The sequence below is a fragment of the Hakea prostrata genome, chromosome 7 (assembly GCF_041222555.1).
Source record: "Hakea prostrata isolate BN-2017 chromosome 7, UWA_Hpros_2, whole genome shotgun sequence".
NCBI lineage: Eukaryota > Viridiplantae > Streptophyta > Magnoliopsida > Proteales > Proteaceae > Hakea > Hakea prostrata.
This window is the reverse complement of record NC_142606.1, coordinates 17,378,744-17,513,272: the sequence shown is the minus strand read 5'-3', so window position 1 is coordinate 17,513,272 and position 134,529 is coordinate 17,378,744. Positions and strand designations below refer to the sequence as shown.

General features: G+C 37.9%; 9 protein-coding genes across 12 annotated transcripts in view; 5 read left to right on the top strand and 4 right to left on the bottom strand.

Annotated features, from left to right (window-relative positions):
• The first annotated feature begins 17,195 nt into the window (after window positions 1-17,195).
• LOC149010191 (isopentenyl-diphosphate Delta-isomerase I) lies at window positions 17,196-29,062 on the top strand. Its single transcript, XM_089160990.1, has 6 exons — window positions 17,196-17,945; window positions 19,137-19,192; window positions 26,556-26,647; window positions 28,244-28,346; window positions 28,429-28,566; window positions 28,669-29,062. Exons 1-6 carry the CDS (start codon window positions 17,638-17,640, stop codon window positions 28,920-28,922), a joined length of 951 nt encoding a protein of 316 aa, XP_089017116.1. The 5' UTR covers window positions 17,196-17,637; the 3' UTR covers window positions 28,923-29,062.
• An 89-nt stretch (window positions 29,063-29,151) lies between these two features.
• On the bottom strand, window positions 29,152-30,792 carry LOC149010190 (Putative adipose-regulatory protein (Seipin)). The gene is made up of 2 exons (XM_089160989.1): window positions 30,076-30,792; window positions 29,152-29,998 (listed from the first exon to the last, which is right to left on the bottom strand). The coding sequence occupies exons 1-2, from the start codon at window positions 30,727-30,729 to the stop codon at window positions 29,279-29,281; spliced, it is 1,374 nt and encodes a 457-aa protein (XP_089017115.1). The 5' UTR covers window positions 30,730-30,792; the 3' UTR covers window positions 29,152-29,278.
• A 10,178-nt stretch (window positions 30,793-40,970) lies between these two features.
• Window positions 40,971-55,645, top strand: LOC149010189 (putative WRKY transcription factor 20). Its single transcript, XM_089162345.1, is given in 7 exon segments — window positions 40,971-41,121; window positions 41,238-41,526; window positions 41,528-41,875; window positions 52,672-52,851; window positions 53,016-53,920; window positions 54,054-54,212; window positions 54,880-55,645. Coding segments are annotated over 6 exon segments (2,376 nt in total). The 5' UTR covers window positions 40,971-41,121; window positions 41,238-41,466; the 3' UTR covers window positions 55,604-55,645.
• Window positions 55,646-55,921: 276 nt separating this feature from the next.
• On the bottom strand, window positions 55,922-58,315 carry EMB1692 (Ubiquitin carboxyl-terminal hydrolase family protein). The gene has a single exon (XM_089162873.1). It carries the CDS (start codon window positions 58,307-58,309, stop codon window positions 56,870-56,872), a length of 1,440 nt encoding a protein of 479 aa, XP_089018999.1. The 5' UTR covers window positions 58,310-58,315; the 3' UTR covers window positions 55,922-56,869.
• Window positions 58,316-63,397: 5,082 nt separating this feature from the next.
• On the top strand, window positions 63,398-70,052 carry LOC149010187 (uncharacterized). 2 transcript variants are annotated; one of them, XM_089163134.1, is made up of 4 exons: window positions 63,398-64,095; window positions 65,374-66,385; window positions 66,586-66,639; window positions 69,635-70,052. In XM_089163134.1, exons 1-4 carry the CDS (start codon window positions 63,989-63,991, stop codon window positions 69,668-69,670), a joined length of 1,209 nt encoding a protein of 402 aa, XP_089019260.1. In that variant the 5' UTR covers window positions 63,398-63,988; the 3' UTR covers window positions 69,671-70,052. The 2 variants fall into 2 exon arrangements, with proteins under 2 accessions (XP_089019260.1, XP_089019259.1); XM_089163133.1 differs by having other exon boundaries at window positions 65,374-66,475.
• Window positions 70,053-73,743: 3,691 nt separating this feature from the next.
• Window positions 73,744-88,571, bottom strand: LOC149010186 (zinc ion binding/nucleic acid binding/hydrolase). 2 transcript variants are annotated; one of them, XM_089163117.1, is made up of 15 exons: window positions 88,408-88,571; window positions 88,133-88,325; window positions 85,724-86,232; window positions 85,537-85,644; window positions 83,891-84,155; window positions 83,742-83,804; window positions 83,367-83,441; window positions 83,134-83,255; window positions 81,145-81,215; window positions 80,948-81,035; window positions 80,703-80,843; window positions 80,400-80,626; window positions 79,820-80,093; window positions 79,497-79,730; window positions 73,744-75,009 (listed from the first exon to the last, which is right to left on the bottom strand). In XM_089163117.1, the coding sequence occupies exons 1-15, from the start codon at window positions 88,498-88,500 to the stop codon at window positions 74,572-74,574; spliced, it is 2,901 nt and encodes a 966-aa protein (XP_089019243.1). In that variant the 5' UTR covers window positions 88,501-88,571; the 3' UTR covers window positions 73,744-74,571. The 2 variants fall into 2 exon arrangements, with proteins under 2 accessions (XP_089019243.1, XP_089019244.1); XM_089163118.1 differs by having other exon boundaries at window positions 85,537-85,641.
• Window positions 88,572-89,004: 433 nt separating this feature from the next.
• On the top strand, window positions 89,005-104,301 carry LOC149010185 (putative WD repeat-containing protein C2A9.03). The gene is made up of 10 exons (XM_089161732.1): window positions 89,005-89,173; window positions 90,074-90,210; window positions 90,377-90,544; window positions 90,745-90,831; window positions 97,014-97,148; window positions 97,269-97,379; window positions 102,900-102,991; window positions 103,080-103,185; window positions 103,304-103,390; window positions 103,514-104,301. Exons 2-10 carry the CDS (start codon window positions 90,079-90,081, stop codon window positions 103,925-103,927), a joined length of 1,332 nt encoding a protein of 443 aa, XP_089017858.1. The 5' UTR covers window positions 89,005-89,173; window positions 90,074-90,078; the 3' UTR covers window positions 103,928-104,301.
• An 89-nt stretch (window positions 104,302-104,390) lies between these two features.
• Window positions 104,391-118,215, bottom strand: LOC149010184 (PH, RCC1 and FYVE domains-containing protein 1-like). The gene is made up of 9 exons (XM_089161731.1): window positions 117,489-118,215; window positions 113,773-113,859; window positions 112,764-112,853; window positions 111,309-111,389; window positions 110,939-111,133; window positions 108,712-110,847; window positions 107,109-107,255; window positions 105,064-105,434; window positions 104,391-104,974 (listed from the first exon to the last, which is right to left on the bottom strand). Exons 1-9 carry the CDS (start codon window positions 117,555-117,557, stop codon window positions 104,848-104,850), a joined length of 3,303 nt encoding a protein of 1,100 aa, XP_089017857.1. The 5' UTR covers window positions 117,558-118,215; the 3' UTR covers window positions 104,391-104,847.
• A 6,763-nt stretch (window positions 118,216-124,978) lies between these two features.
• The window catches only part of LOC149010183 (syntaxin-43-like), an 11,567-nt gene continuing 2,016 nt past the window's right edge, over window positions 124,979-134,529 (top strand). For both annotated transcript variants that reach the window (XR_016174573.1, XM_089162920.1), the window contains exons 1-2: window positions 124,979-125,291; window positions 133,732-134,008. Coding sequence is in view for 1 of the 2 variants with exons in the window: in XM_089162920.1 (XP_089019046.1) it covers window positions 125,092-125,291; window positions 133,732-134,008 (477 nt within the window). In the remaining variant the exon portion in view is untranslated. The remainder of the gene's footprint in view (window positions 125,292-133,731; window positions 134,009-134,529) is intronic.

Genomic DNA, 134,529 nt, shown 5'->3' with positions numbered 1-134,529 from the left:
TCTCCATCAGGGAAGATGATCCGAACTATCAGCTTGGTCCCTCTCACCTTACTATTTACACTTTGCATGGAAATTACTGCTTTACCACTATTCGTTCTTAGATATGAGACTTACGGGTATGGAGAGATTTCACTCCTACTATAAAAACGCTAAACATTTGCACATTCACAAAAATCACATTGACCAAATAGTTTTTTTGGATAAATCCACATATTTCATTCCACGGCCAAATAAATAATTTTATGAATTATGACTCCATAGATTTGAAATCTCTAGACTCATGTAACCAAATAGCCCTTAAGAAATCTAGGCAATCCAAAACAGTGAAAATAGAAAAAATCGTTTTGGTAGAAGGTGTTGTTGATCGATTTGTCTTGAAATATTTTATCCAACTCTTGGAAAGTCATCTTCAAATTGCAGGAGTGGGTGATGCAGGGAAGGAAATCCCCTTGTATCGTAAGGAGCGGAAGAAACCAGACTTACGGTTATTTTCTGAGGTTTCGATGGCTAGCCATTCTTAGCCATCAGGTGCACCACGAAAACAATGTATTTCAATTGTCGTGGTATGGATCAACCACTGACAAGAAAATAAATTAATCTTAATGTGAAAAAGTTTAGACCCAATTTGTGGTACTTTTTGAAGTTGAAGTCTATTAATCTTTGTCTTAGTTCAATGTGTAAGATCAACACTTCTAGGCTGCGTTTGTTTGCTGGAATAAAGGTGGGTTGGGAAAATTCTTGAAAAAAGCGTACTTTTGTTACTTTTCCTTTAAATCATAAAAATGTGCATTGTTTGGTTGTTTGGGGTGAGAAAGTTAGAGACAAATTTCCTTAAATTAAATAAACTTGTCTAGTGATATGGCAACCCAATTTTCTCACCCCAAACCTTTTTAAAACCCCACAAATTATGTAAGATTTTGTGAAAAAGTGTGGAAAAGTAAAATGTAAGATCCACAATGAATACTTTTCCATACTTTCTTTTCCTTTTCCTTCATCCACTACACATGGGGCCCATATGTTTTTTTCCCACCCCACTTTTGCAAACAAAAGCAGCCCTAATAAATAGGTCAGGGTTCGATCATGCTTGAAAGTGAATTTTCATTTTTTTTTTAAGTACATTGGTCCATTAAATGGATCTGGAGGTCTATTGTTTTATTGGGGGATTCCAATATATATATATATATCAAAGCAATGCACTCACCTTTGTTTATTTTTATATGAATGCATATTCCCACATTAAAAAGTTACAGTGGCTTATGACTCTTTGTCAACTAGCCCAATTTGTGGACAATGTTTGGGTACTTGAAGGGAATTGAAAAGGACCGAAGGTAGATTAGATAGATTATTATCTAATACAAAAATCCAAAAATAACTACATTATTAAAGGGGATAGGAACATCCACTTTATTCATCTCTCTACATAATTAGAGATGATTTACTTTGATTTATTGTGGCTCTAGTTTGAATATTCATTTTGATCGGTTTTCTTTGATAGTGTACAGAGATGATGAGGTTGAAGAAATGGAAACTAGGTTTCCTATAGATGTGAAGCATGTGTAATCCGCATAGGATCAGGGGCGAAGCCAAGATTAAATATTAAGGGGGATGATAAGTCTGTATCACTTTCCCAATGGACGAGCATTAAGCCACCGGCGTGAGTTCATGTGGGATCCACTATTAGATTATTTTATCATTTTTTAGTTCAATTACTTCAATAATTCTTTTATTTTAAATAAAACAGTTATTTCAATAATTAGTTCAATACAACTATACAAATATACAATGTTAGAAAAAAATAATTAATTTAATTAGTTCAATAATTAAATTAAAAAAAGTTTCAATTTGGTCGTTGTTGTTAAAAAAATAGAGAGAGAGTATCTATTGCTTAAATGGCTGTTCCAATATAATGTTAGAAAAAATAATTAATTTAGTAATTAAATAGAAAAAGAAAAAATCAATTGGTTCATGCCTTCGTAGTTTTCTAAGCTTTCTAAAAAAAATATTAGAAAAATTGTGTGAGAGTAACTGATAATTGTAGAGATGATTTAGGAAAACTCCAACTTGTGCTAGTTTTTTTCGAATTCTTCCTAACTATCTAAATTAGTAGTACCTTATATGTCTTATGGTTTAGGAACCAAAGTGATCTTATGGTTTTCAAGTGCCCAATGATCATAACAAAAAACTGGTGTATCACATTTTTTTTTTCTCTCTCTTTTTTTGTTTTGGGGCGCGGGTGGTGGGGGCATGAGGGGTGATATTTCGGAGACCTCCGAAGATAATTGGGGAAAAGTATAGATATCCTGAAGCTATGTCAAATTGAAAAATCAATCATTTCTTGTTATAACATTTGGTTGGTTAAAGGAATGACGTATATACCTTTAATTGTAATTAATCTATATCTTATAATATAAAATGATGAAAAGAAGAAAAAAGATAAAATTAAAACTTCTATCTCATCTCCCCCACATCCCAAAACAGCTCTGGCATAAAAATCGATATAGATCACAGAATTGAAGAAATCAATACAGAACAAGCCACAAAGATCAACACTGTAGATATCACTAACACACACTGAAATGTTTTGGTTTCTTCAATTATTAGTACTGAAGAATGAGTGCAGTTAGGGTTTTTCTCTTTTGTTATATTCAAACTGAATATGTTATAGTTGAATGTTACCCTCAAATCCGACAGTTTTTTTGGGTACAAAGGCGCTTTTAATAACATAAGCCTAAGATTTTTATTATTATCATCAATTGGATAAGAACATGTTGACATTCATTTTCTTGCAAAGTTATATGGCTCAGTAATGAAACCATTGAAGCAGAAATCATTGTATTGACCTTTATGTCATGTTTGCTTCAACGACCCTGTACAGGTCTTAGGTCAGATTGTGGGAATGAATCTCTGAATTCTGAGCTTTCACTTGAAACTGTTTCTGTTGTTTTCTTGAGCATAAACATTTGATAAATTATCAAATGGATCCAACATCTGGAGATAGTTTACAATGTAGTACATCTATCTCTTTACACATGGTTAATAGAATCAAAGGAATCTTTTTCCCTCATCTCAAACAGAAATTTTCTCAATTAGAGTCACATCAGATCACAATTACAGATGAGGAGAAGCTCTTCATCAACTCTATGCTTATTATTGCTTGATGAAGTCATGGGATGATCAAAGTGACATCTCTAGGAAGTTGTATTTAGAAAAAAGGGGAAAATTCAAAACTTTCTTAACTGATTTACAACACAATGTTGCACTCTTCAAAACTGACATTGAAGTTTTAAGTTCCAATGCTAGAAACTACTGAGAAGTTAAACAAGGAGATGTCCGCAGTAAGACACCCAACTTGAAGAGCTTCTGAACTGAGCTTCACAGTCTCATATGTTGGCAAATGCAGATTTGATGAACAGAGTATGCTGCAAAAAAAAGAGAAAGCACTCTTCTTGTAAATGATTTTGCAATATTAGCTCAGTGACAGAACAGCATCAGATATGGAAAAATAGAGAGCATTTTAATTTGATTACAACACAAAAAATGTACAATAAAACAGTTAATTAGGACGAGGAGGCATAATGTGCAGGCTTAGACGCATGAAACGAAAAATTGCTCTTTATCTGGCTGTAATTGCAAACAGACATTGAAGGCAGCAAAAGCAAATGATAGAAGCTGATGCTTTCACATAAATATCTTCTTCTTTTTTGGTTTTTCTCTCCCAGTAAATGCTTTTACACAAATATCAGCAAAGGCAAGATTGAAGATTGATTCCAGGTCAAATTTAAAGGATATAATAAGCAAGGAAATATGGATGTGTTCCAGCCTATTTCATTAGCCTGAGTAATTGTATTCCCTCAATAAGGCTGAATCTGGAAGGGAAATACCATAGAAGAATACCAATTTCGTTAGGGATCCGGAAAAGAACGAAAAAGGACTGTGACAGTTCATTGAGTCCATGATATTAAGATACAACCTGCTCTAGAAAAGCAGCGACCCTGAAACCTGGCCTGCTACTTTGCCTGTTTTAATGGGCAGGTTGCATGTCAACCAGCACAACTGCCGGTCACACAGATAAGAACATTTGACTTTTAAAGCACTTAAGCAACATATTATGTGAATAATGACTAAAAAGTAAAAACAGTACATTTGAAATTGCTGTATCTTCATTAACCATGTCGATGGTTCAATCCTTTTTAGAAACAGTATCGGCATCTGATTTAGCATGCATTTATAGAACCAAATAACTGGGTGCAGACTGTTCAAACAACCGGGCACAGAGTCCAATTCTCCAGATTGCATAAACATTTTAAGGAAATGGGAGACAAGGTGTATAAGACTAAAAATAACAAGCCACATTGTTGTAAGAGTTGAAGAGTTCCAGGTTATCTACAATAAGAGCCACACTACCTTATGTAGAAAAGACACAGGTCTTATAGTCCTTAACCATTGGTTTATTAATCAACATCATAAGTTATAAATGATATCTGATGAATTATTATAGAATTGTGGATTCTCACTCAAAAACTGGCTTTTACTTTTCAACAGAAACCCATGCGTTGCATTTATCTGATTTGTTGAACACTTAAAACAGCATACAATAGGTGAACCCACCCAAAAAAAAACATCTAAGAAGTTGCTGCACACAAAATCTCATCAAGAAAATGGCCATATCATTAAAAGCAGCATTCATGCATTCCGGTTCTGCTACTAACCTCAGTTTGGGAAATTAAAGACATGAAGCTATCTTAGTGAAAGCTGTGACAAAACCTGATCTTAACAACCAATGACCAGGACGTGTGAAGAAGAGGAGAAGGGAACCAATGAAGAAGAATAGGAAAATCCTAGTACCATGATGGGATTCAGAATTACCTCTAGCATGACCTAGTTACATTACTTGTAATGTACTCAATGAGTCCTCCTAAAGTCAAATTACAATCACAGCCAAAGACTAGCTGAATAACAGTTAACAATGACTACTAACTGAAAACAACTTTTCATGGTAAAGGGATTCCCCTTAAAGGTAAACTTTAACAAAACCAATAATAAAAGATGACCCAAAACATTCACTAAAGGTAAACTTCAACAAAACCAATAACCAAAGATGAATCAAAACACTGAACTATGGAAAAAATTATAAATAAGTTATCTGCATGTTGAACATGAGCTTGGCTATTTGTATTAGATTTTGAGAGGCATAGTACTCATAAGGTTGGCAAATCCCATGCCAATTTACATCATTTATCATGGACTGACAGTAACCCTCATTTAAAAAATATTATAGAAGCATATACACAAGCACTTGTGCAATGGTCAAATTGCACTATTGCAACCCCCAGGTTGCAAGTGCAAACACGGGGAACCAACCTCACCTCAAAGCGGGGTGAGGCTGTGTACATTTGCCCCTCCCAGACCCTGCAGTAGGGATCCTCATGCACTGGACACCCCCCCCCCCCCAAAAAAAAAAACCTACATAAATTTTGATGTTACAAATTGCAGCCGGAGCTACATCTGAGTAGACTTGAGAATAGACCAACAGAGATAAGTAAATAACATAGCAAATTAAAGAACCTTCATTCAAAAAAAATGAAATTTGAAAAGAAGTGCAATGTTCTTAAATGAAAAATGCAAAAATTCTTTGGTTACTTCTCTAATGTAAAAATTGAAGAAAGAGCAATTTCTTTAGATGAAATCCCTTTGTTGGTCCATTCCTATTGATTCAAAACTTAAATAAAAAAATAAAGGTCAGAAATGCAAATGTTAATATTCTGAAAGTGTTAAAAATACTCAAAGAAAAAGATATACTTTCAAAATATAAAATAAGTAGAAGTGTTTTCCCAGTCAAACCATCAAAGGAAGCTTATTATGAAGACCCTAGCAAATCTGCAACTTGGCACATCAAATGGGGTCAAATTTTGTGGGAAGGCAGACCCTGAAAATCCTGCAATTTTTCAATTTTCTTCCTAATCCAAGTTGGCCAGGTGCCAAAACACGCACTGAAAAATCTGAGACTATCAAGAAGGTACATTGAACTATCAATGAGTATGGTACCAAGCACTGTACAAATTTGACCAAAACATGCAAAATTCCGATTGAAATTTCGCACTTTGGGAACCTCAAAACGAAACTTTGGGTGACCCAAAAACAATCCCAAGTTTCGATCGAAACCGTCGAAATTTCGTCAAAGACCTAGTTCAACCCAGCTGGACCTAGCATGAGAAAAAAAAATTCCCAAATTTCGTGGAAACCTAGAACTTTTTCCTGTAAGTTTCATTTTTTCCCAAATTTTCAATTTTTTTGTTTCTTTCATGTTTCCCCAATACCACTACAAATACCTTCTCCATCAGAACTTCCCTATCCAAATTGCATATTCCCTCAGACTGGTTATCTTAGGCATGTTGATGACCAGACTTAGCAAGCTACAATTGTCGATTACCTTGACAACTAGAGGCATAAAATGTCATGGAATGTCCATATTTGTTGGTTGGAGGAGAGGATGTTACAGGGTAAAGACTCCTCAGCTCACAGGATGGATCTACCGAGGAACTCCTCTTGGCACTGAATTATACTTTCCTTTTATTGCTAGTACTTTGTATTTGATGTTTTCGACTTAGAAGTTATATGTTGAATGTAATGTACTAAGTAATTAAGTTTATTGTACTTCTCGGATAACTCTACATTGATGTTATGTACATTGAATGACATATCTACATTCACTTTTTTCGCAAAATGCATGTGCCAATGTGTTCTTTGTACTCTAATTAGCTTAAATGCAAAGTCCCACCCTAAAATACTCTTTAAAACCTGTCAAAACTTGCACAAAAAAATCCTAAGTTTCCTTGAAATTTCCTAGTTTCCCACCTAGGTTTCCCATTTTCGCATGGTCGAAACTTAAGTTTCCCTCGAATTGTTTTCTATGGTACCAAGAGAAACAGAAAAATCCCAAAGAGATACAAAAAGAGACACATGCTAGTGAATACAAAATGGAACTCAAGTTTCTTCTGATATTAGCATTACTATAATTTTTGTAATGTTGCAGCATAAGGAAACCCATAAGAGGAAATTCTCTTCAGCCATCTGAGTGACCATAAAGCAGAGTCCAGTGGTAACAAACACAGTTCCACTTCATTCAGGCAAAAAAATATACGAATAGACTACAGTGAGACACAACCTCCATAACTTGTTACCTCTTTTATAAAACGTCGCATAGTTCCAGCTTCATGGGAAGTTCCATTGTTCGGCCAGATGAGGCTTATCAAATAAGAAGGCAACAATGTACATATATTTCCAGGACCAATTAAGAGAATTCCTTTCAGCTAAAAACACAGTTTGAAAGCAGGAAAAAAAAATCTGCAATACAGAAACCATAGCAATCAGTCGTTAACAATCAAGCGACCATGCAAACTATGCGAATAATTGGACTTAGGAGCCCTTCCTTTACCATATAATTCCACGAGAAAAGATTGGCACACCAGGTCAAAATGCTGATTTTGGGACCGGGGAAGAGTGTAGGAGAGTGAGTTTTGCCAAAAGGAAAATATTCATGGATTTATTGGAAACTATGCACAACCTTTAATGTGGAGAAAGAACCAAGTGTTTATCTTTTATGAGAGAGGGCATTTTGAAATGGATTACTGCCAACAAGAAAACCAGGGGCAACACCAAGTCTGCTAATCATGGTAGTATGATTCTTATCCAAAAGAGAGAAAATTTGCATTTCTTCATCCCAAAGTGTAGAGCCAACGATAAGGGTATAACTACTTTCAGAATTAACAGCAGAGCTAAACCATCAATTTTTAGTGCAACATAAATTTAATATGCAAAATCACAATTACAGTATGTAAGATGTGATGCAGTTCTAGATTGATAGGAGACCAGCTAGAAGAAAATAACCAGGATCTACTGTGAACAAGACAGTTCAGATAGAACACAATTAGGTACTTTAGTCAATTCAGGGTTAGGATTCAACAGTAGGGTTTGGTCTACTTGATACACTTGAGTCTTTCAGTGAAAGTACTGTTGGAGAGAAGCATGCTACAATTACTCAATAGCAAAAGGTTAGGGTTAGGTCTTTTTGAGAAGAGAAAGAAGAGGGAATTTGTGTCCAGACTGATCAATTCGGGGCAAGGTCTGGATTCACTGGGTGAGGGGAGAATCCATTCCAAATTTGGGAGGTTTTCTATGATGGTTTGGACCATGATTTGTACCAGGCTTCCTATTGAAAGATGTCCATCGGATGAACACTGAATGTGTCAAATGATGCAAGACTTTACATCGCAAAGTGTTGATGGGATCAAACATCAATCCCACCAGCCTCGGCTAACACAAGGCAAATCTTCAATGGAGCGCGCAGCAAAAGGACTTTTCATTGTCAAAATTTGTGTTCAATTGCTCCCCTTAAAACCACATGTAAAAGACTCAACTTGGACTCATACAATGCTTAACCTATTAGGTAATCTACATTGACTAGCAAAACTAAAACAGACTCAACAAGCAGCCTAATCCAACCAAATAAACACTTAAAAGAACTACTACTAAGATCACTTTGATTGAACCACAGGTTGACCTGGTTCATTTTAAGAACAAAAAAACACCAAAATATAATGATGCTTGTGTGTCATCATCCACCTAGTCTCCCTTCCTGTACTTAAACAAAATGTAAATTAAAGGACTCCAAATAAGCATTATATTGTCAAAATATTTTCCCAAGAAAGTATGTGGGAATACCAATATTTTTTATCTCTTCAACAAGTTTTAAATGTTCTAAAGAAACATTATAATTATCAAAATAATATATCAACTTCCAACATTGCTTTTTATTCTCCAAAAATGCATTCATAAACAATGTGAACATCTGTCATGATATTAATATACAACAAGAACTTCCATACATTCTTTAAGATTTATGTTGCGCATAAATTATGAAAATTATATTTTACTCAAGGAAAAAAAGTTAAATAAAACATGGTCAACACCCACTCTCAGTTTAATATCCAACAAGTTGGGAAAGGTAATCAATCATAGCAGAAAGAAGAGAGAGAGAGAGAGAGGGAAAAAAAAAACTAAGGCAGTGGACAATTTTGGGAAAATGGAATAAGCATATTGATTGCAGATGCGGCATTCCATCCGTCTAGTTCAGAATTCATGGAGATGGATATGAAATGATTCTGCATGGGTGGCAACTAGCTGTGGAATCATTGTCCAAGAGCCGGAGACAGAAGCAGATAGCATGAAAATAGTTGTGGCACCTCCAGAAAACAGGACTCACTCTTTCTCACAATTCCGTTCACCTTTTGAGCATAGTTTGGACTTGAAAAACTAATTGCTTATAGGTGCCATTCAGAAACATCAACACAGACTGATCATGCAGCCAATGGGATAGCATGTCGGACTTCTTTGTGCATCATAGTATAGTTTAGTCTACAACTACTTGTTACTGGGAAAGACCTAACTGCTTAGATGATCTCCTGTTGGGTTAAGTTTCTCTACTTGGATAATTTCACTCAATTTATTTTTCTGGGGGTTGGGTGGGTGTTGGTTAAGAAGATCAGAGAATAAAAACTTGAGACATTTGTACCAAATCTTCAACAATACAAGGGTTTAAAGTCCAATAATATGCAGTCCATTTCCCTAATAGCAAGGAAGAAAAAAGAGATAGCAGAAGGAAGTGGACGCAGAGAGGAGGACAGAAGACATATATTTAGTAGGGCCAGTTGCCATTACAATGGTCAGAAAGTGATCTTCAAAAATGTGTAAGCAAACTAACTTGAGAAACGCCTATGGATTTCCCCTGCTCTTTTTTCTTTTTCCACTAAAGAACAGCAAAAAGATATATTAAGATAAGCATATCAGGAATTAACGTATAGACATTTCCACATGAATAAAAAGATACAAAAATATCTTGAAACTCCACCTACAGCATTGCCACTAGCAGAAACCTCACAGCAAAAAACAAAACAAGAAATAGCGTGAACTATTTGCCAGCTACAAATCAGATCTGGATCTTTCTTGAGCATCCCAAAACAAATGTGTAGACAAAGAAAGAGACACCTGGTGATCTTGACTAGAAAATTAGCAACTAAATTGACCTCCATATGATTTATAAAATTGGATTGATGAAAGCAAACAAATGCACATAAGCCACTGCTGCTGAAAAATCTGAGGAATGTTCTGATTTTGAATGCATAAAACAACTATATAGAACTCACATTCAAACTGTGGATGATAATTCCTTTTTTCCCTTACCAACTGCAAACTGATCAAAAAGGCAGAAAATCCTGCATAGAAGTGTGAATGAACACCCCAAAATTTAGGGAAGCAGCCTATGGAGGAACCAACAAAATTTCTTATTATTCCCTCAGCACTTGCATCATCTGGATTACCCAAAGAGCATCCATCTATGTTTAATTGATACCAACCTAATTCTAAATCACACCACTTCACTTCTCAAGTTCTCTAAATAAGGAAGTAGGAAGAAGAGCAACAACCGTCTTGAAATAACAAGATTTTCCACTTGAGTTCACCTTGGATGGCATTAGAAGAGAAGCCTCCTAAATGTATGCTTTGACAAGTGCCATGATCGCACTAGTGTTCCACACTTAGCTTTGATCTTCTCAAGTTACGTTCATACCAAATGTGAATTGGAATAAGGATCAAGGATCAAACATGAAATCCAAATACATCTAAGAGGGACTACTATAGCTTTCCTTTTCCACCAGATCAGCATCTCACTAATAGAAGAGAGGTTTGGCAATGAGAGCTTGAACATGCTTAAAAATTACAGCTACAACTTTCTTGAAACAGTACATCCGAGAAGACATGATTGAAATTCCTAAAGGCACATAAGGACAAGGAGCACCTCAAATAAGGGGATGTCTCCATGGATTATCAAGTTGCCAGTGGGGAATCTTTGATGCATTAATCTCCACCTGCAGATAGACTGCTGACTGTCTCTGTTGAACATAATTTGCCCACCCAGTAGAATACAAAAGAGGCTTTAAGGAAAATTTAACTGAAAACCAGCCATCTTGGGAAAGAGCTTCAAAATTTGATCACCCTAATTACGCAAATGACAAAGAAGAATCTGAAAAAAGGTGGCAAAAAAATTCTACCACAGGTAGAAGAAAGTTGGGGGAAGTCCCATTTATCAATCAATAAATGAAAAGACTTCAGTGCAAAAACCCTTCCAGAAAGACAGATTCAAACTATAGAATTCAGTGATAGTAATCTCCCCTAACCACCTGTAACACCACAAACTAATTGAGGACCCATCCACCACAAGACACCTTTTGTAAGAAGCCAGTAACTCTCATACCTTCTTAATGCCAGACAAGCAGGGGAAGAAACGGAGGGTTTCTTCAAAGCAAATCATTGGACAAGCATTGAGACCCATAAATTTCCAGGAAAAATAAAAATATAAAGGGGAATCGGAAGTGATAGCCATATGAAGATATCACATCTCATCAATGCCTAATTCCAGGCCACCTTCTTATTTAGGTTTACATAATGTCTCATTTCAGTCCACTAGACAAGTGGATTTGGAGGGTTTCCTAGTTAGGTAAATTCTGTCAATCAGCCAAGAATTTATACTGCTCAAAGGCTGATTTGATCTTCTTTTATTTGAATTGCCTGCTTTCACCCTAGACAATTGATGTTTGGATAAAGCCTTCAATGCATCATAGCCTACTTAAAAAGGAGATGACTTCTTGAAAAGCAGTCCCAATGGCTTCCCCTTTCAAGCTTTGTCTTCAAGCTTGTCAAAGTGTATACCACAACTTGTTGGAGTGCACTCACTCTATTAAATTATGGCATCAATTACTGGATACTTTTAAGGCCCTATTGTCTCTCTATTGATTAGGATTTCTTATGATGTAAGCGAAAAGCCAACTATGTCCCCCTCAAGCATGTATTGATGGCAAGTTTCATTCAGCGCCTATTCACAGGAATGAAAGGAGTCTAAAAAGATGGGAAGCAAAACTAATGAATGATGCTAAATCTCTCATGATTCATCACTATGATTAAAGAAGCTCCGCTCTGGTGGACAGAAAAGATTAAATCATATGCGGATATGGTTATATCCAAGCATGTTTTATGATTGACTCCATCACCAACATCTCAAATAGTTTAGGCTTTATGATGTAAAACTAACTCAAGTTGGTTCAATTGAATACAGATGGTTGCTCTTTGGGCAATCCCAGTCATGTCTTTGCAGATGGTGTTATTAGAAATTCGCATGGAATTCCCAATGGGTGCTTCTCATAGTATTTGGGAATTCAGACAAACTTTACTGCTGAATTTTGTGCTTTTTCATTGCTTTAAACTTGGAGAAAGAAAATAATAACCTGAGCTATGGATTGAACATACTAATTAATTCAATTGCACAGTATGTCCTATACAATACAGTCCCTAGGATTTTTTTGCAAAAGTGGAACATTCATCCATTTCTTATCTTCCATCTTAAGGAAGATTTCTTATTGCTTCACAGAAGTAAGTGTAGCAGTGGACCAGTCGGCCAACCAAAAAAAAAAAAAAAAAGAAGAAGAAGCTGAATTGCAAGCATTGACCTTTTAAGCCTTTGTATCCAAGTTCAGATGCAAGGGACACAAACTGGATTGGACTAGACATGCCTAGAAACAAATTTATAGCGTGAATGGTTTCCCAATGTTTTCACCCTCGCGATTTTGCTAAGGTTTCTTCAGGTGGCCATGTGAAAGAGTTTTAGTTCAAAACTTTGGATCTTGAGCTCTGCTGATGGCAATGCCGAAGGTGGAGTATCAAGCCTTCTTTGCTTTTTTCTATCTGTTTAGGTATATGCCAAAGACGATAATTGTGCATATCTTTTTTCATCTTTTTGCTGGCCATTAGAAGAACAAAAAAAAGGGGGGGGGGGGGGGGGGGAACAAACGAACAAAAACAAAAACTGCCTATAAACTCAAAAACTACACTGAATTGATGGTCATCACGTAAAGAACACGTTTCCTTCTTCCTTCCCATTAATTCGACCAGTTCTTGACCCCCCAAAAAAAAAATTATTAATAATAATAATTCAACAAGTTCTGTTTAATTAATTCCAATCATTAAATGGTACAGAATAAAGCCAAAAAATGCACAACACGAACCAAAAACCAACAATAGGGGGGAAAATCCAAAACCCATTTCATTCGTAGTCTTACCAATTGGGTTATGAATCTTCTTCCTTAAAAACAGTAGCCAAGTCGGGCTTATCGCTGATCAGAGCAGACTCGGATTGAATGGCTTCTCCCTTTTCAGCATTCATAAGCTTTTCCATGTCTCTTATTCTTGTCCTCATAACACTGGTCACAAGAACTGGTACAAGATCGTTTGATTCAGTAACAATGACTGTTGGTGAACATGAACTAGGGCTTGAGGAATACATCAAGGAACAAGAAGGAAATGAACTTGGGCTTAAGAGAAATACAGTACCAGCAGCGGTTCCGAAGGTCCATAGCCAGAGAATTTTCACGCCTGGACTCTTCTCCTTCCACATGGTCAGCTCCTGGGGTACAGAAACACAGCAACTCTACTAAAATTAATCTTTAGCTCTTCAGGTCACTGGGCTAATACTGTGTTTTAGACTTTTAGTGAGGTGAAACAGGAATGCAGGTTGAACCGTTGAGGTTTCTTTTTGGTAAACCAAACCGTTGAGGTCTTGACCATATATCTCGGCCGGCCAGGCCAGGGTTGACCAACTCCCAAATTATTATTTTTTTTGGTTTAAATAAATGTTTTTAGGGAGCAGAGCTCAAAGAATAAAGAATACAAAGATCTTTCAACCACGGAATGGAAACAGACACCATAGTCGTGCTCCTGACTGTCATGACTTTCTTAGCTAGGTTATCAGCTATTGAGTTTGTCAACCTAGAAACATGCTCAAAAACACAAGACTTAAATCTAGTCTTAAGGTACAGGAAGTACAGGATATCATTTAAAATTGACCTAATTTTGATATGAGAGGATTAGACTAACTCCTAATTAGTTCTGGTTTCACCTGAATCCCACTAATTCCCACTCCAGTTCGAGGGGATTCAAGGAAATGAAAGATAAATTCTCATACTTTGAAATTATAAATTTTATAGTTATTTGTATTTATTAATTTATGTGATTACATGACTAACTCCAAAATATGGGATTTTAGAAAATGTATATATTTGTTTATGCTTTTCTTTTTGTCATCAAACCATTCGTAGTGACTAGGGGCCCACAAGCCCCAAGGAGAAAGGAAGGTGTGAAGGGAGTGAGGGATGCAGGCCTGAATATGTGACTTTCATGGACTCATAGCCTCAAAAAAGAAGGCTCAAGGCTGCCACCATTGTGCTATTCATTTATGCTTTATTGGACTCATAGCCTCAATAGGGCAAGTTTTGGAACAACATTTATTGGCGAGGCCTTGGCACTGAGAACATCTATGCTTGATGCAATTGGTGAGTGTTTTGATTGTGCATTAGTTCAATCTGATTGTGCACGGTTAATCAACATTCTTTAGCAACCATCGGTTAGAGTTCCCCTATATATTGATCCTATTGTTATGGATATTAGGAAGATCTAATCTGATTTTGTTGAATGTAGATTTGAAGTAATCTCTAGGTCTAGCAATGTCATTGCTCACACCCTAGCAAGGAAGGCCCTGTGGATTGCGGGCACGACAGAGTGGCTTATTTCCACTCCTTTTGGCTGAACTCATCAGTCTCGGCTTTTGCTCAGCATTAATGAAAGTTGGTTACCAAAAAAAAAAAAAAAAAAGTAATCAGATGATCATACATATTGCATTAAAAGGGAAAATTAGATTCTGTTTTTTTTTTCTTCTTTGGGTTGCTATCCTTCAATGCCTCCCCACCCTCGATAGGATTGGCCAATAGGGTGAGGTTCAGATGCTATTTCCTATCTTTGTGGTAGAGCGGATGAATCTCACAACCATGTCTTTTTCCTCGGCTCCTTAACGCAGGAAGTTTGGATGCAAATTTTTTGTCCATCAATGGCTATAGGCAGAGTGTAGAGAATTATTGGAAGTTGAACTTGGGTGGGTGCAGGTTCACTTCATTGGTGACTCAACCGAATCACAAGTTAAGAGGTTCAGTTTCTTTGCCATGGTGTGTCGTCTTTGGGGAGAGAGGTGTTGCAAATGAGCTGGTGAACTATCTTCTTCAGTTGAGGTGGTCATTCAGAGAGTGCTCAATGATGTTCGCTGGAGGTTTCTGCATTTTGAGAAACTTGTGATCCATAGTGATGCCTCAAGTGTGTTTTTCCATTGACAGCAAATAAAAGCATCATTCTCTCTACCTATGCCAAGACATCCTTGATGGCATAAATCTTCTCTGGGATGGCTGGCTATCAACTGTGATGGCTCGATCAAAGAGGGAGTTGTGGGTTCAGATGTTTGCTCTTATCGGCATAACTGAGGATGATAACATCATAAGGCTCGAGTTTCTCGCGATTAAGGAAGGTCTTGTGGCTGCTGCTGCTCAGTGAGGTTTCAATCAAGCAAATGGTTTCAAATTTATTGTCAGCTATTGAAGTGTTCATGGGATGATGGTAGGTTCCATCGCAAGTTGTGATATTCGTGATTCTTCGTTACTCTTTCCGCCACTCATTGAAAGAACTTAATTATTGTGCTGATTTTTTGGCAAGTTACCTTTGCAGAATGGGGGAAGTTGAGCTTGATTGTAATGGTCTTCTATGCGTCGTAAGAGATGACTTCAATGGCAAAACTTACTTTAGATTGTGATCCTCTTTATTTTCTAGGATTTTCTATTGATTAATACAAGTTCCTTTTACAAGGGAAAAAAAAATGATCTTTCTTTTTTGTTTAGGTGGTGAAAAAAACAGCAAAAACTTGATAAAATGGTATTTGATAGTGAATATCTATCAAGACCACCCCAGTGTTGCTCACAAACCCCCCAACCATTTTTTCTTACCTTGTGCCCTTGCCCAAAGGCTATAGTTTTCATGTTGTGGGCTCAACTAAAAAGTGTTTTTAGAATCAGATTATCATACAATAACAATCTCCAATAACGATAGTACTGGACAATAACTTGTCTAATGTAATAGAAATGTTACCAAACACATAATGTTTGTGAGAATGATCCTAAACATTGGTGCCCTAGCCAATGAGAGCCCATGAGCATCAACTAGTGGGATGCAATGGTCATTTTGCACTTCATATGTATAAGTATCAAGACACATAACATGTCTTTAGACAAAGAATGCATACCCATATCTTATCGAAAATAAAAAGAGGAATGCATATACAAACAAAAATAAAAAAGGATTATACTAGGAGTGCATGCACCACCCTACACCTGCAAACATATATACAAATTGATTAGCACAATTTAGAAATTTTTTGATGACTTAGGTGTTCTTGTATTTTTTTTTATGACTTAGGTATTCTTGTATCTTAGATGCAAAAAGTAATGCCTAAGGTGTGGAGCCTTTTGGCGTAGTAAGACATCCGATGTACACTAACACACAATTCTTAATACATGAAAGGGACATATTGGTTCCTTTGGGCTTTGGCAGAAGGGTTGAAAAATGTGACTTTTGAGAGCGATTCCTTGAATCTTATCCTGTTTTGAAGACCTTTTCCTTCCTATTGATTCGGGTGCTTTGCGTGTGGTAGAGGATATTCGGCGTTTGCTCATCCGTGAACCGTCGTGGTCGGTTCGTTATGTCTCTAGGTGGAAAAGTTGTGTAGCCGATACCCTAGCTAGGAAGGCCTAGTCCATGGCAAGTCGGACTGTATGGTCTAATTCCACTTCTTGGCTTCTTGAATTATGTAATCAGGATGTCTTAGGCTTTTCTTGCCTGTTTTCAAATTGAATATCTGTTTACCAACAAAAAAAGAAAAGAAAGGGGCATATTGTTGAATAGTAATCTCTTATATAAGTTGTTTACTCCCCCAAAATTTTTTTTCCCCTTAAAAATGCATCTGAACTTGTCAAAGGATTCGCTCGAAGAAAACGATTCCGGATCAGCAACCCCGAAGTGCTCCCCGACGCACTCCCGACCACAAACTTCAGTGAGGCCCACGGTGAAAAACACTTTTTGGAAAAAATTAAAATTTTTTTTTTCACTAGTAGAACCTACTGATTTTTGTGGTCAGAAAACCATGGGTGAGCACTCTCTGCTCTCCCCAGGGAGAAAAGATCCGGATTCCCACTGATTTTTGTGGTCAGAAAACCATGGGTGAGCACTCTCTGCTCTCCCCAGGGGGAGAAGATCCGGATTCGAAGAAAACATCCGAAGTTTTCTAGAATTGTCTTTGTGGAAGATCCACCCCTGGTTCACACAGCAATCACAGATAAGTTCCAATAAATTAGAAACACACACACAAATCAGCTCAATTTTGATAGATCAATCAAAGAAAAAAAAGGGAATTTTTTTTTGTGAAGGTGACGGATCCTACTAAATGGCATTCTCGCCGCTATTTGTATATATTCGAGACAGAGTGAAAGAGCCCAGACTGGAGAGAAAAGAGCAGGAATCCACCTTGGAGAGACGAGCATTAGCTGTGAAGACCACTAGGCACTAGAGTCACTTCAGATTGGAAAGGCAAAAAGAGGGAAACAGTGAGAGAGAGTTGCGGGCAGGGAAACATTTTTAAATTCACAGCAATCGAGCCCAATTATGTCGGGTTCTGTAACGTCTTCACTTTTAAGCCTGACAGGCTGGGCTGTAGGGTTTGTCTCAACTCCGAAGTTGTCAGTCCAAAATCTTCGTAATCTCAACCATTTATTAGTATTCTCGTCGTCTGCTCCTGCAAACCCATCTTTCAGAATTTGTTATTTGAGAAACCCTTCACCGCTCTGTCTCTGCTCTTCCTTTGCATATTCTTCCGTGGTCGCTAACGCCTCTGCAGCTTCTTCAACAACGATGGGTGATGTTACTGACGCTGCTATGGATGCCGTTCAGAGGCGTCTTATGTTTGAGGACGAGTGAGTTCTGTTAGACCCTCACATCCCTCTGAATACTCTTCTCTTATCAGATAGGTCTTTCGTGATGAGGATTTACAAGTTCAGATTTGGTTTGCCGAGTGACAATTGAATTACTTGATTTGGTTGGCGTGGTTTGAGATCCTGGGAAATGGGTTTCTGATCGTTAGTCCATGCATTGTTTTGACTTCTCTGGATTAGATTATGTAGTTTCTATTTATGTCTCTGGATTTCATTGTTTGATTGTTCGTCTGCTGGGTTTCTAAGTTTATGTATTTAGAAGAAATCACTGTTTGGGGATGCTTTCACTGATTTAAGGTGAGCTGGGTATGTTCGAGCGCTTCGAATCTATCTATGTCTTTGTGGTTTTTACTCCCCCCAATTTGTCTAGTTTACTGGAGTATATTGAGAATATTTAGTTATCTAGACTTTTGGAAAATGAAAGTTTGGGATTCTCCCCCCTCCTTTAATTCAGACAGAACTCTGCTTTTCACTTGAAAGCCAGCTATTTGAGAATGGAATTCCATTCCTACTTGGGAGATGAATGTTATCTTTTGTAGCATAGGTTTTTATGTTTATGAAAACAAGTTCTGTATGGTGATCTTAACTGGTCTTCACCTGAAAAATGCATGTCGTGAACGATTTCCTGCTACTAACACAGGATGAGCGAAATCAGTAAAAATTAATGAGAATTGGTATGGCCTTTTGATCATGGAGTAAAGGAATGATGTAAAATATTAGTTCTTTTATTTTTAATTGATTGATTGTAGTACTTTTTAATTGGTATAAACCAAAAAATAAAAACAAAAGAATCTTCTGCATTTCCTTGCTTGATTTGACTGTTCCTTCCATGGCCACAGCTTGAAATGCCAGACATGTAAAATATGTTGGTTGTACAATAATAACATTGCATTTTCTTTTGAGTGAAATCATGCAGCATGGCAAGGGAGTGATAATCATAGCAACCTTTCTATTCTATGTTAAGGATTTAATGGAAGTAGTTAAATTCAGGTCTTTAGTACCAGTTAATAGTGTTCAATTTGTGGAATCTTCTATATGTATTCAATTGAATCACCTTATATCATGGGCTTCTGATTATAACTTGGAATTGCACTTCCTTTATGTCTTCTGGAAGCTTGAAATAACAAGGCGTTATTGCAAGTGCTAATATTCATTGCTGTTTATTGTGTGTAGATGCATTTTAGTGGATGAGAATGATAAAGTTGTGGGACATGACTCGAAGTACAACTGTAAGTGCTGGCTAATCTTCTAGATGGTTATGCAGGGAAAAATCTGCCCGATCTTTTTTAGTGCGAGTTTTCACTCTCTCTCTCTTATTTTATGTGTTGTAAGAATGTATACTGTTGTGGTTCACCATTTGGATGCTAGGTAGTTTTCAAGACATGCTACCTGGTAATGTCGTTGTTTTTCTCCATATCTAATCATTGGTCCATTGTTTCCTAATTGACTGAACTGGTTTGGTGGGATGCACTTGTTTTGGTATACTGTAGGTACATTGTTAGCACATAATTTATGGTGGGTTTGTTGGTGTTTCTCCTGATAGTATATTTTGGATTGTGGAAAATGGTACATCCAAGGTTAACCAAAGAGAAAGATAGTAGGAAAACAAGATTAGGGAAAGGAAAAGATAAGATATGGATGGAGAAATAGGGATTTGCTTTTTCAACTAAGGGCATCTGGCTTATTAGGAAAAGCTGACGTCTTTACAGATGGGTCCAAGAGATAATTTGGGATTCAACATGACAGTCTCCCTATCATTCTTACCGACTCCAGTTAGAGTGGATGAGAATTAAAAGAAAGTTGCACCCTTCCTTCCACAACTTTATCACTCCACTAACTACAATCAACTGCTACCAATGCCACGTCAGCCTGACCATGCTAACTACTTACATTATTCAATTTATACTTGCATACATACATACATACCGGGAGATAACAAAAAGCAGTTCAGAAGTTCAATAAAATCCATAAGATGATTTTACTCTTCCAAGTCGATAGAACATGCTGATTTCTAAAGCAAAAAGATCACCCCAACTTAACAGAGATCTCAGATACTGGATAATATTTTGGTTACTTTGTTCATATACTGGTGAGATCTCAGTGATATCTTAGATATCTAAACTAGATCTTGGTATATCTTGGAATTTTATTGTAATTTTATGTTTTCCACTCGATCTCAGTAATATCTTAGATTATATCAACTAAATTAACGTAAACTCCAAATCTAGGGTTTATTAGTTGATGCAACCCCCAAATCTATGGTTCACCTTCTAGATCTTATTTAAGGCACCGTTTGTTTGTTGGAATAAAGGTGGGGTGGGAAAAAGCTTGAAAAAGCAAACTTTTCCATGAAATTTCGAAAGTGTGGCTTTTTTTATTCTTTGGGGTGGGAAAGTTGTCTGCTGAGGTGGTATACTAACTTTCCCACCCCATGCCTTTTCAAAACCCCACAAAATAGGTGGGATTTTGTGAAAAAGTGTGAAAAATAACAAAGTGGGACCCACATTTCCACAAGATCCTTTCCTTTCATTTCCTTCTTCCTCACCACATTACATATGGGGCCCACATATTTATTTTTCCCACCCTACCTTTGCAAACATACACAACCTAATTGAACCAACAGTAAAACTAAAGTATGAGTACCCGCAGTTGTAGGAATAGGGCTGAATAGGGTGGTTCTAGGGTTGGGAATGGAGAAGGGTAGGTTCGGTTATATTTAGAAATTAGGGTTGATTGAATTTGAATCCTGAATCTTGATGTAATTAAAAATTCAGAATTGAGTCTTCAAGTTTAGGGTTTTGAAATTTAGGGTTTGACAGGAATTAGGGTTTCTAAGAAGATGGCTAGGGCTTGGACTGGGGTTAGGGTCGATTGTCAATGAAGGGTTTAGGAGGGTGATCCTAAAAGAAATTGGGGTTTGGATGAAATTTGTGAAAGTTATGAATAAAAGCAGAGTTAGGGATTCTAGAGTTTGGGGGAGAAGATGAAGTACAGGTTTCACTAGGTTTTGAGTAAAGGGATGATGTAAACCAAATTCTAGGGTTTTGAGTTTTGAGATTAAACGCTAATTGGGTTCACTCCATGATCCTCTCTTTGAGAACCACAATCTTATGGAGATTCTTGGAGAAATGAGGGTTTTAAGTACCAAGCAGTACCCTAGATGGGATGGGCTAAGCTGAGAAACTAGTAATTTAGCTATAGAGTCAGATTCAAATCGGGGATTGGGGATAAGTAAAAAGGCATTTTAAAGTTTGCGGCTAAAGGAATTACAGTTTTTGAACTTGCAGCAAAGGGGAATAGGGGAATAGGGGTCTAGGGTCTTGTTGCATAGTGAATATGGGATCTTGGAGCTTGTGGCTAGGTTTAGGTGTGTCTAGGGATGGATGGGGGTGTGGGTAGGCTGCCATCGTAAGGTTTCTTGAATGAAATCTTGATCTTCTTTCTTTTCTCCTCGTGCCCACTTGTCCAGGCCACTTTGTCAACTCTCTACTTGTAAGAAGGATAGTGATCTTTATCAAATTAGTGGCCAGGTCAGGAGTACAATGAGTCAGGTGTTAATCTTTGTCCCAAGATCCTTAAAGAGTCGGTACAAACAATAAAGACATACAAGTAATATGATTCAAGATCAAGGAAGGAAGGAGGAGAGGGGCTGTATTTACTTGGATAATGGTAAAAGGCTGCTGTGAATACTGAATTGCTGCTGGAGATTGAAGATCTAAGCTGGAAATTGAGGAAGATATTCTTACACTCCCGATGTAGGCTTCCCAAGAAGCCACGGCTTGACTTGCCTTTAAACTCAGATTTTTCTTGGTTGAATTCAACTTAAAGAATACATGGTTTGAGGGCTTTATCCATAGCCTCAAAGTAAGAAATAAAAAATGACTCTAATTGGAAAACCAATTAAAACTCTAACTGGCTTATCCAAAACTAACTCAACTACTCTTGACTAAGATTCTGACCCAAAAAAAAAGCCTTAATAGCAAACTCTAGAGGACTCCATTCCAAATTCTAAGAGTAGATATGAAGTCCTAAAAATAAGGAGAATAAAATGGAGTCAAATTAGGGATCACAGCATAACTCGGAATCTCTCACCTTGACTAGTACTCTTAAGTCTTAAATAACTTGCAATATACTAATCAGAAAAATAAAATTAAAACATATCTAGCGTCCAGACAACACCTTCGACATGATGGGACCCAAACCTAATTGTCACAATTTTTGATCAAAATTACCAAAATACCCTGGGATCGACTTAGGAGTTAGGACCCCTAGGATTTGGAGAATCGACACCAGGCCCTGTGGAACCCTTGGAAATGGCTTACATCAAGGGGAAATGGGCATTGAAGTTAATAAGGGGAAGGGAGGGGTATTGGATCCTAGAGAGGGTGGGAAATAGATGATGGATTTGGGAGATCTAGGGATTAGGGTTTGAGAAAATTCACGTTTAGAAATCTGGAAATCCCAGTGCTGCTGCAAAAGAGGAGAGGAAAAGAAGGCGAACATAGAAAGGAAAAAAATGACTGGAAAATGGGAGGGGATTGAGGGAATAGGGTATAGGGGAGGTGTGGGGATGCTGCCGCAGGGATTGGGAAAGGTGTAGGGTGATTTGTGATAGGGAGTTGGCTGGGTTGAATGGATTTAGGGTTTCTTTTCCTTTTTTTTTCTTCCTTTTTGGGGGGGGGGGAGAGGTCTGCCGCAAGCAAAGGGGAAGGGAAAAGAAGAGAGGAGAAGGTAGGGGTTGGCGTGTATGAACTTACTTGAAGAAAGAATGGGGTTGAAGAACTTGAAATTTTCAGAAAATTCAAAACACCAGAGCACCCGCAAGTTTCCCCTCGTTAGGGAAACCCATGACTCTATCTTTGCACCTTCAAATCTTTGTCCCTCTTTACAAGCTAAAGGCCTTATTTATAGCTGTACATAAGTGAACTCACACTAGGACTCAACCTTAGAAGGTGATTCAATTTGGACTTTGATTAGACTATGGACTCTCATTCTAGCAAGGACTTTGTCATAACTCATCCTAGAATCTTCTAAAATTACAAAATTAGAGTAGATCTATACTCGAAGAATTTGGATTGCAACTAAGGGAATTGGAACTGCTAGCTTTACTAGGACTCTTAAAAATTTTATTCAAAACAAAACCAAATTAGAAAACAAAAATAGAGTTGGAATCCTACTAAAATGCTGAATCCAAGAAATCCCAAGTAGACTCAACTAGAACAATGCAAAAATACCAAAATACCCTGGTTTCCTATAGCACAGTAGGGTGTGGGCTATCACCGTCGGCCTTGTTTCGGCCCTTAATGTGGCCCCAATCTGGTTCACATCATAGATCTTAGTATATCTCAAAATTGTATTGTAATTTTATGTTTCTTGCTTGAACCTAGTTTTGATTTCATCAACAACAACAACATAAAGGAAGAAAACCTATGCCAAATCGCTTCTTTGAGGGAGCAAGTTGGCCGTCAAGTTAGAGTTCTTTATCCTAGACGGTAGTTGAGTAAAATAGAAACTAATTCAAGTATGAAATCTACCTTCTAGATAATAGGTACAACTCAAAACATAAAAATTACAAAAACATAGTGCCTACAACCAAGCATACTGGACACCAACTTAACATAGAAATTGCTATTTCATTGAAAATGTTAAGACAAACACCACGAAATAGCGAATCAAAATAGCAATAAAATGAAAACACAGAGATTTAACGTGGCTCACACACCAATGTAGTGTGTTACGTCCGTGGACGAAGAGAAAGAACCTTTTCATTATGTGGAAGAAGTATAGGAGGAGATTTCACAATCAATCGCCAATAACAGCGTTACAAGAACTCTCACCCAAAACCCTGACTGAAAATCCCAAATCTCTCAATAATGTGGTAGGCGCACATAATATAGATACATACATACATATATATATCAGGATACCAGGATAGAATATGATCTTTCGTGGTGAAAGACGTTGTTACAGGGTCCTTGGAGAAGAAGGACGTCCGTTGGATTCCCCGAAATCTTGATTGATGGCTATGATTATTTCTTTGGGATTTGCTAGCAATCTTCAAGGATAAGGATAAGATAAGGTTGGTTTCTTTGCAAGAATAGAGAGCTCAGAGGAGTGCTCCTCTAGGATTAGGTGATTTCATCCCTTCCCCTCTCTGTATCATCTTGTATTATGTTTGTAACAATGCTGTCTTGCATCTCCGATGCTTTGTAACAACGTCTTTCACCACGAAAGATCCTATTCTCTCTCTCTCTCTCTCTCTCTCTCTCTCTCTATATATATATATATATATATATATATATACACTCCAGTCGAGTAAACAGGTCAACCCATCGGGTCAGGTCGTATCGTGTTGCTGAGGCTACACCTTCACACCCCCTCCCCCTCTATAGACCGAGATCAGTGTAGCCTGAGGTAGGGGATTGTATGCCAGTATTGGACTAATGGGATGGAATGTGACAGTCATTCGCCTTGCTATTGGAACAACTTGACTATACTATAGTGGACAATAATGGAAAAAGTGACGGAAGCCATTGCTTCCGCCTATCTACGTGGGTGTCCTTATCTTGCATTTTTGTTTAGGGATTTCTCTTTTGGTTAAATTGGATATGCTATCCCCCACCCTCCGATGGCAGCCTTCCTCTATTCACTCTGAAATGGGCCAAAGGGGAATCTTAGGAAAAAGAGGCCAAAGCCTCTGCTTCCACCACAAATCTCCAAAAATGGGTCATTTGGGTTGGCCACCAAAATATGTCAATGCGGGTTCGTCTTCGCAATCGGGTACAAGGTTCGGGTCACAACATAACAGAAAAGAATCTAAATCAAAATATGAACTAAATAAAAACTACCAAAAGGTACCCCCGCACATGGACTAATTAAAACATAGGAATGGGCCTATATCTGGCGTACGATAGTGGACTAAGAGCTGGGCTCAACTGGTTGGCTTGGATGGGTTCAATAGGGGCTGGCTGGATATTCTTTTGAAGTTGAAATGTAATCTTCCTAATTTTGGTGCTATTTTAAGCAAATAGCCTCTTGGCAAAAATTGCTAGGGTAAGGCTACATAGGAAAATAGCCCCCCTTGACTGTGCTTGGGCGAAAGCCTTTGGCATTGGGGTTGTCCTTGAGTTTTGTGCTATTTTAATTAGTGGTCAAAGATTCTATTTTAGGATGGAATTCAATCTCTCTTTATTTATTTTAATTTTAGGAGTATATGAGATTAAAATTGTCATCAATTCAAACAGTGATTGGGAGCGATGGTAAGCATTTTGTTTAAGAACTTTTGAAGTTACGTTAGCATCCTGAATCTGATGCATTAAACTCTGACTGTAAGCAAATCAGGACCAGTGTATAGGTTTGGATTCATTCAAGTTAGTAAGCTACAGTTTTCAAATTTTCATAGGACTTCTTGTTGCCAATTATTCTCCTTGTACATTTTGGGGGCTTCAATAAAGAATGTGAACTGACTAAAATACCTTTGGAGTTCTGTTTATGCACCTACCATATGGAAGATTTGACTTTTCATAAATTATTAGCTATTGTTTAGAGACTGAATGTTTCAGTTAAGTGTCCAACTGTCTAGAAAATGGTAATGCGGATGTTGGATCTAGGACGGAAATGTTTTGATTTTAGTTTCTTTTATTTGATTGACATGTTTAGGAATTACGGGGATTGATCTGGACAGGAATTGGCTGGGACCAATAAAAATTGGATTGTTTTACACACTGGCAGTGTTAGATGGATCTGCAAAAGAATCACAGACAGTGTCAAAGGATCGGTTGATTCATTCTAGATCAAATTAGGATCAAGACTGTATGCGATATAAATACCATTCTGATCCCCTTTTCCCTGAGGAACCAGCTCTGTTTCTATTAATATTTTTCTACTTAAGACAACAACAAGAATCTTGGAGGTCAGAAAAAAGAAGCTGACCACCGAAAAAGGGAAGTAAAATTTGAACGTTAAAGTAAAGCACTAATTGAATGAAATCTTTTACTTATGAAGAAGAAATTGGACCTCCCACCTGTCAGCAGAAACATGGGAAGTATCAAACTTTTTTTGTTATGCTTTACCTGCTTGGCGATGATAATCTAGACTAGCTCATTTATTCTGTGGTAAAATCTGTTGACTGACACACTCAATACTGTTTTTTAGGAAATCTTTTAAGTTATTAATTTTTTTTTTGTTGGGGGGGGGGGGTTAAAATGATTGGTTTTTATGTGATAATAACATGAAATATATTTTCTAATAATTTGATATGGCAAGTGTCACCACTTATTTAATAGGTTGACGTCATGGGACTGGCTTTTTCAGCAATGATTTCTGTTAGATCTATTATGAACAATAATTTGGCAGTTGTTGCTTAATGATTGGTTGTGCGTACAATTTCTGCATCATATTTTCTTAGTTGCCAAGTTATTTGCTTGGTTTCCTACCCTATGCTTACTCTTGCCTGCTGTCATAATTTTGAAGATCCTTTCTACTATTTCCCCAGACTTCACTTCTCTGATATGTTTGTATGACATTGATTTATATTTCATTGATAGACTTGGCTTGGTATCTTCATTGTCCAGCTGCTCTGATATTTTACAGGTCATTTGATGGACAATATCGAGTCTAAGAATTTGCTCCACCGGGCTTTCAGTGTTTTTTTGTTCAACTCGAAGTACGAGTTGCTGCTTCAGGTATATCATTATTTTCTTGCTTGACGGATCATCTATATTTGGTAAAATTCTGTAGCAAATTTGAAGTCCTTATTTTCATCAACATTTTTTTGGGTGGTTTGATGATTTTACTGTCATCAAGTTAAGAAGCACCATATATATAAACTTGGTGTACCAGAAATGAGGATTCTAAGATGGATGAGTGGCAAAACTAGGTAGGATTAGATAAAGAGTGACCATATTAGAGTTTTTTGGAGTAACTCTGATATATGATAAGTTACGTGAAAGTCGATTAGTTTGTCCTACTTTCAAAGGAGGTCTTTAAATGCCCTTATATGGAGAAGTGATTTAATTCAGATTGAAGGAATTAGAAAAACCAGGGGTAAATTGAAGATAACTTTAAGCATTATTTGTTTGTTGAATTTGAAGTGGGGTGGGGAAAAAATGGTGGAAAAAAGAAAAATTTTCCTTGAAATTCCAAAATATGGTTTGTTTGGTCCAATGGGGTGGGAAAGTGGGTAGGCAAGTTTCCCAAAATTAGGAAGTTTGTTTGCTGACGTGACATGTCACTTTTTCCACTCCACCCCCTATATTAGTCCCACATATTTAATGAGACTTTGTGAGAAAGTGAGGGATATAATAAAAGTGGAATCTACATTTGCAACTTTCCACAAAATCCGTTAATTTCTTTTTTTATTCCCCCCACCCCGCTACATATGGTTTCACATATTTATTTTTTCCACCCATTTTTATCTAACAAACAAACAATGTCTCATGGTTCATTTATTTGTTAGATAAAAAGGGGTGGAAAAATAAACAAGTTGGATCCAAGGTAGGGGAACAGGAAAAAAAAAAAGGAAAGGGTTTTGTAAAGAAATTCAAAAAATAGGTCTCACTTTTATCATTTCTCCCCCTTTCCCACAAAGTTCCACTAAAAATGTAGCACTTCTAAAAGAGATGGAGTGGGAAAAGTGGGATGCCACGTTAGTAGACAAGCTTCCTTAATTCCTTGTCTTCTCATTTTCTCATATCCATTGAACCAAACAATCCAGATTTTGGAATTTTATGGAAAAGTTTAGTTTTTCCAACCCATTTCAAAATTTTCAATTAAACGATTGAATAAGTGAAAAAGGATATGCATAGTTTAGCCCTGTAGTATGACTTCAAATAGAATTGATTGAGAATTGATTGGAAGGCAAGAATCTATGTAGACAACCCCATTTAGTTGACACAAAGCTTGTAATTAATTCATTGTGTTTGCATTTTACTTTGGTCAAAGCTTATTAATCCTTTGTTTTTCGACTTATCACATGGTACTAAAATGTGCATACATTTTACGTAATACGCTTAAAATTGGAGACTTGGTGCCTTGTTATAATTTTGAACGTTGCTTGGAGACTTGGTGCATAGCTAGCGAACGGTTGAGATTTTGATCTTGACTTTTGAGAAACGGACTAAATCTTGACCGTTCACCGCACTGAAGTCAAGCCCTATAATTTTTCCTCAAATATATTGAGCGAATACCATAAAATCAAGTTGCTTGAGAATTTCTTAATACAAGCTAAGTTTATCATCTGTTGACGGCAATAACATGTCTGCTTGACAATTCCTTGACAGCAACGCTCTGCTACGAAGGTTACATTTCCCTCAGTTTGGACAAATACCTGTTGCAGTCACCCACTGTATCGCGAGTCTGAGTTGATCGAGGAAAATCATCTTGGTATTTTTATTTATCTTCCATAAAACGGTTTTTCTGTTCTCAGCCATTTTCTTAGTGGTTTTGGTGCTCGTTATCTGAGCAGGAGTACGCAATGCTGCTCAAAGAAAATTATTTGACGAACTGGGCATTGCTGCCTCAGAATTACCTGTGGATGAATTCATTCCCCTTGGCAGGATACTGTACAAAGCTCCATCAGATGGTAAATGGGGAGAACATGAACGTAATGACACTAACTTGATCCAATTCAAGTGCACTCTCTGTTAGCTTCAACTTGTTGCCGTTTTACTAATCAAAGTTCGTTGCTTCATGTTTTCATTTACAGTGGATTACCTCCTCTTCATTACAAGAGATGTTAATGTGAATCCCAACCCTGATGAAGTTTCTGCTGTTCGGTATGTTAATCGGGATCAGCTGCGAGAGCTATTGAGTAAAGCTGATTCAGGCGAGGATGGACTGAAGCTGTCACCCTGGTTCCGGCTGGTGGTGGACAACTTTTTGTTCAAATGGTGGGATCATGTCGAGAAAGGAACCTTACAGCAAGCAGCAGACATGAAGACGATACATAAACTCTCTTAGGGTTTAATTTTGTTGCAACAGTGTCTGTTCCTGCTCTACCAACCAGGTCTTGCAGTTTGGTAATGATTTTGGATTTGATTTAGTTTGTTCTAACAATATTTTGCTGATATATATTTATGAACTGTAAGGTAATTTCCTTGTACATTGCATTGCAACTTTGGTAGATTAAACAACTCCTTCGATTTTCCTTTCATTGGATACTGTTCACAGCGCGATTTTAGAGTTAAAATTTACAGATACGTGATAGACGTTCAGATCAAAATTGACTGATTATATTGTACTATCATTCGACAATAAGCAGTTCAAAAACAGAGTTCTTCCAGAATTCAGAAAGCTTATTCCACTGGGCAACCAAGTTAACCACCGAGGCACACAGATTCTGCATCAGTGAACCCACCAGAATCGTCAATAACTTCACTTGTATCTGCACTGATGACGGTAGCACCCAAAGCTGAAGATCCAGCAGGTTCTGGCAAGGCCACCCTTACTCTTTCTGGAAACAATTGCCGCCGCCTCCTGCTCCGCTGCCATGTCCTTGTCGTGTCCGAGGTCTCCCCATCTCCCTCACCTTGGGTTTGGGGTTGGGGTTGGGGTTGAGGTTGTGGAACGTAATAAACTTCTCCAGGGTATTCTCCTTGACTCTGCCTATTTACTCCTGTAGGCATCAACTTTGGAAAAGATGGTCTGAAGCAACAAACAAGAAGCATCATAAGCATTATGTACACAGACAAGGTAGCCCATACGTAGGACGTCAATTTCCAGTTGTAGATCAGCTCTTTTCTCCAAGGAAGACGAGAGTTCAGTATAATCTCAGCTGTGTAAAGTTCCGGAGGAGAAATTGTTCCAGCTCTAGGTATTATAGTTACTCTTATCGCTTCTGTCTGAGGTTTCCCTTCTCTGTGCTTCAATAATCCCACTTTGATCCTCTGAGTCTCTGTTAAATAGTCCAAAACTAAGGGTATTCCATAAACAAACGTACGCATCAATCTTACAGGTATGCTTCTGTAATGAAGCATGCATGGCTGGCTGGATTTTGCTTTTATCTCCCCAGTAGTTGATATGACCTCTGCGATTAACTGTAAAAGGTATGGATGGTTTACTAAATCAAGGACAAAACAAATGGAAATCTTAAGAACCCAGATTGATTCTTTACCTGGAAGACTCCAATTCTCTGGTTATAGTAGGATTCAGGCATTACGAGCACGACGGACACATGGAAGGTGTGACCTGATGGAATAGCCCTCTTCCTGTTCCCATGCATAGCATCACCCAAGGAAAACAGAGCATTTGGATGAGGATCTGTGTAATCAAAATGCAGAGGCTCTTTTACAACTACTGGCCCTTCAACCCACCACCGAACCAACCCAACACCCATAATAATGGCAAAAATCATGACAATTAGCAGTACAATACACACATAAGCAGCACCCAGAAGCCCTAATCCAAGTCTCTGCAATAGGCTTCGGCCACCACCGCCGGCAAAATGGGGATGGACATGGGTGGCTACAGAGGCGGCTTCCTCAGTTGTATCTCTGGTTCCGTCTGCTGCTCTGTGGAGTGAATTTTTTGAGTTCAGTGATAAGAAATTAAGGAAAGATGATGAGAGAAAGAGAAGACAGTTCGAGATGATATCTGCTTGGAAAGCTATGAATTTTATGAACAAAGAAGCTGGCTTGAGCATTAAACTGCCTTCTACTGGTGGTAGTGGTGGAGCCGGAGGCGGAGGTGACGGAGGAGGGATGGTGGTGGTGGTGGTGGTGGTGGCTGACGTGCGTTTGAAGGGTGACTTTCTCCGGTGGGTTTCCATGGTTTAAAGTTTTCTTGCTGTTTCTGTTGTGCCCTTGAAGGACCGAGGCTGTAACTGTAAATACTCGTCTCTTGTTTGAGGCCTCAAGGTCTTTGCATGGATGCAACTTGGCGGGAATAAATAAGAGATGATGCAAGTGGTTGTCAAACAAGTGACACGTGGTTTTTTATTTTTATATTATAATTTAAGATAAAACTCATCTTGAAAACCTGGATAACTTAAGTTCGAGGTTGTTCAGGCCCCACTTTATGTTTAAAAAGCATAGAATTCAAAATTGAATTTTTATTGGATATATTTGTATAATTTTTCAATGAAAATAATTAAATCACTGTTTATTTAAAAAAATATTTATATAATAAACAGTTTTTGAAAGGTTTTCAGTGATAAATTTGACAAATATATCCAATAAGAATCTAATTTTGGGGTTTTTTTTTACTTTTTAAACATAAAGAGGATTGACAGTGCTTTAAGGCCTCCATTTTGGGGTGTCAAACAATTAGCTCTTTTTTTTATGGAGATTCTGGTGCGCTGCGATCAACTGTTTGGAATAATGCTTAACGTATACATTTTTGAAAAATTTCAACGTGACTTTTAGATGTATGATTGACATTTCAGAACAATATCAAATTATTTTTTGAAAACACAGATATCTCAAAATTGTCATTTTGAAGCTTAATGTTGTAGATTTCTTTTTATTTTTATTTTTATATAGCGCAGAGATTGAGTCTATAACTTATATGTTTTCTCTTCTAAGATGAAAACGATGATCGACCTCTCTGGCTCATTTCGTAAATAATGGAGTTTGCATTGTTCCATCTTGTAATGTAAGTGCGCTGTGATTAAGTTATGTAATTATTGAATATAAAAGTCAAATAAATTATAAGATATTATGTTGATTAAACAATTGTGGTTTGTCATTAACCAATATGAACATAATGGTTTTATTTATTGTATATAGTTGTTGCAAGTTTGGCACAAAAAATATTATTGAATAGGTTTGAAGTTACAAGATTTGAAACTGTAAATTAATACAGTTGTGCATATGCAGCTTAAGTTACAAGATTTTAATTGTAAGTGAATATAGTTCTGTAGATGCACTTGAAGTTACAAGATTTGAAACTGTAAATGAATACAATTCTGCAGATACACATGAAGTTGCAAGATTTGAAACTGTAAATAAGTACAGTTCTACAGTTTTTAAAATTAGTTTGCAATTTGGTGTTTGCGACATTGTTTGCTCAAATAATTAGATTAAGAGCACAATTTTTATATTATAAGATGAATACAATTTATCTTAATAATGCTGGTGAATTTATATCTCAGGCTTTATGATTCCTGTATAACAACTGAGATTACAGTTGAATAGTCTATTACTTATTTTTGGATCCACATCCTCTGTAATTCCTTCCCCTACAATTCCCTGCAATTCCCTCATAGGATTGTGCCATGTGGCATTTAAGTAATCCAAGGGTTACCCAACAAACTAGAGTTTAAATAAAATTCAAATTTATGAGTGGGTTTAAATAAAATTCAAATTTAGTTTAAATCGGATAACCGTTGGATTATTTAAATACCACATGGCACAATCCTATGAGGGAATTACAGGGAATTGTAGGGGAAGGAATTACAGAGGATGTGAATCCCTTATTTTTATATCCAAAATGGTTTGGTAAAATCATTTACTAAATGTCTCTAATTAATAGCTAAACCATTATGATAATAAAATCCTGTGTCGGCATGAGGATATGCTATTTTATATGCAATATTACTTGTACGCGTCAAACCAATAAGTTGTCATAGATTCTCTCCAATATAATTGGCTTAAGGTCAGAAGTCAAATATTTATCATCTTAGAATTTTTGGATATGCGGTTTATATTCTAATTGCTCTACCACAATGCATAAAGATGAGTCATCAAACAAAGTTGGGAATATATGTTGGATACGAATCTCCTTAAATAATTTAATATATTGCCAATGATTGGAGATTTATTTAAAGCAATATTTGCTAATTATCATTTTGATGAATTAATTTTTCTAACATGAGGGGGAGAGAATATATAGTTGGAAAAAGAGATTGATTGAAATGCATTATTATTATTATCTCATTTAGATCATCACACTGAATAATGTATTTACAAAGTATTGTAAATCAACTGCTAGATTTGCTGATTTGCGAAGAGTTACTGAATTTCATATTCTAGCAGCAAATGCTCCAATTTGGGTTAATGTTCCGGTAGGACAATCTATTAATACAAATGAAATTAAATTACGTTTAAAACTGCCAATTGGTTCCAATGATAAAATCCTAGAAAAAAATGATATGAACAAATGATCAAGATGGTCATAATATGGAAACAAATAATTATTAAAATTTTGAAGACATAACTTTCTATAAAATCTCAGAATGGGTTTAAGTACTTGAAAATAATGAAGAGATCTCGATTAGTTATGTCATTGCAAAAAAAGATGGAATAAAAAAGATAAAGTTGTCGACAACATTTTTGCATATTATGTTATTGTTGAAATAATGCAACAAGACCGAGGATCTTGAATATAAATTTATTGATGAATGTAAATGAATAAATGATTGGCCAAAATGGAAAGACGCAATTCAAGCATAATTAAATTCGTTATAAAAAGTTGGATCTTTTTTTTTTTTTTTGGTTTGCCAACCCCGATTTATAAACCGGTGGTTCGACCAGCATCGCACACCTAGTTGTGGTGGGTGAGTCTCCCAGCGGGGATTTTTTGCATCCACAAGGATTCGATATCGGAACTTTGCTTAAGCGAACCAAGCTGTTTACCACTTGGACCAACCCCCGTTGGTAAGTTTTTGGATCTTTAATCCAAATATATAAAGGTATAAAATCAGTGGGGGTACAAATGAGTTTTCGTGCGAAAATAAAATGAGAAAAGAATGAAATCGTGATCTATAAAGCATGAATTATGGCACAATAATTCTCACAAAGGCCTGACTTGATTATATAGAAACATGTTCTCTTGTAGTGGATGCAAGTACTTTCAGATATATTATTAGTTTGACAGTATATAAAAATTTTGACATGCGTCTAATGGATATTATTACAACCTATTTATATGGCTCATTTGAGTGTGAAATTTATGAGAATCCTTGAATGATTCAAAACGCCTGAAGTATATAAAAATTAATGGGAAGTTTGTTCAATAAGGCTTCAAAGATGATCATGGTATACATGATATAATATTCTTAGTAGATATTTAATAAATGAAATATATAAAAATGATCCATTTTATTATCGTGCATTTATTAAAGGATGTAGATCTAATTTTGTGATAGTAAGTGTATATATTGATGACTTAAATGTCATTAGAACTTCTGAAGAATTTCTAAAAGCAGTAGACTGTTTGAAGAAAGAATTTCAAGTAAAAAGATCTTAGAGAGACAAAGTATTGTCTAGTCTTGCAAACTGATCATTTGACGAATAAAGTATTTGTTCATCAATTAATTTCTATAAAAAAGGTTTTGAAGGGACATTACATGAATAAAACACATCCATTGAGTATTCCAATGGTTGTGAAATCGTTTGACATAAAGAAAATATTCATTTCAATCCTATAAAAACAATGAAGAACTTATTGGTTCTGAAGTATCATATTTAGTGCAATTGAGATATCAATATATCTTGCTAATAATACACAGTCGAATATAATATTTTCTATAAATGTATTAATAAGATTTATCTTTTTTTCGATACAAAGACACTAGAATGTTATTAAACATATATTTCAGTATCTTCAAGGAATGATGTTCTTTTGTGAATGTGGACATCAACTTACTAGTATTGTAGATGCATGATATTTATCTTATCACACCCCACCCAGCCAGATTCGATAATACCCGAATATCCGTGATGGTGATACATCACACGATCTAGGTTTAGTGACAAATCCATACAATACATGATATATAATAACTAAGTGTATAAGAATAAATTCAGTTCAAATTAATAAAAGAATTACAATTGTCCAAAACCTCAAGTCAAAAGCTAAACATCAGAGTTTTAAGAAAGAAATAAAGAAAGTCTAAAGTTTACAGCAAAAAAATAGTCTAAGGAAAACTCTAAGGGAAGGTGATTCCATAAGAGCAATCCTGACACGAACACGAAGCATCATGTGCATACATATCCTCTTTAATCATGCCCTCCTGGTAACCAACTAACAAATGATTCTCAATGAAAGTAGGGTCCTCGTAATAGAGAAGTCTAAAGAACAAACAAAAATAAATGAATGAATTCATAGAACTTAGTGAAGGTAACTAACATCCAAGTCATCAGGGGTGAAGCCAATATTGAACATTGGGGGGCCAAATAATAAGTCAAGATCACCTCTTCGTTGGACGAACACAAATGTATTTTCACCATATATATTATGTGGGCCAATACGGAACCCACTGTGGTCCCACCTATGAATTATTTTATTATATTCGGATGTGGGATCCACATTAAAAATTTAGGTAAATTAACATGATGACTAAAATATAGATAACACAATTATAAGTAAATTATAAAAAATACATTGAAATAAAACATAGGGGCTAAAATTGTGGGAAAAATCCTTAAAAAATCTTGAAAGAAAAAATGTGGGAGAACTTGTGGGAAAAAAAATAGATGTGAAGTCTATTAACTAAATATGGGAAAAACAATCAATTTGTAAATTAAGTAAAAATAAAAAATAAAAAAAAATCAATGATTAGATCTAATCTAATAAGATTAATGGCTGATATTCTAAACATTCAACTAATAAAATTTAAAATTTAGATTGTTATTAATAGGAATCGAAAGTCTAGGAATTCAAAAATAAAATTAAATAATTACAATTATATTTCATAAAATTGATGGTTGAAATTTTAAACGAGATTTATTTTTCTATTTAATAGGAATGAAACTTTTAGCGATTAAAAAGAAATCAATGATTATGATTAGATCTGATAAAATCAATGGCTGAATTCTAACAACATTTAAATTGCTATTAGTAGAATTAAAATTCTAGGAGAAAGATGAACAACGAAATAAAAGAAAAAATAAATTATGCTTTCTGAAAAGAATACTAGAAAAATCCTGAGAGAGAGAGAGAGGAATAATTTGAGAAAAGTGCGGGAATACCTGATAATTTTGGAGAAGATTTAGGAAGACTCCAGTGTCTACTAATTATACTAAAGTTTTGTGAAATGTGTGAGATAAAAAGGAGAGAGAGAAAAAAAAAAAAAGGGAATAAAAGAGGAGATTAGGAGAGAATAAATATGAATGGAAATGCGAGAAAATATGGGAGGGGGTTTTCGCAGCTCAGAAGGGGTGTACTTGGGAGGTTTTGTGCACAGAATCCCCAAGACAAGTGTTCTTGAAAGTGAGCTCCATGCTATTTGTGTAGGCATAATGCTATGCAGTAAAAAGAAATATACTACATGTTTACGTGAAGTTTGACTCTTCACAAGCAATCGATTGTTTGAAACCGAGTGTTCAAAATCAAGGAAGGATGACAATGATTATTGTGGCGATTCGAGAGTTGGTAGATTTGCATGGAAATATCATCATTACTCATACTAATAGAGAGTCAAATATAGTTGCCTATTGGATGGCGAAGAGAACAACCACATTGGAGTCTCCTATGCATTTCTTTCGGGAACCCATTCAGGATATAGAGGAGTTCCTTCAGGTGGATCGTTTGACTAGCTCTCTTTAAATTGATTTGGGTTTTTTAACCCCGTTTATGTATCAAAAAAAAGAAAAAAAAAAAAGGGAGAAATTCATGGATTGTGAGTTAGTATTCATGGATTGTGAGTTAGTTTTTAATTATGATTTAACTTTTTATTCCTTAAAATGGGGGGGGGGGGTTAATAATAATAATCATCAGATAATGATTAAGAATGACATCTATGCCCATCATTTTTATTTTTAATTTAGGGGGGGGGGGAATAGTGGTATTTCACATTTGAAGTGAGAAAAACCATTTGAAGTGAGAAAAACAAGGAGAAAATATAGAATTAATCCAAATTTTAAAAAATCCGGGGGGGCCATGGACCCCGGCCTCAATGTGGCTTCACCACTGCATGTCATACATTCATCCAATTTTCACATCATAATTCATAAGATAACCATGTAATTTATAATATAAATAAACAGATGCATGATGATGATATGATGTTCCCAACTCTATCATGTAGTCTCTATAGTAGACACGGATTAAGTCATACACTAGTCTCCTTAGGGCGGGTTTCATTCACTCTCCCTCAACAAGAGACGTCTATTGGGTTCTCCGTGGTTGCTGGGGTATAAGTCACCACTCTTTCACATCATCATTTAGCATGAGATCTGACGTGTGTCAAGGATTACTCTAAGCCCAATGCAAGGTCCTACAGTCTCGTACTACATATGGTCTGAATACTTCCCCTATGGCACCAACAAACTCGGTTCAGTATCTTTTCTCACCTAGAGTCATCGTATCCTATGTCACCAACCAACTTGAGTTACGTTGACCCTTAACCCTTTGGTCATCCACATATAATGAACAGAATACTCTCCATTTCTTCTCACGAGTTGGTTACCGGTCTTGAGCTCCCATGAACCCTTATTTATTATATACGACCTTATCATCTCATGATGGCAGTGGGCTTACTTGATGCTTACAGGACCCAACTATTGGCATCACGAGTTAACCGATTTCAATACTCCTACCGGAAGGATAGTAGTACTCATAGCGATTCCTAGCCCAGCACTTCTAGACACTTACCAATCATGCATTTGAGTTTAATGCCACCATATAAGGTCACTAAGGTAATGGGCGAACCCACAACCGTAGTAGAAAATATAAGGTAAGGAGAATAATAACATTCATCATCTTTCATTCTTTCTTCTCATACATTGCCCTACCACTTTCATAACAATAATATAAGATTCAAAGGTAAAGTGTAATATCAAAACAAATAGCTTCATCTTCTTTTAGCGATGGTAGATAGAGATTTACAACAATTTATATTATCAATGAAAATTAAAAAAGCAACAATTAATTATGCACAGATGGTTAGTCATTCCTCACCTTTCACTTGGATTCTTTTCTCCAAAGTTCAAAACTCACTCCCACAAGATGGTGACTAAAAGATAACTGAACCTATTTATGCAAGAGGATTCATTAATATAAATTAGAAATTACATGGGTTCAAAAGGTTTCCCAAATCTTCCCACCAAAACACTATCTAAAAACTAGGTTTAAAAAGGTGGTTCTCTACCTCACTAGTAAATGGTTTTTATTTCACCACTAATTCGAAGTTGAATCAAAACAAAGCTTTGGAAAAATCTAATTAGCAGTAAAAGTATCCTAAGGGTACTTTCAATTTGATCAAATTCAATCTTAGATAAAAAAGGCCCAAATTGGCTCTCATAAATTGCCTCTGGACGTCTCAGAGAGTCAAAGTGTAAAATCTTTGCAAGGATTCACACCATCAACTTTCATTATAAAGAGCAACCTCAACAAGAGAATTCAAGAATGAACAATAAACCTAATATGCTTCCCTTCTAAGATCCATCAAAAGAAGAGAAGATAAATTCCTACAAACTATGTTTATAAATAAGGGTTTAAGAATTTTCATCTTTCTTATCATTCCCACAACGATTCGAGTCGCAGAGCATCTTTGATTGGGTGGGATCTATTCTTCTCCTTGGTTTCTCCTCTTCCTCGAGCCTTAGCCTCATTCTAGCATTAAAAAAATGTATTTTGCGGGTGAGTTAGAACCTAAAATAGGATTTTAAAACCTAAAATTCCGATTCTGTCCTGAAGCAGAAAAAGGGATGGGGGGTTGGGGCAGTCGGTCGGTCCCACCCAACTAGTCCATGTTGACCCCTCAAATGGACTTCAATTTCGGCAATTTTTGGTTTGATGGAAAGGTTTTTCGACAATCTTAACTTGGATACCTTAATCTTGTCAATCGGACTCTCCATCGCCGATCTACGGAAATGCCAAAATTGCCCATTTAACACCATTGTGATTAATCTTCTTTTTTCTCTTAAACTCTAGGAGAGTTGTCGAGTCATCACAAGGTCCATCCACAAACATTGGATCTACTTCCGAACTTTTGAGCTTGACTTGAATGGCTCACAGTTGTCGCCAACTCGAGGCCCAAGTTCGCGGTCTTGAAATCAGGGGTTAAAGGGGTGTAAATTTGAGGGATTTCACTTATCTGATCTATATAAAACTAGATCTCAAATAGGCTATTTATTCACAAGTAAATGTTAGCTATTTCATGACGTTCACCAAAACAAATTATGGCTGTCACTTATTCAAATCATGCAGAGATAATAACGATTCATGAAGCAAGCCGAGAATGTGTTTGGTTAAGATCAATGACTCAACACATTCAAGAAACTACAATCTTCCATTAGAAAAGAAAATGATTTCAATAATATTATATGAAGATAATGCTGCATGCATAGTTCAATTAAAGGGAAGATACATCAAAGGAGATAGAATGAAACATATTTCACAAAAAATTTTATTCACTTATAATCTTCAACAAAATGGTGAAATCGATGTCCATATAATTTGGTAGATTTATTTACTTAGACATTGCTTACTTCAAATTTTGAGAAGCTGGTATATGATATTGGAATGTGGGTATTCAAAGATGCTTTATGATGTTATCATTAGGGAGAGTAAAATATGTGCTGCTTTCTTTTTCCTTCACCAAGGTTTTATCCCACTAGGTTTTCCTAGTAAGGTTTTTAACGAGGCAACTACCAAAACGTATTACTTAGATATGTATATTCTTTTTCCTTCACTAAGATTCTTTCCCACAGGGTTTTTTTAGTAAGGTTTTAACGAGGTACATTATCTATTAATGGACATCCAAGGGGAGTGTTATAAATAATGATTGTAGATTTCCATCACCCCCAAATAGATATACTTCCAATTGAAGATCTCAACTACCTTAGCATGCAATCTTGGTGGTTCAGATTCCCATCTGAATAGAAGATCACAATGTTGACGGTCAATATTAGCCTCACAAATAAAATGGTAAAGTTAACAGGTAGTCGAAAAACTTGTATTCAATTTGTATTCATGTCCATTTAGAAGAATTTACTTAAGAAAATAATTATCAGATTATCATTCAAATTCGACTGAATCCGTCCCTAAACTGATATGATATTATCCGAAATCCATCTGAATATAATAAGATGCAGATATAGTATTATCACTATCCGATCCGTTTACACCCCTAAATTTATGGACGATTTTTTGAGTAATTTGATAAGAGGGGAAAAAAAAATCGAAGAAAACAATTCTTGGTCGTGTGTGGAGTTCGGACTTCCATTCTTAGTATGGGGCCACGTGAAACGTTTGTTACACAAATGTGGAAAGGTGAGAGTTCCAAAGAAGGAATATCATTTTCAACGGCGCTACAATTACGTAACAAATATCATTTTGTACGATCGTTACGGACGACAGAGCTCCCCCTGAGGATGTAATCGAGGAAGCGCTACAGTTACGCAACAAATATCATTTTGTACGATCCTTACGGATGATAAAGCTCTCCCTTGAGCATGTAATTCAGGTGCGTGCAAGCTAGCCCAAATGAATCTCGTATAAAAAAATATAAATTATATAAATAAATAAATAAATAAATAAATAAATAAATAAATAAATAAATAAATAAATAAATAAATAAATAAATAAATAAATAAATATATAAATCTTGTATTTAGGCATCAGAGTCGCATACGTGTGCAATTAAAGTAGTTAATTTTTCCGATTTTTACAGCCAAAAAAGAACGTTTTTCGTCGATATACTGTTCATATGCCAAATGCCATTAATAGCGTATGATGCGATCGATTCGATCCGAGTCATGCTGAACAGATAGATTGGATATAGTAAGGATGAGACAGCGAAATCTAATCTATCCGAAACGCCACCAACAAAAGTAGAAAAAACAAAATAACCGGATATGACAGCGAAATCTAATCTATCCGAAACGCCACCAACAAAAGTAGAAAAAACAAAATAACCGAATCTCCCTGTTCGAATTTCCGGTTTGGTGAAGGTGGGAAGTTAGGAGCAAACTTAACTGTAAGGTGGTTAGTGCTAACCTTGCTGACGTGGAAGTATTGCCAAATGGAAGTGTACAAGTGTACAACTTCCCTCAAGAATTCCCAGGCTTGAAAGCTGGGAGTTTTAAAGTTCACGGTTATAGTGACAAGGCAAAGAAGAGAAGAACTCAGGCGACGTTACTTTATAAATGCCTCTCTTTGAATCACATTTTCAACATTTCAAATCACTCGAAATCATCGAGAATCGAGGTAGAGAGCAAAAATGTTAAAAAATTAAAGGAAGAGTGATCATTAAGACGGTCAAAGGAGGAAATGAGTTCGTAATCTTTCTCTTTTTGTTCTCTTTTTCGTCTTCCGGTTTGGATTCTCGAACAACGTAAGACTGATTGTTCTCTTCTTTCTTCTCTCTCTATATCTTTTTTCTTTTTCAAGTTTATTATCTGTAGTGCTCACAGTCCGATTTACCGCCCAGAGAGAGCTGATTTTACCGTTGCAGTTATGGTCTCATCTGGGTTTTCTGCCATTTGTGATATGGGGGAGAAGGTGGCCGTTTCATTTCCAAACCCTAGGTTGCCCAGTTGGGTTACCTAACTTGGGTGAGAATTATGTTGAGTTACTTAAATGGCGGATTTTCAGGGTGTTATTCATGTAGTTGTCTGTAATGGAAAGTGGTGGTGTTGATTGGAGAACACTGTGTTCAAGCTCAGAAGGTATTTCCTCTGGCATTTCTGTCTGAAGGATTCCCTTCGACTTCCTTCTCTCAGATGCTTAGTGGGTCTGATACTATTGGTGCTTCTACAGCCCCCGTCGATTATGGAAAAGCTCAGGAAAGCAAAGCTAATATTGAGGTTTCTGGTGATGCGAAGTCTAAGCGGCTCAATAATGGGCCAAGTATTGCAGAGAGGAGGGCTGCGACTTGTGGTTTCAGTGCGCCAAGGATTTATACGGCTCGGTTTAGATGCATCAGCCCTTCGTCTTCTCCGAGGTCTCTTTCGCCTTATCTTACCATACCAGCTGGTCTTAGTCCGACGTCGTTGCTTGATTCTCCCGTAATGCTTCCAAATACTCAGGTACATGCTTTTGTCAAAGAACTTTTTTTTTTCTTTCTTCTTTTTAAATTCTGAAATTCTTTGATTTGGTAATATATTGATGGTTTTGGCGTTTTCTGTAGAAATCACATTATTTTGAAGATGGATTGTATCTGCTCTTTTTCCACATTGTTGTGAATCTTGCAGTATGTTGTAATAATCTACTGTCCCGGTCCATCCGTGAGAATGCAGTCAAGTCTTCTTTATGGTTTTGCCGTTCTCTGTAGAAATCACATTATTTTGAAGATGAATTGTACTGCTCTTTTTCCACATTTGTTTATGAATCTTAGAGTGTGTTGTAATGATGTATTGTCCCCGGTCCATCTGTGAGAAACGTAGTGAAGTCTCCTTTCTCCATTGTGAACTATTGATTGCATTTGAATATGAAGATTACAGATAAAATTTGGAACTGCTTTTCGGCTATGTGAATTATTTTTTTCTCTTATTGATGCGTCCTTTCATCCTTTCACTGGATAATTGTTGTCAACAAAAGAACAGCAGGCTAGAGCAATTAGATTTGCATACTAAAATGAGAAAGTTCTGTCCCTGATCTCATGCCTATGATGCATGTTTTCTTTTTTTTTCTTACTTTCTTTCCCCATAGTTCTCTATATAGTTGCATGCTATGAAAATTTACTCGTTCTTGCTCTATTGAGGAGCTGGAATATGTTATATAATTCTGTAAATGAATTTCATGTAAGCAATTAGCATTAAGGCCCCTTTGGTATAAGAAGAACAAAAAAGAAAAACCTCCTGTACAGTGGTAGCTACTAACTACCCATATAGAATAGCAATAAATATTGGTAAAAGGTGACAGCCTAAAATATCTCAAAAGTGTCAATGAACAAATGGTTGGAGTGAGCCAATGAAAGTTAGGTATAAACTCTAAATTCATGTGAAAAAACTATGGTGTCGAATAGGGGCACAGGGTATATGCATGTGGTTCTGTAACAGTAAGTTACTTCCTTGAAACTTGCATTACTGGGTGAAGCTAGGCATAAAAATAGCATGGGACAACGATAACAATGCCTGAAGCCAGAATAGGCTTCCCTAGAATAAGGCTTTTTTTGGTATCATCTTTTGAAAATTTTTGCGCTTACAACTGTAATGAGCATATGCTGGAGAGCTGAGGGTACTGAAGTAAGTTTATATTTTCTTACAAAATCTTCTGTCTCCACCCTCTACCATTCCTCTCTACTGTTTCTGCAATCCAAGAAGCTCCAGAGAATCAATCAAGTTGAGTTCTACTTTTTTGGTTTTGTCACCAAGGAACTTCCTCCAAAAATTAACAGTAATTGAATGAGTTCCGACTTTCTGTTGCACTCTGAGGGATCAGTGTGTTGGAACTCAGGTTGTTTTTTCCTCCTTAAGTGAGTGGATCTCCCCTTCTATGAGGAGTAAAAGTTTTTTAGCTTCTATATCTCTTCTGCTGATGGATTGTGACTTTGGGTTTTATAGTGATGGTCTCCTTTTTCTCGTAATAGCTTTAGATTTTCTTTTGTTTGATCAACGATTTTGTTTTTTTGTGGCTCCTCTACTTTGCTGTCTTGTCTTGTGTTTGTACATCCCACGCCTCAATTTTTCAGCCAATATGCTCTCTAACATCTATGTTATTTCTACATCTTATTAGGTTTCTATCAATAATCATGTGTAGTCACTGTACAGTTTATAACACTGCTTTTGGTTTTTAACTCTTCTTTTTTTATATATTTTTTTATTTATTAAAATTTTTTTATCGCATATAGTGAACCCCTAATGTTTTAAGAAAATTAATCATCCCTTGCAACCATATGGAGGGTTTCAACACACTTGCGAGTTGCGAGTGATTCATCCCATTAACCAACAAAAAGTCATTGGCCACGAATCTGGAATTATGAAGGGAAAGAGTTTCAGACTGGGGAGGAAGATGGATGAAGAGAAACCCTAAAACTGTAAATGGGCTTTGGGCCTTCTCTGTAAAAATTGTTATTCAGATCATTTGCATATGATTATACCAAACCATAAATTTTTATTCTATAATCAGTGAAGTTTTGGGGTTACCAATTTTTTTTCATTTTTGATCAGAATGTTTTTTTAATAATGACTTATCTTTAAAAAGGAAAAAATGAGAATGAAAAGTAATAGCAAAAAGATTAAGCTTGTAGCCAGATAGGGGTGAATATGGATAACCAAAATCCACTTCGAAATCCACATTCATATTAATTTAAGAGATTTTGGATCCTTTTGAAAACTAATGGGATGGGAATATGATATTACCCTTATTTGACCGAACGATTAGGTTATTTGGTTGAATTTATTTCTTCTTATTTTTATAGATTTTTAACTTAAGATAATGTGATTATTTTTCTAGATTTTCTGGTAACAAAAAAAATCAATAGTAAAAATGGTTAGAAAATCAATAAAAGGATGCAGAAAAATCTGGAGGCTAAAAAGAGTAGAAGAAAGGAAAGTTGCTAAGTTCTCAATTCTAAACCTAACCCTCATCAGTGAAATGGTAAAAATGTCAACAGGTAGTCAAAAATTCATATTTGAGTTGTGTTCATATCTATTGAGGGGAATCTATATTAATAAATAAATGAATAAAAAATTAATCCGAATCTGACTTAATCCATCGGAAACTAATAGGGTATTATCCGAATTCGTCTGAATACAATAGGTCTAGGATGTAATACCACTATCCAATTTGCATTCGATCAGTAAATCTCCCCATAATCAGCTGGACTTGCTAATAACTATTTCTGCATCAGCGTCAATGAAGAGTGTGCAGCCAACCGTGGTCAATAGCAATACCTAGACACCTTGAGCTTTGTTGTGGAGAGTCTTTCCTAATGGAGCCAGAGAAAACCAATGTGACAATTCATTTTCTGTAAATGCATGCCTAAACTCCTGGGTAGGTGTATCCCATCTACCATCTACATTCGACTTCAAACTTTTCCAGTGTTTGTTTAGTGGTTTATTGACAAGTCAATTAAAATCTTGGTTAAACAGAGACGAATGATGTCGATCTAAGCCATCGTAGAGTCTCACAGCTCACTTTTAGTTGAAAACACACTTTTGAACCGTCTGGTCTCTTTATGTTAATTCTTGTGATGCAAGTTTGCTTGGAAGGCATGGTGGATGCTAACCTTAATTACCTTGTCATTTGGGAGGTGGTGTTGCACCAATGTAAGTTGTTGTTTGGGCATTCACTTCTACGGACTATGAGCATCATTGGGAGATGATGTGGTACTCTAAAAGAAAGAAACAGCTTTTAAGGGACACTGTTGACTCATTGCAGAGTAATATGGGCATTAGCCTTTTCCAGACAGAATTGGGAATTCTTAGTAGGTCATGGTTTGATGGCTGATCCTGTAGAAGGATTTTTGGGGAGCAGCTGAAACTTCAATAACCTTCTGATTTGGAGAGTTGGAAAAGGGGTGATCTTATATTTTTCTAATATATTGGGAGGATAGTTGGGTACAATCATGTCTGGATTATGTTGGGCTTGTTTTAGAGGCTAGATGCTTGGGTTATGTTGAAAGTTGACTAATTGGCTCTTGGTAGATGGATTCCATAGCTATCTGGGCCAGAACAATGTCGTCTGATGGAAATGATCATAGATTCAGTTGGAGCTCTGAAAACCTTCTTGATCAGATAATTTAAGAAGGTGTTTTGTTTTGGATCAGGGGTTAATTTGAAGGGCCTTGTTTACCTGCAATGTTTCTTTTATCTCTGTGCTTATTTATGTAAAACACTCATCATTTTCCTACTCTCTATGAAGAATTCATAAAACGTGAATCATAAAAATTGAATGGGTAACTGCATCTTTCTTTCACCCCCACCATTTCCCCTTTTTAGTATCACCTACTGGTGTGCTCCCGGTTTTCGGTTTCTACTTCCCTTTTCCTATCTTGTTGACAGTTGGAGCTAGGTGTTTTTGGTCCAAGAGGTTGGCTTCTGCATTGATTCTTTGTTTACTTTCTGCTGGATAATTTGGAAAAGGATGCAATTTGCTTGTCTTTGATGACAACGGTTGTCATTCAGTAAGGTAGGTGATAAGGGTCTACTTTGATGCAAAAGCACTTCAATAGAATTTTCATGGAATTTTGGAACATATCGTGTCTGATTGTCTTTTGTTATCCTGTATCATCTTGTTTTCTCTTTTCACACTGATTATTCTTATTTCATTTAATGAAATGGGTGAGGGAAAGAAGCATTGGCCGAAGCTTTTATTGCCTGTTGATGTGGATGTTTGATGGTTGAAGAGCAAGACTCTGTTCTGTTTCATCCCCCTCTCTTGTTCTCTAACTGATCTTCTTTCTTTCTGTCTTTCTCCTTGGATTTGCTGTCTGCAAGATTGCAACTGCTGCATCTCTGTTGAGTTCTGACTTCTGAGATCCGTTGAAGAATTCAACAATCCTAACTCCTACTGGAGTTTTCTTGCTGCTTCTGACATTCTCTATTTTCTGGGCGGTAGCACTGTTCCTAGTTGTCTCAGCAATCTATGGCCTATTATGTCAGTACTTTGTGGCTCTATCAACCTCCCTAAGGCCTTCATAAAAGTAGGGCCTTGATTTGACTCAGTTTTGCAGCACAGTTAAGCCCCCTGTTCTTGCTCTTCTTTGCTATTGGCTGAGATTATTGGAATCCTATTGTTGCTAGCTGCAACTTGGGAAGTTCTTCTCTGTAATAACTAGTAAGAATTGGCTGAGTTCTGGAGGTTTTCTCAGTCTTTTCAGGGCCTCCTCCAATCCCAGTCTGACACTAATCTGCTGGTTGGTTTGTCTAGTACTCTTACCCTTAATATGGTACTTTCTAGTTTCAGTCCTTGCCTTCTATTTTATGGTACTCTGCCTAGACTAGACCTAGGTTTGGTAATTCTTTGGTGCTTGAATTTCTTTCTGTTGGGGTTAGTTAAGTTTACTTGTAAATTAGCCTTGCATCAACCGTCCCCTTTATTAAGGTGATTTCTGAAGTCATCTATTTGTGTATTGGTTCTGTGTCTCACTGTTGGAAAAGTGATTACATGAACAAGCTGCTATAGCATATACAAAAACGGTTAAGAGATTATTTTCAGAATATCTTGACAAAAGATGAGAAGGTGCCTCCTATCAACTCTCTGTGGAAGAACTGACGAATAAATGCTTTATTTTCGTGAGAAGTTCCATTTATCATGGGAGATTGAATGGTTATTATAACTTGGTTGCCTTAATTTTTCTTTCACATTTATCAGCAAAAAGAGAATAAAATAATATGACTATTTCTGCTTAGACATTTTCTGTGCAAATTTTATGTTGGGCCATTTGCTTTCTGTGACTTCATAAAAGAAAGGAGTGTGTGGTTCTTGTGTGACATTTATTTAAAGATCCAAATCATACTACCAAAAATGCTTTTTCCTGATGATGGTCTCATGGTCTTCTGTTGTGTTTGAATTTGACCATTCTTCTGCTTGTAGATTAAGATTTGATCACTTCTGAATTCCTGTGTCTTGTCTATTTTTGTTTTTTGTGCGATGGTTCATCTGAGACTTGTATTTGTTTATATTGTTGTTTGTGCACTAGGTTTTATCTTAGGCTTTGGTACTCTTGCCTTCCTTTTTAAAGAAAATATAAAATTTATTCTGACTTATGCAGTAAAATACCAAACTCCAAATAATTGTAGGAAATGTACAATGTAAAAAGAAACTTGTTTTATTGACTATTGAATAGATTCACAAGTCCATTACTGCATACAATTGTGAGAAATTGAGTAAAATCTTCTTCTTCGGAGTTTGGGTCAGCCTGTTTTGATTATTGTTGGTAAAATAGCACCAACATAGCAACTATGGGCTTCTAGAAAAAAAAAGTCGAAAATGTAATTTCTTTACTTTCCACATTTTATGATTTCTTTGTTTCACTGCATTATCTGCCAATTTTTTTAAAAGATGATGAGGATTAACTTCTATAGACAATAAGCCTCTTATAATATTCTTGGTAAAACATACATGCTATTGTTTTAACTGAGGATCATAGGGGAGGAACAGTTATGCTTGTTTTGTCATTTTGCATGGATTAAGCAGCACCTGGCTTTATTATAAATTCTTTCTGGAGGATCCCTGCAATAATTTGTGAAGAGAGACTAGTCTAACCAAAGGATTCTGTGAATCAATTGCTGTTTCTTAAATGAGTTATCCATATTGGGTAGGTGTTACAAAGTTCTATGTTGAAAGAAACGATTGTAGTAGAATGGCTTATTGATCCATGATCTCAAGCCCTTTATTTATAATAAAGTGGAAAGTAGACTATTACAAGGAATAGAAGTTTACATGAATGCAAACTCTAATTTAACTCCTATACAAACTCTTATTAGACTCCTAATAGAATCCAACACTCCCCCTCAAGTTGAGGCATGGATATCACACATGTCCAACTTGACCAAAAAAGTATAAAACATCTGTCCAGGTAAACATCTGCAATTTGATCTTCAAACTTATAGATTACGTCTGCCTTATAGACTTCCATTTGATTTGTCCTCATCTTTACTGCAACTTTATGTCTCCAGGAAGAACGCCCAAGTAAAAAAGCAGAATCTTCAAATGTTGAGAAGACTAAATTTCTGCACACATCTGAGGGAAAATATATTTTTGGGGTAACAATAGCTAGGGTAAAACAGCCAAAGTGAAAGTTTTGATTTGTAGCAATGTTAGATCTTTACAGGGAAAGTTTGCCAAGGGACAATCTCCAAAGGTAGGGGAAAATTTGTCAAGATAAGTGACAATCTCCAAAGGTAATAGAGATCAAGTTCTGCAAAGGTCAAACGACAAGTCTTTTGCAAGGTTAGATCTCCGAAGGGAAGATGTCAAGTTAAGGTGCAAATCTTCAAGGTTAACAGAGATTAAGTTCTGCACAGTCAAAAAGATAGCTCTATAGCAATGTTAGATCTCCAAAGTGGAAGATTGCGAAGGTAAGGGACAAACTTTCAAAGGTAACAAAGATCAAATTCTACATAAGGAAGTCTACATGAAAGGTTTTGAATTGTAGACATCTTCAATCTCCCCCTCACGTGTAGCGTTACACGTGGGAAGATAATAACAAAGGAAATTCCAATGGGGAAACTTGGAAAGGAAGAAATTGTAATGGTAAGATAAAAGTATCAGGAAACCAAATCTAAAGAAAATGACAAAATTTGAAAGGGGGTTGACCGAGCCTACGGTGCCACTAATGAAGGTCTGATATTAACGAATGGACCGGATTAGAAGATGTAGTTAAAGCAGAAGTAAATCCTCCAATCGGCTCGAGCAAATAAAGTCCATTTACCACGACCAATCTCCTTCCCCAAATCCTGAAGTAGCTAGGTAGGAGTTGGTAGGGGTAGTAGAGGAAGCAGTGGTCGAGGCTGTACCGGCAGTAGAAGATTGCAGAATACGTCGCAGAGTAGCGAACTCCTCCTGTGAAAAACCAACGTCTGCAGAGGGTATGGTGGAAACTGTCTCAGAAAGATTAGTCTTTGGTTTTCCCTGTCTTTGTGCTCGTTTTTGCTCAAAATCAGCAGGCTTTCCATGCAGTTTCCAACAATTTTCCTTGGTATGATATGGTTTGTGACAGTGCTCACACTTGACAATCTCCTTAGCCGGATCAGATTTAGTGCGAACAGACTGTAAAACTGATTTCTCCATAATAGGAGTATGAAGCATGACTAATTGACGACTTTCCTCACACTGAACAAGAGCATAAGACGAATCTAGTGTAGGAAAGGGAGAACGACTTAAGACTTGCACTCTGATCTGATCGTACTCCACGTTCAAACCTGCCAAGAAGTCATATACTCGAATCTTATCAATGTACTTCTTATATGTCGCCACATCATCCTGGATTAGTGGGGTGATAATCCCCATAATGATCCAACTCTTGCCAAAGAGATCGCAACTCAAAGCATAATAGTGGGCCACGCTAGTTCCTTTTGGGTAGTTTCATGAAGCTTCTTTCGTAGCTCATAAACCTGTGCATCATTCCCCAACTGTCCATATGTTGCAGTAGTAGCCTTCCAGATTTGGGCTGTAGTATCAAGTAATAGGTAACCCCGGGCAATATTTGGATGCATGGAATTCAAAAGGAATGACATAATAAGAGAGTCGTTTGATATCCATTTATCCTGTAAAACACCTGCGGTAGTGGGTTTGATAGTAGTGCCCGTAATGTATCCAACTAGTCCTCTTCCAGCAATAGTCGTAGTAAGCAGATCGAGACCAGATCAAGTAATTTGTGCCATCAAATCTTACCGAAAGAGAATGAAAAGTGGAAAAATATTCGGATCCAGTGGGAGCAGTAGTATCATCAATAGTTGTCATGTGTTGATAAAATTATCTGCAATTCTTCAGTCTTCACCCTTTCGAAGTAACAGAAACGTCGCAGAATGCAATAGCCAAACAACTTAGAGAATTTTTCTCCCTTTTTTTGTTTTTTTTTTTTTTTTTTTTTTTTTAGAACTAGAGAAAAAATCTGGTCTAGTCTACTGGTTTTTGGCTAATAGAACCAGAGACAAAAAGGAAAAATATGGTTTGTCTATTTTGGATAATGAGCCAAGAACTGAACCAAACCAAGCTAAAAAACCGAACCAGAGGTTGAACCCAAAAAACCAACCAAATAAAATAACCAACGATATCTTCTTCCTCACACGCTCACACCTGAAAAAATTGAAGACTTACCTGGTTTGATGGCAAAGGTGATGGTAGAGGAGCAGCGATCGATCGAAACTCAGAAGAAGAAGATAGAAGAAGATGGGTTTGCGGAGTTCTTCTGCTCTTCTTTCCTTTTTTTTTTTGTTCTTGGTCATTTCTAATCGAGCTCAGAGCAGCAGAACTTGAAGAACTGCCAGAAAAAAAGGCGATGGGTTTGAAAAAATTAGGAGCTTCAACAATGTGCGATGCGTTTTCTCTTCTAATCAAAAGAAGCAGCGAAACAGTAGGAAGCAGTCTGTGAATCGGTTCTTGTTCTTCTTCTTTCCCCTTTTTTTTTTCTTTTCTTGGCCTTCCCTAATCGAACCTATGTAGTGCAAGGGAACAAAGAACAAAGAGAGAAAAAAGGACGGAATTGCCAGAAAAGAAGAAAGAAAAGAAGGTCGATGGGTTAGAACCAGCAGTGATGGTTCTTCTCTTCTTCGATATTTTTTTTCTGTGGTCTTCTTGCAACAGAAAAGATAGTGCGTGAAGAACGAGAAGAAAAAAAACCCAATCGAATTTGCAGCAGTAACTGAAGAACGAAAAAAGATAGTGTAGAGAAAAAAAAGGAAAGAGAAGAAAAAGATCCTAATCGAATTTAGGCTCTGATGCCATGTTGAAAGAAACGATTGTAGTAGAATGGCTTATTGATCCATGATCTCAAGCCCTTTATTTATAATAAAGTGGAAAGTAGACTATTACAAGGAATAGAAGTTTACATGAATGCAAACTCTAATTTAACTCCTATACAAACTCTTATTAGACTCCTAATAGAATCCAACATTCTAAGAACCAGTTAAAGTGGTTCATATTCCATATTAGGTCTCATAGTAACTTATGCAGTATCTTTTTATACCTGTTGGAGTTATACCTATGCGCTTTACACTTAATTAATTCTGGTAATTATGTTTTTGTTTCACTGCTGCCTCTGATCCATGGAATGGTTTATTCTTTTCCCATATACTAAATAAGGTGGTTTAGTCTGCCCACTCTTTGTTGATGGTGGGAGTCAGGTTGAAGAGGTGGTATTTGGGAAATGTAGTCACATGGTAGTCTGTCATAACTCAAAAGTCAAGGTGCAAATGCTTTCTTCTGGTTTGTAAGGTGTTGGTTGAAATTCTTCAGATCTTCTGGTTTTGTTGTTTTATACAATGCATCTACCACTGTGATGTTTATCAATGTATTTGGTGAGCCAACTCTTGCCTTAATGCTTTTGAGCTTTCTTTTCTTGGCCTTCCATTCCTTCTCATACGACATTTTTTAGGGTGAACTTGTGTAACCATTACTTTGTCTGTTGGTACATTACAATACAGCCTGAAAAATGTAAAAGACCAGGTCTTAGTTACATACCTTACATTTTTATTGTTCTGAGGGTTTTATTATCAATGTTTTTGACTTTTGGGCTTTCTATTCTTGCTTTTCTGTCCTTCCAAGTTCAGTCTTCAGCATTTCTTTTTAGTGATCAAAAGGATAGATCTTCACTATCTTTAAATAGGGTCATAATGCATGATGAGCTCTGAGAAATTATCATGTTAGAGCTCGTTCTGAAGTAGCTCATATACATAATAAGCTACTGGAAACTTGTTTAAGGTGGCGGCCGTGTTCAATGGAGTCCTCTGGATGCTCTAGTATGGACGATGGATTTGATTTAGATTGAAGGAACTAAAAGAGCCAGGGGTGGTGGGCCAAAGATGACTGAGAAATGGTGAGGAAACACAAGCAAAGCTTGGGCCTCATATCAAGTATGATCTTGAATAGGACTGATTGGAGGGCAAGGATCCATATAGCTGATCCCTTCTCAGTGGGATAAGGCTGAGTTCTTTGTCACAATCTTCTACAGTTATATTAATTTATTGGAATTTGGAAATACAAGCTCCATAGTGTGATAAAAGTTTTCCTTGCCAGTGGTAATATACTTCTTGTGATCTTGTTGCTTCATTTTTATCTTAACAAGGTTAGGATCTTTTCTGCTCAGAAAATGCATTTTGAATCATCTTAGTAGTTTTATTCGTGAAATCTTGTTTTTGTAACTGGAACTGTAATATCCTTTTTTCTTTTCAAAGAAGAAAACCATTTAATGTATCTCTTATTTATTGGGCTATAGGCACTGCCATCTCCAACTACTGGAACTTTCTCATTACCTCTGACTGATGAAAATCCCATGTCTGTTCCGTTGGTTTCTGGTATAGATAAGGAAAAGTGTGATGAGGTTGATTCCTCATTCAAGTTCATGTCTGATCTAAATCCTGGTGGTTTGTCATATCTTCTTGGCTCTGGAAATCAGGTAACAATGATGTGCTTATGATTCCCTCAGAATTTAGATGAACCTCTTTTGTTGCTCAATCTTCGCTGTCAGAAGTCACTCATTTTAGTCACATAATATCAAGTATCTGCAAGAAATATATCAACTAATCAAGTTCATATGCTTTGTGTGTTTTATTTGATCAGGTGGCTCCTTCCTCCAATCAACCTCAGATTCTGGAAGTGACTGATGTAAACCACCAAACTCTTGCTCATATGCAACCAAACAGGGACTTAGAATGCCAAAATGATCTTTTGAAACCAACTGTAGCAAAGAGATCCAATACTGATTCTCTAGATATGGAAATTTCTAATAGCATGACTATGAATAGCAAGAGTGTTGCCATACAAAAAGGCATTTCCAATGTTTCTAGTGATCAAGTTCCTCTGAAGGAGGAACCTTTTGATGGAGATGATACTGGGTCACAGAAAATTCTTGAAGGGGAACAGAGAGGGTCATATCCTTCCATGGCAATGGGAAAGCCTTCAGAAGATGGATATAATTGGAGAAAGTATGGGCAGAAACAGGTGAAGGGGAGTGAGTACCCCCGGAGCTACTACAAATGTACACATCCAAATTGCCAGGTGAAGAAGAAGGTAGAGCGTTCTCTTGATGGTCAAATAACAGAAATTATTTATAAGGGTGCTCATAATCACCAAAAGCCACAGCCTAGTCGTCGATCAGCAGTTGGATCAATATGTTCAATGAATGATTTTTCAAAGGTAGCTGAGGGACCTGGGCCTTGTGTTAAAGTTGAAGGAGGTTCAAACTGGAAAATTACTGCTCAAGGATCAAAGGATAACAAATTTGGTTTAGAATGGAGGGCTGATGGTTTAGAGAGAACATCATCCACTTCTGTTTTAACTGAACTTTCTGATCAACTGTCAAATGTGCCACGGAAGCAGCTAACTGGGATGGAATCAGCAGATACTCCAGAGCTTTCATCCACACTTGCTGATGATGATGATGATGATGATGATGATGATGATGTAGCCACTCAAGGTAGTATGTCAGTTGGTGATGGCGCCGATGATGAAGAGTCAAAGAGAAGGTTTCCCCCCCCCCCCTTGGAGTTCCAGTTTGTGTTTTTAGTTGTGTCCTCAATTTATTTTTTAGTGCTTTCTCGTTGGCCATGATGTTCACACTGGGCTTAGGTCATCTCATTTGTTGACTCATCACTGCAGGAAGAAAGAGAGCTGTTTGATTGAAACAACGTTGGCTTCTCGAGCTATCCGGGAACCTAGGATTGTTGTTCAGACAAATAGTGAAATAGATATTCTTGACGATGGATACCGCTGGCGCAAGTATGGGCAAAAAGTAGTTAAGGGAAATCCGAACCCTAGGTATTTGCCTTCATGCAATTTAATCATTATTATTGTTATTGTTGTTGTTATTATTATTATTATTATTATTATTATTATTATTATTATTATTATTATTTTGGACTTCACATGATTTTAATTTCATTAATGTTTTCGAAACAAGTAATGTGCTATACTATGACATGGTTGTTGTGAAAAAGTGAGCAAGGCTTTGGTAGGGAGTCTCTCTCAGTGAATGCTGACAAGAGAGCAAGTGTTCTTGCACTGTGGACGAGAGAGTAAAAAAGCTAGTCCAAAACGAGAGTGTTAATTTACTATCTTGGAATAAGTGACATGCTATTCTATGAAAAAAATTGTGGTGATAGTTAGCAAGGTTTGGTTGGGGCACCCTCAAAACGACGTACTGCGTCACCCCTCAAAGTGACACATTGCAGCACCCCCTGGATGTGGTTCAAGTAAGCAAGTGTTCTTGCTCCATAAAAGATTGAGCAAAAAAGCTAGTCCAATAGTGAGAGAGCATCATTTAGTTGGTATAAATCTGAGTTGCATTATTATGATTATTATTTTAGTCCCAATTGGGCTCGCAACATACTCAGTTCCTCACATGCTTCGCAATCAAGCACCCTGTCTATTTTGTTAATTTTATTTTCTAGCAGTTCTTGTTTATTCAAATCTCTGCCTGTTTCAGGAGCTACTACAAATGCACTAGTGCAGGATGTCCTGTGAGGAAGCATGTTGAAAGAGCCTCACATGATCTCAAATCTGTGCTTACAACATACGAGGGGAAACACAACCATGAAGTACCTACTGCTAGAAACAGTAGTCATGCTAGCTCAAGTGGTGGAAACGTGTCGCATGCTGGTCCTATTGCTCAAACTACCCTTACATTACCAAGAAGCACCAGTTTTCCTAAGACTGAACCGCAACTTCAAGAGCTTGCACCCTGTTTTGAGAGGAAACCTGAATTTGCTAGTGAATTCATGAGACCTGGTTACCTAGGGAGCTTCCATGGTGATATGAAGCTGGAGCTACCTTATTTTGAAATGAAGCTACCTCCCTTGCCGGCTATTCCTTATGGATCCTTTGGAATGAATACCAAGCAGAATGAAGCAAATCCAGTGGCTTCTATTCCGCAGGTTGTCCCTGACTTCCCAATTCTAATGGCAATGAATATGCCTCCACCTGGAAACCTGCCATTTACCCGCTTCAATCTTAGTAATCATGGATGGCCGGTTGGTCCTGCTCAGTCTTACCTTGGGATGCAGCGGCATAAAGAGACTGACACCAGATTCCTCAGGCCTAAAGAGGAGCGAAAAGATGATGCTGTTCATGATACTCGTCTGCCCATGAGCCATCTTGCAAAAGCATCGTCTTCGGAGTATAACCAGATGATGGGAGGCTTTCCATTGTAAATATTTCTTGCGCCTCCTGCTGACTTGCCCCTTTATCTTCCCCCTCCCCTAACACCCCCCCCACACACACACACAAAAAAAAAAAAAAAAAAAAAAAAAAAAAAAAAAAAAAGGAGAGCGGGAGAGAGAGAGAGAGAAACCAACACAAAAGGTCAGTAGACTCAATAGGACTCCGAAAAATCTCAGTGAAGGTATAGTCACTTTTCTGTCTTACAGTTGTTACAGTAAGAGGTCTTAATGCATGTCTCTAATATTCCTTGTCTGGGTGGAATATAAAGCAGATAATTTTCAAAGTATAATTTAGGATCATATATTTCTTTTCGTTCAGTTAGTCTTGTCTATGTTCTTGTTCTCCTTTTTCCTCTTAAGCTATGAACAAATTTGTAATTTTTTATGCAGAAATGTGGTTCCTACTTTTTTTATGGTAGGAACTTTTCTTACTTGCCCAATTTAAACATTATCATGTTGATAGATGCCGTGCTTATTCTGATCATCAATGCGAAGGCCATGGATCTGGACAGCCCTCTGTAAAATTTGAGAGCAAAGAGCATTTTTTCTTGAATGGCTGGCTGGTGTCTACCACTTAGCAAATTCTGATCAGCCTGAAACTTGAAAATTGTGCAGAGACAAAGGAGTCTGTCTATCCAGTAATGTGTGCTTACCTTATCCGTAGCAATTTTCAAATCCCGAATTGAAGGATTTTTCCGGTCATGATCTTTGCATTCTTGGAACACACCAAGAATCAGATATTCAATCTTTTGACCAGAAAGGCAGAAGGGGCCTTCTTGGACAAAGAATAGTCCTAAAAATCTGTGACAGATTCCGGAGTCTGGTATGCTTTTTGAACTCTCCCAAAGCAATCTCATGATTTGATCTACCAGGTTAACCTTTTTTAAGGTAGCAAGGATGCCAAGATCCAATTTTTAAGTTTGATTTAACAGAAGTGGAAGAAAAGAACCTACAGAAGGATTCTCCTACCTTTCGTAAAGCCCATGTGAAGATCAACGGGTGTTTGTGCCAATATAGGTGCTCTCATGCCTATATTCCAGAAAAACCCCAACAATCTGTTTAACTCAAAGAGCATAATCAGACAATTCCATTTCGTTTGATTCTTAGATCAACTTCAAATGAGTAAAGGTAAAAGAAGTTGATGAAACAATCATGAAAAATGTGTTTGAATTAGTCAGAATTCGGCCAGTTATCAATAAGATGTTACACTACTATAGACATACACTCTCCTGTTCTTCTTTCTCAGCATTAATGCCTTCACCAATGCTCCAAAGGTTCTCCTCTATTAACAACAGCAGCTGAAACAGGCTCAGCACTCCAAAATTCTCCATCTGTCACAGCACGCCACAGTTCATCCCTCTCAGCATCAGCATCTTCTTCCACACCATAATCTTCCCATGCTTCCTCAAACAAGTCTTCAAAACCCTTTTCCTCTTCCTCTTCTTCTTCTTCTTCTTGCTCATCTTCAATACCACTAAGATCGGCCTTTTTTCTCTCCCTCCTCATCCTCTTTGCTTCCCTCACTAACTCCATCAACCTCTCCTTGGCAACCAAAAGCTCATCCTTTTCCACCAACCCACCCTTCTCATCAAACCCTTCCACCAAGAACACCGAATCCCTCTGCCCCTTCAAACTCACATAAAACAAATCAGTATGTCTCACCAACATCCCCCTGAGCTTATTAGGCAACCCAAAATCCTTCCTAAGATGTGTCAAATGATCAACCAAAGTCCTCTTCTCCACCATCATTCCCAACACTTCCCTTACAACAGCACAAGCCCTCTTCTCAGCCTCCATTGACTCTGGCGGAAACTCACTCGCCGGAGTACTGTAAGGCGAAATCGCCGGCAATTCCTGAAACTTGATTAGAAATTCCCGATGACGACGCTTCAAATTCAGCCCCTTTCGGAGTCTCAAATGCTTGAATTTCAATGGTCTGTCAACAATCAATCCAGCCGGCCGAGTTTCTCCGGATGGAATCGGGATGGCAAGTTCAGGATCCCAAGTGACGAGTTCCAGAGCTCGACCATAGGAGGTGTCTACGGTCTTAAACCGATCTGGGTAATCGTTGCAGAGGCGAGAACGAAAATTTGGAGGAAGACCCAAGTCAGGAGCGAGGTGAACGAGCTTAGACAATAGGAGGCGGTGATGGGTAGCGAGCATGAGCAGCTTCTGGAGCTTGGCGGCGAGTTTAATGGCGATTCTGGATTTGATAGCCGATTCTTCGGCGGCGATTGCAGCGGCAGCCGGTGTGAGGCGGACGCAAAGTTGGGTACAGTCGGAAGAAGGAGTGGAAGGTGGGGTGGGAATGGAGAAAAGTTCGAAGATGGAAGGATAACGATTGATCATGGAAAGGAGTGAGCGAGGCTTCGGGAGGGAAAGGTAAGTGCGGCATTTGGATAGGATTCGTAAACGCAAGTAGTGTTTGGGTTTGGAGAGCAGTAGGGTTTTGAGTCTCTGGACAAAACGGATCTTGTTCTGCTTCACAATATTTCTGTCCAGTGATGGGTTTCGTACTATTTTGATTTTGGGTTGTGAGCAGGAAATGGCGATGAAGAAGGTAGCGTTGGGGTTTGGGCTCTGATTTCTGTAGTTGTTGAGGGGTTTGAGAGAGGAAGGTGGAGGAGGAAGGAAGCTGGAGTGAAGAATTGTGGTGGGTTTGTGTTTTGGGAGCGAAATGGGTTGAGCCAATGCCATTTTGGAGCTTAGTTTGAGGATCGCAGCCTTGCAGGCTAGAGGAGGATAAAAAAGCTTACTTTGCTGCAACCCTTTTCTTTGTCGTAACGGATACCGATATGTGTTTTGCCGAGAAACGAAAACCCGATATTCACGTATGGATGTTCTTAATGATCTGAAAGTTTCATGTTACTGACATTAGGTCTTTCAACAACAACTCGTTGATCATTTTGTATGGAATAAGCTCTAATCTGTACAATTGGAAAGAATTCAAGAACTGCTCAAAACGATTGTTTCATGATCTTGAACAACTATCTATCCATGCATGAAGAACCAACTTTACATTTCCTATAGATTTTGAGGGACTAAATTATTCCAAACTACAATTTGGTGTTTGAGGACATCATTTTCATCACAAAAGCATGGACTTACTAAGTGGGTTTTGTCCTAATCATGATGGTTAGAACTTAGAAGTCAGATCGAATTAACAACACCTGAATTAACCTTCCAGCGACCAATCTTCCTAGAACTTGGACAAAAATCTTGTTTGAAAGAGTATAAAACCTAAATTGGAAGAAACTTCAACACAAACGAAAGAAGATTCATTACTATACTAGGTAAAGAAAACATTGAATTGCTATTTTTTACGTTAAAGATCCTTTGATTGGTGAAAGAGTCCCAACACTTGGGCGAGTGAGTGAGTCACCAAAAGACCATAGGAATTAGGTGATCATCTTTGTAGCCCTCAATTTTGTGCATCATTTTTCTCCTCACACAATTCATATAGCTATGTTCCTCCAAATTCAATTTTTTTAGTACACAGTGTGCAATCGAGGATAGAGGATTACACAATCCTGACTCCTCTCTACCATACATTCAAAGAAGATCTATCTTGTTAGTGTTCAAATGTGGGTTCTTTCCTAAAGGGATGTTAGGATAGTGTTGTTCCAAGATCTGACTTAGCTCCACCTGGTTCGTTCCTAGAATGAGCCTGGCTTTGGGTTCCTGAAAGAAATAAAGAAAGTGAGAGTGGGCCACTGCTAAGGACGGGAAGCCACCTCCAATGATTAAGTTAGATCTAAATGAATATAAATCCTCACAAGATGAAGAGAATGTCTTCTTGGGTTGTTCGTCTGAAAGTTATGAACCAGAATTAATGTTCTTGGAGGACTTACTTTTCGTATTGAGTGTGGGTGTGTTTATTCTCCTCATACCTCAGTGATAGTGAAGATGTTGTTCAACAGTCGGATCAGTGGATTCAGAAAGGAGGGTGGCGGGCATGGCTTGATCAGCAAGCTTTGCCTCAATCTTGCCCAAGAAGTTTTCACAGCTGTACATAATCTCTCCAAATAAGGAGGTCAGACCATCAATGAAGTTGAGCGACAACTAAAAACACCTTTTGACAAACAAAATGGTAAGATGTGGTACTCGAGTAAGTGGCAGACGAATTAGAGGCTTCTTAGCTGTCCGTGAGCATTTAATGAAATTCAAAGCATTCAATGCTAAAATTAATGCAAAGATTGACGTTTGAGAGATATGTGCAGAGTTAATATGGTAATGTTGCTTTTCCTAAGAAGTGGTGCGTCGAGTCTCTGTTGAGATTTATGTCGAGAAGCTTCTTGAGATAGCTAGCTGCAACTTAGAAGGTGCTCTTCTTAGCAACCTCCTGTTGTCGAGAAGTGCCTACTGACAAGTGCCTTACGAGGCCAATGAACCAGGGTTTTTAATGAACTAGAACCGAACTAAGGCATTGGTTGGGTTGGTTCTCCTGGACCTAGGGGTATGAACCAAATACCCATATAAGATAGTGATATCCTCTACCCTAAATCCCAATTCATAATACACCATATGCTAACTCCTATAGTTCTATGTCTATGTTTCTATTATCCTTTTGAAATGATCCTTTTGAAATGATTCTTGAAGAATAGAAGAAAGATAGACATATAAGGTCCTTGTGTATGTATCTCCAAAGAGACTAAGCTTTTTCTCTTATTTTCACTGATGTACTTAAACTCTTCCAAAAAAACAGCTCTTTCCTATCGCGTTTGTCCTTGAGTCTCTTCTGCTTCTCCTTCACAAAACGTTCTTCTTCCTCACAAAAACTCAATTTTCTAGTTAAGCTGGCATATGCGCTTCGATTTATGGCCTTGGCGCTATGCAATCCTGAAGCCAATCTCTCTCTCTCTCTCTCCGACTTACCTATGTAATCCATGTGTATCCATCTTTTATCCCTCACTCATTTCAGAGCTTTTAAATCAAAAGATTCAGCAGCTTCTTGCGTTTGAAGTCATTGCAACTTCTGGGGTTTTAATCTGTTCTCTGTTTCTATGAAGCTTAAGAGTATCCGTTCTCACATTCAGTGCGCAATTATATATTTTGTTGCGTTTAACATTTTGACCTGATTTGCCGCTCCTATGGATATGAGTTTTTGAGAAACAAAGTGGTTTTGTGTACGGTGATGCGTTCTAAATCCTTTTAGGACTGGGTTCCAATATGGCATTTCTGCAGCAAAATCTATCAGAACTCCAGCATTCTTCCCAGCAACAGAAGGATTCCAAAGACGACGCTAGCGTCAGCACTGCTGAGCCATTCTCCATAAGGTAACTTGTATTTATTCTCTTCTGGGTTTATTTCCATTATATTTTCTTTGTTCTTTTAGAGTTACTCTTTCTCCCTGGAATTAAGAGACTATTACTTTTGTATTGTATTCTGCTGATAGAGTTCCAAGATTTTACTGAATGCATAAATTGTCTGTTTCATCAGTTTTGGAGTTCTTAATGTATTAGTCAAATACGAAACATTTGGTATCTGAGCAGCTTATCACATCACATGTTTGAATGATCATAAACCCTTGATACATCAAAGGCTCAAAAGCTAATGGAAACCGTAAACCAAGCTCTTCTTGCCCATATACTAGATGAAGCCTGACTAGACACATAATGTGATTGCACGAGTCTTCCATTCTGCTCTATTTCTTGCCGCTTTTTTTTCCTGCACCTGTTTGTGGTTTTAGTACATACGATATGGAATTTGATTCGACAGGTGAAGGACAAGCACTCACTGCCACTTTGGTTTTCATTTCTAAAAAGATAGCTCAAGCAATGACATGAGATCAAAATAAGGATATGATTTTGAAAATTTTCTTTCTTATATGGGTTTGTTCCGACATCTGATTTGGATTTCAATTGCTAATCTCAATGGTTAAATGGACCTAGAAAGAGGTATTCTGGGGTTCTTTCAGCTGTCATCTTCAAGCTCTGTTTGTTTTTTTGTTTGTTTCATAACAGGAATGTCTTCGAACTAGAGATCACTCTGAATTCATTTTAACTAGTATCTTCCAGCTCTGTTTGTCTTCCCCCATTGTGCTTTCCATCTAAGCTGCTAGTTTGTTTGTGAAATGATGAATCTCTCATTCTGTCTACCATGGTATTATCCAAGTTTCAGTTTGGTTCCATTTTTATTTCTGTAAACAGTGGTACTATAATTTCATCTTGTTTACATCTGTGGGTATACCTTCCATTTGGCTTATTCACAGTGTAATGACATGATACAGATCAAGAATTATTAGTTTTTAATGTTTGCGTTATGACTAGGTTTAGCTGAGAATTTTTATTTGAGATGACTTGCCTTATTGATCGTTTTCTTTTTCATAGGCAGTTTGTTTTTCAAGCTTATTGAATTGGCCATTTCCAGAAAAGGATTTGGAAGTCTTATTGAAGCATGTTGGTAGGGAAGTCCTTCCTCCTGTTCCCTCTAATGAGTCATTTTGAAATTCATATGAAAAGTAAAATTCTGCAAGCAAAGCTTCATTGACAAGATTTGGATTGATGGAACAAATGACAATCTTGCTTGAAGTTGCTGGTGGTGTATGCATAGATGCAGCAATTTCTGAAGCTTCAAAGAAAATGCACCATATATTTTCTTCATTGCAATAAACCTGAGAATGGGTATATCAGAGATTTGAGCTCTACTGCTGGTAAACTTCATTTGATGACCAAAGATTCATTGCAATAAACCTGAGAATGGGTATATCAGAGATTTGAGCTCTACTGCTGGTAAACTTCATTTGATTACAAAAGATAGTAATTTAAACGACAAGCTGAGTCTGAATCACTACCAGCCCCATGTTTTTGAGGCATTGCCTGCCACCGAGGTATACAGAAATAAAGAAGAAAAATATGCAAAGAGAAACCTAAAAAAAGGTTGTTGGCTGATATTTGACTGAAACTAAGGCCTTGCACTTTGGGAGACATGGATAGGCTCAAAGGATCAGAATGGTTAATTGATCTAAACATGATAACACCACATGGTTTTGTTCAAATTCTGAGAATTTTTTTGCAGATGGTAGGAAAGAAAGAATGACTACTATTCAGCAGGATTGCAGATCCATACCCAAAAGGAGATCCAGAAGGCAAAACACCGACAGTGGAACACTTGAAAGGCTCAATCAGGATTGAAAATTGTGTTGATGGATGAAAGAGAAAGAACAAAGTCAAATGAGACCATCCATCACTTGACCTAATAAATTGTAAAAATCTTATTTCTATCCATGCTTTTGTACACATACATCTTCGTCAGTGTGGACCATCTCCCCTAACGGGGAACACTCTGTACTTTTCGGATGGCGTTATAATCACAAATTATGTGGAGCCCACAAGTAAAAAATAATAAAATATTAAAATAATAAAAAAAAACCCATCACCTTAACCTTGTGGGCTCATGTAATTTGTGGTCAATAACCGTCAGAGGAGACAATCCAGACTCTATCTTTGTTGATCCCCATTGTGGCACATAACTTTTTTTTTTGGTAAACATTGTGGCACATAACCAATGCTTCAAACATAAAAGCTCTTTATATTATAAAAAGTTTTATGCATCCCATTTTTGTTGAAGGGATAAACTTTTAATCAAAAAATTTTCGTGAAAATTAAAATTAATTTTGAGAATACTCAATATTTCTTGTGGTTAAAAGAAAAAGAAAAAGAAAAAAAATCAATATTCCAACACTAGACATAATAAGAGACCTGAAATGAAAATGAAGAATCTCACCTTTGTATACTTCAAAACACAATTCTATTGGACAAGCGTCACAATGCCTTTTCTTTTCTCGAAAACAAATAGAGAGAACAGGTCTGAGTTCCGACTACCTGTGCATTGTTCGCTCATACTACAAGAGGCGATCTTCGTCGGAATTGAATGCGAATTACTGTTATTTATTATTTCTTGTTATTGCAGCTCAACCCTCTTGAGTCGCTTCTCCTTCATTCAACTTTTCTTCTCATTCTCTCCCCAAAATAACCCGTTTTTTCCCACTAATGTTTATTTTCCAAGATGAGCTTGCCTGCGTGCTTTGATTTTGTCATTTGGCATAGTATGCTGTGCAATTCTGCGACAAATCACTCTCTCTTTTCTCCCTATCTCTTGACTTATTGTGAACTTTCGGTTTCATTCTGTTAATCCTCAGTCATTTTGGAGCCTCTAAAGCTCATCTATTTCTCTTGTTTTAGAACCTTTTTACTTCTGGGGTTTCTCCTCTACTCTCTGTTTCTGTTATTTACGTTGTGGAGCTTGTGAGTCTCTATTGTTTTATAGTGTCTCACACTTTGACCTGATTTGCAGTTCCTAGGCGTACGAGATTGATAAAAGAAATCGTTTTGTGTGTGGTGATGTTGTAAAATCTTCTCGGGTTGGTGTTTCAATATGGTATCTCAGCAGCAGAACCCATCAGAAATCCAACATTCTTCAGAACAACAGATGGGTTTCGAAGATGATGCAAGTGTCTACACTACTAAACCATTCTCCATAAGGTAGCATTTATTTTCTCTTCTGGGTTTATTTCTTTTTTCGTGTTATTCTTTTTTCCTCGAAAAAGACTACATCGTTGATCTTATTCTCACGGAGTTTCCATGATTCATTGCATGCATTACTATTGATGATAGCAACATGGTTATATCCTGTTCTATTGCTTGCAGCTTCTTTTATCGTCTGTTTCTTCCCTTTTCTGCAACCGATTGTGGTTTTAGTACATATGATATGGATCTTTTTACACAGCCGGTGAAGCTCAAGGACGTTCTGGTACTGGGATTTTGGTTTCAACAATATCAGCTCAAGCATTGACATTAGGTCTAAAAGTTATGATTTCGAAAATCGTCTTCTTCTTTGTTGTACTTTTTTTTTAAATAGTTTTCTTGGGTATCTTTTAGGGATATAACCGTTCATTTTCTAATTTCTCCGGTTTCTTGGTTTCAGCTGGGAAAAAAAAGTACAAATTTACCGATTCATAAGAGATGACGTCCTCAAATAAGATGGTGTTCTGGGTTACTTAGATCTGCCTCTGTTTGTCTTTCTTGTTTATCTTGTCATCCAATTGTTTGCAATTCCGTGTGTGTTTCAAATGATTGTTTATCTTCTAGCTTGTTCATCGTTGTTGTTTACTTCGTTTTGGTTTTAGTACATACGATATAGAATTTTGATGTGGCAGGTTTATTCAATTACATTCTGCCACGTTGGTTCCAGAAGATTAACTCCTCCCTTTTGTGCAGTGGATTGATCATATGATATCTAAAGTATATGACTCTTGAACCTCCTTTTGGGTGGATGTTTGGCATCCATGAGGGTGCCCAACCATGTTATATTCCTATTTCTATGGAAAATTGGAACTAACAAATAAAGGTAGATTCAAAAGAGGCTAGTTGCCAAATTAAACAGCACTCTGAATCGTTTTATCTAGTATCTTCGATCTCTGTTTCTGTTCACCATTTTTCTTTCCATCAAAATGTTAATAATTCTGTGTGTTTTCCTGATGATTGGTATCTCATCCTGTGTTTATCTGTCTGCAATAGTATTATCCAAGTTTTAGTTGGTTGTCACACTATTACTTGTTTTCTTAGCAATGGTAACATAATGCCATGTCTTTTGCATCTTAGGTACACCTTCAGTGTGGTCTTCACACTATCATTGCATGAAACAGATCTGGAACCATAAGTATTTAGTGTTTGCATTCTTGACTGGGTTTAGCTAAGAATCTCTTCTTTGTTTTTTTTTTTTATTTAAGATGTCTCATTCATCGTTTGTTTTTATCACAGGAAGTATGTTCTTGAGGCTCGTCAAAAGGATATCTACAATAATTGGCCATTTCCAGAAAAACATTTGAAAGTCTTGTTGAAGAATGGTGTTAGCAGTATGCTTCCACCTTTTGAGTCTAATGAGGCAATGAGCAATTCATCAGATAAAAATGATGTTGATCAGAATTGTGCAGATAAAGAAGATTCAGATTTTGGCTTCAATGATAAGCATGCCATTCAGATTGATGGAACAGAAGACCATATTGAAGTTGCAAGTGATGTATGCATGGATGCAGCAATTTCTGAAGTTTCAAAGAAAGCGACCCATTTGTCTCTCAATTACAGTAAGCACGAGCGTGGAGATTGCAAAGGTCTGAGGTCAAGTGTTGGTAAAACTCCTTCAGTTCCAAAAGATAGCACCTCAAAGGCTGAGCCAAGTCTGAACCACTCTCATGTCCAGATTGTTGTGGGACTGCCTTCCACCAAGGCCTTTAGAAAACAGAAACATAAAGGAAAACCTAAGAAACGTTTATTGGCTGATATCTTGGCTGAAGCAAGGCCTTGCACTTTGGAGGATATTGATAGGCGATCAAACCAGACTGGAGATCTAAATATCAGACCATGTGGTATTGTTCAAAATTCCACAAAAGCCACAAATTTTGGAGATGAAGGAAAAGAAAGCATGACTAGAATTCATCAGGCTTGCAGACATATACTTAAAGGGGGAGTTCAGAAGGCAAAGCACCTGAGAGATGGCAATATTGGCAGTGACAATTTGTTTATAAAAAGGAGACGTGTGGTGAAGTTCAACCTCAATGGGAATAAATCCAAATTATGTAACAGAGTAATTATTCCTCCAGGAACAGTTGAAAGGGAATGGGAGTCAATAAGGGGTGAAAATTTTGTGGATGAGGGGAAGAAAAATAATAGACTTGAGTATGATCCTGAAACAAAGTCAAATGCGGAGTTATCCCCAGGATATGATAGTGCAGGTGACAGAAACTTGTCAGCAAAGAAGACACCAAGAATGAAGGTTAGGGAATTTAAATCTAGCTTACAAGATACATGTATATCTAAATTGCCAAACGGAAAAATGTCAGCTGCTGGAACAGTCGAAAGAAGGGTACTCATTCTGCTCTAACCTTTGACTGGCATATTTGTCGAATTTCTTCTGGTTAGGATCACAAACAAACACAATATAAATATAATTATGACTTTTGTATGCAATGGCAGGATGCAGTTGAACGAAGGCAGATGCCCATACGCAGGACGACTAGATTTCAAGAGGTTAGATGGTGACAGTTTATAAATGTGGATTCATCTTAGTCACCTGTCTCCATGCGTCTTAGATTAGATGTGGCTGTATATGATTAGTTTTCAGCTTGTTCACTCGTAGTTTATAAGCGTGAGGTAAGAGAAGGATCTGAAGACATGTATCACATGTATATCATGCTTTTTGAAGATTTTATTCTTGTCCCAGCTTCTAAACACTACAACAATCGTACTGACAAGTGGTATTAGTAAGAATAAAACACAGACAGTGTTGAACAAATGCTATGTGGAAGAACAGAAAAGATTATCTTTATATGTTATAGACTTTATTTATATCTAAACTCATTAGCTTGACATATCAAAGTTCCATGGATATAATCTATTAAGTTCTCTATACAGTATGTGTATTCATCATAAAATATTTTACACTATCTCGATCCACTTCCTTATAATTTCCCCTTGGCTTCTTTGCTATAAAGCTGCAAGTAGTGCTACTTCAATGCTGTCATTCTTTGGTTGTGAATGATGACCATCTCTACAGTATTTCATTCTTCTCTTTCTTGAATTCCCTTTTCTATCCTCTTCTTTTCCATTTTCAGTGGATAATCAAACATAAATTACACAAATAACAATATTCCCCACATACTAGTAAATTCAGTAGTAATTCACCCCCAAAAAAAATGCAGCAGTATAGATTTTATGCATGTTGCATTTTTTTTTGTGCTCCTTTCTTCACCGATTCCTCATACTTGTTCCAAATTCAGAAGCAATATCATTATATGGGTTCTAGCTTGAATGAATTGCATCTTTTTATGAATAGGATTCATGACTTCATGAAGTGGTGAAAAGTCGAGATTTAATGGGCACTTAGATGCAATGGGAAAACTTGGTCAGTGGTATGTTATTTCAGGAGCCTATTGCTGGTTATTTACCAAGCCATTAAGGTCAAACCCAGTTGTGACACTCTGTGGAAGTTCAAGTCAAATCTTTGTCACTTGAGTTCATTGGACCTAAGCCGACTACTTTGTCCTAAACAAATGAGAAAAGGGGAATGAGGTAGGGGGTTTTGACAATATATTTGTTCAAGTATTGTATTACATTGTTCAGGTGATATAAGGAACTTCTAGCCAAGGGAATATTCCAAAAACTAATGGAAGTCATGGGAGGTGAAGCAGCTAATCAAGGAAAACTAAACAGATAGCTGGAAGTTAGTTTGTCAGAAATCAGAATATCATCAGATTAGTTGCTGGAGGTTAAATTCATGTAATTTGAGTTCCCTAAGCAGACTACTTTATCCTTTGGATAACGAAAAAAAGGGAAATGAGGTAGGGGGTTTTGATAGTTAATATTGTTCTTAAGTATTGTATTGTATTGTTCAGCTGATATGGAATTAAGATGGCCATTGGTGCATAATTCCACATAACTGTATATTGAGAACAGAAAGTGACCATGAAAAATAAGGTTGGAATCATCAAGGTAGAAGGTGAAGACTTCTAATATCCTATCTTTTCTTTCATCTCCTTTTCCCCTTCGATGTCTTGAATTTATGTTGGAATTTCAGAACAATTATTGCCGGGTTACTATCCCTATGATGATAATAGAAACTTGATTGATAACAATCATATGATAATGTTAAAAGGCTTATCTGGAGTCTTCCTGTGGGACTTAAACCCTTTCCCGGTGCTAGTGTAAAACTGTCCCTGATGAGAATGTATAAGTGATTTCCATAATACTAGCTGGCATTTTTTCATTGTCCTTTTTGGCTTATACAAATCTAGCTGATGAGGCTATTGATTTTGGTACTATTATGGTTGTTATCTTTCCCATGTCTTTGAATCATTACATGAGCTAAACTTGAGTGGTAGTTGTAGTTTTAAGTGCTTTCAACCATAAACAAAGCCTGGTCTTCCATATGATGTTTCAACTTCTTGAGCATTTCTCTCGCTAAACCCTAAAGATTAATAATATAAGAATAATAAAGCTTATTGCATCATAACCTTACTATTTTTCTAGCTTATTTTGGAGTTTAAATGACCCAAAGAAGTATTTTTTAAGAGTGTGAATGCTTCAGATTGTCTGAGGTGGCAAGACTATCAGTTGATTGGTTAGGTATCATCGATCAACTTCTAGAATTAGTTAGCTTTCTTCTACGGGCTGAAGTCCCAAACATGGGAATAGGAAGAGCAATCTTGTTCTGAATATTTTCAGTTACACTACCTCCAAAGCTTGTACAGGGATTCACTAAGACGAATCTAATACGCCTTCAAGTCATTCTCCTCTCTTCTTCTCTCATGCCAACCCTCTTTTCTTGGAAGTGTCCTCTGTTTACTGTTAGAAAAAGATCTGATAATGTCTGAAATCCTCCTTTCATCTTCTTCTCTTTCAGAACACTAATAAGTCTACTGGATTGATTTCTGTACTGATCCAATAGTCTGTAATATAGATATGAGTATTTCTGCTTCTGTTGTCTTGCCTGTGTGCTGGTGGCTCCCTCAGTGTTCATACAATCAAGGATAGGGGATTGACAATGGTGTTCTTTTGATTGTGCATCTCAGCTGAACTAGTGGTATCTTTTGCGACAGCAAGGCCTCTTTAAGTTTACATGACAGATGCATTGTAACAAAATGATTCGTAATAACTGATGATGTTGGAAAACATGAGTTACTTAAACTTGCTGGTTTATGACCTGGGGCTTCAAGTTGATTGAATCCGTCAGAGCGGATAATTTTCATTCTGCCAGGGGTTGTATGATCATGTTACAACTTCTTGACTAGGTGGTATAATAAAACATCAGCTTTTAGGGCTAATTCAACTTGTTTCACTGAAATTGTTTCCAGCCTAGGTGCAAAATCTACTAGTCATTGCTAACATCTTTCTTGAGAAAATATTAGTGGGAAACGAACAGTCGCTCACGTTCTTCTGATTTTATGTTATGTAATTCCATTGACATATGATATCACATGCATAATTCATTTAATCTTGGTCTGTTATTTTGGTTCTTCATCATCAGATCCCTTGGTGTATCAACAACAAAGCCACAGGCTGATGCAATTTCTGGATTGGATGCATCAATGTCAAAGAGAGAGCTTTGAAGGCTATATAGACTTAATCAACCAAAGCAACGGAGATTAATATTGTGATAGAGAGAAGCTTGACCAGCTCCAAGTAGAAAATGCTTGGAAGGTGAGAGCTGCAATTTTGTGCACATCTTCCAGTGATTTTCATCAGAGACAAGAATGAAGAGGCTAATGATATCAATGGTAAAAATGTAGAATTAACTAAAAATTTCACCGGCTGACCGGCCTATTGTTGATTATATTAGACATGAAACATAGTCAAGATTTATCTTCCTTTGATTTTGTTAAATCAGTATAGTCTATCTCGATGTCTATGCTCATGATAATATGAAGCTGGTAGCATACGATAAAGTTTGGTAAATTGCCGAGTCCCAAAATGAAATGAATCTGCACTTCCCAGACATGAACATTTACAACTTTCTTCAAACCCAAATCAGAACTATTAGAGAACAAGAAAAAGAAAAGGGATAATATGATAAGAATGATACTATCAAAGGATTGATTCAGTTAGCAATGATCAACACTTTGAGGAAGAGGTCAGGTTTAAATCTCTCTGGTGGTGTATATAATAGTCCCCCATCCCCGATTATATAAAATTGCCAGTTCTAAAAATATTTATAATATTTTTGAATATTGTACACCAAAGATAATAATGTGGATCAGGAAAACTATAAATTGATCGGAGATAGTACGGAAAGAACTTGAATCGATTTGACCTCACATCACATGAATGCTCTGAAAGGAAGTTCAAAACTTCAGTCCCCAATTAGAACATTCCATGGATGGAGGAACATTGTTAATTAAATCAGTTGGGTTTGTTGTAACATTTCAAAATGGTTGCACTTTTTCGTCAGCAAGACTACATTAATAACTTGTTTTCCAAGAGGATTCACCTCCATCTCTTAACTTTTTGGCCACCATAGTTGGTGGACAGTAGTTTGCTGTTGTCCTGCAAAATGCTTTTGGAACAAAGCTCCTGCGTTTAGCAGGGACTGGGGAGGGTCAATTCAACCCATCCATGCATGGCCATCACATCACAGGAGTTGCAGAGGCTCTGAATGTTATAACTCTGCATGCATTCAATCTGGAGTTGCTCCTAGTGTACTATATCCCAACTTGAATCTTTGGCAAGGTATCCTGTCTTGTCTTCCTTATTTCTGTTTTCCCTCTTTTGGGATGTGGAGCTTGAGGGGGTAGGTGTGACCTGATTATCAAAGTCGCCATTCATCACAACATGAGCTGCAGTCAAATGATCAGAGAGTTTCAGTTGGACTCAAAGGAAGGAAGGAAGGAAGATGACTTAGCACACAATCCTAAGAATGGCAGAAGACAGTACAAGGGCAACACATGTGCTGGTGGTCTCCATTCACACTGCACTGCACCAATTGGTTAAATGTAAGAACTGCATTATCCTGAACCACAGCCTTTAGTTGGGATGCTCATGGATCATGAATCATGATCCCCTAGCTACCAGGAGCCAAAGGCCTTCACGTTCACATAGAACATTGGACAACTTTTCTCTTTCACACGCAGAAGACTCTCCCTTCTTATTCTTAGCTGACTTTTCTTAATTATATTTTAACTGTGATGTTTTATGAATCAAGTGATCATAAAGATCAATCAGTCCTCGACAACTCCGTGAGTACTTAAGCATGCAATAAAGGTTCAACAGAAAGGGGACTGATTGCCAGGGGAAGGCGAGTTGTAGGGAGAACATGGCCTTCGATCTACACAAAGCAAAACCCAGAAGAGTGTTCCAACCAGCTGCATCGTTATGCGTTCATGCAGCTGTTCTCTCTCTCTCTAGTATAGAAATGAGAGTCCGGATCTGCGACCCCGTGGTTTGTGCTCTCGAACAGCTTTTCCACCCCAAAATACAGGGGGCCCACGTGTGGGCGACGGGAGTTTTTTTTTTTTTTTTTTTTAAATATTTTTCAGCTATGGGGCCCACCGATTTTGTGGTGGTAAAACTGTGCTACCCGACGGGGATGATGATCCGGATTCATAGAGGAGATTAAATTTCTCCATATATATGTTCAAACATCAAGGAACAGAAATGTAAACTGCCGAAGTACTTCATTGATCCTCTTGTTATGTTTTTGCAGTAATCATTTTTCTCTTTTTTTAGTAAAAAAAAAAAAAAAAGGGATTCAGTAGTGGTGACCTTGCGCCCCTCGTTACACAATGTATAGACTTTTTTCAATTCGACCCATGCAAGTATCCATCCTATCACCATCAACATAGCCTCAATGGAGGCCTAGTATAACCCATGATAGCTTTCCCATGCTCAAGTCAAAGAACACACAATTGCTCAATGCGAGAAACAGAGAAACGAAGGATTTAAACCTGAGACATGAAAACAACCAAATTGCATGAGAATGAACTTGAGACTACTAGATCAGCACCCCGGATGGTGCAGTAACCAATTCAATTGTGTTTTGATAAAAAGCAACTACAATTAGCATCTTCGGATGCATTATTTGGAGCTTCAGTTGTCTACCTCGGCCCAAAATCAGAGCCAGACTAGGCCTGACAAAATCAAGGTTTAGAAACTCAGAATTTGATTGGCTGGTTCTCCAGAAACCATTGGTCGGTCACTGATCCTGCAGCCGGTCTTCCTCCAACATCGGCAGATCGATCCAAGCTCGAGCATTGGTGTAGCCTGTCAAGACTTTCTTGTCTGTTTTTTTTGGGTGAAATCTAATCTCTATCAAGATCATGTGACTAATAATAACAGCAAGGAATCGTCGCATCCTTCCCTGTGTTTGTCCCTCCAATGGTGCACAACTCACTTCATGACAAGGTCAGGCGTTCAAAGAGGGTGAATCCATCAAATCGGCACCCCAACGACTGTTGACTACAAATTAGAGGGGCCCATAAGGTTAGGCGGATTGATTTTTTTAATATTTTATTATTTTTTACTTATATGCTCCACATAATTTGTGGTTGTAAGGCCGTCAGGAAAGCACACTTGTCAGGGAGACGATCCACACTCGAATCCATCCCCGTGCAATGATGAGAATGTTTCATTATGATCAACTGGTTGTTGCAGGAGTTGTGGAGGAAGGCGAAAGGAGTGTGGAGACTATGATTGGTGGACTTCAGCTAGGAATGACAAAAGCTTCACACAGTGGACTAAGGATTGAAGAGATATGGACAAACAACTCAAAGATAACTGATCTATTACCATGACCTTCAAAACTCACATGGCCTCTTGAAGAATTAACCATACTTTCGGAGTTGGCAAAAGCCACAAAAATGGTGAAATTTGATATATTCCCAAACACGACGCTTCAGATGCTTTTTGAAAAATATGCTAACTTAACAACTAATCAAGGAGATTACTGTAATAACACTATATGTAGTCCTTGTAAGTGTTTTCAGAACTAATTTTAATATGAATTTCTTTCTTTGACAAAAAAAAAAAAAAAAAAAAAAAAAAAACTGGTTGTTGCAGGTGATGAACTTCAGCATCACGTATTCTCTCAGCTTACTTCTACTCTCTTTTTGTCCCCCTCCCAGGCCAGCAGTTCCTCGTGAGTGTACAAGACCTCATTTTGGTTCCGCTCTTGCATGCATGCGTTCCAAGTTCCACGTTTGGCTTGAACTTGTCAAAATGATCATTTTAGTTTCACTTTTTTCCTTAAATAGCCGTTTGGTATTGATCATCGCAGGAATAAGTTCTATGTTATTGCTTGCTTGTCCAAGCCTTCAAATACTTCCATATAGATCTCCTCTTCTTTAAGAGGTAAGAGATCAGATCTTTTATCCAAAGTTTTTAAAATATATTTTTTGATACATAGAGAGAAATTATACAAAATATATCTATTTTCTTCTAAAATGTTGGCGGCAACAGGGCTCCACCCTGACCCCAAAAAAATTAAAATTTTTGACCTTATATTATAAGGCATTGGTCTTTGCCACCTAAGCCAACCCCTTAAGCTTCTTATTTTTGAATTTGTTTCCTCTCTTAAACTGCAAATTCCTGTTGAACTCTGAATTCTCTTCTTATTTTTGAATTTGTTTCCTCTCTAAACTATCTTAAACTTGATAGCTAGTCAATTTGAGTAGAGATAATACTAGTACACTAAATCAACTTCCAAAACAAAAGCTTAAAAATTTGTCACCAGATACTTGTCCCCAACTGCATCCTCCAAAGCACTTTCTTGCTAAAAATTCGAATTTGCTCAGGTTCAGGTTCAACAGTCCGAGATCCCAATCATAGTCTCCTTCAACAAACCTAAATTTGGGTCGTTCCATCCAAGCCATCAATGCAACTCAGTTTCGGTTGTCTCCTTCAGACTCTCAACTCACAAACATCTGTTCTTATTATAGTTCCTTCTGACCGGCATTCCCACCTCATCAATTAACCTCTACCTTTCAACTGCTGCTGCACTTCATCCTTGGTGTCAGGAAACCCCAAGAAGGCTCAATTCCAAATAGGAGCTGGGGAATCAAACACCTTTAGCTTGAAAAGTTGAAAGTGAATGCACTTCGCCACCACCAGTATCACATAAAAGGTTCAGAGTAGGTCTCTATTCCTTTATTGAAAAAAGATAGCAGAGTCTCATCAACAATTCAACTCAGAAAATTCAGTTACAATTACAAGGACACTCAAATTGTATTTTGTATTTAGTACAGAATTGATTCTGCCATCATCACTGCCTATGGCCACTTAATCATTCAATTTGAATCTAAAATTTTATGGGCGGGGGATCTCTGAACCAATAGCATACCCTTTTTGAGTTGCTTGTGTATGTCTCTGACCGTGAGGTATACTTGCTGCTGGATCAGAGATACTTGTCCCCTAACTGTATAATGAATGTTTAGAACAATCAAATGCAATGAATGGGAAACAAGTTACGTGGGACTATGGATCAGGGCTCACTTTGCATACTTCTGTATCAAAGCCACAATCCATTAGAAGTAGCAGCCAAGCTCTCTGCTGCTCTGAGAGTCTATCCCTGGGGCCCTTAACTTCTACAAGCTTGGCCTCGCCCCCATAGTCTCCAAAGAACCGCCAAAGCAGTAAATCTGGCATCCCACTTGACCAGCTCCTATAATCTTGGGCTAAGTGATGGCACAATGAGGCCAAACAATGTCCACCAATGCACGTAACAGCCGCCCTTAGTTCAGACAAAGAATGCCGGTCCCAATTAACCCCACGGCAAGATGTTCCAAAGTGTGAATCCCATGAAGTTAACAGGATCTCCTCAGCCATACCACTTTGAATTTTCTGTAGTTGAGATTCTATAAGGTTCTTTCTTGCTATATAGAAGTTATCAGTCTCAAAATCCAAAGGTGCTGTCTGCAATAAAAGAGAGATCAACCATGGAGAAATTATGAACTGAATCGTACTAACTTCATGAATTTAGAAATACAAAATTACTCCATTTCATGTTCAATAATAGAATGAACGAATGTGAAAGGTCAGGGGGACAATCGAAACAAGAAAATTGATTTGTTTTGCCAATCCATAGGACATATAGTGTGTCTAACTAATGAAGACAATAATAAATTCAGAAAAATTATGAAATCAATGTGGAAAAAAGTAACAACAAAGGGGCTGAAGCAGGAATGTTTATAGCAAAAAATGATCACAGAATACCATAAGAACCCAATAAGTGAGCCCTTTTTACAGAGAAGCCACCTACAGGAAACAGACTGCCTGATTGTGCCACATGGAGGGGCAAGTCTATAATCTTCAGAGAAATTAGAGTACCACAGACTAGCCAGACAGTTATCAATTTCAACCAAGTAGTAGAAAAAAAACAAAAAAGGGGCTGAAGCAGGAATGTTTATAGCAAAAAATGATCACAGAATACTATAAGAACCCAATAAGTGAGCCCTTTTTTCCAGAGAAACCACCTACAGGAAACAGACTGCCTGATTGTGCCACATGGAGGGGCAAGTCTATAACCTTCAGAGAAATTAGTGTACCACAGACTAGCCATGTCTGACTTGTCCAATCTCAGGGCAAAACTCAATTATTCCCCATCCCCTCAATCGCAGATCCGAGTACCCAAAGCTCTAGCCAGAAGAAGTTGTGGGCCATCCAGCTTGAAGCCCAATATTCGGCCCCAGAGCCCATGGATCTGGATATTGTTGGTAAAGAACCTGCCTTACTAGGAACTGAAAGAAGATCCAATCAGAACCCGGATGGAGTGGGTAGATGGACATCTAGTGCAAGAAATGTTGAGTTGGAAGATGTCCATGAACAAGGTAAAACTCCTTCACATGTTGTTTAAGGTTGTAGCGGTGCTAGGGATCAACCGGGAGTGCAAAACACCTAAGTACTGAAAAGTACCAGAGGTGGTTGCTTAAGGCGGTCAATTGGCCAAGCAACCGCCACCCCTGGTGGTTGATTGAAAAATTCCGCTGAAAAACCCTAATTTCCCACAGTACCCTATTTAGAGCCTTTTACAACCTCATTTTGTATTATTTTATTCCTGAAGGCTGCTGTGGACTAAGAAGAGACAGAGAACATGTGGTTGGTGGAGGAGAACCTCTTTCCGTAGAGAATCTTTCGAGTTTTCTTTGACTTTCAAATCCTAAGTAGAGGTAAGTTTAACCACTCTTAATCTACCGAATTTTACCTTATTGGAGAGTAGTTATCCTCCCTCTGATTCTGTTGTGATGGTTTGGAATAAATTATTTCTTTCCCATTGATGATCTCGATTAAATCATGCCAGAATAGTGGATTTCATATCCAACTTAATGGCAGATTTTATCGAAGAAGATGATGTAGTATAAATTATTCCCTTCTGATATCTATAGTCTGAGTGGCCTCTCTGGAGTTGTAAGAACGTAGTTTAGACTTAGATTAACCCAAAATTAGATCAAGGATGGGTGATCAAAAGTCTGAATTTCGGACTTGGAATTCTGTCCAAGAGTGGAGCAATCGCTTAGAGCGGTTGATCAACTTGACCAACCGCCTTAACCGACTGGTTGGTTTCCAAAGGCTGTGCTGAAGTTGTTTATACTCAGTTTGAGTTCCAGAATCTAATGTAACTTTACAATCTCAATCTGGGGGTTTTCTAGGATCTGCTAGGCTATTTACTTGAGGGATTTAGCGCATTATTCAATATTTTTTTCACTAAGTCAGGTAAGGACACAATTGCATAAATAACTGAATTGTTGATATGATGAATTGTTTACTTTTCTAAACATGTCAATGACCTTGTATCTTACTCTAATAATTATTATGCATGTTTACTTGTTAGTGATGTATTATAAAGGATGATTAATGCATTTTACTTCTTTGCTTATTGTGGAATGATGTGTTTGGTATGACTATGACTTGGGGAATCCCTAGCTTGGGATATCAGGGGTTGTGGTATGGGACACTGTTCTCCAATGCCCCCAACACTATCATAGCCGTTGTCCTTCATGACTAGGAGGTCTAGATTGAATGGTTAGGTACACATACATTCTACTACCCTTTCGACAAGGGTATTTAAGTCGAGTGACCCGTGATGACAGTGACATGACTCTATGTCATCCAATAGAGGTAACCAGTCCGTGAAGAGACTCAGTGGTCCACTATTTATTATACAATGGTAGGAATGCATATGTCAAGGTTGGGCACATAGGTGTCCAAAAGACGGTTTGGATGTTATGATGAGACATGAGAGTTTCTGCCCCGACAATATATAGATGGCCATAAGGTTAATGAATGTGGTCCAACAGAGGTAATTAGTCTGTGAGGATTTACATTCCTAGGTGGAGAAAGATATTGGACCAAAAAGGCATTAAGCATAAGGAAAGGTATTTTGACCACATATAGCATGTGACCTTATAACTTTGCATTGGGTTTAGAATCCCCGACATGTGTTAGTACTCAGACCAATGGTTGTGGTGAGACAATATGGACTTATACCCTAGCCATAGTTGATGATGAAGACCGTAACCCTTACCCGGGATCCTAACAAAGGTAACCAGTCTTGTGAGGGATCGAGTGACAAGACCTACCTAGAGGAGGGCTATTATTATATCTTAAAGCATCGTAGCCTAGATAGAGACTTGCATAGTTAGATTTACAGATGCATTCATGATTTAGCATTTCATATATTCATCTCTTGTTTGCTATGTGATCATGGTATATATATGGGATTGTTGCCTAACTGAGTTCTTTAGAACTCACCCTTGTGGATTTTCTGTATTTTTCTTTAGATGCCTTTGCAAAAATAAGAGAAGTTCCCTATGCATAGGAGAACACCTCTGAAAAGATATTGGAGGTGCCAATGGGACATAATTATGATGAACACAAAGCTTCCTACGGGTGCATGGAGTGCATTTACGGCACCTATTGATGGGAAAAGAGCTTTGGTCGTTCGCCACATGGATTAGGGAATGAAGAAGGGTCTTATGACTCCTTTCATTGAGAGATTTGAAACAAAATACACTAAATTGATGAAAGACTAATAAAACATGATGAAACATAATTTTTATAAATTCTGCTTCCACTAATACATTCTTATTTGATTCATTCAATATTCATTCTTGGATTTTAGAACTTTATTTCTTTAATTAAATATTGAATTTCTCTCTTTGCTCTTGATTATGGGGTTGTGTGTCTTATTTATCATTGATAATGTGACTGGGGATCTTATGTTTGTAGATCACACCCACGGGTTGTCGGGGCGGGTCTGATACCGTTAGGTGGAGTGACATATGCCAAGGAGGTCACTAAAGTGAAATGCCGACTACCTTTAAGAAGTTCGCAACATGCCCAAAGTCTCTAAATTTCAATTTATTAAAATTATTTCATCACTTTATTCCATCACTTTGGCTCATTCAGTTATTCTAAAGGATGTTCCTTCTTCTTGAAAACATTCTCAATTGTGGAAAACATGGCGATACACTACAGAGGTGCTAATATATACTAGCTTGTTTAGTTATCATAATATTATGTGTTTTTATGAGCCGCTTAAGTCAATACATACTGAAGATGAGTAATTGAAATATAGTGTAGCAATGTGATGTACTCATGTGCATTAGCATGTTATGCAACAAAAAATGCAAGAGGTATTCAAAGAGTTCCAACCCAAAAGATAGATAAGTACCGCTAATTTTTTCGTGCTCATTCCAAGTTCGAATTACCATTAGTACAAATAAGAATGCCCTTCCTTACATGATTCCTCTCCATATCCATAATAAGCATGACCCAGAAAGCGAGTGAAAAGTGAGCAATTCCTTTGCTATAGGTATAGGCACAACCGATCAATTCTCAGCATCAAAAAAATAGAAAAGAAAACTTTTGGTCAAATCGGATTCCAACATTGCCTATCAATTCAGAAACAAGGAAATGATTTAGTTCTAGAGCCAAAGATCATAGCTCTTGAACGAGCAATCAAAAAGATTCTCAAGCATCCTCAGTTCCTCCAGTGATTGTGGTCCCAAGTACTTCGTGATGGGCTCTAGTACCGTAGAACGATCAGATTTATAGTAAATATATTTCTCAACAGAACCATAAAACAGGATAGGGGAAAGTGAGATTTGTACACAATTTTCCAAGTAGCTATTTCTCTCTTAATATTGTTTAAAAGAAAAAGAACCTCATTTTCACAAAAAACAATTGAAGAAGGTCCAGCTAATATAAATAAACATGCATCCATACACACGAGCCTGAAATGATCAAGCTTGAGCACATAAGAAATATATATATATATATATATATATATATATATATATATATATATATATATATATATATATATATGGAAAGCAATACAAGTGTCATCAAAACAACTAAAAGAAAGCTGGAACCTGCAAAAGGCCACATGGTTTACCCACCTGAAATTTGGTACGAAAGACATCTGGTACATCGGCAAAGATGACATCCCACATAAGAAGCCCAAAGATCATCATCCAAATGCCACTTTCTGCATGGACACCCTGCCACCCACCCCCATCCCCTGCATAATACTGCAAGGCCAGCTGCTCCACGCCACATTGCTCACCATCTTCACCATAGTACCTATTTCTGGTTCCTATATCGCAGTTCAAGGGCCTCCCCTTGATATGTACCTATTGTAGTTGAAGTTTTCAGACCAACCAGCAGGCAGGTTCACCCCAGCATAACCTGTTTATCCAGAGAGACGCAATGAAAAACTGACCTCTTTGATCTTTCTCTTGACAGAGTCGGCAAAGCTAGGAATTTTCCAGCGCCTTGGTGGCTTTCCCAAACGTAGCACACGCCTTTGTAGGGCCATTTTTGAACCGGCACGAACCCATGGATCTAGTAACCCTTTTTCAGCAACCAAGAGGCTCTCACAAATACAACCTATATGCTCTAAATCCACTGATAACCTCAGGGTCCAATATCCTCTCCTACCACCATTAGTGACTGCACTTAATAACTTCCTGAGAAGCCTTATTGCATCTTGATACCTGAAAGATATAGTTCTTCAAAAAGATGTACCGAAATAGGAAAACCCTACAGATACGTTCCTCATAGGAAGAAAAGAAATGAAAGAAGATGTGAAATCTTCTGTTTGGAAACCAAAAGTTCGTAAACCAGAAAGCAATGGAAAGTGAAAGTAAGACAATGGCTAATTGGCTATCCCTGGGGAGTTCACAGAGAATAAACCCTGTCCACACTCAAGATGGGAAATTCTGAGACAGATTCCAACGCTCTTCATCAGTACAAATGAACAAATTACACTATAAATGACTAGCAACAAAATAAAGACATACTTGTTTTCACACTCAAGAAAGGAAATGCCCAAGGTAACCATTTTTGAATAGACCCAAAAAGCTGAGTAACATGAAAAAAATGTCCCTGCAAACTCATAAGCAGATGACTGAGCTACTTCATCTTTAGAACTGGATATGTGGGCTTCAGATATTTCTATGCATCTTATCACCACTTTGGTATTATTCTCATCAAGGGATTGATCCATTAATTGCGCCACTTCAACTGCCTGTACCAGGTAAGTATAAAAATTAGTAAAGCATCCAAATTTTTAGCTGATCTTCTGCAGAGAAACACATTAACACCTCTTCATATGCAAGCAGGTCACTTCGACCTGGAAAAATATGATTCACAGTAATACACTTGTAAGATGGGTACTTGACTAGCCCCAGATTAACCATCATAAAGGCTGACAGGTCTTGCTCTCCATTAAGGAAAAAAAGCCTCTGCATGTAGTAAACAAGAGTTAATGTTAACAGCCATAAGAAAATCTATAAACCGATTCCAACATAGAGTATACTATTCAAAGTATAAAACAACATAAAAGCACCTCAACCCGCCAAAGAAGGAGCTCAGCGGTTGAAGTAATCCGAACACAAGTCCCAGTTCGATCCAGAATCCAGCTTGGTAGCGAAGGGCTTCATATCCACATATGGTAACCGAAGCGGTCAGAATTTATTGTGAAATACCAAATACCTTCCATTAAATAAAGTATATAAAAACCCACGGGAAGGAAAAGCCTACTACCACATTCCATCTTTATATGAAGCTAGTATCCAGGCAATACAGTCCTGCTTTTTTATACTGCGAACACCCCTCTGAAGTTTTAGAAGACAATAAATATTTTAGAAAAACCATTAAAAGGAATAGCCAACCAGTATACAGAAAAGCAAATGTAGTAACAGCTCTTAGATAATTTCAGTAACAATATCCAGATAATATAATGCAAATTCAATAGCTCAACAGACAAAACCAACTTTGGCACCTATTCTATCATGAATGAATAACGTGACCATCTAATGTTTGTCCCAAATTTTAGATGACTATCTTCTCGAAAGATTAGCAAAAGTGGCCCAGTGGCAAGGTGATTAAGATTGCAGTTGTGTAATAGCTTGGGACACAAATAATGAGTGAAACTATGGTGTTTACTTCTCCCATTTTTGAGCAGGCTTTATGTGCAGACATCGAAACATTGTTGTTTACACAGTTAATATTTATATTTTTGGCCTAGGGATATATTTCTTTTACTCATTGGCTAACTGCAGTGTACACCTGATACTTTCTTTTATCAACCAGCATAGGTTAGACATGAGGGCATGAATTGGCGATGGATGCTCATGGTTCTTCTCTCCTTTCTCCTACTTTTGCCCCCATCTCTTTCCCCTTCTCATGTATCCTTAGTCTTCTTTCTTTTTCCCGCTTCTGTCTTTTTCTTTCTCTTCCTTCTTCCCTTCTTACTGTAATTCAATTACCCAGGCTATCCTCAGTGCCTAAATTTTTATTTTTTAGCATCACCAACAGCCTGTCTATATCAGATTCAATCTGCCTCACACCTGCTCTTTTATTCCTTAGGATTTTGGGTGGGAGTACCTTTGGCATAGGCATGCCAAACCTCCTAGCCTCAGTTCCAAGTCCTTCCTCCAAAGACATTCGATATGAACTTCAGATCCTGTTCACTGGTTTCAGCCAAATTCAGTTGCAGAAAAAAAGTTATTTATTTACCAGGACGTTATAACATTGATAGCTCCCTAATACTACAGCACTCTTCTTCTGAAATTTCCTATTGATTGAAGTTTGATCTATTGAGAAGCTGTAGCAGTTGCAAGAGTCCTATACGCTGCACTTTATCCCATGAAGAGGCCGTCTTCAACCTCTTTAAAGAGCTCTCTTACATTATCAACTATGCTGTCCCCTTCATACATTAGCCATCTTATTGCCATCTTCATCATTTACTCATTCATTTCCATTTAAGTACCAAGCTTGTTTCTTTTCTTTTCATTTCATTTGAGTTACTCCATCACTTCGGTGGGCCCATAGCGACACATACTCACAACTGCCTCAGTCAAACTTGGTTAATGGTGTGAAAGAGAATTAACAAAAAGAGAACATTAAATAATGTTTGACCCGTATCTGTCCACACAGGAATTCTGTTACTGTGCAGTCATCAGAAGCCAATGCTTGATATAGGAGCATAATCTATGGCAGATTCCAAATTTAGGAAGGGCCACCATGATGCTCCAAATTAAAAAAAAAGAGCACACATAGGAATAACCAAAATACATAAAAGTCAACACTTCATCTCTGGTCTTGCAACTGCAATGACCCAGCCTAAACATTTTCTTTCAACATTCCATGCTATAACTTTCTAGAGCTTGCTCTAAATTATGATTTTTCTCATCCCAAAGCTAATTACACCCCACACTCAGCCCCCTCAGCCAACTCCCCCCCCCCCCCCCCCCAACCCAAAAACAAAACAAACAACTAACACAGTATCAGAAACCGTGCCGACATCATTGGTTTTAATTATAACACAAACACAAATCAAATGAAAAGAGTACTGAGGAAGAGAATGTCTAGCAAAATCTTACACAGTATCAGCAAGATAAGAATGATAACTTAAAGTTCACATCATATTTTGTGCTTTTTCTGCTATATTTAAGGAGGCAAAGGAGTATATTTAATAAGATTACTAGAAAGATGACAGAAACAGGATGAAAAATTGGAAAGCATGAAAACCTTTAAGTGTATCAGACTTGAAATTTCTCGTAGCTCTGGAACAACGAGCACATCCAGAACATCCCTCACATCATTGAGATTAATTTCTTTTGTTGAATCTAAGGAATAAATATATCCTGCCGCTGTTGCAGTGAAGCTGACAAACTATCAGAGTTACAGAAAAGTATGGACATCTAAAGGTTCTAATTTATGATTGATGTGAACAATAATAAATGCAGTGAAGAGAAAATTACCACAAAGTCCCTTGATTGCTTCTTGATAATCCAATATTTCAGCATATGAAATATTAGATACCCGAAACCATGGCCCTGAAAGACAAAAAATAAAAAGAAAAAAAGGGAAAGTGAGGTAGGATTATGGACTAATGGACTAATGGACCAATACGAAACCCAAAAAAAAAAGTAACACAAGAGTAGTTTAGACAAAGATGTTCAGAAGGGTGAGAAAGAATAGAAGGGATAGAATAAGAAATTAACACACTTGCAGCAACATGCAACATGAGTTTCTATTATTTAATTGAAGATATGAACCTAGATACAAATATATCATCTCCAGGTGCCATCCCTACACAGCAAAGAAAATAGCATTATCTCTGAGAAAGAAGCAACCTTTCCGTGTATAAAGTCGAACAAGAAGCCTCTGACTATCATCTGAAAGCGAACTAAAAGATTCTGATAATAGAATAAAATCAGCACTTGTTAGAACTTTGGAGAATGTTATGTGACAACAAGGAAATTACGTCATGAACTTACAATACCTAGAAATTGTTTTTCTTCATCCAAGAAAAGGTGGGAATAACCGTTTAAAACCTCGTGCATTATAATACAGAAGTTCTGCTGATATCTTGTCATGCCACTGGGGAATTGTTTTGTGGACTCAACAACATGAACAACATTTTTCCACAATAACTCGAAATACTGACAATCATTAGATGCTTTTTCACGAAGATCAACCATCTCTTGGCAAACAAGCTGAATTGGAACAGCATCAAAAGAATGTTTTGGAAGAGATGTCACATTTCCCTGAAACGGATTCCCACATCTGATGTCACAAGAACTCCACAGAAAATATATTTCCTAGTTCATTTTCCCATAAGACCCGAATAAGAAACCACTCCAGATTGAGGAGTGTCAAAAAACTTTCTTTTTCTTTTTACAGCCCTTTAGGTGGAAATATGTCAAAAAAATTTAAAGAATTTTGATAGTAGGCCAACAACATACACACTCACAAATTTGCACATCCAATTCTAATCCAAATAACATTATAAATTAAAGGTACCATTTTTATGCCAAAATAAAGAATAAATACGGTAAATAGAGCTTCAAAAACTAAGGTAGGAACCCCGAAGAGTTCTTCCCACTTCAATCTGTTCCACATTAAAGATATAATAGTATCATGTGCGGACCCAGTCTATAATACCAGGTGTTCCATAATTCCACTAAAAATGTATAGGGAACACTTCTATTTAGGACCTCATTGACCAAATAAATAACTTAACAATAATTGAACTGATAAATATATAGAATTGACAGCATCTTCTATTACTAGACTTGATAGCAGTCACAGAATTATTACCAATTATTGCCAGTAAATACTAACATAAACAAGACCTACCAAGTGAAAATTTTGAAGATCGTATTAAAAAAAAGCTAAGCATGTAAACAATGCATAGGAATCACAATGTAGGTCACTGTTGCAACCATTTTGGAAGTTCAACTAAATATTAAGCACCATAGTTGTCAAGGGCCTCAAGGCTTCACCTAGGCGATGCCTAGGAGTGCAATTTGGCCTTGACGGCCCTGACCCGCCCTGAGCCCGAATAGGGCTTGGGCTCAAGATTCTGGCCTAGAGGGCGGGTTAGGGCCAAGGGCAGGCCTAAGATTACTCTTTGACCCGCTGGGCTTGTCCCAACCCATCCCTGATTTTTTGCCTTGACCCTGAACCTGATTTTGGCCCTAATCTTGGCCCTAATTTTGTCCTTGATGCTTGATCTCAATGAATTAGGAACATGGAAAAGGATAGGGGCAATCATGGCCAAGGACAAGGCCAATTAGGGCGGGAATGGGCTTGGCTTGACCCCGTAGGGCTTAAAGTCAGGGACAATAATCCTTGGCCCTGAATTAGGGTCAGGGTGGGAATGGGCTTAGATTAGTATTTAAGGTTGGGCTTGGGATTGCAAAAGCCCAGCCCAGCCTAACCCTGTTGCAGCCCTAGTGATGCCTAGGAGTCCAGGTGGCTATGTCTGGATTGGTGCCTTAATTTCCTAGGGGACAAGACATTTTGCTGTGGTGGCTTAGTTTTTCCCATTTTTCCCACTTTGGTTTTTGCTAGACGCCATGACAATTATGCCCAGCATTTTGGTGGATAATATCACTCTACATTATCTTCCAAAGATTTGCATACCTCAAGGTTCACATGGTACTTTTCAATTAAAGGAGAAAGATATTGAGCCAACTCTCGAGGAAGAAAACCAAGCATTTTACTATATTCAGCATCCACAGAGAAAACCTGCTAGAAAAATGAAGATCACAAGATTACTTGAATTGAAATAAATTCAAAGCAATGTTTACTAGCTTAAATTCATAATCACCTTGATAGCATTGGGATCTTTAGGATTATTGTAATCCCGTGAAAGAGAAACGCTAGCTCCTTGCTTCAACTCAACTTCATCACTGAATCTTCGTCCAACAATAAAAGTATCAAGAGTTGCCCTAGAGATGTTATCCTTAAAAGGAGCCATATTTAGATCATGCACCTCAAGATCACTGGGAAAAGGTGGAGGATCATCCACCTTTTTGTTAGGAATGCCTTCCTCGGGTAGGTGTTCTACCAAAGCCTCTATGCTAGTTTCTTGATTCAATGACAAATCCAAGGGCAACAAGCATTGATTTCTCCTCTTAGCTTCTGTGGCACCAAATTCTGGCAAAGTAGAAGAGGTACTATACACAGGAAGTTTTTCCAGATCCCTATTTGTTGAGTTGGACCCTAAATTACTGAAGTCATCAGAATGGATTTTATCTTTTGATCGGGAGCAGAACCTTAGCTCAAGAAGGGTCCGCTGGGTCAATTTCCGTTTGGTTCCTCTGGCTAAACATATATCTGCAAATTTTCAAACCAAAACATCAAAAAATAAATTACTCAACCAGGGGGAGGGGGAAAAGAAATGAGATTTGTAGCCAAAGCTTGTTATCAAGTTGGATGTTGCAAATCAAAGTTAAAATATAAGTTATGTATTGAATAACTAGAGAAACAGCCTCCTTGACACACAATGATGGATCCTTCACCATGCTTGCAGGGAGTCCAATGGCTTAAATTGTCATCAATCTAGATTCTGATACATTGGTGAACCCTTCTGCCTTCTGAAGCATAACCAACTCGCTATTACAAAGGTGACAACTACAATCCCAAAGTTCTGCTGGATTCATAAGATCACCCAAACACATGAATTTTGATGAGGCGGATATAAAGCAGCTTAAATTAATTCTACCGAATTGGCATTACAGGCTTTGAAGGATTTACATTATGTATTTCCTGTGAGTTCCTTGGTAGGATATCGAGGATCATTCAAAAGATTTTCATCTAATCGGTAATTGACGCTAATATAATATCAGGCCATATTATTTTGCTCCATCTTGGGAATCCACTGTACATGGTACACCCACAGAAAAGAGTTAAGACAGTTACAAGTTATATACAAATTCTTACCATCAATTTTTGGACAATTAAGCAGTTCCTATACTTAATAGTCCACTAATTCAGACAGGCAACATATAACATTGAGAAATAAAAAATTAATCTCATAATGACCATTCTCTAACTGGTTTGTAAAATTTAAACAAACAAACAGTTAAATCAGATCAATCCATTAAACCTTCGCCTCTTCTTGAAAATAAAAACCTTCTTTCCGCTACCACAGAAGGGAAGAAAAGAAAAGCTCAAGGATCATGTCATTATCTCCTAAATTCTTTCTCAAATGTTGAAGTCTTGTTGATCAGTAATCCGAATTACCTTTAATCACCGCTACTTTATTTTTCATTGACAAGTGCTGACTAGCCTTTGCACACAACTTACCCAAAGTGGTAGTGGTCAGGTGTTGACGATCGCCAAGTTCTTCCGGTCCCCATGCCATCCTCTAGCCCCCCAGCTTGGCGATTCTGTCAACTCAAGCCCCCCTGGTCAGCTTGCCACCCGAACAAACCATCTTGGTGGTTCCGTCAACTCAAGCCTCTCTGGTTCAACTGTGCTGCCTACGGTCGAGATCGAAATCTCGACAGTCCACTTCGGTTTTGACCACCTGCGAACAAATCTCGACAGTCCACAGCAGGTGTTGTGCATTTAATGCACAATATTCAAGGTTTGCAGAGGGCCTCCCGCCCGCAAACCTCCCTAAGAGGTGCCAAATAGGGTCTTCTGCCCGCAAACCTCCCTTAAGAGGTGCAAAACAGGGCCTTCCATGCCTCCCTAAGAGCTCCCGCGGACCTCCTTAAGAGGTGCCAAATAGGGCCTTCCTTACACAGACAGCGCCAATCTATTGCGTTTGGATCTGACTTGACCACCACCAGACCTGTAATGTCCTGTAAAACAACAGGCAGAACTTTGTAGGTCGGGAGGCCACCTCTGACTATCAAGTCAGTACTCTCGCGCAACAGGAAGAAGGTTCTAAGTAGTTGCAGAGCCTCCGATTGAACTGAACGAATTCAGATTACCTTGCGTGATGGAGGTTGGGTTTATATAGTTTAACCCGGTCAATGAAACTCGTTGGATCGTGGTGCCTGCACAACAAGCTCCAAAGTATAGAATTGAATTTTGGGAAAGGGGGAGGAGAACTTCATACCCAGATGAGACTTATGTCGCGACCATGAATGCTGAACCAACTCGTTCTGGCATTACTAAGCTTAGAATGAACATAGAATGTAAAAAAAAGAATATGGAATTCAATAGAGAATCATACCCAGATGATTACACTAATATTCGGATGGGATTCAATAGAGAATCATACCCAGATGAGAGTTTATGTTGTAATCCGTGCAGCGCAGTCTATCTCCACAAACAGGACAACTAACCCAACCCAGAACCACACCGCCACTTGTTCCAGCTTCACCATTTTCACGGATGTCCATTTCATGCTCCGATGGTCCTTTGACCGAGCAAGAGGGGACTTCGACATTTTCCTTTTGCGGATTCGAAGAGTCCTGAAGATGACAATGGAACCGAATAAAAACGATAGCCCAGCAAACACAAAACATGGAAGACGGAAAAGGAAAGAGATATTACAGAGGAATGCGTAGAGATAAGAGATTGAACACTGGGGAGGAACCTCTTCCGCTTGCCGATCAGCCTGATCAAGCTTTCTCTTCCGGTAAGCATAGATTGATTGTTTTACCCTAATAAGGACTTTGCAGCTCCCAACTCTGCTATCCTCTCTCCCTCTCTCAGGCTCTGAAATTTCAACATTCGTCTCGCCTCGTCCCGCCAAATCCTTATAAAGGCCGGTTTCAAGGGTTGAAAACGGAACAGGATTGAGTCAACTCGCTGGAACGGGTTGATTGCGTTATTACACGTGGCGTTCAAAAAGGAATACTGATTAGACATCTATGGGTCCCATATTTCAACCGTGTGTGATGCATCAACGACAAACCACAAATTTTTTTCTCGATAAATCCAGATTCAATTGACACGTGTCCTTGATTTTATATTATGGATCGTCCTTATTGCTCTTGGTTAAAACAGTATCACTCTACCGTTGATTTAAATTATTTCGAGTTCTGATTCAGTGATTTTAAGAACCGAACGGTTATGGATGAGTCGGTCTTCTGTATTAAGATCTGTCTGAATGCATTGTCGGTTTGCTCAATATTTATAGACAAAACGCTCTTGTAGCCATCATTTCTTCCGATAAAGGAGACGTCTTTTTCGTCTCAATTATGTATTTTTTTTCTGTCTTGACAAATTAGAGAGAGAGTGAAGAAGAACAAAAGGTAAGATTCAAAGAGGAAGGGAGGTCTGCCCTGATTTGATCTTAGAGATCTTCTTCTCCAAGGTAGAAGTGTAGAACTACTTTCTTCTTTCATTCTTTCGTTATGGATATTGTTTCTTTTTTTTCTTTTTTTCTCCTGTTTGGAACATTAAATTTTTTTCTCCCGTCTCGTGAACAATGGTTGTTTATTATTAGGTTTTTTTGGTGAAAATCTATTTGATGTTTTGTTCCGGTGGCTTCCGAAAATATAGGGTTTATGAAATCTTTAGGTTTGAGTTCTAGGGAATAGGTCTTTCATTTTTGGTTCTAAAATTATTGCAGTATCTGTTTTTCCTGCTGAGTTAGAGTTGGTGCAGACTTGAATAGATTACTGTGCGTCATTCCGACGAATTTAGTGCAACTGACTAGGGAGGTTTCAATGAATAAAGAAAATCTGATTTTGTAACGTTGCAGAAACCCTAGGATGTATCTGGTTGTCTTTTTATTAGTTTTCATTCTGGTGTATATGCAATTCTGTCTGTTAGTTCCTGAAATTCTGTTGTTAATTTCACCTCTGATATTTGGCTTGGAAAGCAGAAAGAAAATTGAAGCTAAATTTGAGCCCTCTTCATTCCATTTACTATTCTATCAGAGTCTTAGTTCATTAGAATATCCGGAACAGATACAGAATGGCTTTTAGAAAGAAGAATAATTAAGAAATGGGTAGCATCTGTTAGTCACTGGATATGTAGTACTACATGTAGTCTAACCCTTTAACCTCCCAAGGGTTAAGCATTTGAGTGGACGGAGACTGGACATCACTTTTTATTAAGGTTTTCCGAGAGTATCATTTCTTCATCCTGCGAATTTTTCAGAAGTTTGTGAGCTTTTGGGACATAAAGACTTTGTTTTTACTGTTGTGACAGATGGAAATCTGCAAGAGTTTTGAATTTTTTTCCTAATGAGTTTCTTGTCTAATTGCAGATAGCATGTCCTACTACCAAAGAGTGGACTACGATTACATGGTTGACGAGGGAGAGATGGCCGATGTTGTAGATGAGATGGATGAAGAGTACTATGGTAGAGAAGATGGAGAAGCAGAGCTTGATGACTATGATATGGTTGGTTTTCTTTCCTATTGTTGGGTTTTTATATTCTTAGTAGTGTTGTACTGATTTGTTAAGGTTATTTTTTGTGTTTATTGGCACACTGTTTCTGTCTCTGATTTTCTCTCCATAATTTGTTATATTTCTTTCTATGATTTGGTCTTGTTTTTGGGATTTGCAGCTCACAAAGGCAATTGACATATCTGCTGCACAAGCACGTAAAGGAACAGATATCCAAGGAATACCATGGAACAGATTGAATATTACAAGGGAAAAATATAGGAAAACAAGGTTGGAACAGTACAAGAATTATGAGAACATCCCTTCATCTGGGGAAGTCATAGACAAGGTTCTTTTTGCTCGATGGATTTTATTTTTTGCACATTCTATTTTATTTTATTTTCAGTCCTCCTTTACTACTTAACTTCCCCACCCCCAACCCCTACCCCTCCCCACAACCGGGAAAATGAAAAAAGAAAAAAAAAAATCCTCTCTCAAGACTTTTGAGGCGGACAAGGGAATACTGATAGTATTGTTTTTTTTTTTTAGGCCTGTAAACCTATGGAGAAGGGTGGAAAATACTACGAATTCCAGCACAATACAAGGCTGGTGAAGCCTACGATTCTACATTTCCAGGTTGGTTTGTTTTTCAAGTGTTACAAGTTTGAGTGTAAATGCATGTGTCCATACTTGTGGTTTCATCCTTCAAGCTTATGCTTTTGTTGGAACTGCATGTTATTTGTTTGTTGGTGTGTGCTTCCTTCTTAAGATAGTTATATTCCATTTGATTAGAAAGGCATGGATCCATGTGGCCGACCCTATTTAGCTAGGATAATGCTGAGTTGTTGTTGTATATTTTATGTGGTTAATTATGTTGAAGGAATAATGCATCTGTCATCAAATTAGGTCCTATCTACTAGAGATTAATCTGTAATAAGCAGGAAATGGGTACTTGATATTTCTTTCTCATTTTAGTATTATTAGTGTTATATTTTCTTCGAGTCTTATTCCATATGAACTAACTTTCCATGGTATCCTGTGCTTGTTGATATTTGCTGAATATGAGTTCTTTTTTTCTTTTCTTTTTTCCTTTTTCCTTTTTCTTTTTTGGCTTTGGGGGGGGGGGGAAGAAGGGAGCAGATTGGGTGGGTTAGAGACTAAACATATCTGAATATCAGAACTTGTTGTAGGCATTTGTTTCCACACACACACACACACAAATTGTTTTTCCTATTTTACTGGTCATATTCAAGCCGTTTCTAAGTTCTAGTCTTACCTAAGATCTTTCGTATAATTCCCTGGGTTTCTCATGTGTTCGTACTTTATACACATCATGTTGTTCAACATGATCTTACGTGGATGTTTGCTTTCTATCTTAAATTTATTGTTGATTATCTCATTTGAATTGGTTGACTAACATAAAATGAAATGAAATGCATCTTAATACAGTACTTGTGTGCTTTGTCTCTTTTCTTTTTTTTTCTTTCTTGGGATGAATAAATAAATATATCAAAACAGGAAAAGAAGAACAAAGTCTCTAATTAGGAGACTGAAAAGAAGGGCTAAGGCTCAGGAGACAACAACAAGCCTGTTTTTTGGGGTATCATCAACAGGGGTGTGGGGCAAAGCTAACAACCTAGAAGATACATCAAAATAGATGGCATTCCAAATCCTGTCTATAGAGCGAGATTTGGAGGTCCATCTCCTAAAATTGCGCTCCCACCAAAGGTGATGGATCAAGGCGCCGAATACTAGCTTACCAATCCGATCTCAAATGGAGGAGCCTGAAAAGTTTCTCAAAATCCAAGACCAATCTCGAAAGAATCCATAGGATTGCCTTGAATGGGGCCAAATGGAGGCTATGGTTTTCCCCAGATAGATCTAGAGAAGGGGCAAGAAAATAAAAGGTGCTCAAGGTTCTCCAAACCATTCCAGCAGAGGATGCAATTTGGGTTAGCAGGGATGTGGCGGCTAATAAGGAAGGATTGGGTGGGAAGGGTTTGGTTGAGGGCTCTCCAAAGGGTAAGGGAATGATAGGGAATGTAACCTTTAAACCAAACCAATGGGGGCCAAGGGGGTTTGGGGCTATGGGATCTGAGAAGGTTTCAGGCTGATGAAGTGGAGAAGGATTTGGAGGGGGATGGGAGCTAGATGATGAGGTCTCTAGAGGAGCTGGTGATAAGGGAAAGAGATCCCCAAACCTGTGTGAGAATGGGGAGGGGGGAAGGAATCCAAGACCCATTTGAGATGAAGTTTGACAAGGGGGTGGATCAGAGGATAGGGGTGTCATAGACGAATCGGGGACCAAAATGGTTATAGAGAATGCCCATCAGATGCCACGGATCAAGCCAGAAGGAGGTAGAGGTAAAGATGGCGCGGGGCTGTAGCAGGAGAATTTGTTCAAAATGCAAGGTTATAGCCTCAACTAACCCTAACCTTGCATTTTCTAATCCTACAGGCTATAGCATTTCAGTTTTACACTATGGGTAGACTTAGAAATCATACGTAGGGTTGTTTTCTCACAAATCCAAGGCCACTAGTGTGTTCAAAATGCCTTTAATAGGCTAAATACCAAGTTTTAGCCCAACTGAGACCCTAAAACTCACCGAGATGGGCTACCGAGTTGATGCCAAAAAAATGGCATATCTCGACCGAGATCTCGCCAAGATGGTCAAGATCTCGATTTTTCATGGTAGCGAGATCTTCTACCATGTATATGAGTATGTAGACTCATCTCACGTAAAAAATGGGGATAGGCTCAGTTATGTGGGGGCATGTTTATAGGTTGACTCAAACTGATTGAGAACCGGGTCCAATTGATTTTTGTATTCAGTTGGATTTTTGGTTTACTTATTTATTTTGGTTTATGTCCGTTGGGTTCATCTCCTAATCTTTTAGTTAGAGTAGACTCTCATCCCTTTTTATTTTGGAGTTCAATTCCATATTGATCATGTAAGGTAATCAAGAGTTGGGTATCCCACAGTTTTTTATAAAATAGCCTTTTTATGGGCCTACACCATGGGCGATTAGATTGCATACAAACTTAGGTTCTTAATGAATTCATAGACATATCCCTTAGCCCCAGGTCTAATCCAACCATCAAGCCTGTCCTGTTTCTGTGGACAGACAGCCCATTTCCCTTTATTGGAATTCAACCTGAGCTATAGTCCCAAGTTCCACAATTAGACCATAAGTTCCAGATTTTGCTATCCCTAACCCTAATTGCTAAACTTTGAAGTTGGTTCTTTTTTAGATATCTTGGCAGAATTGGCCGCTAGGTGATCGTATTCAGTCTAAGGCTACATAAATCACTGGGTGGAACCCTTTAGAGCATCACACTTAAGCTCTGCCTTATGGAAAGAATCAAAACATGAGTTCTTTGTTTACCTTGAGGTTTAGTTTCAGACTTTATTCCTCTTCTTTACTTGCCGATTGGGTTAGATGTTAACAGAATCAAGAGCCTATTAGGTTGGCTACATATTCATAAATCCTCACATTGATTTATTCAAGAATTAGTTATCCAGCCTGCGACAAGTTCTTCCTGCTGCTTTTTGGGATCGAGTTTGAGGAAAAAGATAACCTCATATCATTCTTCTCCACTTTGATGTGATTACTTTTCCTCTGTTGTTTTATGGATGGTGCGTCTTTTATACTCCTTTATTCTACTTTGTTCATATATTGCATGCCTCTTTATATGTGTACCCATATACTATAGATGCTAATTCCCTTGTGTCCTGCCAACTGTGAAACTCTTGAAACTTTTTTTTAACCAAACCACCATTATTGCCTTAGTACTCGGTTTTAATTGTTGGGTGGCCCATAATCATATGTGACTTAATAAGAATCCAACTGGATTTAGATTGCTCAAGTTTCACCTCTACCCAGAAAAAAAAGGGTTGGGTGGGGAGGGGTCAAGATAATAGAATTACTCTTCCATAATCTAATTATCATAAGGGGCCTCTGTTAGGACCCCAGGATTAGGCCATGTGGAGGAGAGAGAGAGAATGAGGATGAGTTAGGGTTAGTTGAGGTAATAAATAGAAGGGAAAGAGAGGGGAGAGGCATCGAATGTTTGGGAGTCTTGTGGGCAGCCGTAGGCTGAGGGAACACCGTGAGGTGTGGGGGGTGATTGGCACCATAAAAGCCAGTGTTATCTTGTTAATTCTTGCAACTTTGTATTAATTTTCCAAGGTATTATAAGGGTTTCGTCAACTGGCATCATAGCAGTTCAATCCTAGAGAAGGATGGTTTTGCCGCTGTTTTCAAGTACAGAAGATGTACAGAGTTGGCTTCTTGAGATTTTGTTGTTTTGCTGGGAACGCAGCATTGAGAATGACCAACAGTTAGGCATAGCTCTCCAACACTTGGAGAGAGACGCATTGGATTGGGTATACGAAAGGTCTTGGTCGAAGTTTACCTGGACGAAATTCAAGGAGGCGTTGGTTATCCACTTCGGTAACTGGAAGGATCAAAATTTTCTTCATATCGAATCTGCATCGGTTCTTGGAGAAGAGGAATGGCATCACCACATCGATCAATTGCAGGTAAAGGCGCAGGAAGTGGCCGATGGTTGTGATCGATTAGTTGCAGTAGTCGTTTCTCACCAAACCATGAGAAAAATGCCAAATAGAGGGTTGAAGGTTGCGGAGGCTATTGATCTTAGCGGTAAAATGAAAAACAAGGGTCACAAGGGGAGTAGAAGAGGGTCAGAAGCATCTGGCGGAAACCGGCAGGCGGCAGCGAAGCTTTCTGTTCACAGGAAAGGAAGAAGACGATGGGGAGTTAGGGTTTTTTGAATTGGTTTGGTTCACCTCAAATCGGTTTGTGGGTTTGGTTCATTCATTAAGAGTCATAACTTTGGCCCAACTCAGGTTCGCCCATTCTCACACTTAGGGCCCACACGAACCAAGTTTAAAGATTGGACCGCTTGGTTCCCAAAGAAACCTTCTTGGGCCCAACCTATTTCTTTAAACCCCAGCCCATTTTTTTCCATTAGCCCAATACCCAACCTATATTCCTTCATCCACACTTTTAAGTGTTTAGACCTAGCCCATTCAAAAGAATTAATTTGGGCCCATTACGGTTTCATGACCCAAAACCCAACCCCTTCCATCAAACCATTACCCAGCCCATTTATCTTAAGCCAAGGTTTTAAGTATTTGGACCTTATCCCATTTAACTATCTCTCATGGGCCTGGCCCATTTCATTAACCCAAAACCCATTTCCTCTCATTTCCACTTTGGGCTTAAATAATCTAAAACAATCAACCAACCAGACCCAAACCCGACCGAACCGAACACTTATAGAACCAGAGTTTAACCGGACCACAAGGGGAAATTTTATTGTCTTCGACCTTGCAGCCTCAAGGCAGAAACCAGGCTGTGAGATCAGAGTTGCAGAGGGGTTTTTCAGGTTGGGGCAACGGCACCACCAGAGACCAACGGCAGAGGCGGAGAAGGCCTTTCTCAGCCCGACGACGCTGGCTTTGTGCCTCAGAGTCGACGATAACGCCGCTCGAGCGAGTGCCTTCACCGGAGACAAGGATTACAGTGACAATGACCACGAGTATAAGGGCTGGGTGCAGGTTCCTCGGACTTCTGCTAGTGCTGTGGCATTTGGAGTTGGGCTGTTTAGTGGAAGCGGAAATCTTGGAGCAGGAAGGGATCGTGTTTTTGTTGTGACCAGGGAGACTAGTATTAGTGACATACTATTAAGATTTTTTTATTGCTGTGACAATTACGAGAAATTCAAGACAAATCAGAAGCCTCCAGTTGATAGACTTAAGGAATCTCTCCTAGATGAAATTACTTGCGCATTAGTGAGTCGCTACCAGCTGAATTTCACGAGAAAGGCTACTGCTTCACTCTGGTTTCTTTGCGAGCACGAGGCATTGTTATTGGACATAACCGATCAAGCTTGGGGCCTTTTTAGCCCTTCTGAGGTTGCTTTACTGGAGTGGACAGATGATCTGGAGTTGTTTCTGTTCAAGGGTTATGGTAAACCAATAAATTATTTTTTTGGAGTGCCAGTACTTCATGATATTGTTCAGCCAATCAGCTCAAATTTTCAAGGTTTTCTTTTTCTTCATATGGGCTGCTTACTGTTGTGAGGGTACCCAGAGTATGGGAAGCCAAAGAAGGCTATCAGTCAAGATGCTAACCTAGTGTGTTTACTTGGCAAGCATGTGAAGCGTGCAGACTCAATCTCCAATTTTCCATCACCTTGAGGACAAGGTGATTTTCGAGGGGCCGGTAGTTGTTAGGACCCCAGGATTAGGCGATGTGGAGGAGAGAGAGAGAATGAGGGTGAGTTAGGGTTAGTTGAGGTAATAAATAGAAGGGAAAGAGAGGGGAGAGGCATCGAATGTTTGGGAGTCTTGTGGGCAGCCGTAGGCTGAGGGAACACCGTGAGGTGTGGGGGGTGACTGGCACCATAGAAGCCAGTGTTATCTTGTTAATTCTTGCAACTTTGTATTAATTTTCCAAGGTATTATAAGGGTTTCATCAGCCTCTGTCAGGGTGCTTTCACTTTTGGGAAGGAACTTCAATTACCCATGTGGAAATTTTTGAATACAAGTCAAGTGCAACTGATCATATAAACCTGCAGATGCTTGTCCATGTATCTGGATTCTGGGGGCTGCTGTTCCATATTTCAGGACACTTACGGGTGTCCATTGATATATGGATGGCATTTGAGAATGTTTTAGTATTGGCTGTTTCTCCTTTTTCTGCTTGGTTCACATAATCTAAATTTCTGCATTTGATTGTATTCTTGAATGTCATTATTAAGAACAACAATGCCTTTGTGTAATTTTCAGCTTAGGAACTTGGTCTGGGCCACTTCAAAACATGATGTATATTTAATGTCAAACTATTCTATTATTCACTGGTCCTCCTTATCATGCAACTCAACGGAGGTCCTCAACTTCTCGGGACATGTGGCACCAACTGAGGTTTGACTCTTCACTTTCATGTTTGGTTTTTTCTTCTTCTTTTGGTTCCATCCCCACCCCCAGTGGGAATTCTCAATTCAGCTTACTGAGGGCCTCTGTTTTCTTGGTTTGTTCATCTAGAAATATCCAGGGAGCTTATTAGAAGGCTTTACACAGACCCAGATTAGCACACTTGCAGTCAAGCACAATTTTTTGGTTGCAGGGGGTTTCCAAGGAGAACTTACTTGTAAGGTGAGTATTTTTGCGCATCTACTTTTGTGGGCAGCAAAGTTGCAGATAGAGTTACCAGTTCATGTTACATTGCTGACTTTTTGATTTATTTAGTTGTTCCAAGAGTAACCTCTCAATTTTACTTTGAGGATACCATCCGTATATATGCTTATTTTTATAGTTGTGGATGGAAATCAGGCTTCAGGGTGGTTTGCATAATCCTGCACCAATCATATAATCAATCCAAAGCAAGCACAATGTTTTACAAGTTTAAAAAAAAAATTGAAAACCTATCACTTAAACCATAAATATTAAGTATAAAATATATGTTGCTTCATGACCATATGCTTCTGTTGCTAAGCAGTAGTGTGATACAGTAGGATTTTATAAAATCCCACCAAACTTTTAAAATATAAACAGATAAGCAGTAGTGTGATTCATAGTACTTCTCTATTTTTTTTTTTTTTTTTTTTTTTGGGGGGGGTTGGGGGGTTTTGGTTTGGAGGAGGAATATTTGCTAAATGTGATGCAAGGGATATAAAATCTTGACTGTTACTCTGCAGCCATGGTTTAGCACGGGTTTGGAAAACCTATGAATCACAATGACAGATAAAAGGCCGGAAAAACAGTATACAATTTATATATTTGAGCATACATGCAGAAATTCTCAATAGCCATGTATAAACAAACAAACAAACAAATGATATGTGTAGAATATCTGAATTTAATGCCAAGTACGCAATGGAAAAATAAATAAACATGATAGACCAGTATCTTCGTTAGCTTCTCACAGGGTACAATGGCATGATATAGCTAAATCATTACCAAACTCCTAAGATTAGGTGTGTAGGACCTCCTTGTTGGTCAAAGAATATCGATGGTATACGTAGTTTTCTTTCTTCTTCTTCTTCCTCTTTTTTTTTTTTTTTTTTTTGGGGGGGGGGAGAGTGGTGTGTGGTGGTGGAAGTGGAGACAAAATTGGATGGAATAACCAATTAACCGGTAAGGAACTTAGCAATTTTCAAGTCTAGGGAAGAAGTAGCTAAAGAGGGTGAAGGGAATTTGTACCATATCTTATTCCAGCCAAGAAGTTATGATTTATCCGGGGTTTGTGGGTTTCTGTAGTTGAAAGAACATTTTGAAGGCTTTTCAGAAGTGAAAATGGAGATTGGAGAATATTATGATACTGACAGCAATGGGATAGGGAGGATCAGAGAGATGGCTCACTATAGATACAGAGTTTGAAAAAGTGGAAGAGTAGATGAAGATAAAGAATAGGCTAGACGTGTGATCAGTATATGGATACGATTGTTAGTCTCCGTGGCGCCATGTGGTGGGGGTCAGTTAGAGAAGAGGGAGAAGGCTGAGGAGGAACTCAGAATACCATTAGACGTACCATAGTTGTGTAAATTATTTGTGCTTAGTATGGGGATATGAGTGTTATTCTTTTGTGGTGCCATGTTGTTGGGAGTCATTTAGAGAAGAGGGAGAAAGCTGAGTAGGAACTCAGAACGGTATGGGGAAGAGAAATTACACATTTACAGTCAGACCTCATTCACATTGGACAATATCCAAACACAGCTTTTCTATTCGATTCTGTTTTCTGGCAGTGGATAATGATTTATAAATAAAGAAGTGGGAGGGAACTTCAGTTCTTTGTTGCTGTGGTTTGAAAGAGTACTTATTTTCATACAGTGTTTGAACTGATATAGCCTTGAAATTGGAGTCCAGTCAAGGGCCAAAAGGACCAAAAAGAGTACTTACTTGTGCATGGTGTTTGAACTAGTGTAGCCTTGAAATTGGAGTCCAGGTAAGGGCCAAAAGTGACAAAAACCTGATCTAAACAGAACCAGCAGTGACGAGTGCTGAACCCTTCACGGGGGGTGTGGTGATAGGTTAATGGCTTTAGGACAGACACGAGTAAAGGAATTTTTGGGCTGCTGTAAGCTTTAGCTAAATCAGAGAGTACTAAAATCAGGGAGTTGGTTGAGGAATTTTAGTAATGGAGGATCATTGTGGTTAGGATTTGAGCTTGGCACTGAATGTTTGAGGGAATGGAAGGAAGGGTATCACACTACTTTGGATGGAAGGTCAGGTTTCGGTGGTTGACTGTGAAGTTATAAAGAATTGCAGTTTTTATGGTTAATGGAGGTTTGATGATGATTGAATGAGGGAGTATGGTGATGGGGTTGTAGGGGTTGATGACAGGGATGGAAAGGCCTGAAATATGAGAGAATCCCAAGTAGAAAGTTCTTAATTCTGCAGTGAATAATGGCTCTTGGGACTGTTCGATCTCAGGAAGAAAAAAAACATGGAAATTAATGGGGAGAAGAAGAGGGGATGGGGTATTTGGATTTTCACCCCAAAAGAAAAATAATGGTGGAGATTGTAGACTGATTCCACAGCAATGAAAGGGAGGTCTTCTTGCACCCTTGGCTTCTGCTTCCTTACCTAGGCAGAAACTATTTGCTTTGGGCAGATCCCACGCAAGAATACCAGGATACTTGCAAATAAAAATATTTAAAGAACTTCCTCTTGTATTAGCCCTCTATGGTCGCTTAAATAGGCTGTAGGCAGCATGACTATTGAAATTACAGAGAATTCTTAGTCCTAATTATGATCTGACTTGTCTTTGGATTTTTTTTCCCTTTTTTTGGGGGGATGAATAAGGTATATGTTGTATCTAGATTAGTCCTAACTGAAACAGGAAACCGACTTAGAATTGGTAGGGACTCATGTAAACATAAAAGGGCACCAGTCCAACTACTATAACTGCAACTCTGCAAATCTAATGTCGTGGGTTTTCTGTTCATTACATATAATTTAAATAAAAGCACCCTTCTGCCCCTCTATAGAATAAATACTAAAAATAGGGAATTCATTTAGTATTGGACCTTATTTGGGGCCGTGCTGCTTGTGGATGCTTGATTCTGCATCATGAGAATTCTTACCAAATAGCTACTGTTGGTCAAAAAGAAGAATTTGACACACCTTTAAAGAGTGGATGTTACGTTGTACTGTATCCACAAACTCACCAATAGAGTATGTGACCATGTGACTGTGAACATATATCTATAACTTGTTCTTCTGTGGAAAAATGAAACACCTTTGAGGTGTCTCGTCAAAGCCATTCCACAGACCAAAATTTTGCCTTGTTCATTCTTGAGAAACAAAAGAACGAACAGAAGAGCCTTACAGTAACGACTTTTTTTCCATTTTTCTTCTCACATTGAACAAAAAAAAGAGAAAAATATGTTCCACAGAGTTACCAAACGCAGCCCAAGAAAGGAAATTCCTAACATAGTTCAATTAACAAGGAAACGAAAATAATGAAAAAAACTGATTAAAAACGTGACCTTTAACTAATTAATGCAAGTGGCCCGTTTTTCTATTTTCTACCATATTTCAGGCCTATTAAATTGGGCCAATTACAAAGTACACCCATGGATCAAATGCCCAAAATCCTAGTTATCTATGGAGAGCTTATTTTTTTAGGCCCTTAAGGTGACTTTTCTTCATCAGTAAGTGGTTCTTACAAGTATCTTTCACTTGGCAATCACGAGTGCCTTGTTTATTTGATCATATAGAAGCCATAATCTTTGACTAACCATGTACTTTAGATCTGTTACTTTATTTAGTAACCATCTATGTATTAGTGTCTTCTGATTTTGATACATTATTTCCTCTTGATAAGGGGATATACTGATGGGAACCCACAAAGCAGACACAAAAACTAATAGATTTGATTACTAAAATGAAGATGAACAAATAAGAACAAAGATAAACTGGTTACGATGGTGCCAGTCACCCCTACAGCACACTGCTGTCATCAGCCAATAGGCTGCTGCCCAAACACTCAATAGAATATTCCATACCTAGTCCTCACACTTCCCCCGTCTATTTATAATCCCCCAATCACCTCTAACCCTCTCCCCCCCCCCCCACATGGCGTAATCTCGTGATTCCAGGGCCCTAACACTACTGGCCCCCCAAAATTCACCTTGTCCTCAAGGTGAAGGGAAATTAGGAGTTTAGTCTTCAAGTGCTTGCTATGCAGTCACGCCAACATTCTCAGAAGCCCAATGAGGAGCTGAAAACATTAGCACAAGAGGAGCCGTCAAGCCAAATGGTGATGGTGTGGCTTTTTGCAAACAACGGCAACCCTGGAAGGACAATTGGTGATGGAAACTTACCTGGGGACTCAGTTCACCGTCGACTCTTGAGACTCTGTGTAGATGCCGGATTCCAAGTGGAAATAGCTTGCATCTATGCTGGATTTTAGGCAGGTATAAGTTCTGAAGCGTCGCTTTCTTTGTGGTCTTTTCTGCAATCCCATTTGGTAATGACATCATTGCACCTCCTGGAGATCTCATTCCACATCCAAAGAAATCGTATATTGAGGTTTGCTGGTTGGTGACTGCAGATCAAATCGTGCAAGCTTTTATCAGAATTAACAAGGGCTGGTGTCAGCAAACCTTGCTTTGGAGTGCAGGGTGTGTGAATGTCAGGTTGGCTCCCATCTACCTTGATTCTGGTGCTTTGCATAGTGCTCGAGAGGAACTGAAGAGAAGCGTCTCTGATCTTTCATTTGAGGCGTCAGTGGGATTGAAGAGCATCAAAATTTGCAAGCTATTGGATATGGAAGTGGCCGTAGACACCAGTTGTATCTTTGGAAACAGGCATGCTATTGTGCCTCACTGAATGATGCAGATCTGCATGGCTGTGCAGCAAACATGTGAAGTCTAAGTCCCTAATTTCCTTCATCTTGAGGACAAAGTGAATTTTGAGGGGCCGGTAGTGTTAGGGCCCCAGGATCATGCCATGTTGAGGAGAGAGAGGATTAATGTGCTTAGGGACTTGGGGGGTTATAAATAGGGGGAAATTGAGAGGAGAGGGAATTGAATGTATATGTGAGTGGTTTTTGGGCAGCCTATGGCTGAGGGGCTGCATTGAAGGCTGTGGGGGTGAGTAGCACCATTAAAACCAGATTATCTTGTTAATTTCTTGGTTTTGATATTAAATTTCCTATTCAATTTGAGGGTTCCTATCATATACTATTACGGGGAAGAACCTGGCAATGGTTCCTTTCAAGGACTATGATGTGGAAGAAAATTTGTCATTTTTATGAGTGTTTGTCTGCTTTTTGCTAAAACTACTTGCATGATATCAGGATGAACCATTTGGGTGTCCATTATGCTGAGACCAAATAATAAAATGAACCCTGCTGTATTTGGCTTTTGCATTCATCTATACAAAATGGCTGCCTGATATATATAAGGACCCACAATTCCCATTTGTATGTTTGCTGGACCATGTAAGTATATAGAGGGACAGAGTTTGTAAAACACCAGCTCGAAATGAAATTCTGCCCTACCTTTCACATATCACTTTTCATGTGAGTGGTTATATATTATAAATGCCCTCAGGTTCCCAAGGATTTTCACTATTTGCCCGGAATGTTTGGAACCCTTTTATTTATTGTGTCTTTATTTCCTTGAATCTCATCGTCACGAATGCCTTCTGTTTGAACTTGTTCTGCAGCATTTAGATCGAAAGGGAGTTAGCTTCTGTACTCGAACAACACATGATGATAATGCAATCACAAATGCTATCGACATATATGATAGCTCAAGGTATTGTCTCCTTTTCCTATTTCTCCAATTTAAATAATAGGTATGTCTTTTTTGGAAAATTAAAATCTAATTGAGGAATTGCTTGCAGTGGCATAGTCCATTTCATGGCATCAAATAATGATTGTGGCATACGAGAATTTGACATGGAGAAGTTTCAGCTTCTGAACCACTTCCGCTTCCCATGGCCAGTGAATGTTAGTCACTTAACCAGTTAAAGTAATATTAGTGGATTTAAGTTGGAGGAATTTGGTTATCGTTTTTGGTTTCCGAAATTTCCCTAGAATTATTCATGTTTGTTCAAATTTGTTGCAGCACACATCCATGAGTCCAGATCGCAGACTCATCACAGTAGTGGGAGATCACCTTGATGCATTGCTTGTGGATTCACAAAATGGGAAGGTACACTGGTTCCTGTAGTATGTTTGTTTCATTTTTGTTTGATTCTCCTCCTCCCCCACCCCCTCCACCCCCAACCAAAAAAAAACGCTACTTCTTTTAAAAGATATATTTTTGATAATGCAGACGGCGGCGACGTTGTCTGGTCATCTAGATTACTCGTTTGCTTCTGCATGGCACCCAGATGGCCGCACCTTTGCCACCGGGAATCAGGATAAGACATGCCGAGTATGGGACCTAAGAAAACTATCAACACCTGTTGCAATCCTTAAGGGAAACCTGGGTGCCGTCCGATCAATCCATTTCTCCTCGGATGGAGAGTTCATGGCAGTTGCTGAACCTGCAGATTTTGTCCATATCTATAGTACAAAAGTGGATTATAAAAAGCGGCAAGAGATTGATTTCTTTGGGGAGATCTCTGGTGTATCGTTAAGTCCGGATGATGAGTCTCTTTTCATAGGAGTGTGGGATAGAACGTATGCAAGCTTGCTTCAGTTCAGTAAAAGACATTCATATGGTTACTTGGATTCGTTTGTGTGATTCATCCTTCACTAAGACTTGCTCTATGTGTTGAGAGTTCTTTCAACAGTTGGGATTTTGATCTGATGAGGTTGATCTAGCTGGTCATGACGGCTGTAGAGAAAATCCAAGTTGCACAAGAATTATTGCATACATGTACAGGAAGACAGCAGCCTTATCCAGGCTAGAGATATATATAGTATCACTTCAATCTGTTTTAATTGTTTGTAATGGGAAACGGGCTGTGTACTGTTGTAGCAATCATCAGTTGTGTACTGTTGTAGCAATCATTAAGTTTACTTGTCACCTTCTGTTCGCTCCTTAACCTCATCTTTCTTGTAAAGTATTCTGAAGTTTGAGTTTGCAAATAAACCATTCATGTTATCCTGTGTTAACGAGTTTCAGGTCCCTATTCAAGTTCTTAATTTTTGCCGCCTTTGTAGCATAAGCTTGCCTTGAGAATAATGTTACGTGTTACCATTGACAACTGCATTACTAGTTATTCGAATGTAATTCATTAGCATGATTTTTCAAACAACGTTCGTGTAATTTTTTAGATCTGAAGCCAAAACTTGCCAGAATTGATATCAAGACTCGCACAATGGTGCAAACAATACTTCGAAGATGCATTTACTAGTGAATTTACAAGGTAGCTGAGCTGCTTGGTTTAGAAGCCAGCAACCTACTAAGAATTTACATTTGTTAACCTCAACCCACTCCACTATCCACCATACACCATCCACTATCCACACACAGGCACAATTTCGCCCACCAAAAAAATTCAAGGAAACAAAAAATGAAAAAGATACAAAGAACCCTTTCTAATCTTCTATCCATCTGTTATGTCACTATTGCTTTGAACTATTAGCACTTAATCATATGAGCTTGCAGATGATTGAAGTGTAACTCCGAAAAACCATTTGGTTTCTTGATTGTTTGTGTCAATGAGCTAACTCCTCACTCCCAACACTGACGCTAGACTTGTCCACCACATTGTACTGCTTATACACTCTCGCCCGGTTCTCTGCCCACCATTGTTCTGCTTGTTTCTCACTAAACCGCTTCCGGCTGCATTCAGATATTTTGGGTACTCAGATACTATAAGCGCAAAGGAAGCAGCAAGAAAAAGCACAATGGACCGTAGAGCTACAACATACCTGAAGCGCACTCTCTTTAGATCTTTAACACCACCAGGTAATGAGGTAAGTGTAATATATACACCAGGCTCATCTTGCTCAACCCATTCAGCCTCGTGACTAGGCTCACTTTCTGTTCTACTCCCATTCCTGGTTGTTGCTTCAGAATGGACCAGTCTGTGATTGGAATTTTGGTTACTGGTGATGCCTGATCCATTTGACAACACCATGTGGTTTACTCCATTCGTTTCTGGTTCATGAGAAGCTACCGGACTGTTAAGTCGGTCAATTGATGCGGCAGAAATATCAACTGAGGCAGGACTGGAACAAAAGGAAGGTGGTTTGCTGTTGCGAACTGCTCCTATCGGTATTCTTTCAGCCATGTCCTTCAACTGTTGAATATTAAAAGAAAGAAAAAAAATTCATAAGCAGCAGTCAATATAAAAACATTAATCTGCAACCAAATAAAAACTTAGCATGCAATCTTCACACCATCATGATTCTTGCATTTTACGTGGAAAACAGTATCATGTTATAAATATGGCTTCAATAAATACCTAAATGCAAAGTTTTCCTGAGCACAGGAAGTAACAAAAAGAAGGTATAAATACTGCATCCAGGCCAGGAAGTAACAAGGCCGAAGCCAAAGTTTGATAAAATGTTGTCTTTCAATGCCCAAAATTCAGCTTCATGCATCACCATTGCTTGTATGACCACAGTTTTTAGTTTTGGTCTGAAAACTACAAGGTTTTTACTGTCAGTTTCAAGATTCAAAACTAATGGAAACAAAACCAAGGGCCAAGTTGGTCCAAGTTTTGATTCTGTTTCAAGAGACTTTCCTGTTTACATGTTTCAACACTGTTCCCGGGGAATTACCAATTCACTTGATTTCTAGCCCCATCTTGAATTTCTTCTACTCATTTGACCCTTTCACAGCTTGGATTGGCATCATTGACCCTTAAAGGTAATGAGTTTTTCTCCTATATCTAATTTTTTGAAGAATCATTATGTAAACTAAGCAACTTATACATGCGACAGAATGGCCCTATATAAAACATCAGTCAAAATAATCCTTAATATATTTAGTGAACTTTCTTGTTCGTAAGTAAGATTTTCCTGCAATAATATGGATGGACTTCAACATGTTACACCGTTGGCCAACCAACCACTTATTTGGGTCATCAACAGTGTAGATGAAAGATGACGCAGCACCTGACCACCAACATACTCAGTGAAGAAGGATGAAGACAATAAATTTTGAAAACTCAAAAATAAATAAATAAAAGGAATTACTGTTGAAAATTTTCAAAATATTCAGTGTTTAACATATGAAAGTCCATACCTGACCCATCGCCTTGCCCACTCCCATAATTAGTAAGCAGGAATGAAGTCAGTTAACTTTTAAAAATAAAAATTGAAAAAGAGAACTTATGGAAGTAATGAGAACTAGCAAAAAATTGTTCAAAAATATTAACCATGTCTACCTCTTAATGTAGAGGATTGTTATGAAATAGTGCTATATTGTACCATGGACTGCTTTTATACATTTCTTTCTTCCTTTATTGCCTAGCTATTTGTACTAGTAATCCAGGATTGCTTTTACCCCAGCTTTATTTTCTGTCTTTCCGAGTCTGAGACTCTGAATAGGAGATCTATCTAGTATTATGGCTCCTTCAAATTTTAAGATCATTTCAATTTGTCCTTTCTGTACTGTAGTATTCCCCATCTGGCAGTTTCCCTATTATCCAGAACTAATAGTCGTAGGCGTTCTGTTAAAAAGGTACAATGTGACGAGAAAACCAAAGGCTGTTGGAACAAAACTTAAATCATACACAACCCCACCCGCCCAGTTCTAGAACAAGGAATTAGCATACTAGCATTTTTGGCTCCAGCAAACTTTTAAAGAACTCAGATGTAACAGTAATTACACCAAAGCACTGCATCAACTAAAATCCAGTGTCACAATTAAAATGCTGACAATAGAACCACAATGCTGATCAGTTTTCTTTTAACTTCAAATCAAAATTTATCCTTGCTGTAGAACTATGAAAGTATGCATATCTTACCTGGGCAGTCAGTGATTTAATCACTTCTTTTGCCGCTTTGCATTTTGCAGTCTCTGCCCCTGCAATTTCAATGGCTTCTTTCAGCTGCTTTGCCATTCTTTCCAGCTCAACCTCCTGAAGTTGGCTTTTTCGAGTGAGAGTTTCTACCTATAAATAAAATTAGTCAGACACAAATCTCAAACAAATCACAAGGGCAGCAAGTCCTCCAACCCTTCAAATCAAACACCTCCACACCCCACCCCAACCCCCAAACAAGGAAAAAAGAACACAAACTAAATCAATAAAGCAAGAAAACTACAAATTCCATATTTTGGGTATTAACCCCCATCACTTCAAAAGAATCAATGTAACACAACCACAGGAAGCCATTTTCATACAAATGACACCAAAAAATGAAGTATATTTGAACCATTTATCTGCCAAAGCCATAGGAAGACATTTTACACAAAAATTATGTAGAAAGGACGAAGTAATACGAAGGAGCGTAAAGAGCTAGAGGCAGGATCAAAAGCCCATAGTAGAAATTGTAAGGAAGATCATGCAAAGTATGACCTTGGATAGGTCCCAATAAAGGACAAGCATTCATTTTAGCAGACCACATTTAGCTGAGATTCCCCTGTCTTGTTGGGCTGTCTATTACTCTCATTTCCATTTTCTTTTCCTCAACTCATTTCTCATCCCTCATTTCACACGTCTTCATCCCTTCATAGTTCATATATTTAGATCTCAGTTTCACTTATTTCGTCTTGTTTGAATCCATGTATCAACCCCATAGGTTTTGATAACGCTGAAATTGTTGCTTTTGTTATTGTTATTCTATAAAACACAGGAGGAGCTATTAAAAACAAAATAAAAAAATAAAATAAAAGCCAAAGAAAAAATTGCAACTCTATGATTCATTAAACTTATTTTTTGCATGGAGAGCATTAATCAACAACTTATAGCAAACAATAAAGAATAAAACTTCAGTGGCAAATCATCTATGTCACATTACTGCTAACTTGGTAGGTTGGCTTTTGGTGTTGTGATTCATCATGCTTGGTAAGAAATGAATAAATGAAGATAGCCTTTCCCCACACATATGTGGGAAGCATCACATTTGAGATCAGCAGCAAACTTCTGCTCATTCACTTTGTAAGCCCCAACAGTATAAAATAAAAACATCTTGCCTCTTCTTGGGATCTCCCTCTTAATTCTTCCCCAGGCTTTTAAAATATCATCCTTTTGGCTGCCCCTTCCCTCTTTCTTTTTCTTTTTCGGATGTTCCTCCTTTCTTTTAGATGTTTCTCACTGTCTTTTATTGTATCATCCTTTTGGCTGTAAACACCCCCCCCCCCCCAAAAAAAAACCCCAATTTTTTTACTTTTTTAATGATTCCTTCTTTCTTTTAGATGTTTCCCCCTGTCTTTTGTATTTGTTGCATAGAAAATACTTCCAAAATATTTTTGTATCATCAAGCAGAAAGACAGATCAACTGTTTCCACTGCTTAACAAGGCTTTAGACATATTGGATTAACTCATTAAGTAAAGAAGTGTATGCAATGGTCAAACAAAATGGATGAAATTACAAAACAAGTAGCTGAAAGAAGAGGAAATATTAAACCTGTGCTCTTAGTTGAAGAACTTCCTGACTCAGCCCATCGTTTGTCCTTTTAGAATCATTGACCATAACTTTTGGAGATGCAAGTCCACCCAATGTTGGAGTCGGTGTTGTAGAACGAGGTGGGCTTGGCCGTCTTGATATTGGAGACGTTGCTCGCGAAACAATTCTTGATCCAGGAACAGAAGCTGAGAAAAACTTTTTCGATGATCCAAAGACTGGATTGAAAGACTTAGAAATATTAAGTGCTCCCCATTGAGATCCTACATTTGGAATAGGTGAAACACGGCTACTATTAAATTCTGGTTTCTTATTTCTCTTGGAAAATCTATCTGCTTGCTTGAAGGATTCCATTGAAGAAAATCTAGCCAGCTGTGCATTAGATCTTGAATCTGACTTGTCATCTTTTTCAACCAACTCATTAAGTTCCAGGTTCATACTTCCTCTTCTATTGATAGAGTGGTGAGATGAAGCATCAGTCTCAATGGCTTTTCTAAGCTTATTAGAGCAGTTATCGCAGACACGATAAGGTTTGTTTGGATTTGGGGCCATAGAAGCTTTAAGAGACTTTTTACTGCTACAAGAGTGACAGAAAACAAGCCCACAATTATAGCAATTATGACGCTTTCTTTTGAAATTGAATGACATGCGACAACCAGAACAGATTGATTGATCAACACCAGATACCCATTTATGAAGACAGATAGCTGCAGTAAAATTAGTACCACAAGCAATACTTTTGACTTGTTTGTCTTTCAAAGCTTCAACTAATGATGGGGAGTTCCTATCGTCGGTGTCCCCATGACCCAATCTACCATTTGCACCCTTGCCCCAAGTGTAAACTTCTGTTCTGGAAGTCAAGACAGCAACATGATAAGCACCACAGGCTATTTCCTCCACAAAATTCTTCAAAAGGTTACCTTCAACACGGGTAGGAAGCTTCCCATCAACTTGAGGATTTCCTAGTTGACCATAGACAGGACTGCCCATTGTATAGACATGGCCAGAGGTTGTAAGTGCCATTGTTAGGCTGTGCCCGCAGGCCACTTGACAGAAATTGGGTTCAACCAGAGCTGCAACACATGTAGGCACAAGTTTTGATTCCTTATCACCATGCCCAAGTCGACCTTTATCTCCATCACCCCATGTAAACAGCTTTCCAGAGGAACAGTTGCTGGAACTTGAAGTCCCAACCATGACTTCTACAACTGCAGCAGTGTGCCAAACACCACAAGCTGCTCGAACAGTGCGCAATCCCTTGAGAGATTCCACTTCCCTTGGAATTGACACACTTCTTTTGTCTCCATGACCCAGAACTCCAAAAGTTCCATCACCAAAAGTAAACAACTGCCCTGAAGAGGTTACAACAGCAGTATGCCAAGGTCCACAGGAGATAGATGACACATGTATACCTTCCAAAGGCCCATTGACCTTTTTTGGGACCCAGTGACTCACTTCATTTCCATGCCCAAGAAGCCCAAAGTTGTGAGTACCATCACCCCATGTGTACAGATCTCCAGACAGTGTCACAGCACATGTGTGGTACTCCCCACATGCTACAAGCTCAATATTTGTATTGCTAAGAACATCAATTAACTTGGGGTGTGAAACATCAGAATCTACACCATGTCCAAGCCTGCCACCTGACTCCTCCCCCCAAGAGAAAATTTCCCCTTGTTTGGCAACTAAAGCACAATGTCGGCCACCACAAGCTATGTTCTGAATATCAAGTACTACAGCAGATTCCAAGGCTTTAGGAACAACTGAATCCATCTTAAGACCAGTAGAACTTCCAACTCTATGGGTGCCCCCACCCAGAACAGAGTCTCCAGTGCCTTCCCCCCAAATAAAAACATCCCCTAAAGCATCCCCATCAAGATGGCCAGAACCTTGACTTGATGAGCTAACTGCACTTGATAGACTCATCCTAAAGGTATCCATTCCCATCCCTTTCATGTGTCCATTCATGCTCTCAGAGCCTCCTGACGACATAGAATGAACTGAAGCACTAGCTGACTCTGGGGGGAAGAAACTCTTGGGCGGTACAGCATATAATACAACATCAGAAAATGGTTTATCCGCACCATTTTTGGGGGGACTCTCATATGGGCTGTGTAGACGAAGAGGATCTCCACCATCCTGAATCAAGGGGAGGAATATTTCTCAAATTTGGAGTGGTTAATAACAAGTAAGGGGACAGGAAACATTACTAGCAAATAGCAATGCACACCTTTTGGAAACTATCAGTGCTGCCAAATGGAGAGCTTAGAGGTGAACTTCTTCGTGTGTATGTACGGGGACTATTTGCTTCAGATGGAATTCCATCACTTCTGGATTCCATTCTCCACTTCCGGTGATGATTACGTGAAATTAAAGCTTTTAGACCAATAAACCAAGCCTCAGCTTCATCTTTATCTTTGCAGATCTGGTAAGAGAAAGACCGTGATAAAAAGAAAAATCTTTAATCATCATGAAAGCTGAAAATAGTTTCTAAATTGCACTGTAATGAAAAGGTATATCAGACAAACACCAACAATTAACTGAATCAGAAAACCGAATACAAAATAGAATAAGGACAAGTCAGCAAAAAAAATACAAACCAGATCCAGTGACCTATCACTATATATAAGAGAAAATGACTGGTATTCCTTCTCAGGTCGAGGATACCTCTGAAAAATTGCCTGAAGAAAACAAAGTTGTACATGGTCATTAGAGAAGTGGTATCTACTTAACAAGAAGCAAATGCACAAAAGCTAACAGCATTGGATACTTCGTAGCTAAAAAATTATATGGCAAAGAGGGGGGGGGGAATCCATCCAGGTTGTGAAAAATGAAGAAGACAGAGAAAGAATGTCATAGATTAAGCAGAGGGACTGTAATAATACTTATGGGGGGAAAAACCATCATCAGAACTCATACAGAAGAGTCCTTGAAAACAATAATGAAGATGCAACTTTCAGGTGACGAGGACCCTTAAGGTCTCCCATTCTATATAGTTGACAGCAGACATTCTAGAGCCTAAAGCAAATGAAATATAGCGTTTCCTTGATATTTAAAGCTAATTTGTAATAATACAGCTGAAAGACAGAAGATTTAAACCTAAAAGTTTTCCAAATCAAAAATTGTTGGCAGAAAAGTAATAGCCACTTTAACGGAAATCTTCTCCAAATACAAAACCACAGCATGTGTACACTACAAATACCTAAGAAAATAGGATGCATCTCAATTCTCATATTACTCAGCAGCCATCCTCAGATGCCAACAGTGAAAAGTTCACCCAGATCACAAAGCTGACCCCAGAGGTCACCATCTTCAGCATATAGTTAGCAAATTTGTACATATCATTCATAATAAACACATGTGCAAATTACATTATTAGAAGTTACATATCTTATGGTGAAAGATTCGGAAGAATTTAACAACTAAAACCAGCTTTAACCCAACTAGGAGGCAAGTTTCTTCCCAATAGCCTGAATCCACCTTGAACCCGAATCAGTTCTAGATTCAAGCTTCTGGCCTGAGGGCAGGTCAGGGCCAAGTCAGGGTGGCCATGGATCAGGGTTAAGGTCGGGTCCAGGTTGAGTGTCTGACCCTGACCAGGCCATGCAGCCCTACCACCCTATATGATATGTTTGGCTAGGGCAACAAAATGGGATTATGGATTGTTTAATTGGGTAGAGTATTTGACCTGGCCCAGCCCAGCAAGATAGAGTTAGAATCAGGGTTAGGGTCAGCCTAGCATATTTATGGCGAAGGTCAGGGTTTTAAAACTTCCAGCACAACCTGACCCTATTACAGCCCTACTCCAACTAAATATAGCTGGCTACATGGAATGTGAGACAAAAAGAATTTAGCACATCAAGCAAAAAAGTTAATTTAGCCCTGCTAGCGAGTCAGCAAAATACAATGAGAAAAACCGAGGTCCTCCAGCATTTCCTTCATCTGTGGAAAAAAAGTGGTGAATGATACACATGTTCTCTCATACTCCTATTGTTGCCAAAATTACTATGGGGTGAGCATTCAAGAGATTGTAGATCTGAAGACAATAAGCTTACAGTGCGCTGGCCAGGTATAATCCTGGACACGTGGCTCAGTTTAAGGTGCTTCTCCTCCTTCCCAGAGAACCAAATTAAAACAGATTCATCCTGAAAAAAATGGAACAAAAGAGTAACAGTTGAATATAACTTGATATTAAAATCAATAGATAAGTAGCATAAGAGTGCATTCCATGCAAATTAAACACGATTCTACAGAGAGAATAAACTAGGAAGTGGTATGTAGAAGTAGAACCTTTCACATTTACTGTATTTAGTACTAATTATTAAATTTTTCAAGAGACAACTAACCAATGAGTAAAAGACTTGGATTACATACTTGAACCAAGGGATAGTGCAATATCATAAAGAGAGAGAGAGCCATGAACATGTCACTGTAATAGAACCATACCAAAACCACAACAATTTGAAACAGCCAAAGGGACATATTCTTCCAACCCTAGGAGGATATATTGCTCTAGAAAATTCAAAAGTGAGACACAGATCCTAGGCATAATAATCACATTCAGAAGACAAGCCATTCATCTATAACATACTGACATTGTGGGCATGAATAGATGAAGTATTCTGCACATTACTTAAATTTTCCATATGCAAATAGATGACAGCAGAACTGAAAATATTGAATCAGGTGTGAAGGACATAATTCACATAACCACAGAGGATTTATAAGCACAATGTCCCAGCATGAGAAGAAATTTAAATCCAAAAATAAATCTTTGAAATTTCTATTTGTATATGCAAGCATGTCTATTCAACATTTTAGTTCTTCTTTATGATCTTATGACATGTTAAGTTATTAAAATGTATTGCTTCACAAATAAGACATGATTCACCAACAAACATCAACAGTATGAAAATGATAAAACTGGAAAGTAATATGATAATATGATATAAAGTCTTCTTTTCTCCTATTCAATAAGAAAAATGAAAGGCTGCAATAAGCCAAAAATCAAATTACAGTAAAGATAAACCACAATAGTGTAACGAGACGGTCAATAAAGCTTACATTTGCCAGCCTGAAGGGACAAAACTTAGGTTTCCCCCTGCGTCCATACTTAAGCAAGCATGCTCCTTTCTTAAGAGCAGTAATAGCCTGTTGGAAATTAAACAGAGAAATAACTTAAGGCAAATGTGGCAGCCAATGAAGAAGCATTACTAAGAAAATAAAGAAGGAATCAATTATGGTAAGATACAGCATTTAAGGTTCAAATATATTGTTTGGAACAAAGTCAAAGAAATTAGAGAGAATTAATACAAACTGCTGTTTCCTTTTCAGTAAGAAATTATTTTAGATAATGCCACTTAGAAAATAACTTATTGTTTGAGCCAAATTCATTGCTGCTGAAATCAGGGGTAAGGCTATGTGCATTATGACCCCCCCCCCCGACCCTGCAGCTGCAGAAGCCTTGTACTCAGGTTATATGTATTATGCAATTCATGCTAAACTAATGCTTTTCTTTTTTTAATCAGCAAGGAAGTTTTATCATAGAGTTCAATTTCTTAGTAAACCTACATAGAACTAATAAAGGTATAAAGTGTAAGCTGCTTAACATGAGTAAATAAACTAATAATAGAAATCAGAACTACTTCACTTAGGCGAAACCAATACAACTTTAAGATCAACAGTGCTTTATCGGGATGAAACTTGAAAGTAATGAATAAACACCTTGCAGCATAAGATGAGGAAGTTCAAATAGCTAAGAGACAAAACTAAGAAAGTAGAATCAAATATGAATCCATTTAATGTGAACACAGCATGCAATGAGATGTGAAAAGGCAAACTTAGAAGGTTTTACCATGTTTCCAGCACCAATAAATGCACCAGTCAGAAGAAAAGATAGTGTTGCTAGAGGAGTTAAGAGAGGGTAGGTAAAATCATAGTTCAAAATCTTGGTGGAAATTAGGATATTTTAGCCAGGCAGAGATAGGATGCCATGTCGAAATAAAAAAGAAAATGGATATTTCAAAATTTTCGATGTAGCAAATGCACTGTTTCATCGAAATTTTGGTTATTGCAGCCATTTTAATTTTGGTATTTTGGCATATTATACCCAATATGGCCAAGCAAAATTCATAGAGAAAATAATATTTTGACAATGTCAATTATCTTGGAAAGTCCAGCTTGACCAAAATGGCCTTCCACGAAGACATTTAACGCTACAAGTGAAATGACTGATGTTGAAGTGGTGGCAAAGATGAGTATTACAAGTTAGGAACAACCATGGACTCAAATGTTCAATAAGTAATCATTTTACAGAACTTTGTTTCTTGACCTCTGGATTTCATATTGTTGTTCCATACATTCTTGTAGTTCTTTGATATTCATTTAATAAAAATATTCTACTAAAATCTCTCAATCCGAACCAGAACCACATCATCTGATCCTGATTCCTAGCGTTCTGCCAGGCTTCTTTTGGATCAGGTGATCCACTCAAGGAAAGATCTGGATCAACAGATCCAACCAGTTCCTCTGCTACTTAAACAGAGAGATTGAGCCTACCCAGTTACAATATCTCATTTCTATATGTCAATTGACACTCAAATGTCTGGATTGAAATTAACGTCAAAAGAACCCAATTTGATATATTACTGACCAATTCCTCTACTAGAATAAGACACACAAACACAGAGAGCCTATCTGAGATGATGTCTCATAACTCTGCGTCCATCAATACTTGAATGGCTGGATATATTACTGGCCGTAAATTGGTAACTGGGAGTGGTTACTATCCTGTTCTCTCTTACATGCAGGGTGCACCAGAATAATTACAAGAGAAAAAGCACGAGAGGGAGATGAAGGAACAAAGGACGAGAGAGAGCAAGGACATCCAGCAGTACTATGGTGGAGGTAAAGTTGGTCATGGGGCCTCATAACCGACATGATGCATTATTGTAAAAAGTGGCTTCCTCAACAACATCATGAGTGCTAGGCATAGCCACACATGTCAAGCATGATCTCAAATCCAGACCACCCTTTCACCTCATGTTCACTGCCATGCATCACAGAACTTCTTACCTTTTGTTGGGCACCAATGGCTTCACTGACCAGCAGCCTGACTGAGGCTCTGCTGCTCAATCTTGTCTCTTCTCTGTCCCATAATGATCTGTTGGTCCATATTCAAGCAGTGCTGCTACTACCCTAAGTGGCTATGAAGGCTACAGAAATCTGATAGAACAGAAACTGAAGGCATTGAGGAAAAGTAGTGGCAGATTAGATGGCTGATGGCAATCGCAAGTGCCATTTTAACAGTGTGGTTAGGAGGACTGCTAATAGTTAAGATCACCATATTCTTTCTTCTCATATGTGGATTCAACATAATCAAAGAAGAGCTGGAGGAGGAGCCATAGTAACAAATAGCAGACGAGATGCAATTTTTCTTTTTTAAATTTAATTCAATGTTTCTTTAATTAAGCCAGATTTTCATATCATTCTATTGGAATCTGCCAATTCCAAATGATTATAATCAATCTGGATCGTTACAGCTTGAGACTGACACCAATTACATGAACTTGGCTTCAGTCATAAAATCAAGTGGCTAAGGCACCAGCATTCTTTCAATGAATATAATACAACAATGCACCATTTATTGGGGGTGAGAATTCGACAACCTAAGATCATGAAAACTGCAGTAAAAGCAAAAGGCGTTATTTCATGGTAGTTGAATTTTAGGAAAGATCAAATTGATAAATTTTGCTAACTTTCATCACTATTTGATATGCGATTGTTCATGTTCCATGATCTTTCCTTCAGAACTAATCTTTCTTCTTCTAGATAGTGAAAATTCACCTGAGAGATATAAATAATGTAATACTGGATTTTATTAAATTAGGGAAAGAACCGAAGTATTAAATATAGTAAATGTAACTAACCAACTCAATAGCGAAGAACTTGATTGCGTCCAAAAACATAGAGAACAACATAACCACAATAGCAAAGTGTCGAAACATAATTAGTGGATATATGAACAACATCCAAGCACAATTGCACATTTTGTTTTGATTTAAGAATTTCATCAGTAGCATTCCAAAGAATTGATAATTCATAAGCCATATAGTACTTTTGTATACACCCTGCGGAGTTCTAAAGCTACCTCTTAACATTTCCCTTACATTTAAATGTCAATTGAGAAGCATCAAGAAAAAGATAGCATCCTGCTACCGCTGAGCTGATTGATTGTGAGGATACAATACTAGGCAGTAAAAGTGAAACGTCAGCTGGAAAAAGGTTTTGATTTTCTGTTCAGTTGACCTATTTTACAATTAAGACTTCCAGAGCAAATAGCAATTCCAGCTACTCTAATTGGAAACACTCATCTGTAGAACCCACTTAAAGGGGTGAGCCTGATCCCCGGTACCGTTCTGTGGTAAACATCTGAGCACGGACGCCATCCAGTCCGGGGAGGGTCTTTGGAGAGACTGCTTTAATTATGTTTCGGTGTTAATTTTGACCATTCAATTTTAGACATATCAAGATAATACCTTGGACTGACATACGCTTCTTTCTTTGGATTTCTAACTGTTACACATTACAAAATTTAACTGGGTAACGAGAGAAAATGTAGCATTTCATAGAACAGACAGAAAGCTGGCAAGTTTTCTTGCACACTGTAAGCTAAAATACTGTAGTCAACGCTATCGAATTCTTCTGGACCCGGTCGAGTGTCAAACAAGATAAATAAAATCAACAAATTCTGAAAGAAAGCTAAAAGGATGAACTATTACCTGTTCAACGTCTCTTTCCCCAGAGCCCGACCTATTAAGATCCGTTGTCATACTCTCAGTTCGAGACATCACGAAACTACTTTTTTATACACAACCTGACACTCCAGATGCTTCACAGCTTCATCCATTCTCAAAGTAAAATCCATCCATTCATCCGTTGATTCAAGAATCCTAAAATCCACCCAAATTTCACATTCAAACCCAAAATCACCAACTAAACCAAAAATTATCACTGAAGATCGGGCCAGCCATCGTGATCCATCCAACTTTCACTCTAATTACAACATCTATGCTTTCCAAGGTGCTTCAACACAAGAAAAACTCCCTAAAACCAAAAATCCTTCATCAATGCATAGTCTTCTCAGCTCGAGGTTGTACTGAAGGGCCACTGTAATCTTATGAAGGCTCAATGAGAAGACGACCGACGCTAACAACAACACTAGAAATGTATCTCTAGGTCTTCCAAGAGAATCGCTCAAATAAATACCTGAACTCCACTGGTTTCCGATGATTTTGGGCTCGTCTAGCTCGAGTTTCTTGCGGGAAGGATAAAATCGGAGACTAAACCGGAGAAAACTATCAGAGAAAATCTAGGAAAAGGTTATCAGTGGATCAGCTTGCAAACCTCTTGGATACACAAGACATAGCGAACGACAACTCTTTAACTGGTCGATCCAATGGAGGAATTTCAAGGATAAAAAGAAAAAGGGAAAAATAAAATAAAATAGTCCAAATAAGTAAAAGCTAAAAACCCGCGCTGTTCGATGACTGAACTGAAGAAGCCTGATAGAAAAATATAAATAAATAAATTAAATAAATGTAAAAGAATACTCGTTAGTCGTTATTACACATTAAAAACCAAACTTCTTCCGTTTATTTCGATAATGCCACTATATTTCTTCGGATATTTTGTTTTATTAATAGGATATTTCCTCGGACAACGGAACAACTCAACGAAGGATTGATTGCATTTCATTACCAAAAAAAAAAGATTGCATTTTTATTTATTTTTTCGTTTTTTTGGCAAAATGCATCGTCCCACTCCCTTTTATAGCAAAAATTCAGGAGCAAATGAGAAGTACATCTGAATCCCGATTTCAATAGTCGTAAATGGAATTTTATAAGGTGTACTTGGAGAGTCAGATCACCTCTGGTGAATAGAGAACAATGTGCTCTCGTGACGTTTCCTGATCATGGGCCCACCGTATTTCGTTTTCATTAACTTTTATATTTATTCAATGGGCACCACCTCGATTTAGGGAGCACATTGTTTGTCTCTTGATGGAGAGGTGATCCTGCTCATAGTTGTGTATGGGTAATGCCGTTAAGGGAAATAAACCCTTTACACTTCCCTTAACACCCGAGCCTTTGTTAGGTGTCATGCGAGTATTTATTGTGCAGTATTCACAAAGTAAAATGTGGATTTGTATAAATTTCATGTTTGTAATTATAAGAAAGAAGAAGATCGTAGTCATTGAATCGGTAACAATTTACGATGCGTCACTTGAAAACCGTGCAGGAGATACCTGTGCAACAACAAACAAATGCATATAAAGTTGTGGTAGGAAATGAATCATTTACATTATTTATTTAATACTTTTTGGTTGTTGCATCATTTTAGTAAAATACGAATCTAATATCTGACACTATACTTTTAGCTCAAAAATCAAACTTTAAAAAGTAGAGGATGACCTCCTCCTAGTCCCCTAAATAGTTTCTCTTAAGAAGGAAGATACTTTCCAACTCTTAAAAGTGTGGGTCGCTAATTGTGTACCAGCACCTTGTGATTGTAATTGCACCATCTTCATAAATATACAAACTCTGGCAAACAATATAATAGTCATTTAATTTTAAGTCCGCTATCAACCACTGGATTTATATTTGTGTGACGATAATGTAACCATAGCCATAAAACACACCTTTGAATCACAACTTCAAGAGATAAAGGAATTTATATTGTTTTATAAATCAAATTAAAAATTAAGAATTAATTATTTAAAATCAAGTTAAATTGATATATATATATATATATATATATATATATATATATATATATATATATATATATATATATATTATTAACTAAATTGAGAGATATATTCCTTGTTAGGTACAGAGTTTATAGGAACATAAAGGAGACAAACCCCACTAGCATTCCCTATCAAGATGTAAACATCATAAATTTGATTTGTATAGAATACGAATCTTGTCAACATCCTAAGCATCATAAAATTCAAATCATTTGACACCCTAAGTTTACGAGTTCTCAGTGGCTACAAACCCTTTTTTATTAGTTAATTAATTAATATTTACTTATCCAACAAAAATAATAATATCCATTTAAGTGATTTATAAATTATAATACAATATAAAAAAATTGAAGTTTCTAGACAAAATTGGCCTTGAAGAGACCCTTCCTTCCGCTTCTTGAGACATCGACCATGGTTGGAGATGCGCTTTATAGAAAGTGTCTATCCACAAGTCAATTTCCTGGCGCTTTTTAATCGAATCAATACCCTACATTCCATTAGGAAAAGATAACTAAGGCCCCACTTCACAAGCAATGTTTCAGAAAAGCGGAATCGGAACTGGAATCGGGATCTACATGAATCATTTATGTCTGACTCGGAAATTAGATCCTTTGAATCAGCCAAGTGAGAACCGGGTCCACGTTCCTCCAACTAACAGGAAGTGAAGGACCACCAAAGGAAAGGAAAAGCTGGTCGATCGTCATTCGTCGCCATGTGGCATGTTGACCCGGCCCGGCCTGGCCGGTCCAGTCCCTATGGACCAATGTTGCATTCACATGCATCAACAAGTGCAACGTGGATGCTCATTGCTCAATTAAGTAATATTTAATTGATTTATTTATTTTCTTAAAAGAATTTTAAGTCAACACCCGTTGTACAGTGGCATTTTTGTAGTTTTTCACAAGTATAGGTCCGTTAGTTACTTGTACGTATTGTGTATTTATTCCAGACGAAGTACGGCCAAAACTGCAAACTACTTTCCTCTTCTGGATTTTGCTTGGCAGCAGTGCCTACGTGGCACTACTGCAAGCAGTGTAAGGTGAGGATTAAATCTGGGTTTTTTCATTAAATCCTCACCTTAGATATTATCCATGTGCAACAAAAACACTTTTAAATGATGTTCACTCGGTTTATTTGCTTTAACCCGGACCAAGAAGGTGGTTCAAATCAAACCAAACCATCATCTTCTTCCCTGTTTGATTACTCTCAACCAAATTTCAGATTGAAGTCGAAGAGTCACCGTACAATCCCGACTTTCTTCACCCCAACTGGCTGCAACTCTCCAACATTGCAAGTTCTCCCCGTTTTTCTTTTAATTTTTCTCTTTCAATCTCCCTCTTTTAAAATGTATGGATCAGTCACACGATAGGCAATGAAGTATTTCTCTCTTCTTTGCAAAATTCAGACCGAACGTTACTTACTGTTACATCATCTTCTTCTTTGTGCAAAATGTTAAACATCATCTACTTCAGGTCTCAAAGATTCAATACCATTCTTCCCTCTTCGTTTCCGTGTCACATTTGAGCCTTTATCATAACTGAATATTACTGAACTGGTCTTCCTTTAAGATCTTTAGCCGTGGAGAACATTTGGGCCTTGTAGTCTCAGATTGAATTTGAATTCTTTCAATATGAAGAACCAATTTCCAGATCATGTCATCGGTATCCCAGTGAACTCAGTATCCTTCACGGTTGAAAAATCAACAAAGAAGCATACAACAAGATCAGAAACTTCGAGCCCATGTTTTATCTCCCTCTCTCCCTCTCTCCCCCGAGTTAATTTACTAACTAGTCACTATAATTTAAATACTGAGCTATGCACTAAAAGGGCTTAGCTTTGTCAATGCAGACAGATTTGAAACACTGATAGAATGGATCAATAAGCTGGGGAAAAAAGCCGACAAAATTTAATCTTCCATGCCACCCAAGGACCTGGAAATTCAAATGCACAAATCAACTCAGACATCTAAAACTGGGTGATGATGGCGGGTTCTGCTCTGTTCCTTCACTAGCTCCTACCGAAGCTGGGCTCTTCCTCCATCAGCAAGAAATCTGTTATTGCACTCACTGTTTTTTTTCACCCTACTCTGTGCTTGTAAAAGACAGAGTAAGCAAAACAGAGGAGAGAAATACTTCATTGCCTATCGTGTAACTGATCCATACATTTTAAAAGAGGGAGATTGAAAGAGAAAACTTAAAAGAAAAACGGGGAGAACCTGCAATGTTGGAGAGTTGCAGCAGTTGGGGTGCAGAACGTCGGGATTGTAAGGTGACTCTTCGACTTCAATCTGAAATTTGGTTGAGAGTAATTAAACAGGAAGAAGATGATGGTTTGGTTTGGTTTGAACCACCTTTCTGGTCCGAGTTAAAGCAAATAAACCGAGTGAACATCACTTAAAAGTGTTTTTGTTGCACATGGATAATATCTAAGGTGAGGATTTAATGAAAAAACCCAAATTTAATCCTCACCTTACACTGCTTGCAGCAGTGCCACGTAGGCACTGCTGCCAAGCAAAATCCATCAAGCGCTCTGTCCGTTAAACTTTGAAAACCGTTTATCGAGAAAAAATGAGCTTAGAAAACCATAAATCTCGCCTTTTTCTCCTTGGCGTTATAAGAGTGAGGATCGACGACAAAAGGCACGTGCTTGAGCTTTGCCATTTCGCAAGACGCAAGTGCACCCGCCTCTTGAACCGACCAAGGCCCATGGGCCTCTTAGTCGTATCGTAACAGTTGATATATGATAAAACAATGACCCAATACCGAAATTGTCGATAGGATTGAATCGGTTGATACGTATCAGTATCGGCTTGGTATGGATACTTGGATAGTAGAGTGAACCTTTGTGTATAATTACGACACGTGTGGTTCCTACTTTATCGGTTGTGGGGCCCGCGGAAGATCGTGGGCTGGATGATTCGTTGTCATGGAGGACCAAAAGTGTGGTATTTATAATTTCTGGTGGAAAAGAAAAGGGTACCAGCTATATATGCGTGTGTGACGAACTTAGGTCAACAGTGTACCTCGAAATGTTTAACGTACGCACCGGCATGTGGAGAAAAGCCAATGGGATCAATACAGGTGGCGACGCTAAGAAGGCCTTGATAGTGACAGCTGACACTGTAGATTACTTAGTTTGGGTGACTCTGAACAGTCTGGAACTCTGGATTAAGCGCATAAAAGGAAAAAATTATAAAATGTGAGACCAGGTTTGGCGGCCCGAGGTACCTAGGGTTCGCATTTGGTATATTTTTATGTGTAATTCAAAATTAAATTTTAACACGAAATTACAATTTCCAGTCATGACTGCATGAGCGGACCAATGAGAATTTGAACATAGGCATCACAAGTTTTTTTTTTTTTTTTTTTTTTAAATATAAGACAGGATTTCATCATTGGCTCCAAAAAGATTCAAACCGGACCTCTACAAGGGTTGGTATTTTACGAACTAAGTCATCTCTCGAAGTTCAAGTATATTTGAAAAAAGAATTCAGCTCATTTACCTACGAAAATAGAAGATTATGCTTTTCTTCTATTTTTGGCATCACTTATTAGAGGAACTCATCAAGAAACTCAGCTAATGACATGAAATATGTACCATTTTTTTTTAAATACTCACCATAAAAAACCGCAACCAAGATTTATAATATTTTGAGAATATTAGTGATACCTGAGTAAGCTATCTGTTGGAGAGTCCATGACCCAGTAGCCCACCTTGACTCAGTCAGTGACTCAGCAACCCACCTTGACTCGGCATATAACTCAGTTTAGTACTTAGTACTTTTATTAATATTTCTATATATATTGTATCACCCGACTATATCTAATATATAAAATACATCTTTTTGTCATGATATCAGGTTCGTAACAGGGCCTCTGCCCTTTTTCTTTCTCGATCTTGGTTCGTTTTGTCGCCTTCTGTGTTTCCGGCGTCCTCGTAGCAGGTATTATTGGCAAATCTGTCTTCGGCGCTCCGATTAAACTGAATAATTCCAATTTCCCTCTGTGAAGAGTGCAATTTCTCTGTTTTCTCATCGGGTGTGATCAGTTGAGGTAGGGGTGTCCAAACATAACCCGAACCGTTAAAACTGGACCGAACCGGCCTGTTATAACCTAAACCGGCCCGCACTGAAGCTTAATGGGCTGTGTTTGGGTTGAACAACCTCAGCCCGCAATTTTTTGTTCTTTCTCTTCTTGATATTTGAACTGAATATGTTTATTTGAATTTTACAAAAAAAATAAAAATTTATTTGAATGTTAACTCTCAAATATGATAGAAAATTTGGTATATAAGACCGAAGCTTTCCCTGCTTTGACCACAAAACAAACAACAACTGGCCTGATTAAATATTTGCAGCAGTGATAATTGGTCTTACCTCATAAATCCATTAATTGAACACCACTGATACCCATGTACTAGAAAAATAACAGATTAGAATTTCAACCCTAAAAAATAAAACTACCAGAGAAAATAACAACTAGAAAAATTGGGAAACAAACAATGTAAGAAAATCAGACGAAATCAAATATCACCAGCAAAATAGAGAATAAAATGCGGCAGGAAATAGATTTATGTTTGTCAAAGTTTAAAGTATCCCATGATACAATATGATATTAGTCGATACGTATCCATATTGGATATAACCGATACAAAAAAATTCAGGTAGTGCACGTTTGAAAGTTTTATTCCGGAGGTGGAAGTTTCTCCCATGGATCTAGAAGCTTTGCTACTGATCGAGTCTCGTGTTGTTGGTTGCCGTCAGTGTGTCTTTGACGTGGCTGTTGTTTCCATCGTTGTGGCGTGTTATCTCTCTGTCCTTGCGGCGTGTTATCTCTCGGCCCTTGTGGCGTGTTTTTGTCCGCCTTTGTGGAGTGTCGCCTCTTGGGGTGTTTGTGATGGATACATATATCGTATTCTTTGTGCTTAATTGTTGTTGGGGGTGTTTGTGATGGATACGTATATCGTATTCTTTGTGCTTAATTGTTGTTGTGGTTGTTACAACCATTATTCTAAGGAATTGTCCCATTCTTAGCTAAGGTGACCTTATCTATTGCATGTATGACATTTGGTCAATTTCCATTCCTTGGTTCGGATCGAACCTTGTGCTTTCATGCAGTTATCTTTTGTATTTCTTTCTTTCATTTGATGTGTCTGTATTTCTTTTCAAGTTAATGAAAATTTCAATTTTTGGCAAAAAAAAAAATACAAAAACAAAAACTTCTATATTAGATTGCATTAAATGCATTGGCCAGTTTAATATGATATTCGATACGGGACAATATGTCTCTTAACATCACCTCATTGATACGATACTTTACTTGGTGCCGATACTTCAAACTTTTTTGTTGAGCCTTTATTTTGATTTGCCAAACGTGGGCCATGGATTCCCGTCCCTATCATGGTGGTGGCTTTATTTCTTTGTTCCTTGTCGCTTTTATGGTTGAACCGGATTTTGAACTTTTGGTTCCAACTTCCAACTTCCAACTCATCTTCTCTCTGATCATTTCTGCAACCGAGTATTGTTGAGCTTTTGAATCCTCTTCGTGGTTCTCCAATTCGATTTGGGCTTCGCGATGGCGACGAGGAATCGAACTCCTCTGTACAGAAAGTACAGAGATTCTCTGAGGAGCGTCCGATCGCCGATCTCTGCTCAGACGCATTCTTCTTCTTCTCAAGCCTCGTCTGGTCCCGTTATCGAATTGGTGAACACTTCACTTCTGCATCATAATCGGTCTTATGCGCCACTCAGTACCGAAGATCCAGGCAGTTCCAGGTACAAATTTGTGTTTCTTTCTGAGTTGCAGTAGCCCTAGTGTTAGAATTTTCGTTTGATATCATCGATTTATTTGCCGAATTGTGAGATCGGAATGCATTTTACACATTTCGTACAGTTTCAGCTGTAAGGGGTCTTTCTTTTGTTTTTGAGCTATGTTATTACAACTGGAATATGAACTGTGGCTAAATTAATTTTTAACTTTCAGTTGGAATTTCTCAGCATTGAGCGTCAAAATGAGAAAATATGTATGAATGTAATCATGGTGTGATGATGCTGATTCTGGGACCTCCAATTTATTAAGAAGCAATTTATGGAAAGAAAGAGAAAAACGAATCCGGAGACGATATTTTGTTTGGCGTATAACGTTTCAATATAAACTGGCCAGATCTTTGGACTTGGGATAACGGTTCTCTCTGCAGAAAAGACTAATTTTTTCCTTCCACATTTAATTCCTCAAGTTGAATGGACGGTCATGTGATTGAAAATGTCACATGATTAGTCACTTTCTTTACATGTAGGGAATCGTTTATGTGAAAGGCAGGTAGAATCCCAAGTGAATTGGCAGAACTGATGACAGAAGCTTTGAATGAGTCTCTACTGCTTCTGCATTGTCATCTTTGAGCTCATTCAAGTGGCTTTGCTTTCATTTGTGAAGATTTCTTGCTTCTTACTTGGATGAGGTGCATGGTGGGGGGGGGGGGGGGCAGAGATGTGCTTTCTTATACATGAATTGCTTGCTTCTGCAAAATTTAGTCAATTTAACATTTCCAGAATCATCCTTACCTGTTTGGATTTAATTAAAAAACAAGTATGGGTTGGAATTTTCTGCGGACTAATTGGTTTGATATAGTTAAAAAGAAAAAGAAAATTAATAAAGGAAAGAAGCTCCGAGTAGAGATAACTGATCACAGCTTATTGATTGTGATCCTTCTAAATATCTAGATATTGGCTGACTTTGGTAAAGATCAGGAAATTAAATTTCCAGTTGAACAATAAAATCTTTGGCGGTGGGCTCCCATCTTCCCCCTTATTTGCATTTAGTGATTACCAACTGAGAAGGCCTGTGGTTGTTAAGTATTGGCTATAATGTGGAATGTTGTCAGGAGAGGAGGCATCAACACATAGACCATCAAAATTTTGAATTTGCTTGGAATTTGGTTTGGTAGCTGCAGCGACAGTTGGAACCAAATTTCTTTTCTTAGGGAGACAGTTAAGAATGTTAAATGAGGCCTTGTATTTTCAGATCCCTTGAGAAGGGTACCGAATCTCCTGGTGTATATTTAGTGCAAGATGGGATCAGCATTTCCTAATGTTCATAATGCATCATCTGTTTACTTATGCTTTGAAAAGCATTCTTGTTAGTTATGACAGTTAGATTACCTCCGGATGAGCTGTTATTGGAATTTAAGATGAATCTTTTGAGATATGTGATCTTGGAGTTTTTGGCTTTTATTGCACAATGTGATGACAAGGACTACCTTTTTCATAAGAAATTAATTATGAGGCTGGGTTTTCCTGTGATGTGGAGGCACTTGATACTGGAAACCACATATACATGGGCTCGAAAAGTGTCTTAGTGGCCAGGTTTTTAATATATAGGATTCATTTCTAATCTTCCTAGGGCAATGTATTCATAAATTTAGTACAAGTGTTCGGTGGCCAAACTTAAGGTCAGAATTGGTTTCATCGAGCAAAACTTTGATCAACCAAGGCCGAAGACTTGGTTCCCAGACATATCATCTCCCATCTTTCATGAGATCATGGCCATGACATGGGCTATTTTATTTTCTGCTTGCTTATTGTGCCTGAAAGCAACCAATGAACTAAGAGAAGAGTGACACAATCTGTGGATATGGATGGAATTTCACAATACTCAAACCAAGTCAACTCAACTCTACCTTACCCCAACTAAATGGGGTTGACTTCTAGGACCATTTTTCTCCAATCTATTTTATTCAAAGCCATACTTGTTACTACTAACAACTATGCATGCCTTTCTTCACTACTTCTCCCAGAGTCATTTTTGGATAAAACTAGCTCTTTCAGCTCCTTCAAATTTGAATCAAATCATCCTTACGTACTGGAGAGTTAAAAGACCTCCATGTAATATGTCCATACCTCCTTAAATGACTTTCTTGCAGTTTATCATGTGTTAGACTCAGAGCTACCCCTAATCTGCTCTAATGTTTATTCCTTATTTTCTCTTTTCTTTTTTACCACTCATATGACTCAACATACTCATTTCAGCTATGCTAAGTTCTTACACACTATTCTTTATTCTCAGCGTTCCCTTCCTGATTGTTTAACTGTCCTATAAAATTTTCCTTCTGAGTTAATTTTTAAAGAATGTGATATTTAGACAACGGTTTGGTTGCACCTCTGCACTTCATCCACCATGATTTTGCAATAAAATAGAAAACTGTAATAGTGCTTTACAACTTCTAGGACTTGGAATTTGCTAGAAGCTTTGTTAAGTTGGGGCTATAAGCAAATACAAACACGTCAACCGCTCCATCTGTCCCTGAAGAGAAGAGTCCTATCCAGCTTGATATTTGCTTCCGTGAAGGTTCTGGAGTTGTCTCTTGTAACTTCCTTTCTGGGGCTTCCTGAGCAATTTTCAAATGTATTATAGTTAGTAATATAACATCTGAAGCTTCTTGGATTGGGGCTTGACTGAGCTGGGTGTATGGTTGCAGAACTACTTTATTTGTTTAACTTTGGGATGTCCTCTGATATGTTTTCGAGATTGATTCTTAATGAGAACTGACTTTAATTTTAAATAAGTTAGGATTTGAAGGGAGCTATTTGAGTTACATTTTGGATAATGTAACTGATGGTAAGGTAACTGATAAGGTATTAGCTTGTGTATTCCTATAATTAGTTACCCTCGGAGGAAGGAAATTGAATTGAATTTGAGCAGCAATTGCTAGTAAGAAGGCCCTTTGAAGTGCATTTCTCTCTCTCTTTCCCCCCCCCCCCTCTGATTCTTTTTTATTAGACGAAAAGGCTTGTCAAACATTTTTCCATAATTTTCAGAAAACATCATCGGATGAGAATTTGGGTTCTTTCTACGGGTACTTGTGATTTAAATGGTGAATGCTAAATTGGAAAACTTAGCAGGGAATAAGCTTGAGGACCGTTTTTGAATTTATGATTTTGTTCTTGGTTTGTCCATTTGTTTGAAAATTGAAATAGAACTTCTGAATGAGGGACAGGTAATAATGGCAGAACCAGATATTTAAGACATAATCTGTGGATGGGAAGGGAAGTAACTACATTTTTATCCTTTCTTGTGTGATATCACCAATCATCATCTTCTCAATCCGTCAGCTTCTTCCTCAGGGTGGTTGAGGGGGGGGGGGGGGGGGGATGTGGTTGGTACATCTCGTTACTATAGTTTCTCATTCTGTTGAATGTCAATTGTCAAGTGCGTCAGATGCAATGCCAGTCAGATCTGATCAGCCTGCAAGTAAGGGTTCAATCATTTGACAGCTAGATCTGGGCCAGATCTGAGCTTAAATTTAAGTGCCAGATTTTCACTGATTGACTACCACATTTCAAGTAAAACTTTAGGACATAAAAATGAAATTTAAATTGATTCAATTTATGGCAATAGGTGTGGTATAATTTTGGAGAGAAGTTACGGAGTTTACGTCTTAAACAGCCTTAGACAGAAGCAAGGTAGAGGGTAATTAATGTGTCATGTGGTCTCATTAAAGGAGGAGAAAAAGTTGCGATTGAAATGAAGAAGACAGTCCTTTTTAAGATTAGAATCTAAAATGGAACAAATTAATAAAGGGAGAGAAGAAGAAATAAGTAAACCACATGGTGAAGGATAGATAAAATGTTTAACAGAGAAGAGGAGACAAAAATTTCAGCCATAACCAACAAGAAGCCAAATGCATTCATTCAATTCCAACCATGGGGGTTGGTGTTGGTTTTCTTCTTTATCTATAGAAACTGAAGTATCCTAAGGTTGGCTTTGTTTATTACTAAGACTTTCTTAAGTAGACAACTAATTAGGACTCACTTCCTAAACGAACGTAAAAACTAAAAGCCTACGATAGTATTGAACCCTATAATATCAAAACTAGTAATAGAATAAGAATTCTTTGTGCATCTGTGTACGAACCCAATTACAGGTCTTATATGAAGAGTTATACAATAAGTTGGGCACGAAGGAAGGGGAAAAATCTATTTATAAGATAGCTAAGATGAGGGATAGGAAGGGTAGAGATCTTGACCATGTTAGATGTATTAAAAATGGAGATGGTAAAGTTTTAGTTTGTGAGGAGGACATTAAGAAAAGATGGGAAAACCTATTTCTCTAGTTTACTAAATGAGCAGTCTTCAAGCACTTATGTTTCGGACGATTACACCTTTCACCAAGGCACCAATGTTCGAACTTATATACGTAGAATTTCGATGTCTGAAATAAAAGAAGCTTTGAGGAGGACGAGACTCGGCAATACAAAGGTCCTGATGAAATCCCAATTGAAGTATGGAAGAGCTTAGGAACCCATGGACTAGTTTGCTTGACTAAGTTGTTTAATAAGATTATGAGCATAGAGAAAATGCCAGATGAATGGAGGAGAAGCGTCGTGGTTCCAATTTACAAAAATAAAGGAGATATTCCAAGTTGTAATAACTATAGGGGCATTAAATTGATGAGCCATACAATGAAATTATGGGAGAGAATAATTGAAACCCGTTTGAGACACTTAACTACAATTACGGAGAATTAATTTGGGTTTATGCCGGGAAGATCTACAACGGAGGCTATTTACCTAATTAGGAGACTTATGGAAATGTATAGAGAATGTAAGAAAGACCTTCATATGGTATTTATTGACCTAGAAAAAGCTTATGATAGAATCCCTAGAGCGTTAATTTGGCAAGTACTAGAGAAAAGAAGTGTTGCAAGTAAATATGTAGATATAGTTAAGGATATGTATGATGGTTCGGTGACTAGTGTTAGAACAGTGGGGGACAAAGTAATGAATTCTCGATAACAATTGGGCTACATCAAGGGTCAATTTTAAGCCCATATCAATTTGCACTGGTAATGGATGAATTAATCAAAGACATTCAAGATGAGGTCCCTTGGTGTATGCTTTTTGCGGATGATATCGTGTTGATTGATGAGACCCAAGTGGGGATTAATACCAAATTAGAATCATGGAGAGTAGCTTGGAATCAAAAGGCTTTAAACTTAGTAGATCGAAGACAGAATATCTAGTTTGTAACTTTAGTCATGATCGGACAGATGATGAGGTGGTGATACTTGACGATAAAGAGATTCCTCAGAGTGATTGTTTTAGGTACCTAGGTTTAATCATAAGTAAAAGAGGTGATTTAGAGGATGAGGTTTCCCAAAGAATTAAAATAGGGTGGATGAAGTGGAGAGGTGCGTCCGGGGTTTTATATGATTGGCGTATTTCATTGAAACTTAAAGGAAAATTTTATAGGACCGTTGTTCGACCAACTATGATGTACGGTGTAAATCGTTGGGCTATTGAAAAGAATCATATAGATAAACTCAGTGTAGCAGAAATGAGGATGCTAAGATGGATGAGTGGCAAAACTAGGATGGATAAGATAAGAAATGATCATATTAGAGTTGGTCTGGGAGTTGCTCCCATATGTGATAAGCTTCGAGAAAGTCATTTGAGGTGGCACGACCATGTTCAACGGAGACCTATAAATGCCCCTGTACGGAGAAGTGATATAATCCATATTGAAGGAACTAGAAGAGCTAGGGTTAGACCTAAGATAACCTTAGGAGAAGTGGTGAGAAAGGATATGTATAGCTTAGGCCTTGTATCTAGCATGGCCTCGAACAGAACTGACTGGAGGGCAATAATCCATGTAGCTGACCCCATTTAGTTGGGACAAGGCTTATTGTTGTTGTTGTAGTATTTCAGCCCATTATAGCAATAAAAACTAAATTAAAGCTCAGACCATACCTATACTAAAACCTGGCCGAAATTTAAACCTACCCTTAAATCTGGCATGCATTTCTGTCATTCACACTATCTTGGTTGATCTAGTCAACTTGGTAGAAGAGAACAGAAAATTGGTGTTGAGAAGTTGGACAGAATCTGGTACCCATCCAAGATTTACCTTTTGTCTAAGTATTTGAAAGGGAAGGAAAAACCTTAAGCAAGATAAATAAGGGCTGCAGTTGGTGCTACTCTGTATGTTCATAGGAGATATTTTGTTCAATGTGTGTGGAAAACAGGTTTCCAGCAGTTACAGGAAGTACTACTGAGGTGGGATATGACTTGGTTGTCGCTGAGTGTCCAAGGCATGTGCCTAGCTGATACCTCATGTCAGTTCCCCTCCCTGCCCTCTCCCTGCAGTTACCTTGTAAAAGTTATTCGAGAAAATATCTTTAAATAGTTTGCTCCACTCACATATCATCATATTTGTCCACTATCAGATGTACTGTGTCACTACTCTTATTCCAGCTTCAATATGGGGAGCCAGTTCTCAGGATGCAGCATGCTGGCATTGGAAGTTGCATATTTCAGCAACTTCCATTTGTGCAACATGTGGTCTATGATGTACATTGTCCAACCATCTGAATTTCCTTCCCTCTGATAGTCATCCATTGGTGCTATCCATTTCTCTGAATGCATTCATTTGCAGTTCATTCAATTGTATCCTTTATGGTCTTGTACTTTTTTTTTTTTTGTCTCAAATCTCAATCAATGCATCTCAACTACAATTGTTTAGTATGGTAGAATTTCTGCTTCATCAAACATGGATGTTGTAGCTTGCAATCATTTGGGTTTGACTCCTAGTTCCCTCTCTGAAGTAGTCCTAGACTGATGGGATATCAACTAGGAGCAATAACCTTTATCTTCAATGAACAAGCAACTCAATTGGTCAATTTAGGGTTATTAGGTCAAAACTAAGGTTAGGCTTGGCATGACATAGGGTTTCATGGTAGGGTTATGTCAAGTGAGTGTAGGAGAGTCTGTCAGGGAAGTTTTGGGGTTTCATGGATGGTGGGATATTTTTGAATTTGAAAGGAAACAACAAAATTTAGGGTCGAGGTTATGGAAAGTGAAGGTTGAGGGAGTCTAGGGTTTCTATTGGTCAGATGAGGCTGCAATTAAAATTGAGTTCCCAATGGATGTGGGAAAGATTTGATCAAATATGGGCTGATTCTGATGGTGGGAATTGTCTGTGGGTGATTTAGGTGTTGGGAAATCGAGAACACAAGGTGGAGAGCTAGTATTTGGGGCTTCAGGAAGATAAAAAGAAGAGAAGAAATCAGGCCTCGTATATCAATCCCACAGGTGTTGCTCAACAGCACCAAAATTCTAATAAAAAATTCTATTCATTATTCAAATCATCTCTTTAAGTCTTAACCGCTGGTTTTAACCAGCCATAATGGTTCAGTTTAAGGCATAATGTAATAACTTAATATGGAAGTAAAGATATATAATTTCATATACAATTTATTACTCATTTTTTAGGCCCATAAAAGTAACCTATTACATAGAAAACCCACAGGATCAAAGGTCCAACATATATAGAACCCAACCCTAGGCTTGTTCCCATTAAAATGGGTCTCTATTGGTCATGTAACTGCGTCACTCTTATAATTCATAACCCCATCCCAAGCATTGGAGTGAACTCATGAGGATGACTTGCTGCTTATAACTTCTTAATCAGATGGTTCGCTCCTTGTTTAACTTTGGTCTCATTTGACTGTCAGTCAAGTCATTTTCCTTCACTGAGCCTTCAAATTATTTGCTGGAATAAGAAAGTAGTTTTTATTATGCTATTCTAACATGAAGTTGGGTTCTATTGAAACACCCGAGGCTATTAGGCTTGTCTAAGTCTGCAAAGTAGTTACAGCCTTACAGGTGTTACTTAAAATGTCTCAGTTTGGGAGGCAAATAGTGAGTTTGGTTATGGAATTGGACTTCTAGCTAGTACAGTGGCTCAGTTTCTGAACAGAGAACATCTCATCATTCTCATGTATGGGGTAAACCCTGTTTGAATAAAGATAATATAGATTGGACCTTGTAAGCCATCTTGTATTATTGCTTATTCTGTTTTATGTAGGAAACTTTGTTTATTACATACTTTTTTCCTGTGGAATCATAAAAAATTGAACAAGACATGATTTTTGAGGCACTCAGTTAATTCTTAATTTTGGGATTCAAATTTATAGATTTGATGTCTAATAATATAAAAATTACCATATTTGGCAACCTGTTATAATTGAAAAAGCTGACTTGAATTGACCTTACATCATGGACGTCATTGTTATTATTTAAATTGTTACAGCTTGGTTATTTTTAATATTATTGGTCTTCTTGGAATTTTTTGTCTCTATTTTCTATACTTCTTATAAATGCCATTGCTAATTTTTAAACTGCGAGAGCCCTAAAAATCATAAACTGTTTGCCCACTACAGTGGGGGTGTTCTGACAGTAGGTATACCTCCAGCTTGGGTGGATGTTTCTGAAGAAATAGCTACAAATATGCAACATGCACGAGCAAAAATGTCAGAATTGGTCAAGGCTCATACAAAAGCATTAATGCCATCTTTTGGAGATGGGAAAGAAGATCAACAAATGATTGAGGCTCTTACCCAAGACGTCACTCATTTGTTGAAGAAGTCCGAAAAGAGTCTACAGAAACTTTCTGCAAGTGGGCCCTCTGAGGATTCAAATGTTAGAAAAAATGTTCAGGTATGGTAAAGTTAGAATTTATGTCTCTGTGATGCAAACTTTTGCCTACACTGTATGCCTTCTCTTTTGATGAATTTCAGAGGTCTACTCATTTAGTGATGGCAGAGTTTATGCTTGTTTCCATTGAGATGACTGAGGAGATCCACTTTGTGCTTTAAGTTTTGATGTTCATGGTTTGAAAAGGGTCATCTGAGCATCCCCTCACAACCCCCCTCTTCCCCCCAAAGCAAACCCCACCCCCCCACCCAAAAAAAAAAAAAAAAAAAAAAAAAGACCCATATGAGAAATGATATCTTTTACTGAGTCATTGGTTCAGTGAGTTAAAACCCATTAGGAAAGGAAAGGAGGTGGATATCATCTTTAAACTAACACATTGGTTCCATAAATTTTTCCTCCCACCCTTGGGTTGGGGTTTGTCCTTTTACTGTCGCTGAACCAAAAGTATTTGTCTGGACCCATATGAAGTTGGTCGTTAGAAGCATTTGCATGCATTCACAATTTATCGTCTTCTTGGTGAATTT

Coding starts and splice junctions, on each gene's coding strand:
- LOC149010191 (XM_089160990.1), top strand. CDS start 17,638: ATGTCGGGTTCTGTAACGTCTTCACTTTTAAGCCTGACAGGCTGGGCT. Junction 19,193..26,555: donor ACATGACTCGAAGTACAACT/GTAAGTGCTGGC, acceptor GATATTTTACAG/GTCATTTGATGGACAATATC. Junction 28,347..28,428: donor GATCGAGGAAAATCATCTTG/GTATTTTTATTT, acceptor TTATCTGAGCAG/GAGTACGCAATGCTGCTCAA.
- LOC149010190 (XM_089160989.1), bottom strand. CDS start 30,729: ATGGAAACCCACCGGAGAAAGTCACCCTTCAAACGCACGTCAGCCACC. Junction 29,999..30,075: donor AGAGAATTGGAGTCTTCCAG/GTAAAGAATCAA, acceptor TACCTTTTACAG/TTAATCGCAGAGGTCATATC.
- EMB1692 (XM_089162873.1), bottom strand. CDS start 58,309: ATGGCATTGGCTCAACCCATTTCGCTCCCAAAACACAAACCCACCACA.
- LOC149010187 (XM_089163133.1), top strand. CDS start 63,989: ATGGTATCTCAGCAGCAGAACCCATCAGAAATCCAACATTCTTCAGAA. Junction 64,096..65,373: donor ACTAAACCATTCTCCATAAG/GTAGCATTTATT, acceptor TTTTTATCACAG/GAAGTATGTTCTTGAGGCTC. Junction 66,640..69,634: donor GGACGACTAGATTTCAAGAG/GTTAGATGGTGA, acceptor CTTCATCATCAG/ATCCCTTGGTGTATCAACAA.
- LOC149010186 (XM_089163117.1), bottom strand. CDS start 88,500: ATGCTTACCGGAAGAGAAAGCTTGATCAGGCTGATCGGCAAGCGGAAG. Junction 85,645..85,723: donor AAGATCCCAATGCTATCAAG/GTGATTATGAAT, acceptor TCATTTTTCTAG/CAGGTTTTCTCTGTGGATGC. Junction 81,036..81,144: donor TCATATAAAGATGGAATGTG/GTAGTAGGCTTT, acceptor GTGGATATGAAG/CCCTTCGCTACCAAGCTGGA.
- LOC149010185 (XM_089161732.1), top strand. CDS start 90,079: ATGTCCTACTACCAAAGAGTGGACTACGATTACATGGTTGACGAGGGA. Junction 90,211..90,376: donor AGCTTGATGACTATGATATG/GTTGGTTTTCTT, acceptor TGGGATTTGCAG/CTCACAAAGGCAATTGACAT. Junction 103,391..103,513: donor TGGATTCACAAAATGGGAAG/GTACACTGGTTC, acceptor TTGATAATGCAG/ACGGCGGCGACGTTGTCTGG.
- LOC149010184 (XM_089161731.1), bottom strand. CDS start 117,557: ATGTCTCGAACTGAGAGTATGACAACGGATCTTAATAGGTCGGGCTCT. Junction 113,860..117,488: donor GGGAAAGAGACGTTGAACAG/GTAATAGTTCAT, acceptor AATTTCCAACAG/GCTATTACTGCTCTTAAGAA. Junction 112,854..113,772: donor GTCCCTTCAGGCTGGCAAAT/GTAAGCTTTATT, acceptor CATTTTTTTCAG/GATGAATCTGTTTTAATTTG.